We start from the raw sequence: 144179 nt of genomic DNA on the forward strand, positions 1-144179 counted from the left end.
TATAGAGTATTAATTGAAAATGCCCATTTTTACAGGCATAAATGAGTGGAGAGGGCCAGGTGGGGGCTGAAAGTGAAGAAGCAAGTGAGCTAGGTCTCTGGAGGAAGGATGTTCAGAACAGAGGAATTGACAAGTGCAAAGGCCTTGAGAAGGGGTGACGCTCGCTTTGCTTAAGGAATAGCAAGGAGACCTGTGTGGCTGGAGAAAAGTGAGCAAGGTGCGATGGGAGGCAAGGCACATCTCCCAGTTCTTATTCCCCTCCAGGTTGGAAACTGCAGGTAAACTACAGTATCTTTTGCTCCTTCCACCTTTCTTTAATCCTGCTACATTTGGTTGTCTTTTCTAAACGATGATTCTCTAAAATCATCCCTTCCCTACTTCTCCTTCCTCTCTCAACTTAAATCAGGCTACAGTCACTTTATATCCAGATTATTCATGAGCCTCCTAACTGGCTTTCCAGCCTCTTGCATCTTCAATTGCTCCAATTACTTTACTAAGCTTCCAAATTAATCTTCCTAGAGCATTGCTTTTATCACATCTTTTCTTTCCCTACATAAAAATGGCTTAGCTTTAGCTGTAGGATAAAGCAGAAGCTCCTTAGCCTACCCCCGCCTCAATCTGGACCAAATCTCATCACCCTATGACTCCATTCCCTCCTTTCCAACTCCAGTGGCCTCCCCGCATTGTGCCATACTCTGCCTAATCACTCTCAACCTTGAAGCCCAGACTAAGACACACATTAGCCTACACTGTGTGATCCAGCCAGGTGTGACCCAGCCAGAAACAGACTGTCCCCTTTCTTGAACAGTTGGAGCACTAAGTCACACATACACACACACACACACACACACACACACAAAATTTACTGCTTAATATACAGCAGATATAAGGCCCATTGCTTCCCTCTTTAGTCCTGGCTCACCAATTAGACCAAATTTATTGCAACCAGGAGCCATCTCTTAAACATCCTGTACATTATTTGAGTCCATGCCATAATCTATAAAATACGTGGATGATAAGTATTAACAAAGAAAAACTTCTGGGTTGTCAGGCATTGAACTGGGTAGGAAAAAATGAAATAAAATTACCATATTGTGTCCTTGAAGCCCTCTCTTTTTTGTAGGGAAAAGGCACTGTTTAGTGCAAGATCATCTTCCTCTAAACGGGAGAAATAGTAAGGTCAGAAACATGGTCATAAAAATCTTGTTTAGCCTGTCCCCTATGTTCAGTAGCTAGTTAGCTAAGTAGCCAGCGATCTAACATATTTATGTTGATCACTGAGCATACGTAACGATAAACTCTCTAGTGAATATTATCAACTTGGTAGAACCAAATGTGGAAATGTGGGCACCTACACAGGCCTCTAATATGCAAGGCTAAAAGATCTGAAAAGCCTTATAAAAGTGAGAACAAGATACATTTCTTCAATCCTCCAAACCACTGTCAAAAGCTGGGCAACAGCAATATTTTGTCCACACACAGAAAGTTCACATGGGTACAATAAAAACATAGCAAGGTTCATAAAGCCTGCTTTGTTATGGAGAAAATATAAAAACTGCATTCTTAAATAGAAAGGTTTTCAACAAGAGGCTAATGTAAAATTTCTTTTCAGCTTTGGATGCCTGATGGTCTTGCACAGATTTGCCCAACAGAGTTGAACTGTCTGGACAGTGTTTTATGTGGGTGCTTTCAAGTTAGCACCTGCCAGCTTCTTTAAAGTCCTGTCTTTCACAATAATAATCACAATACAGTTAAAAATAATGGATGCAGGAATTCTGTATTCCATTCATATTCACTTGCTTTCAGCAGGATGAAGCACTTGAAGGGAAGGGGGTGCATCTCTCCTCTCGCTTTCCACCCACCTTTATCCTGGAAATTCAGACTGCCCTGGTTGCTATTCACATGAAGGTTCAGTACAAGCCTTGCTCATAGCAAAAGAAGGCACAGGCCTTACTTGACATTATATGCAGAAGCCCTGATATCCTCCAGGACCTCCTACTGGCTGAAGCCTAGAATACCATTATGAGTGCAATCTGTGCAGCTTCCTTCCTTCTCTGTGAACTTGCAAGAATTTGGGGAAAATATAATACTTTAAGCTGTAAATTAAATCTTAATGCAAAGTTTAAAATCCTAGTGTTTACAGGGCTAGATAGGAGGAGGGGACTAAACAGCCCAACTCAACTCCAGCCAAATGGATTCATGTAACATGGGCCCAATGCTACTAAGCCTTCTGACTTTAAGAGAAGCCAGAAACCCAGATATTTGTGTGAAATCACCCAATTTTTAAAAACGATGACAACTGACTGATTTGTTAAGATGCTGTACAAATCAAACCAAACCCACTTTCAGGCTAGCAGCGAAACATGTTTGCAACCTTGCTCAGCACAGCCAAGGCATGAAAGAAGAGGGGAAAAGCTAGCACCCACCTGGTGGCAAAGGAAGGAATGTGGGGGTGGGAGGCTCTAGGAAGAAGCCAAAGGTCCGATAGTGAGTTGAGCAGCTTTGCCAAAGACGAGCTCTGCGGCAGCTTACCTGTGCCCCAGCATGGAGAGTGGAGGAAGGGACCAGCCACACAGCGATCCTCTGGAAAGACCTCCAAGCAACGACTTTGTCCATATCCCATCTACTTCTGTTCTACTCTCCCATCAGGCCCCCATTATGATTTTCATGGGTCCTAGGCACTTTTGCCTTCACTGGTGCCTTCCTCCCTAAACATATAAAATATTTTATGGCTATGCTGGTATAAAGACAAATATTATTCAGGCTAGATCATCTTCATTTTTTCCTTATGATTTTAAAAGACATTAAAATATTTTCTTAGGTCCCTGAAAATATCACGGGCCTTAGATCCCGGCCTATTGAGGCTAAAGGCTAAAGCTGGCCCTGCCTCCAGCTGGGTAGTGCTTGACTTCAACACGGGATGAAAACTCTCGTTACTTGGCAGCTGATGTTTGTCACTGTAAATACGGCAAATCAGTCGCCATGTTGGGAGGTAACTATAATATTCTGGACATAGCATGAGCTGAAGTCAGACTACAAAACTTCAAATCCCAGTTCTGCCATTTACAATTGAAGTGACTTTAGGCAAATCATTTAACTTCTTTGTGGCTTGATTTCCACAACCATGAAACAGGAATGATAATAGTACCTACTTGAGAATTACTATGATGATTAAATGAGTTAATACATGGAAAATGCTTACAACGGTACCTAGAAATAGTAGAAAATAGACGTTAGCTATTTCTGTGTTCTGTAGTTTCCCCAAGACTGATTGATTTTATGGTTTTGGATAATGATAAAATTATTGAGTTAACATATAAATACTCTTGAAGAGCTGACCCTTTTGAGGTCTTGAAGGCAATAACTTCATTGTGATTTCCTAAAGATAATCTAATTGCACAAAATTCAACAGAAGGATGAAAGTCCATGCAGGCTTGCCTCAGCTAGCTCTTAGTTATAGCTTACATTCTTCCTGTTAACTTCCTGAGTGCCCCCATTTGTCTATAAAATAAATTCAAAGTGAAGACCTGAGCATAAAACCTCGTCCAGGGGGTGGGGCGCAGTGGCTTATGCCTGTAATCCCAGCACTTCGGGAGGCCAAGGCAGGCGGATCACTTGAGGTCAGGAATTGGGAAGCTGAGATGGGTGAATCACTTGAGGTCACTGAATTCAAGACCAGCCCAGCCAACATGGCAAAGCCCATCTCTACTAAAAATACAAAAATAAGCCCGGCATGGTGGTATGCACCTATAGTCCCAGCTACTCAGGAGGCGGAGGTGGGAGAATCGCTTGAATCCGGAAGGCGGAGGTTGCAGTGAGCTGAGGTTGCATTGCACCATTGCATTCCAGCCTGGGTAACAGAGTGAGACTCTACCTCAAAACAAACAAACAAACAAACAAAACTTGTTCCAGGGATTCTAAAGAAATGTGATCTTTCAATAAACATGCTTTGTACTCATCAATAAAGTGCCCAGCAGCTTTCAAAGCTCAAACATTATATAATGAGATAACATACTCAAAGCATCCAAAGACAAGAGAGAATTTTAGAAACCTTCATAACACTGGGAGGCCCCAGAGTGTCAATCTTTCCTATTGTACCAGAATAATTATCGCTAATGATCTGTTATGATCCACGGAATTGCAAGGCAGAAGAGCCTCTCCGATCATTCTTACTGGCTGAAGACACTAAGGCCGAGAAAATTCAGTTGTTTCCTCAAGGTCACGTAGATTAGTCTCCTATTTCCCTCTGTGGCTACCCCAGCCATTTCTGTTATTTTTTTTAATGTTGTTTATACTGAGATATTTAAATCCAATCTATATCTTTCATGCTAAAATTGTTGCAGCTAAAGATGGTTACAGACTTTTGTGCAGATTTTACATATCTTTTGGTGGAAAAAAGAAAACAGGGGTCAAAAAAGTACTTGTTGAGCCGGGCATGGTGGCTCACGCCTATAATCCCAGCACTTTGGGAGGCCGAGGCGGGTGGAACACCTGAGGTAAGGAGTTCGAGACCAGCCTGACCAACATGGAGAAACCCCGTCTTTACTAAAAATACAAAATTAGCTGGGCGTGGTGGCAGCTGCCTGTAACCCCAACTACTCGGGGTTGGGGGCTGAGGCAGCAGAATTGCTTGAACCCAGGAGGCAGAGGTTGCAGTGAGCTGAGATCGCGCCATTGCACTCCAGCCTGGGCAACAAGAGCGAAACTCCATCTCAAAAAAACAAACAAACAAACAAACAAAAACCAAAACAGACAAAAAAGTACTTGTTGAATGAATGAAAGTTCTTTAAGCTTTTCTGTCCTTTTTTTTTTTCAAAGACAGGGTCTTACATTCCCACCCAGACTGGAGTGCAGTGGTGCAAACACAGTTCACTGCAGCCTCAACCTCCTGAGATCAAGCGATCCTCAGATAGCTGAGACTACAGGAGTGTGGAGTGTGACACCACGCCACCACGCCACCACGCCACCACCCCCTGCTAATTTTTGTTTGTTGATTTTTTTGTTTTGTTTTGTTTTTTGTTTTTTTTAAGAGATGGGGTCTCGCTATGTTGCCCAGGCTGGTCTTGAACTCCTAAGCTCAAGCAATCTGCCCAGCTGGGCTTCACAAAGTGCTAGAATTGCAGGCTTGAGCCACTGCACTCAGCCTAAGCTTTTATTTCGTACCCTCTGTGATCTCATTGTTGAATTCTTCATCGTTTTATAAAGTAGAAGGAGGAAATGGAGACTGTCTTCTATTATCCTGTTCTTGGTGTACATATAATCCATATGGTTCATAACCACATATGGTTGATGTGTTGAGAAGGCATGAAGTATTTATATTTCTAAATGTTTAAAAGATTATATTAAAATGAGTGTTGTTTGATTTCAAAAGACTTGATGAAAATGTATCCAAAGCCACATGATTTGGTGATTCCTGAAGACAAGAATAAGGGAGGCCATTTGGAATCTCTGGCTAAGCTGAGCCTACTTTCTTTGCTCTTTTTACACAGTGTACTTTTAACTGCTCCAAATTGCAAAGAAACAAAACACAAAACACTTATTCTCATCTAATCAGGAGGAAATGGCATAATTTTAAATCTCTTACATCAGCTAAGAACAAACGCATTTTTCAAGACACATATTTACTATTTACAGTTCCCATTCCAAAAAAAATCGGCAAATATCCCTCGTGCATTTGCAAAATACTGTAAAATCACTAATTCCTCCCAATAGCATTGATAGCCCATTATATAGCAAAGGTGCTAAAGAAAGAGGCATATTACAGAATTTTATGTAACTCAGGTTCTATTCTGTTATTGAGTCCAGTGAGCCATGCTGCGTTCCTAATGTTCACATAGATGTCTGAATCTTTCTTTGGGCCAAAATAAACCAATTGGTTGCATCTGAAATAGCTGTTTTGTTAAAAGTTGGAGTCATTTATAAACCAAATGGCTATTTCCTTATAGCAAAAGAACAAAACTGATTCCTAACCTATGCTCATATATGATTTTCAGTTCTATGGACCCAAATGCAATTCCTGAACATAAGCCATGTCAGCACTGAGTGCTTAATACAGGCTAATATATTGGCTTTTTTAAACTGGACTATTAAGTCCATTAACATTTAATGAAACAATTTTAACTGTATCCACAAAACACTCACAATGTCTTTCCATCAACTCCCTAAAGGCAAAACAACATAAATTTAAGAGAAAAATAACTATGAAGCTTTAGTAAGTGCAAATGATTTCTGTAGAACAGGTTAAGTCCTGAATTTCTGTCTCAATACAGTCCACATTTGATTTTTACTACAAAGATAAACCCAAACTGGCAATTACCCTTTGCTAACCCTACCAAATAATCGCAGCATGAAAACATTGGCATTCCTCTAGCTACAATGTAATATATATAGAATTAACACATAATTTCACAAAGAGTCTTAGAAATCCATTGCAAAATTATGCTGTAAAACATTTTCTTTTAAAATATCATGTTAATCCTTTTTCCTTTATAGAAGTCTCAAAGTAAAATTATATTAATTTTGCCTTGAATAATTAAGATCTAGAAACCAAAGTCCTTTACAGAGATTCGACTGTCATATTGCCACAGAGATATATATATATGGCACACAAGTAAATCAAATTGTTCATTCATTTGTGCCTTATTGGTTGTTACCTTCAGCACATAAATATACTAGTTTAAGCTTATGCTCATTCTGAACCTGAAGTCTGAATCTTTTCATAAATACATTTTTTCCAAGGTCTATTTTGAAACTTCTGAAGTAGAGAGAAGTAAAATTGGCCCCCTTATTAAGCTTTTTAGAAAATAAACTAACATATTCTTATTCATATTTCTTAGTAGATGCCACTATCTGGACAATTCTATAGATCTAACAATCTACATTCACTCCTCCCAAATTTGATCCCTTTGAAAATAGCTCCTCTCTCCTCAATAAAAAAAAAAAGAAAAGCTACTAACGGCCCCCCTCAATTAAAAAAAGAGCTATAAAAACATGGACTTACAGCAATATTTTTGGTAAACTTATTTAATAACCTAATGATTAAAAAAAGTGGTCATGTATTTTTTAACACCTGTCTTGAAAGACCTCAAATGGCAGCTTCAGGGATTTGAATACCTTTGAGAAACCTGAACATCTAAAGGAGTTAGTGGGACTGATGTGGTCGAAGCTCAGAACATTTGACGTGGCAGTTGTAGAAGTTGTAAATGTACCACAGTAGGAAACAGCTTTCCATGGACTTCAAAGCAAACGACAGTTAATTATCTAGCTTTCAGGAGCAGCATGGACTTACCGTGACAGCTGTTAGGCGAGGACACATGGGTATCTCTACAACTGAACATCAGCCTTCAGATTGTGTCATTGTTCAGCTTGGATCTCATTGGAACGAAATGCTTAAGGTCCCAGCTTGGTTCAATTCAAATTAGTCTAAGAGTTTTCCCAGATGGTTTCTCAGCACAAGCTTATTTCTCACCCCAGAGCCTGCGCTTTGCCATCACCTCAGAGCCCCAGTCAACATGCTGTTTGCATATGTTCAAGCTCCATTTTTAATGCCGTGCATAGGCTATCCATTTGAACTTTCTCCTCCCTATCGTTACTGAATTCAACCTGGTGGTCTTATAACTTGGTGAGAAAAGAAATGCTTCTTCTTTAGGAGCATTTTTAATCAATCTCTCTCTCTCTCTCTGTCTCTCTCCCCTACTTCCTTTATCCCCTCCCCCTTATTTTTTAACTGACAGAGAAGATTGACGGTTTCTGCCTTGTGCTTAACAGGTGGGATGTCTTAGGGTGTTCTCCATGGCTGACCAAATACAGTAGGCCCAAAAATTATTTGACTTGCATGAATCTGAGCAGGGCCTGGCATGTTCACATTTTCCCAGAGCATCCATTTCTATCTATAACCTCATCATGGCTCCAGATCAGCCACGTGAAAATTCCCAAAGTAACTGAGTTTATTCCTGGCCTCCCTGACACCACCTCCAAATCAAGGGTTGTGATAAGAATTGTGTAATATTTTGTATCTGGCACCTTTATAAGATCGTGAACTCATCTTTCTGGAACAACATCAGGTAGTCCATAAACATAAGATGTGTGCCCTAAAAGAAAGAAGACCAAAAAAATGTGAAGTATATATTCCTCATATTCCTTTGATTACACCTGCCGAAGATAGGAAAGAATAAAATTTGAAGGGGGGGATATGAGAGATAGAGTTACAGAGGTCAGAAAGCTAATTAGGAAAGAGTTCAGAGAACGAAAATTGTTTCAAAACAATAAAATTGACAGACTGTTTGGTATGACCTAAACCAACTTTAATCCTTTTAGAAAATGTCCGACTTTAGATACTCTAAGTTCGTGAAGGCTTGCTCTTAAAATTGGAAAGTAAAAAAATAAAAATAAATAAAAAATAAAAAAACACACACTTGAACAGAAATCCCCAGCAATTGTTGACTTCTTACTGCCCTGTGTTTCTAAGCCATTCACTTCAATCAGCCACATACTGTTTCTTGACATGTCCAGAGTCCCTAATGAGGCCTTGCTGATTTTGAGCAGTTGGTAACTATGTGCAATATATGCAGAACCATCTTCTGGGGGCTTCAGGAATCCAAGGCTCTCCTTGTCCCTCTATCTCCAGGAAACAAGTATTAAATGCTTCATCATTCTAGTGTGCAAAATGTTTTCAAGCTGCCTGTAAAATCTGTGATGTCAGCAATTTGGTTAAAAAAATTATACATACTTATTAATTATGTTTAAACCTGTTTCCTTGCATTTTTCAGTTCATCTTACATTAAATGCTGAGCAGAAACTGGCTTTGTTTCTTACAGCCAAATTACACAAGAGGTATAAATCTTTAATATCCTTGGCTTCCTTTACTTTCTTCTAGAAAGGTCTAAATGCCTCTGAAAAACATGCTGGACAAATTCCCAAGATGCCAGGCTGCTTGCCAAAATACTCAAAGTGATAGGCCACAGCTGCCTCCTTTCTTCCTAGGGAAAAAGGTACAGGCTACTGGATACTCAACAAATTTATGATTACCAAACATTCAGGCTCTGCCTTCTAAGAAGATGGTAAGTAAACCATGTTAAAGCAGACTGCTTCATATGAAGAGTTTGCAGAGTTGACCAGGCCTAGGTTTTCTGGTCTTGATTAATAAAACAATATTCAACAAATCATAAAAGCTAAAATGAAAACTTATTTCAAAAGTCATGTTGCCCAGACATCAGACCCATAAATGCTCCCTACAATACCCCTACCAAGTAATCATATGTTTGAATACCTCTGGGGCAAATAATTTATTCTGTGTTAAAAAATAGTTTAGTTACACACACACAATTGTAATTCATATTAGACAAATAGATATCTCTATAACATGTAAAGAGCTACTATACCTCATGAACAAAAATTCTGAGTACAACAGAAAAATGAGCAAAGGATATGAAAAGAAAAAGAAATATAAATGACTCAAATATAAAAAGACATAGAAGATATACTAAACTTCACTGATAGAGAAATGTAAATCAAAACTTCACTGAGATAACACTTTTCAGATATTTCATATGTTACTATCATGAGTGTAAATTTGTATAAGTCCTAAGGGGAGTAATTTAGTAATCAAAGTAACAAATGCACATATGCTTTTACTTACCATTTCAACTTTTAGAAATTTGCACACATGCAAAATGATCTATGCCTATGGAAATTATTTTTATTTAAAAATCTATTCATGGCCTAAGATGATCTGCTATTCATTCACAGTATATTGAGGGAGAAGGGGACATAAGTCTCCATGTGTATTAGTGAAGAATTACTTTCCTTTAGTATGCCAGTGACATCGGCTTCTGCTTGTATCCAGCACATGTACTTTCAGGGCCTCATTTGAGAGGGATTGGAAAAGATTATCCCAAGGTTCATTACAATCCAGATTTAGTGATTCTGTTGACTGCAGGGGTTTTGCCTGAAGAGCCGAAAACATGGAGAGAGAAAATATTATTGTTACCAAACCTCCAGGTCACAACAATAGGAAAAGTACTCTCCTGTGGATTGACTCATTTGATCCTCAGAATAACCCAGCCCTGAAACTTCAAGGTGAAGGTGAGGGCGAGGCTGAGGTTGAGGGATGGCTATTGTATACAATGTTTGGAAACAAACAAACAAAACAGTGTTTTGTTTTGCTTTTCCTTAGAGTGAAAAGGACTTCCTTTAGTGCATCCAGGATTGCTGCCCCATATTAAAGATGATGAGACTGAGACTAAGAGAAGTTAGAAAATTTCTCAAGGTCATTTCACTACAGAGTTGTGTGTCCAAGTAAACTCAGCTGCTTCATGGAAATCTGAGTGCCATGCAGAAAAATCCACAGAGTTTGGAACCTCAGAGATACTCATTACCAATGTAAGCAGTCAGTAAGTCAATAAGCTCCCACCCTCTGCTTCTCCGTTCCATATACAGAAAATGGCAAAATGAATGGGGCATTGGATATTGCCCCATATAGAAGATAGATGCGTGCATAGAGGAAGCCTGAGAGAGGCTCCATCCAGCCCATGGGCAGGCAGAGAAGGAGTGAGGGTGGAGGGACAAACAGCAAAGGCTCCAAGGTCCTGAAAAGTCATTCTCAAAGGAAATGTGTTGTTTCACTCCCAGTAATTCTCAAGTAGATCCCAGAATAGATTCTACTACTTCCTGTTAGAAACAGGGAAGGGTCATCTGAATAAACGCTTAATGATTTATTGGAATATCTTAAACTCCTGAAATATCTTCATCTGCCTGAAATTCCTTTTACACAGAATAAAAATATTTTGTCTACAATTAAGGAGAAAAATAAGTTCTGATTGAAAGAGAACAGATACTCATTTTGAGAGCTAAATAGTATCAGGCACAGTAAAGAACAGGTATTACAAGGTATTACATATATAGTTTCATTTAATCTTTCCAACAGTCCTGTGCAGGAAATATTATTAGCTTCATTTTGCACACAAATATGCTGAAACTGAGAGGCTAAGAAACTTTACTTTCTATGTGAATATGTCTTTTATGAGCCAGTAAATAGACTCTATGTCCAGAGTTATTTTCATCATATATAAGTACACATAGTTTTGCTTGAGATGATTACTGAAGATTTTTGAGAACAAACTTCTTAATAAAGCAACATGTTTTCAGAAAACACATTGATTGAGGCCTCACTATTTTGTGCATAGAGCAATTATAGTAACATTGAATTCTTGGAACCATGAATAGCTAGTGTTGTTGTAGCCATTCATAAATTTCTTGAAGAGGTGTTAATGTAGAAGTGGAAACTTACTCAATGCTTGTTCTTAACTTTTAAAGGGGTATTTAAAGTATATATATATATATATATATATATGGCATTTTTTAAAAGTAAGGTGATAATCCCAGCACTTTGGGAGGCCGAGGTGGGTGGATCACTTGAGGTCAGGAGTTCGAGACCAGCCTGGCCAACGTGGTAAAACCCCATCTCTACTAAAAATAAAAAAAATAGCCAGGTGGGGTGGCGGGCGCCTGTAATTCCAGCTACTCAGAAGACTGAGGCACAAGAATCGCTTGGACCAGGAAGGCGGAGGTGGCAGTGAGCTGAGATCACACCACTGCACTCCAGCCTGGGCAATAGAGGGAGACTCAGTCTCAAAAAAATAAATAAATAAAATAAAATAAAAGTAAGGTGAGAACAAGTGACTTTTTATTATTACACACAGATCAATATGGTCTTTGAGTTGTAAAATATTTCCTCACTTCTGTTTTGTGTTACTTGATGCATGCTTCTGATTGCTTTCACTTTTGGTTCTGATGAACCGGTAAGTTCTTTACTATTGGAGTTTCTTGTGATAGTAAGATAAATGCTTAGTTACAAAAATATTTCATGTTTCTTCCTGTCAAATTATTGAGATAATTTTGTATTTGGGTTTAAACTGATTTAAAAAGTTACTGAAGTATTCACCATGTTAATCTCCATTGGCAAGTATTTAGGAATCACAGTCTGTTAATATCTATATTCTAGAAACAGATTTGCAATCAAAAGTTTCAGAGCTTGTGAATAGACTAACTCTATACAGCACAGGCTAACCTTGAGCAGAAATTTTTTTTCCTGCCAGTTTGCATCAGGAAAACCCCTTCTGCAGCTCAGGATCTTCCTTGAATACTACAGAGCTGAAAGTTGTCACCAGAATTTGATACTACACCATTCTATTGCCAAACAGGGTGCTACAGCCAGAACAGTTTGGCCACTGTTAAGCACTACCTAGCTTTTGGCTAGGCCAAAAGCTTAGGAGCAGTGACAGTATCTAACCTTATTGGGCCTATCAAAAAATCAGCATGTGAACTCTTTGGCAAGTTCTGCTGGTGTCAGCCGAGGGCAGCACTTTCTGGAAGCAAGTGAGTTCTACCGCGGGGAATGAGACAGAACTTCCCAGCCACAGGCCCTGAAATGGTACTCATTTAAACTTCTGGTGTGTTAGGCTAGAAATGGATTCACCAAGAAAGTGTGAGACCACCGTATGTGAAACTCACAGGGAATATCTATAAGAAAGGTACTAAATATCCTTGGGACATATGGAAGCACCTCCTTTTATCAAAGATATCACTTCTGACAATCTGTCTAACAGACAACCTGGACAAATTGGTTTTGGAAAGAAACAGCATTTGCCTAGAAAAGGTGTTTGGCTGCTTTTTGAGGTCAGGAGAAACATACTTCGAAGGTCAGAGCCCCTGCAGCTAGTAGTTCCCAAAGACTCTGCTCAGTTGGTAAGGACAGCTGTATGTGCACTGGCTGTTTCTGACACAACCAATACAGAGAGCACGACCTGTTCCCTGCCTGCAGAATCTTCCGGATTGGAGGATTAAAAGTTAAATAATCAAGAGAATCAGAAAAATAATCAAGACTGATGAGTGATGTTTAAGGTGAAGTTTTAAATAAGGACAAAACTGGAAGATAGAGGTTAGCATATGAATCTATATCCTTTTAGGATTTGATTTTTCTTCTGTGGAAATTTTAGGACATTTTCCTTATACTTTTATTTGTTTCAAGAAGATGGAAAATTGGATCCAAATTTTCAGGATTAAAATCAATAAACTAGTGTGTGATTGTTTTAGCTTTAAAAAGATATGAAAAGAGTTATTTGGGGCAGTATTTCAATATAGAAATGGACTTTTAACTGACTGTAAGAAAGGGATGGGACAGGCCATTTTTATGTACTTCTGAATTATTTAATTCTTGAATAGATAATATTTTAATCAATTAAGAATAAGTATTAAAAGGTCTATGGTGAAAAAATCTTCCTCCCACCCTTGTCCTACTCCCCACAAGTAATAATTTCATGCATAAGAAAAATGTATATATAAAATCCCTTTACCCCTCTTTTTTCATGCAAATCACAACATCCTATACATCTTGTTATGTGATACCTTGCTTTTTTATTGATAAACTTTATTTTTTAGAGCATTTTTAGGTTCATAGCAAAGCTAAATTCAAAGTACTATACTTTATAATACTTTATAGTTCCCATTATACCTTGTGTTCCCACTTAAACATAGCTTCCCCACTATCAGCTTCCCTCCCCAGAGTGGTACATTTGTTTTAGTTGATGAACCTACACTGATTGACACATTGTTATCACCCGAAGTCCATAGGTTACATTAGATTTCACTCTTGATGTTGTACATTCTGTGAATTTTGACATGTGTATCATGACATATATTCACCATTATAATATCATGCAGAATAGTTTTATCATCCTAAAAATCCTTGTGTTCTGCCTATTCATTCCTCTCTCCCCCTAACCCCTAGCAATTACTGATCTTTTTGTGGTCTCCATAGTTTGCCCTTTCCAGAATGTCATGTAGTTGAAACCATCCAGTGTGTACCCTTTTCAGATTGGCTTCTTTCACTTAGTAATATGAATTTAAGTTTCCTCCATGTCTTTTCATGACTTGATAGCTCATTTCTTTTTAGTGCTGGATAATATTCTATAGTCCAGATACACCATAGTTTGTATCTCCATTCACCCATTCAGTTGGAAGAACATCTCAGTTACTTCCAAGTTTTTGGCAATTATGAAAAAAGGCTAGTGATATGGTTTGGCTGTGTCCCCACCCAAATCCCATCTTGAATTCTCATGTGTTGTGGGAGGGTCCTGGTGGGAGGTAATTGAGTCATGAGGACAGGTTTTTCCCACCCTGTTCTCATGATTGTGAATAAGTCTTACAAGATCTGATGGTTTTAAAAACTGGAGTCTCCCTACACAAGCTCTCTTCTTGTCTGCCACCATGTGAAATGTGGCTTTCACCTTCCACCATCATTGTGAGGCCTCCCCAGCCACGTAGAACTGTAAGTCCAATTTTGTAAATTTCCCAGTCTCAGGTATGTCTTTATCAGCAGCGTGAAACTGGACTAATACAGCTGGTATAAACACTTATGTGCAGGTTTTGGTACGGACGTAAGTTTTCAACTTATTTGAGTAAATACCAAAGAGCATGATGCTAAATCATATGTTAAGAGTAAGAAACTACCAAATTGTCTTCCAATGTGGCTGCATCATTTTACACTTCCACCAGCAATAAAGGAGAGTCTCTATTTTTCCACATCCTCATCAGCATTTGGTGGTGTCAGTGCTCCAGATTTTAGCCATTCTAATAGGTATATAGTGGTATCTCATTGTTGTTTTAATTTGCATTTATCTGATGACATATGATGTAGAGCAACTTTTCATATGTTTATTTGCTATTTGTATATCTTTGGTGAGGCATCTGTTAAGATGTTTGGCCTATTTCTTTAATTAGGTTGCTTGTTTTCTCATTGTTGGGCTGTAAAAGTTCTTTGTACATTTTGCATACAGTCGTTTATTAGTTATGTCTCTCACAAATACTTCCCAGTCTGTGGTTTGTCTTTTCATTTTCTTGACAGTGTTCTCTGAAGACCAGAAAGTTTTATTTTAATGGGGTCTAGCTTATCAATTCTTCCTTTCATGGATTGTGCCTTTGGTGTTGTATCTAAATATCATCAAACCCAAGGTCATCTAGATTTTCTCCCATGTTATTTTCTAGGAGTTCTATAGTTTTGCATTTTACATTTTTCATTTGTCTGTGATCCATTTTGAATTAATTTTGGGGAAGGGTGTAAGATCTACATCTGGATTCTTTTTCTTTTCATGTATGAATGTCCAGTTGTTCCAGCAGCATTTCCGGAAAATAATATCTTTTCTCTATTGTATTGCCTTTGCCCCTTTGTCAAAGATCAGTTGACTATATTTATGTAGGTATATTTTTGAGCGCTCTATTCTGTTTCATTGATCTATGTGTCTGTTTTTGTTTGTTTGTTTTTTGCCAATACCACACTGTCTTGATTTAATAGTAAGTCGTAAGTCTTGAAGTCAGTCCTCCAACTTTATTCTCCTTCATATTGAGTTGGCTATTTTGGGTCTTTTGCCTCTCTCTGTAAACTTTAGAATCAGTTTGTTGATACAAAATAACTTGGTGAGATTTCTATTGGGATTCCATTGAATTTATAGATCAAGTTGAGAAAAATTGACATCTTGATAATATTGAGTCTACTTATCCTCTATAGTTGAATGTTGTGTTGCCACAGAATTCAAGAGTTCAAATCTTAACCTTCAAAGTGACTGTTTTAGGAGATGGGACCTTTTGGGAGGATATTAGGCCATGAGGGATCAGTGCCCTTTATTATAAGATAGGTCCTAGAGAGCTCATTCCTCTCTTCCACCATGGAAGAAGACAGCAAGGCGGCAACATCTGTGGACCAGGAAACAAGCTGTCACCAAACACTATCTCTGCTAATTCTTAAATCTTCAACTTCCCAGCCTCCAGAACTGTGAGAAATAAATTTCTGTTGTTTTTAAGCTACTCAGCTTATCATATTTTGTTATAGCAGCACAAACAGACTGAGACACTATTCATGAACATGGACTATCTCTCCATTTATTTAATTGTTCTTTGATAACTTTCATCAAGTTTTCCTCTATAGATCTTGTACATATTTTGTTAGATTTCAACCCAAGTATTTTATTTTTGGAGGTGTTAATGTAAATGGCATTATGTTTTTAATTTCAAATTCTACTTGTTCATTACTGATATATAGGAAAGTGGATTTTTATATATTAGCCTTGCATCCTACAACCTTGCTATAGTTGCTTATTAGTTCTAGGAAACATTTTGTCTATTCTTTTGAATTTTCTGTATAGATAATCATGTCATTTTTTAACAAAACCAGTTTTACTTATTCCTTCCCAATCTGCATACCTTTGATTTTATTTTCTAGTCTTGTTGCTAGGACTTTCAGCACAATGTTGAAAGGCAGCATTGAGAGAGAACAGCCTTGCCTTGTTCCTGATCATAGGAGCAAAGCTTCCAATTTGTCACCATTAAGTGTGATGTTAGCTCTAGGTTTTTTGGAGATGTTTTTTATTGAATTGAGGAAGTTCCCCTCTATTCCTAGTCTGTTGCAGGTACGTTATTTTTTTCTTTTACAATATAGTTTGGAGAACATTCTATCATAGACATTAAGAGCAGCTTTATTATTATTATTACTTTCTACAGATACATAGCATAGTATTTTATTGCATGGATATATTATAATTTATTTAACCTGACCCCTATTAATGGCTATTTAGGTTATTTGCAGATCTTATATTAGCACAAACAGTGCTGCAAATATCCATCCTCGGGCAAATGAATAAATACACTGTGATATATGCACACAAAGTAATTGTGTTCAGCAAAAAAAACGAATGAACCATTGATACACTCAACAACATGAATAAATCTCAAAAGCATTACGCTGAGTAAAAAGAAAAGACAGACACAAAAGACTGCATACTCTGTGATTACATTTGTATTAAATTCTAGAAAAGGCAAATCTATATGGACAGAATTCAGAGCTACGTTTGCCATGGGTCAGGATATGGGATTAGCCTTAAAGGCATAGAGGGAAGTTTTGTGAATGATTGTGAGATGGTTATACCTGTGGTTATAGTTTATATCTATCACAGCTCATTGAATTTTTTACTTTTAAAAAGTGACTTTTACTGTTTATAGATTTTATTTCAATAAAGCTGATTTTAAAGAAAAAGTAACTGCCAAATGATTTAACCCATGAACTAAAAGATTACAAATATGGTAACCAAAGTTTGAAAGGTGAAATATATTTGAAGGACTGAGAGTTAGAGATCTTGGACAATCTTATCCTTCTTTTTGGCCACTATCATGTTGTTATTACATTACTGGCAGAATATGTAATAAAAGTAAGATTAAAAGATCAAGCATTCACTGTATTTTTCTTTTTATTTTTTTAGAGACAAGGTTTTGTCTGTTGCCCAAGCTGGAGGACAATGGCACTATCATAGCTCACTATAATCTCAAGCTCCTGGGCTCAAAAAAAATCTTCCCACCTAAACTTCTCCCTAGGAATTATAGGCACCCACCACCACACCCCTTCACACCCAGCTAATTTTTTATTTTTTGTAGAGACGGGGTCTCGCAGTGTCACCCAGGCTGGTTTCAAGCAATCCTCCTGCCTCAGTCTCCCAAAGTGCTGGGATCACAGGTGTGGGCCACTGGACCCAGTCTAGGATTTTAATTACAGAAAATTATTCCCACGTCTGGATCAATAACTATGTCTCTTTAATTTATGAAATACTCATTTTACTAACAAATCACTAGAAAAACCTCCAGAGTCACTGAAATTGAGCTGAATTTCATCTTTCCTGTTCTACTCCCACTAGAAACCTTCTTATCATTTAATTATTTACTAATTAATTCCCCATTCCCTCTAACTTCCAAAGGATCTCAAGCAACTTCATAAATAAGTGAGGCAAGTATAATAACGGGAAAAAAGTTAAACCATAGATGAATAAATGCAGGGTAGAGAGCCTAAATAATGACTAGAAGAGCCTACAAATTTTGCTTCAAGTTTCTAATTGGCCCCCCAAAAGAGGAAAACATGTATTCTATGTGTTCAATGTATTTATAAACAACAAAGTTTCTATGAAATAAGAAAAATCTAAGTGTTAAGGAAGTGCAACATTTCTTTCTGATACGATGACCAGTGTGACAATTTTCCCATGGATCTTTCAATAGAGGAAATTGCATAACATAGTGAATGTCTTCAATGGCACATTGAAAGAGCCATAAGAGTGAGCTTCCTGAGGCACCCTTAGAGCCACAGAGAAAGCCAACAACAGAATGCCACTATAGGAAAGAGAACCTGGTGGCTGGAGGACAAAGGTGGCAGAGTAGAGTTACTTCATTGTACACATACCCTTTTGCAGCTTTTGAGCAGTGGACACCCCATACATATTACTAAACAGTGCTCAAGTGTACAGACTGGGGAAGCAGGCTGCCTGCTTCAAATCACAGCTGTACAGACTACCAATTACAGTATAGTGGGCAAGCTCTGTGCCTTACCTCTGAAGTGGGGATTGCAAAATGTCTGCCTCATTCGATTATTGGAAAGGTTAAATGTGTTAATATGTATAAGAACCTTAGTATCAGGTTAAGTGGTAGTTATTAGTAATGATTATGCCAAAGCGCAGTTTTGTAAAAGTTGTCTTATGAAGGGCCAAAGCAATGTTACTCCATGTATAAAGCCCCATGATAATCAGATTTTAGATAACAGCATAAATTTAGAATATCTGACATACATGAAAATCAGTTGTCATGTCCATAGGGTTTATATAGCTAACGGACCCAATTTTGGGTTTTGTTACCTGTTTTGAAAGGCAATGAATGGGCCGGGCACAGTGGCTCACGCCTGTAATCCAGCACTTTGGGAAGCCAGGGCAGGCGGATCACGAGGTCAGGAGATTGAGACCATCCTGGCTAACACAGTGAAACCCCGTCTCTACTAAAAATATAAAAAATTAGCCGGGCTTGGTGTGCACGCCTGTGGTCCCATCTACTCAGGACGCTGTGGCAAGAGAATCGCTTGAACCCAGGAGACGGAGGTTGCAGTGAGCTGAGATCACGCCACTGCACTCCAGCGTGGCGACAGAGACTCCATCTCAAAAAAAAAAAAAAGAAAGGCAATGCACTACAAAGCATTATTGGAAGAAATTGAAGACTATCTCAGTAAATAAAAAGACATCCCATGTTCATGGATTAAAAGGCTTAAGCTGTAAGGCTGGGCACAGTGGTTCATGCCTTTGGGATAATCTCAGCACTTTGGGAGTTCTAGGCAGGTGGATCACCTGAGGTCAGGAGTTCCAGACCAGCCTGGCCAACATAGTGAAACCCTGTCTCTACTAAAAATACAAAAATTAGCTGGGCATGGTGCCAGGTGCCTGTAATCCCAGCTACTTGGGAAGCTGAGACAGGGAGAATTACCTGAACCCGGGAGGCAGAGGTTGCAGTGAGCCAAGATTGCACCAATGCACTCCAGCCTGGGTGACAGAACAAGACTCTGTCTCAAAAACAAAAACAAAAAAAAGCAGGCTTAAGCTGTTAAGTTGGCAATACTCCCCAAACTTTCATTGATCTACAAATTCAATGAAATCCTTTTCAAAAGCCCAGCTTTCTTTATTGCAGAAATTTATAAACTGACCCTAAAATTCAAATGGAAATGCAAGTTACCCAGAATAGCCAAAACAATCGTGAAAAAGAGGAACAAAATTTTTTAAGACTTTATTTTTATTTATTTATTTAATTTAAAAAAATGTTTTTTAAAATGGGGTCTTGCTCTGTCACCCAGGCTGGAGTGCAATGGCACGATCTTGGCTCACTGCAACCTCAGCCTCCTGGGTTCAAGGGATTCTCCTGCCTCAGCCTCCAGAGTAGCCACCACACCCGGCTAATTTTTGTATTTTTAGTAGAGACAGGGTTTCGCCATTTTGTCAGGCTGGTCTCAAACTCCTGACCTCAGGTGATCCATCCACCTTGGCCTCCCAAAATGCTAGGATTACAGGCGTGAACCACCATGCCCGGTCCTCAGAAGAACAAAATTGGTTCACACTTCCAAATTTCAAAGTTACTAGAAAGCTACAGAAATCAAGACAGTGTGGAACTAACATTATGATTGACATATAAATCAATGAAATAGAATTGATCCCAGAAATTGAATTTAGTCACATTTATGATCAATTTACTTTTGATAAGTGTGCCAAGACAATTCAGTGGAAAAAGAATAGTCTTTTCAACAGATGGTACTGGAACAACTCAATGTTCACACACAAAAGAAAAAACCTGGACTCCTACTTCGCACCATAAAAAACTTAACAAAAATTAACTCAAAATGGACTATGGACATAATTTTAAAAGCTAAAACTACAAAACTCCTGAAGAAAACACAGGAGTAAATCTTCATGACTTGTGGTTAGGCAATATTTTCCTAGGTATGACACCAAAATCAGAAGAAAAATAAATTGGACTACATCAAAATTTAAAACTTCTATGCTACAAACAATACTACCAAGAATATGAAAAGTTAACTCATAGAATGAGAGAATATATTTGCAAATCATATAGCTGATAAAAGATTTGCATCTAGACAAATTTTACAACTCAATAACAAAGTAAACCCAATTAAAAAGAGAGTAAAGGGTTTGAATAGACATTTCTCCAAAGAAGTTATACATATGGTTAGTAAGCACATGAAAAGATGCTCAATATCAAAAGTCACTAGAGAAATGCAAATAGGAATCACAATAAGATATCACTTCAGACAATAACAAATGTTGGCTGATAAATGAAATTTGAACCATCATACATTGCTGGTGGAAATGAAAAATGATACAGACGTTCTGGAAAACAGTCTGGCAGTTCCTGAAATGTTAAACACAGAATTACCATATGATTTAGCAATTCTACTCTTTGTATATATTTAGGAAAAAAAAAAAAATATGTCAATGCAAAACTTTGAACACAAATGTTCACAGCAGCATTATTCATACCAGCCAGAATGGAAACTACCCAAATGTCCACCAACATGTTCATCCATAATGAATGGATAAACAAAATGTGGTATACCCATAATGAAATATTATTTGGCAATAAAAAAGAAATGAATTTTTTTCTTTTTTTTTTTGAGACAAAGTCTCACCCTGTCGCCCAGGCTGGAGTGCAGTGGCACAATCTCACCTCACTGCAACCCCTCCCGGGTTCAAGCGATTCTCCCGCTTCAGCCTCCTGAGTAACTGGCATTACAAGTGTGTGCCACTATGCCCGGCTAACTTTTGTATTTTTAGTAGAGATGGTGTTTCGCCATGTTAGCCAGGCTGGTCTTGAACTCCTGACCTCAGGTGATCTGCCTGCCTCAGTCTCCCAAAGTGCTGCACTTAGAGACGTGAGCCACTGCACCTGGCCAAGAAATGAAATATTGATACGTTTCACAACATGGAAGAACCTTGAAAACATGCTAAATGAAAGAAACCAGTTACACAAGACCACATACAGGTAAATCTCAATAGACAAATGTTTAGACAAAAAGTAGATTAGTAGTTGGCCAGGACTGAGGGAAAGAAGAAGAGAATAAGGAGTGACAGCTAATGGGTACAGGTTTCTTTTGGGGTGATGAAATTGTTCTAAACTTAGATTGTGGTAATAGTTGTACAACTCTGTGAATACACTAAAAACCATTTAGGTATACATTTTAAATTTAATTCAGCAAAAGTGGCTGAATTTTATAAAATGTGAGTTATATAACAATAAGGATTAAAAAAGAAAAAAGCTGTGTAACTAACCATCAGGCCAACTTTTGGAGTTTGGGACTCTCGCTTTCAAGTGAAGAATGGACTACTTTGGGCCTCCCAGGATATTATTTGTTGAAACTAAACTTCTGCTTGATTTTGGGATTACCGACAACAATCCCAGGTACAGATTGTGTATGTTATCAATTAAGGGCAAAATTTTAAGTTAGTCGACTAGTGAGTTCCTGTGTCTGGCCAGATGTGGTATATGTATTTCATGAACTATCCGTGGGAACTGTTTGATTCTCAGACGAGTAGGTTGCCCTCTGCTCCGGAATATATTTCCAGGTCAGTTGCCCCCATTGCCCCCACCATCAATTAGCGTGTGTGCTCAAAAGAATGCAAACTGATTTCAGCATTATCTTAAAAAAAACATAATTAGGAAGGTAAGTATCCTGCCAAAAAATTACATAATGCATTCCAAAGCCAATTTAAAATGAATTTTGGACCATTCTGAATATATGAATTCAGCATAGGTTTAAATGGTTAATAGTCATGCCTACTGATGTAGAGTATAACTTAGCTTTTTTAACTTAAATCTTTCTTTTAGGATTCAGTAATTTTACTAGTTCAAGTTTCACAAGAAAAAAATGAACAAGCTAAAGTCTGAAACATTTGCCTCACTATACCATGTTTATATGCTACCTCTAAGGCCTTACAATCCTAAATGTTTGAACACCTCACTATTTAAAGTGTGGGTCCACAGCCCGGGGATCACCTGGGAGACCCACCCTCAAACTACTAAATCAGAATCCACATTTTAATAAGATCCTTGGGCAATCTGTGTGTACATTAAAGTTTAAGAGGCCTTGCTCTCACACCAGACTGAAGCTCAATGCAGGGCAGCCTCAGGAAAAGTAGGCAGTGGGGTCATTATGATCTATATTAAGACAATGCACAAGAACAGACTGTAGCAACCTCAAAATGTCCCTATTTGATTCAAAGTGGTAAAAGCTGTAAACTTTCTATTTGTGTAAATATACTTGAAACTCAGGAAGGGAAGCTGTGGTAACCATTCCTTTTACTTAAATGTCCTGGGAGTTGCAGCAGAGAGGAGCTTGTTCTAAGGGAAGCTTTTCTATTTTTCCAGTTTTTCCAGTTGTCCCCAGTTCTACCTCCTGGCTTTGCCCTTTCAGCCCCACCACCACATCCCTGGCTAAGTCCAGCCTGAGATAGTGGGCTGCAAGAAGTCGATGGCTAAGGGTCAGCTGATGGCAGGAGGATTCTGGGTGAAAGATGGAAATATCACTCTTCCAAGTTCACCTCTCAGTCTGGAAAAGAGCAGTCAGACTGAGAAGTACCTGTTTTCCCTCTCCCCACTTAGATACAAAAGTATAGCCTTTGTATTCCTTAATGAGTTCCAACTCTTCTTAGCCTGTATCTTTTGAATAAGTGGAAACCGATCTATTGCCCCTTCCACTTTTCTGTTTCCTGCAAAGGAAGCACATATGCTAAGTAACTGGGAGAGTCTCCCACGTGGATCAGTGGTCTCTAGGCCATGGTCAAGACTAGGAAGGACTCAAGAGAGGCTCCTGAAAGGTGATATTTAAAATACTGATTTTAAGGTTCTACCCTTAAGATTCTTTTTGTTTTGTAACCTGTTTTTCTTCAAATAATATATTTTGAATAGCTTTTTATATTAAAAATATATAATGATTATACCTACAGAGTATCTCATTACATCAAGAGTATATGAAGCGACTTCAAAAAGTCCATAGAATATACATATTATAAAAAAAACCATGCATGGATTTCAAAATTATTTTGCACCAAAATAAACCTACCCTTAAGATTCTGATTCAGGAGGTCTGGGTTTAGGCCCAAAAGTCTACACTTTAACCAGTACCTCCAGTGATTCCGATGTAGGAGCTCCACACCCACACACGAGGAAACAGTGATATAACTGGTTTGAGGACAGCAGTACCACCCTTGCAAATAAATCACTTATTCTTAAGCATCTATTTTGCTTTTTGAACTGATGTCAACTTCCTGATTGGTTTCCAAATGGCTTTGCAGTACTCATTCAGCATTTACTGAGCAATTTCAGTTTTCAGTTTGCAGAGAACTGAACTATCAGAGGCTTGTGCTGTGTTTGGACTGGGGATGGGGAGCAGAGAAGTGATCACATTAAAGCTGTTTCTCAACTTCCTAGCAAAATGACAAATTGACCATTTCAAGATTTGTGAAACAGGTTAGCCAAAACATTACCTAACTACAGTTACCATAATTTACTAACCTTTTTGGAGCCCCTGTGTCCAAGAGGCACCAAGACTTTCTGGGTGAGAAGGTTGATTCTGTAACCAAACTGCCAGGGTTTAAATCCTACTTTCTCCATTTATATTATATGACTATAGAAAAGTTAGCACTTTGGGAGGCTAAGGCTGGCAGATCACTTGAGGCCAGGAGTTCCAGACCAGGCTGGCCAACATGGTGAAACTCTGTCTCTACTAAAAATACCAAAAAAAAAAAAAAAAAAGGAAGAAGAAAATTAATTTAACTTTTCTGTGCCTTAGTTTCCTCCTCGTCTGTTAAATGAATATATAACACCTCACTGAGTTGGTACAAGGATTAAACGAAGTACTTCCATGCCTAATTGATGCAGATGGCTCCAAGAATTTAACACTTAACCAAATATTCACTATATTTTTTAGGTTAAGGCTACAAAACCATTGTAAATACACTAAGGAATGATTATAGAGACTGATCGAAATTCTGAAAAAAAAGCGAAAATTTTATGTTTCATTCAAGCAGTTCGGACGCATGATTTTAACTAGAGTGATCTGGGGTTTGTTTGCTTGTTTTTTAAGTTTCCCTAACCCTTGGCTTCTTGGGGAGTTTGATGCCGCACTCAGCCCCAAAGTCCCCCTTAAACTCCTAGGTTTAGCGGAGACGGGGCGGGAGGGGCGCGCGAGGTTGACAAGAGCAGGCGCCCCGGGGAAGTAAGACCAGGGCCGCCGGTGCGCCGCAGCCGCAGCCGCAGCCGCAGCCTAGCCCCGAGTGAGGGAGGAAGAGCCGAGGCGGACGCGGGCCCCGGAGCCCCGCGGGCCGCCGCCCCCGCCGGCCGCACAGCAGGGAGGATGCGGACGGCAGCGAGAGCGTGCGCGGCCACGTGACGGCCGCTATAAGAGCGCATGGGGCAGACGCTCCGCTCCCCGCCGTGCCTCCTCGCTGGCAGCGCTCCCTCCTGGTGCCGGCTTCTCTGAGCCACCAACCTGCGGCTACTCCGGCCGCCTGCGCCCCCGGCAGCACCATGACAGGTACCGCCGCGCAGCCCGCCGCCGCCAGCCCCGGGACTCCGGCTCCCTGCCCAGCCGCCGCCTCACTTCTCCGCCTCCGCCCTGAGCCCCGGGGTGTTCCCGGCAGGACAAAACCGCCGCAAAGTTGCTGGCTGGCCGCAGCCAGGCGTGCTTCTGCCTGCGTCAGCGGCCGCCCCGCCGCCCCCCGGAGCGCAGGGATGGGGTAGCCGGGCAGAGCCCGGGCCCTCGGCCGGGGCCCTGGTTCCTGCTTCCGTCTCCTCGCCCTTCCTCCTGCTCTCACGGCGAAGGGCCGGCGGGCGGAGCAGCTGCGGCGGAGCCGTGTGGGGGTGGGGAACCGATTCGCCTGGGGGGTCCAGGCGGGAGTCCGGGGGGCAGCGGCATCTTGGGGAGCTGCCACGGCCTCTAGCGGCCCGGAACTCCAGAAAGCGGGGGTCCCGAGGCGGGGATACCGCGGCCTCCGCCCGGCTCCTCTGCCGCCCGCCCCGGCCCCGGCCGCCACGCCGAGCCTATTTTTAGGCCTTTGGGGCCGGGTTGCGGGAAGCCGGGAGTGGGACTAGCGTCCCCGGGCGCGGGCCCCGTCAGGTGGGAGGGCGCCGGCTTTGGCTTCACTTGTTGCGAGGCGTCCGGGCCACTCCACGAGTCAGCCCCAGCACTGGGAAGCTCCGAGTTAGCTGGTCCTTCCGTGTCATTGAGGGTAATGGCCAGGGTTATTACAGCAATTGAACTGCCACAAAGATTGCAGGTGTAACCCAGAGTTCAGCCGTCTTTAGGAAGATTAAACTCCTACCCAGCTGTCATTGGTCTTTCTTGGTCATTTGTAATGTTGGCTAGTCTGGTGTTCTAACCTGTGTTCTATCCCTTATTTAATCTTGAAAATCATCCATATTCTTGATTCCGTAAATCCTTGAATCCTGCTCACCTTATTACATTTTTCTCCATTATCGCCTGGAACCTGGACTTCATTTGAGTTAGATGATCGTTCATTTTGCCCAGCTTAAGTATTTTTGGTGCAGATTGACTGGGATGTTACCCATGTTATAATGGGCTGAAGATAATGGGAGCAAGTACAGGCGGATGTTGATGGTCCTGTCAAGGGACAGGTGTCACTGTTCAGAGCTTTCCTAGAGTGTGAGTGACTGGGAAGCTGGTGGCCCTTCGAGGGTGGGGAACTGGTCTTCCTACAACTTAGTAGTTGGCCTGCCATGGGAGAGGGCCTAATAAAATGTGAAGATGACTGTCAGGTCAGCAGCCGAGGGATGCGCTGGCCCACTAGGCAACCCACAGCTTCCTCTCACGTTTCAGTGGAATTTCCACTGCTTCCAGCCTCCACCTTGGAAAATGGGCAAGGGAGAATGAGGAAACACGGGTCCGAAAGAGAAGGACTTCATGACAAAATGTCCCAACTCCCTGGTTAGGCAACTGACGCCTACCAGACCTTGATCTGAAGTGTCCTATGCATTTGGATGCCCACCAACTTAATGTTTCTTGGAGATGGAACATGGCCCAGAATTGTCCCAGGGAATGACTGGAGAAATCTTGAAGCCTGTGCTAGGGGTCTTGGGAGGTTGGGGACCGTTCAGTAGGAAGAAAAATCCATGTGTTTACCTTCTCTTCTGGCAACTAAGTAATTATTGGAGATTGGGGTGCATGTCTGTTGGGTTGGGCGTGGGGAGGGGCAGGGTGCAGGATGGACCTGCACCACCTTCTTCAAAGAAAAGCAGGCAGGCTGGTTAGGGCTTCGTGGGTGATCTCCAAATCTATTTATCAGTGATTGATCACTATTTAGATAGAAGCATCAAGGAGGGAAGGCCTCTCTGAGGAGCTAATATTTGAGGAGAGACTCAACGTTATTCTTCAGGGGTATTGGGGCAGGGGAGCTTTTGCTCCAGGTTGAGGAAACAGTTATGTGTAAGATGCCTGGAGTTCGAGGCTACGGTGAGCTATGATCACACCACTCCACTCCAGCCTGGGTGACAGAGTGAGACCCTGTCTCAAAAAATACCTACATACATACATACATACATGTCTGAGGCATGGCGTAAACATAAGTACCAGAATGAAGAATATGGACTCTGCTTTCAGACTGTCTGAATTGAGTTTGACGGTTGTTTTTGTGCTTGTCTGAAAACACTGTCTACGGTACTTGATAGAAGAAACAGAAGATATACTACTTGATCTCTTCATTACCATATGTTAATTGCCTGGAGTTCAAACTCTGGGTATTAAGCTATTGTTTTGTCTGAGAATTTAGCATGTCGGGACTCTAAGTTGGATTTAATTTCTGTAGCTTAATCAACCTCTTGAAGGTTGCCATCTGTGCCTGCTATGATCTTGAACCATTCTTGAAGTGGATACTTACGGTTTTCTCCCCAAAGGGGCTGCAGCTTGATTCTTAGAGAAAGTTGATGTTAGAGGAACTGGTTTTGCTGAATTACTGTTTGAATGGGTTCCTGGGGAAAAGGTTCTCTCCAGATAAGATATTGTAATGAGTGTTTTTTTTTTCTTTGTATTAAGATCAGGCCTTTGTGACACTGACCACAAACGATGCCTATGCCAAAGGTGCCCTGGTCCTGGGCTCATCTCTGAAACAGCACAGGACCACCAGGAGGCTGGTTGTGCTCGCTACTCCTCAGGTCTCAGACTCCATGAGGTGAGGACCTCGCTGCCGCCCCAGCATCCACAGGGTCTCTGACATCCTTCTCCCTGTTTCTGACATCATTGGACATTGAGGCCATGCTCTTTTCAGGAGTTGAGCCCGGGGTAGAGAAAAATGAGAGATGCTGAGTGAAGGATTGCTGGATTTGAAAACACCTCCTAGCTTTTGGGAGATATTCCAACTACATTCTCTTCTGGAAGGTGGTGTGCTGGCCCACACTTTCTGATTCCAGCTAGGAGTGGAAGAAGGAGTCGTCTTCCTTCACTCCATCCCCTCTGGGTGATCTGAAGGAGTGTGTCCGGCATTCCCTACTTACATACACCTTTATGCAGTGACAATTCATGGAGGTTCCTTTCCCAAGATGGAGCAGGGGCTACATTGTTTCATGTTGCAAACTAGGGAAACTCTCAAGTGACTTAGAAAAGTAGTTATATTATCCATTGCCAGTTGACATTTGTAAGCTAAAGGTCTTTATTTACAATATAATATACTAGAATCTTTACCAAAGGGCTTTCCAAACTAGGTTTTACTACGGGAAACACACTAAAGGGTATAAACTGCTTCGTGATTGGTTAGTTCACTTTGATCTGATGGAATTAAGTTTTTAAGTATTTGGGCCAGGTAAGATGGCTCACACCTGTAATCTCAGCACTGTGGGAGGCCGAGGCAGTTGGATCACCTGAGGTCAGGAGTTCCAGACCAGCCTGACCAACATGGCGAAACACTGTCTCTACTAAAAATACAAAACCTCGTTTCTACTAAAAATACAAAAATTAGCTAGGCGTGGTGGCGCGTGCCTATAATCCCAGCTACTTGGGGTTAGGGACTGAGGCAGGAGAATCGCTTGAACCCAGGAGGTGGAGGTTGCAGTGAGCCAAGATTGTGCCAGTGCACTCCAGCCTGGGCAACAGAGTGAGACTCTTGTCTTCAACAATAGCAACAACAACAACAAATCGAAGTATCTGAATGAGCTACCTAGTCCCTAGTACTAACTTTTAAAGTATCTGGGCACATTAGTAACTTTGTGATGTGTTTATTTTTGTGGTCTCCTGGCCCTCTAAGAAATTGAAAATGCCCTTTTTGTAACTTTTTTTTTCTCCCAAAAAGTATAAGCACAGACCAAGGGTCTCTAAAAAGTAGGCATTCTGTATACATACGTATATCTTTCACACTAACACCCTTGTTCCTAAATGGTAATTTAGAAAGATGCCAAAAAGCCTGTCTCCTAATGTGTATGCCCTAATTTGTAGTCTATTAGACTATGTCTAAGAAACCAGATCTAGTCTTACCTTTCCTGTAACCACCATCAGTTTACTTTGGTGAGTGATTCTCCTCACTGTTTCTCTTCAAAAACATCAAGTTTACTGTGTGAACTGAAGCATATTTTTGTACAGCTTTGGAGACAGAATACAGTACCACTTTTGTTCTGCATCTCTGATGTTATAAACTTTTAGTATGATACGTTTTTACCCTGTGTTTTTTCTTGTGCTCAATTTAGTGTCTTACTCAAGTCTACCCTCCCGATCCACCATCAAGAACTTTCTAAAATAAAGCCTTAGTTAATTTGGGGCGTAGGGAAGTGTTGTACCTCACAAACCAAAGTGAATCTCATTATATTTAAGCAAAGTGCTCAGCATGTAATAAACACTAGTTATATTGGATTCTACAAAATGGGCAACCTAATAAACGGAGCCCTTTATACATTTTTGCAAGCTATTTCCACAACCTATCTGCTATTCAGTGATATAGTAAAATACAAAAACCCAGAAAATTTCTTCTGTGATAATATTTTTTTATTTTATTTGTTTTTTTTGAGACGGAGTCTCGCTCTGTCACCCAGGGTGGAGTGTAGGGGCGCGATGTCGGCTCACTGCAAGCTCTGCCTCCCGGATTCATGCTATTCTCCTGCCTCAGCCTCCCAAGTAGCTGGGGCTACGGGCACCCACCATCATGCCGGCTGATTTTTTGTATTTTTAGTAGAGATGAGGTTTCACTGTGTTAGCCAGGATGGTCTCAATCTCCTGACCACGTGATCCGCCCACCTCGGCCTCCCAAAATGCAGGGATTACAGGTGTGAGCCACCACGTCCGGCCTATAATAATGTTTTAAGACACGCATTTCATCCTCACCATAAGCAGTTCTTATTACTTTAGTGAAGTTAACTGGACATGCAAATAAACACAATTTGTCCTGGAGTAAAATTAGAACAGATTTAAGGGTACATATTCTACAAAGCAATACATTGTTCTAGTAATTGATGGAGAGGGTAATAAAGCATCAGTCTTGCATTAGTGGGTCACTTGTTCTGAAAAGATGCTAAGTGTGGTTTTCTGGATTTTATTTTGACAGAAAAGTTTTAGAGACAGTCTTCGATGAAGTCATCATGGTAGATGTCTTGGACAGTGGCGATTCTGCTCATCTAACCTTAATGAAGAGGCCAGAGTTGGGTGTCACACTGACAAAGCTCCACTGCTGGTCACTTACACAGTATTCAAAATGTGTATTCATGGATGCAGATACTCTGGTGAGTGTGGCTTTGAGGGTAGAAAAGAAAGATATATATGGTAATAGACACCTATTAGGCATTTGAGGAATGCTGTCAAGACTTGACAGCAAAGTTCAGATAGAACCACTGTCATGAAATATGTCAGGGGATGAAGGAGAGGAGGCCCAGGCTGCCTTACAGCTGTCACCATCTTTTGTGTTGGATGACATAGGGAGAACATAAGAAGGGTATTCTGTAGCAAAAACATTTCTGTAATGCTCTTTCTCCCTTTTGATCAGGTCCTAGCAAATATTGATGATCTTTTTGAGAGAGAAGAATTGTCAGCAGCACCAGACCCAGGGTGGCCTGACTGCTTCAATTCCGGAGTCTTCGTTTATCAGCCTTCAGTTGAAACATATAATCAGCTGTTGCATCTTGCTTCTGAGCAAGGTAGTTTTGATGGTATGTATCTACTATCTTCATGTCTGATAAGCTGTGAATAATTAGTTATTTCTAGGGGCTGCTCTTCTCAGAAATAATTGCTGTGGTTTATTCTGCCTGAAAGGTATAAGAGATGGAGCAAGCATTTTAAGTTGTGCTCTTTTGGGAAGAGTGTGTGTGTGTGTGTGTGTGTGTGTGTGTATGTGTATGTAAATGCATCTTTTTCTATAGATGTGAAAGATTAAACTATGATAGGCAATTTTATAGGATTGTCTTTAAGTTGTCTTCCTGTATCTAATTTAGAGTATGATAAATGTACTGTGATTATTCAAAAATTCAAAACACTGAAAAACTTTAACATCTATCTTAAACCTAAGTAAATGTAAGCTCAAGAGAGTTTGACAGGCCATTCCAGGAGGATTAAGCATTGTCACTATGGAAACTTGAGGAATAAACCTGATAATTTGGGTCTCATTCTCTCAGGTGGCATAAAAAAGAAGATAGAAAGTTTATATGAATAATCTTTGCTTCCAAACTCTCATTCTCTACAAGGCTGTGTGTCAGAGGTATCTGCAGGGCCAAAAAGTAGAACATTGACAAAGTCAGCATCCATTTTCTATAACATATAAATGTTTTTATAGTTATATTTATACAACAGTTCTGTCTGTGATATAGGGTCTCATATCTTTTGGAGAAGTTGATCAAATGAATTAGTGTGCTTTCGTTTCAGGCCAGTTTCTGAAATAACAAGCCGTGTTTTTAAAAACAAAAACACACAGGACAAAACCAATAGTTAATATGCAGAAGGAGTTCTTTGAAAAATTATTTTTGATGGTTCTTTTGAATAAAGACCCAGAATAGAGAAGAAGAAGGACATTCTCTTAGAAACCCTCCCAGCAGTGACTCACCATCAGATATGTGACATTGTGGCAGAGCACAGTGCTGTGTGCTATTCACATGGGGTTGGGCCAGAGGCCTGAGCTCTGCTGGAGACACAGCAGGGGCTTCTTTCCTTCTCTCCCTGTCCCAAGAGTAGATCTGAGATTTGCAGTAAGTAGATCTTTTAGAAATAGCAGAAACAGCCTTTCTCGTTTGACAAAAGATTCAATCCTGGGTGCGGATATGAGGGTTCATTTTCATTAATTAGTTAGAAAGTTAAAAATCAAAATATTAAACTTGAAAAGTGAAAACATTAGATCTATAAGTTTGTTAGATTGCTGAGGTTAAGATACTGGAAGTTAAAACATTTCAAATTATACATAAAACTGAGATTGGGTTTTCATTGTTGCTATTCACAGAAATTGAATTCTTTTTAGTTATTTGGCTGAGGATTTGGGAATTGTGGCTATATGAATTGTAATTGAAAGTAATAAGGAAGTTTAAGTCTCAGTTTTATGTAACTATTTAGCTTGTTTACACTGTAAGCTAGTAGTTCTCAAACAAGGGTGATTTTGTCCCCCAAAGGACATTTGGCAATGTCTGAAGACATTTTTGGTTGTTACAACTGAAGGGGGAGGGTGCAAAGGGCATCTGGTGAGTGGAGGCCCTGGGATGCTAAACATCCTGCAATGCATAAGACGATCTCCTACAGCAAAGAATTACCTAGCCCAGCATGTCAGTAGTGCTGAGGTTGCAAAACTCTGCTCTCTACATGCTCTAAAATAGAGCAGGAGTATCTGAACCATCATGTATGGCAGCATCTAACAAGAAGTGAAGTCTTGTTTTAAGCAACCTTAAAATAAGAAAATAATAATGTGTTAAATGTTCTCCGTGGTCAAGACCAAATGAAACTTCTTCACTTTACTGACATGATTTTCGCTCCTGCTATTTTCCTTTCATAGAAGGAATGAAAGCTGTATTAGTATTTAAGTTCAAAAGATGTATTCCTTATTACTGCTGCTTATAAGGAAACAGTTACCTTTGCATAAAAGGAAGAGGAGAGTGTTTTTAGCAGAAGTCCACTATTTGTCTTAACCTTCCCATCAGAGTGTAGCTTTCTTCACCTCTTCTCCTAATTTGAAGGAAGTAAGTGTAACCCTGTCAGAAATTCAGTGTAACTCTTTTCAACTTCATTAAGTGAATCACATTCTAAAGTACATCTTGTGGCCTGCCAACTGCCTGAAATCACATGATTTTAATCATGTAAAGAGAATCCAATTTCTAACCTAGAATACTATTAAATGTTATTGAGAGGTAAGACTCTGGATACCAAACAGTAGTGTGCCATGGTAAATTATCTAGGTTATAATTTGAGAATATGAAACTAATTAATTAACCTATTCTTTGTTAAGAAGCTTGGATGTGTGCAAAGTGTGCGACTAGGAAGCACTTTCTGCTTTTTCAGCCAAGATCTGAAACCACCATGAGATTCTGTCTGTGCCTCTAGCACATTTCATTATTCAGCAGCAGGTTTCCAGGTGCTGGCCGTCCTCTTAGGTATTCCATTTACTGGCTCATTGGTGGTGAAGGACTGAATCTTCTCTGTTAATAGAAATTGAAAGAGGTAAAAAGTCAACTGTGCAGCTGAGAACTTACAGTTCTCAATATGTTGTTTAAATTCAGCAGAAGAAGAAATTTAGCAGTTCTCAAATCAGAGGTTGTGTTCACTTGAAATATGTGTTAAGCTTTACTTAGCAAAGAAAGCTCACTCTGTACCTTGGGAGGCTGCTTCTCTCTGGAGGGGTTTACTATCCACTTGAATCAATGTGTGAACCATGTGACATAAAAATGTGTTGGACTTACGCTTGATAGCAATAAAATATTTCTTTATGGACAATGACTTTGTCTAATGGCAGTAACCTTTGCCTGCAGTTTTCAATATGTTATTATATAAAAAATATAGTAAAAGTAAATCTTAAAAATTAAGAATTATATAAAAAATAATTTTGGTTAGGTGTCATGCTGTAGGCACTGATGAACATTTTCAGGTGTTCCTTTCACAGTTACCCACATTTTCTCACAACCATAGTTTCTCCCTCCACCACCCCCATAGTCAGTTTTAAGTCCCAGAATTTTCAGCTCAGACCAGTTTTTCAGATGACTGTATCTCAGTGCGAATATCTTGCAGGTCATGTTTTTGACCTCTTTCCTGTGTTCGGCAGAAACTGGTGGGGCCTGGTGTCCACTGACAAGCCACATAGGCTGTTGATGGCTGAGCATTTGCAGCTGCTTTTGCAACCCTTCTCATGCAAAAGAATGTGGCTGTCATTCTTCTAATCACCAGCCCTCTATTCACAGCCCCTCCACCTCTCTATTCTGTGACTCTGGCCAAGAGAATAATCCTAATATGGCAAACCATACTAGGTACCTTGACTTCTCTTTCTTTCTAAAATTCTAGAATGTTAAAATTTAGAACTGGTGACTACATACCTAATTCATGGCTGCTGTCTAATTTTCCATAATGAAGAGTCAAGCTTCTATACTGTTGTATTTTCAAACTGTCTTGGCACTTACTTCATCACTATAATTACGTATTTCCCGAAAAGTTGAACAATAGCTGTTGTGAAATAGTTATACACTAGTATTGTATAGGATGTGACAAGATAAAGTTAACTTCAGGGCATGTTAGCAGTAAGAGGGGAAGAGAGGGATCGTTATATTCTAGGTTCTAATCAGTTTTGCTTCTGCCACATCGGTGAAATGAGGCTGATGAACTTGACTCTTAATTTGAAAAAATCAACCTGAATGCAAGTTGAGGTTTATTTTCTTTTCCCTTGTGACTAATGTATCTTAAGAGTGCTTGTATAGTTGAAGGGTTGAGTGCTTAAAAATTGTTGTCTATTTCGTCTGTATGTGTCAGTTTCAAAAACCTAGGTCAGAGGAATTCATATTTTCTAATTTGGAATATTCCTAAAAAACATCTTATACTCATTTTGATTACTGCAATGTAAATATCCTAAACTTTTGATTGGTGTACTGGAATTTTGGTCTGTAGTTGAATTTCTAGAAAACATAGGATAGAATAAATTAGTGGCAGAATATTAGGTATGATTTATTTAAGTAGAGTCCATGATCCGCTTTGAGATCATTATATTTGTGTGTTCCAAATTCTAAGTGGTCATTGAGTCCCATAAGCAGAATACAGTAATGTTTTGAAATAATGTTTAACAGAAATGATTTGGTGCTACATTCTATTAAAGCGTAAAATTGACCCCAGAGCTAGGTTTTAAAATCTTTGTAGTTAATTAGGCTTCATGTTGGACCTGCCCAAAAAAAGAATGAAGGACTGAGATATTTCAAGATAGTACTTGTCTTGTCCAAACCAAATGAGCTCAGAGATTTTGGTGTGCTTCACTTGGTTCCCTGACTTGATAGGTTGGCCTGGACAGTTATCTTACCATGGTGACTTCCCCCAGCCACCTAAGCACTAGGCTGCCTGTTCTAGTAATTTATTCAGTTGTTTTGGAAATGACTATGTTCTCTTGCATTTATGTCATTTTATTGATAGATAATAAGTATCTTGAGGAAAAGCAAAAGCCATAACATGTAGTGGCAAAATTGATGAGCACACAGGGTCAGAGATCATGACCCTGTGAGAAATAGAGGAGGAGGAAGCGACTAATGTGTTATATGTGTGCAGGCTCTTATGCTGGTCATTTTACCTACTTTTTCACTTATTTCTCAACAGTCCTGTGAGGTAAGCATTCATACATCCATTCATATAACAAATACTCGTTGAGAGCCTACTATCTAGCTAGCACTGGGGACCTGCCATTGTTACAGTTCAGGACAGCAGCTTTCCTGGTGTCCCTCAGCGGAGGTAAAGTCAGGTCTGAATCAGGGTCCTTCTGAGCTCTGGTTGGGCTATGTGTTGCGGGGAGGAGAGGTGGGGTGGGTGCTGGTGGTGGGGGGTGGCTTTTCCATTCCCAGTTCTCTCACATGGCAGCATTCTTGAGTATGTGTCCTGAGAATGATACAGGATGGAGGAAGATCCTTATTACCTTGGCTTTATGTCAGGTTAATTAAGTAATTTCTCTGAGTAGACAGAGCAGCTGGTATATTCGTCATTTTACAAATGAAGGAATGGAGGCTCAAGTCTTCTATCTCTATTGCTACTATTCCTCCCCTCTGATCCAAAATACCTAAAAATACTTTGTCATTTAAAATCAGCAGCACAGTTCATTGGCGTGCATTGTTTTATGGAGTCTGGAAGTACTTTGAGAAGTGTTACTGTCACCTGTATTTCTGTAGTAGGTTCATTCATTATTTCAAACATCATTTTAATTTCTAATCTGGGAAAAATCCTAAATTTAAGGGGCAAAAATAGACTGGTAAGTAATACACATTTTATTCCTGCCTCTATAAAGTTTATATTCTGAGACCTTACAGACATTTAACAACTAGTACACAGTTATGTAATCATGATTCTAGTAAGTTCAGAGTACTAAGAGTCCAGACTAGGAGGACCTGCCTTCGACTGAGAAACTGACATTTAAGCCAAGAATAAATGTTTCCTTGCATGTATGTAATAATTAATAGCTTGATACTTAATAATCTTTTAACAAAATAGTGAAAAACAAAAGCTATAACATGAAGTAGTAAAAGAAATCAGTTATTCTTGGCTTAAATGGGTTGAGGCCAGTGAGATGCAGTGATGCTGGGGCCCAAGCTCCAAGTGCCTGGATTTCCATAAGCCACCTTGGGTTAATCTAATGATCCTCAGTAAATCTCATAAAAATATCCCCAAGAGCTGGGCTTTCATAAGCTGTAATTTATTAATCCTTAGCATGCTCACTATAGGCAGAAATGATTATATCTGCCAAGCATTTTGTAGGAAGTTAGTTTTAAAAAAAAGTGTCCAGGTGCAGTGGCTCACGCCTGTAATTCCAACACTTTGGGAGGCCAAGGCAGGCGAATCACTTGAGGTCAGGAGTTCCAGACCAGCCTGGCCAAAATGATTAAACCCTGTCTCTACGAAAAATGCAAGAATTAGCTGGGTGTAGTGGCATGTGCCTGTAGTCCTGGCTTCTTGGGAGACTGAGGTGGGAGAATCACGTGAACCCTGGAAGCAGAGGCAGTGAGCTGAGGTCGCACCACTGCACTCCAGCCTGGGTGACAGAGCGAGACTGTCTCAATAAATTAATAAATAGATAGAGGTGAGTCACATGTTCGTGTCAGTCCTTGTTTCTAGCTCAGTTATAGTATAAAGCACATTTTACTTTAAATGTTTTTTTTTTTTTTTTTTTTTTTTTGAGACAGAATTTCGCTGTTGTTGCCCAGGCTGGAGTGCAATGATGCGATCTCAGATCTCAGCTCACTGCAACCTCTGTCTCCTGGGTTCAAGTGATTCTCCTGCCTCAGCCTCCTGAGTAGCTGGGATTACAGGTGCCTGCCACCATGCCCAGCTAATTTTTGTATTTTTAGTAGAAATGGGGTTTCACCATGTTAGCCAGACTGGTCTTGAACTCCTGACCTCAGGTGATCCACCCGCCTCGGCCTCCCAAAGTGCTGGGATTACAGGTGTGAGTCACCATGCCTGACCTTTTACTTTATTTACTTTGTCCATCTGTCCCCTTTTGGATTTTGAAGTATCTGAGAGTTGGAACCTATCTGAATCTTCCTATTATGTGAATACCAAATTTATATAATGTTAGACATTTTTATAGAAATGACATTTTTAAGAGTTATTATCCTTTGTTATAATAAAGTCATTCTTCGAAAGATTGTAGTGCTGCTCAAATTTTAATATGCAGACAAATTCCCTAGGGATTAAAATGTGGCTTCTGATTCTGTAGGTCGGGTGGGGCTCAACAGTCTGCACTGCTCTCAAGCTCCCAGGTGATGCCCATGCTGCTGGAACCCAGGCCACAGCTTGAGGAGCACTATTATAGGGGGAGCATTCCTTTGACTGAGATGCTGGGGCTCATGTCTAAATCAGAATTAACTCACTGCCCTGTTACCCACAGTAGACAAGCCAGCTGCCAGCACACTATGGAAGAGCACGCAAAGTACACGAGCATTGAACAAATGCACAGATTTAAAAAGACACCACTTAATTCTGTTTCTGTCTTAGGAAACAAATAGTCCCAGTTTCTGATCAATGCTGTGGTGTGTCCATGGTTACCAGGTATGTGACCCTGCTTAAAAGACAGAAAGTACCAAGTCTGTAGTTGCAAGGTGATTACGTAGCATTTGGGCAGCTGGGTGGAAGGATGATTCAGAATGAGACACTTGCTTTTGTTCGCAAAGCAGATGCAGTGTGCCCCTTGTTCATTTCCTTTCTCCCTGTCTCTCACCTGTGTTACCACACCCTGGCGTACCGGATCACAGCTGCTAGTGATGCCTGCTAATCATGTTTGTTGGCTCTGAGATGAGTGAGATTAAAAGTATCTTAACCTGTCAGATTAAATAAAGCTGCCTCTGGAAGTCTGACTAAAACGTGTCGGACAAAAGTTGTAGGGTTTTTGTTATGGAAATTCAGCAGTCTTTAGGGCATCCTTGTGTGTTTTCTAACATAGATGTGCCTAGATTTGCATTCTGCTTTGAACTGTGCTATCATTTAAAGATTTTTCTAAAGAGAGGATACTGGTAACACCATACATAGATTTTTCTGATGAAGTTAAAACATTTGCCTGACCTTGAAATGTTGAACTGTGCATTTGGGAAAAGATGGTTAAGATTTCTAGACCACTGAATTTAAAAATTCAGCTACAGACTTCTAGATGGTATTTAATTTATTTTTAATCCACAATTTTGGACTAAATAATAAACCTTTGTAGTTACATAGTGAGGTCAGTGGCCCTGGAAGTTTTACGACCTGTGTGTCCCCTCTAGAGCCAAGGTTCTTGTTGAGTGTTTCAGGATTTGCCAATTTAACAGGCACCGTTGATTCACCAGTTCTACTTCAGTGCCTTTTCTCTTCCTCCTTGCTCGTTTTCTGTACAACCAGTGCTTCCCAGCCTCCCTGTGGCACACAGCTGATGGGCAGATGATGTTTGTAGGGTACCTGAGGGTAAACAGAAACGGCCTGTTGTGGCCAAAGGCAGCCAGCCAGGGACTTTGAGGGATCAGCAGCTCTGACTCCTGTTTCCCAGGCTCACACAGGTCGGATTTGGAAGTTCTACTTTACAACTACGATTTAGGCCTCCATGGAATTAGATTTCTTTACTGCATTATGAATAGCTGTTAGTCATTTTAAGTGGAATTGCTTCAGTTAAAGGTCTTACAGTGTCCAGGTTCTCAAATGGGATAAATGTGTAGAGTTTTATTATTAATAATCCTTTATAACCTACACGTATTTTTCTTTTGGTAGTATGCTTCATAATAAAAATTAAAAGTAAAGAATATTTAGAAAGAAAAGGTCTAAGCACAGTTCTCATTCTTGCCTCTAGTTGTATTACTAATATTTTAGCATTACAAGAGTAATATTAGGAAAAATAGGGGGGAAGGAACATCTATTATACCAATCTCCTAATGCAATTATTTTATTTACTTTCTTTTAATATAAATGTTCATTAATGTTTATGTTCTTAGTTTTAATCACAATGTATGTAGCTGTATATCTTTATATTACACAGTGTACTGATGTTGTCTTTATAGACATTAGTTTTAATTGCTGAATAATATTCCATGAGTAGTTAGTATTACAATATACTAACTATTCCTGTGTGGTAGAATGTAAGTCGTTTAAATTTTTTCTGCTGTTACAGAGTATTTTCAAGATTCTTGCATTCATTCCATAAATAATTTGCTAAGTGTAAGGCATTCTGCTACATGTTAGCATTATAATGGTAAGCAAAAAGCCATAATCTCTGTTCTTGTGGAATTTAGCAGCTAATTCCTGATTGTATTTTGCACGTTAATTGTAAGAGTTTTTTAAAAACCTGTTCATCTTGAGAGAACTGTAGATTTCCATGCAGCTGTAAGAAATAATACAGAGAGATCCCATGTACGCTTCATCTGTTTTCTCCCAATGGTCATACCTTGTATAACTAAAATGTGTCACCCCAACCAGGAGATTGATATTGGAACAATCCACCAATCTCACTCAGATTTTACCAGTTTTGTATGTATTCCCTTTTCTGTGTGTATACGTGTGTATATATGCACTTTTGGTTTTTATGCAACTTTATCACATATGTGGATTGGTGTGACCACCACCATAGTCAAGATGCAGAGTAGTTCCATCACAAGAACCTTCATCACATTCTGTTTTTTTTTTTTTTTTTTGAGATGAAGTCTCTTTGTCACCTCGCCTCGAGTGCAGTGGTGTGATCTCAGCCCACTGCAACCTCTGCCTCCCGGGTTCCAGCTATTCTGCCTCAGCCTCCCAAGTAGCTGGGGCTACAGGCGTGTGCCACCACGCCCAGATAATTTTTGTATTTTTAGTAGAGACGGGGTTTCACCATATAGTTCAGGCTGGTCTTGAACTCCTGACATCGTGATCCGCCCGCCTCAGCCTCCCAAAGTGCTGGGATTATAAGCATGAGCCACTGCTCCTGGCCCGTCATATTCTTTTACAGCCACAACTGCATCTCTCATTCTTTCCCTCTCCCCTGGCAACCATTAATTTGCTTTCTATCTCTATAATTTTATTATTTGATGTTATATAAGTGAAATTACATAGTATGTAACTTTGTGAGATTGGAGTTTTTCACTCAGTGTAATTAATTTAAGATTCATCCAGGTTATTGTATCTCTAGTTTGTTCCATCTTATAGCTGAGAAATATTCCACATGGATGTGCCATATCCATATACCTGTTGAGTGACATTGGAGCTGTTTTCAGTTTGTACTATTATGAACAAAGCTGCTATGAACATTTCCTTAGCTTTTTTTTCTGTTCCCATGGAACTGATTGGCAGTATTTTGATGATTATGTGTGAAAGGAAATTAGTTAAGACTTCAGGCCTCTGTACCTCAGCCATTAGTGTCTAGTCCCACATTTGGGGTATCTTTGTGGAATCCAAAATAAGCCTTTAATGAATGGCATGATGTTTTGGCTTCGATAGTTTGTGCCTCAAAATATATTCATTTGCCTATATAGCTAAAATTGTCTTTAGTTCTCATGTCTGTCCATTGTCTTAGTCTATTGAGGCTGCTATAATGAAATATCATAGATTAAATGGCTTATAGAAGAAATATATTTCTCACAGTTCTAGAGGCTGGGAATTCCAAGATTAAGGTGCAGCATATTCAGTATCTGGAGAGGGCCAATTTCCTGGGTCATAGACAGCTTTTTTATTTATTTATTTTTTTGTTATAACTGCTGCATGTGGCAGAAGAGGTGAGGGGCCTGTCTTGGGCCTCTTTTATAAGAGCACAAATCCTATGCATGAGGGCAGAACCCTCATGACCTAATCACCTTCTGAAGGCGTCACTCCAGGTACTATCAACTTTGGGGTTAGGATTTCAGTGTAGGAATTCGGGGATATCTAAACATTGAGTCCATTGCATTTTTGTAACAGTGAAGCATATTCTGTTGCCATCTTTATTGTGCTTTAGAACTTATAAGAGTGAAACTGATTTTCTGTTGTTCGTCCCTTGAGGAACACAGACCTGTCAGGGGTGCTGTTTAAGGAGGGCTTTCCTCATAGACAATCAGTGAATGCCTTTGATTCTTAGAGTTGATTGAAGGTATTTGGAAAGGATAGAATACGCAGAGGGTGGATAAGGTACACTTGGACTTTAAACCTACAGTCCTGATCATATTACTTAACTCCAAAAATTAAATAGAGCTCTAGATTTTTGAAGTCTCCTTGAAAACTAAGGATAATTGAATAGCGATGACAGCCAACCGGACTTGTTGTATGTTGAGAAAGGAGCTGGATTTTTCGGCAAAGGAGGCTGAGGAGAGGAGTGACTCTGCAGTATTCCTGCCTGACACTTAGAGCAGGTGTCTCCCTGCCTGCCATCCCCATACACACTAACATGTATGCGCTCATGCACACACACACGTACCGTTAACTCCTGTTCTGCTGCTTGGGAGACTCGTTCTGAGCGTGTTTTCTGAAATCTCATGAGTCTAAAATAGAAAGCACGTGAAATACATGGAAGAATGTGTCTTGTGTTGTTTTTATTTCTTTTGAATGAGTGGCCATGATCCCCACTTTCTGAGGAAGATATGAAGTCCAGGAACCCCAAGGGCTGAGCAGACACTTTGCTGTATCATTGTAGCTGGCGCTGGCCACAGTGGTGACTGAGCAGGATCTGCCCAGAGACTTTTGGTCAGTGGTGGGAGAGTGCACCATAGGGTTAACGTGGCCTTGTGGGCCCTCTGTTGATAAGCCAACAGTTGTGGGCCCTGGAAAACAATTCCGTTGTTCCAGTTTGCTCTTTTTTACTTTTTGATTCTTTTTGTCCTATTACACTCAGGGGAAAGTCTGAAATCTTTAACTGGAAATAAAGTGTAAAACCTGATCCCTATGTGGTCTGGTCCCTGCCGCCTTCTCTGAGACTCACCTGGTGTCATGCAATTCATTCCTGCCGAGTCCACTTAGGCCACCTTCCAGGCCTTCTATCCATAGCCTCATGCTCCTGCCCACCACAGGTCTGTGGTGTGCGCTGTTTTTGTTCTGCCTGAAACACTGTGCCCTGTCTTTCCCCCATCTGCATTTTTCGGGTGTGCCTGTGCACCCCTCAGATACTGGTTTAAACACAACTTGCTCGCGGAAGCCTTCCTTCACCCATCAGATGTCGCTCAAGCCACTTCTATGTGTGCCTGTAGTACCATGTACATTCCTTCACTGCATTCATCTCCATCTGTGCGATGTTGGTTGACTTGATTTGCTGCTGTTGGTGTCTCCCACCTGACCCTTGTGAAGACAGTGACCATATCTCTTTGTGCACTGTTGACTCTGCACTGCCTAGTACAGTATCTGATACATAGTAGCTGCTCAATAGATACTGGTTGAATTAATGAGTTAAATCAGGGAAATGGCCACTCCCTAAAATGTTTTCAATTGGCGTGTCAAGGAACTTATTAAAAAATGGGGGCCAGGCGTGATGGCTCATGCCAGTAGTCCTTGCATTTTGGGAGGTCAAGGCGGGTGTATCACGTGAGATCAGGGGTTTGAGACCAGCCTGGCCAACATGGTGAAACTCCATCTCTACTAAAAGTACAAATATTAGTCTGGCGTGGTGGCATGCACCTGAAGTCCCAGCTACTCAGGAGGCTTAGACAGGAGAACTGCTTAAACCCAGGAGACAGAGGTTGCAGTGAGCTGAGATTGTGCCACTGCACTCCAGCTTGGGTGACAGAGCGAGACTCCATCTCAGAAAAAAAATAAAATAAAAATGGAATTAGTGTCTATTTTTAAAGGTCCAGTTATGTGCTCCTATAAAATTCTTAAACTGTCATGGAGATCTGTTAACTAATTTATATATTTTTTTCTTTTAGGTGGGGACCAAGGCATACTGAACACATTTTTTAGTAGCTGGGCAACAAGAGATATCAGAAAACACCTGCCCTTTATTTATAACCTCAGCAGCATCTCTATATACTCCTACCTCCCAGCATTTAAAGTGTAAGTGCAAATGGTTTAACTATTGTTGGAGATGTTGAGGGAAGAGAAGGGGGGTGTAAAATTTGGGGGCTGCCTCATTGTCATTCTGAGGGAAATAACAGGTAGATACTTTGAGGAAAGTTTCTCTTATAAGAACCGTGGCTGCAGTGGGGAGAAACCTTGATGTTATTGATTGCCTCGTGCTTGACCCTAGGGTACTTAGCTGCCTTTGGGACAAGGTTCCCATCAGTTTCTGGGGTTCATGGCCCTCTGGTAAGTTATTCATGTGTCATGGTCAAAAACACAGACTCTTAAGCTCTGCAGACTTACAACTTGGAGGAGTTGAGTTTGTGCTCTAACTCAGTGTCTTCCCTATACTGTCTACTGAGCCTTGGTTTCCTTCACCTGCAAAAAGGTGTTGAAAGCTCCCTCAGAGTTGTTGTGGGGATTAAGCCAGATGCAGGCAGCAGTGTTGCTGCTGTGGCTAAGAGTAAGGACTCCGGAGCTAGATGACCTCACTTCACATCCTGCAGTGACCACTTCCTGGATGGTGACCTTGGCCTACTTACTGAACTTCTGCCTCCATGTCTTCATAGGGTTATTGTGGGCATTAAGGGAGGTCATCATGTAGCATGGTTAGAAGAGGGCCTGGTCTACCCAAGTGCTCAGTACTTGTTAGGTTGTTAGTCATTTTTGTTTGAGAGAGGCAGTATAGTGTTCAGAGTAAGTCATAAACCAGAAAGGCAGGGCATATGTCCTCACTCTGCCATTTATCTGCTACATGACTTAAGACTTGGTGCCTCAGCTCCTCCATATGTAAAACAAGGAAGAAAATAGTACCTACCTCACAGGGTTGTCAGGAGGATGAAGCAAATTAATACATATAAAGTGCTCAGTGGACATTTGTTGTTTTTGGTAATGTGCTTGTTTAGCACAGTCCCTGGTGCAGTTTTTTTTGTTTTTTTGAGTCAAAGTCTCACTTTGTTGCCCAGGCCGGAGTGCAGTGGCATGATCTTGGCTCACTGCAACCTCTGCCTCAGGGTTCAAGTGATTCTCCTGCCTCAGCGTCCCTAGTAACAGGAATTACAGGCATGCACCACTACACATGGCTAATTTTTGTATTTTTAGTGGAGATTGGGTTTCACCACATTGGCCAGGCTGGCCTTGAACTCTTGACTTCAGGTGATCTGCCCACCTTGCCTTCCCAAAGTGCTGGAATTACAGGCGTGAGCCACTGCTCCTGGCCTCTGGTGTAGTTCTGATACACCTTACAGCTAATACAGCCCTTGTTGCAATGTTTACCTCACTGTTAGGGACAGGATCCTATTTAGCCTCTGACTCATCTGTGTTTAACAAAGAGGATGATTTAGATTTCTTGAACAGGGGCCTAGCTGTCAGGTTGATCCTGAGACAGTCGTGAGCAGCAAAGCCCTTCACTGAGTTGGGCCAATCTCTGTCCCATATGGACATTCCTGAGTTAGCGGAAAACAAAGAGCCTTTCACTCCTCATATTTCATTATCCAAAGTGCTTTCCATAAGTCTTACACCACAGTAATGAGCATGTCTGGCTTTTTGTAGCAGCAGTGTTTCCTTTTCTGTTCTTTTCTGGGAAGACTCTATCAACGTCCTCCAGATAAGGATTAGAAGCATCTTGTGTTCTTTCCTCCCTAACTGTTCCCTTGGCATATGTCTCCAACATATTACATTCTCTTCCCTTTGTACAATGGGAACAAGCAGACTCTTAGACACACCAGCTGTGCTCTGAGGAAAGCAAACAACAGGATTCACTGTCAAGGGAGGAATAGGAGAAGCATTATTTTCACCTCTCAGTCCTTGGCCTTGTAAAATACAAACCTGTCTCACATGGAAATGTGAACCTGATCCATTTTAATCCTTACTTATAACCTTGCTAGTTTGAATAGTGTTCCTGCAAACCATGACAGTATGGCCCCTAGAGCTGAATTTGTCTATAATAGGACATTTGCTTATAGTTCAATTGATTAAATTCAGTTTAGCAAGCAAAAAGATGACAGTGCAGAGGAGAAAGACTTTTGAATAGTGTGACTATTCCACTCAGTCTTGCACAGTGAGTGTGTGGTTCTGCTTAACTCCATCTGTTTTCCACCTTACTACCATTGAGCACATTGTACGTTTCGGGGATAGCCTGGTTTATACAGACACGGCCTGCAGTACTTTTATTTTAACACACAAGAAGCAGATGGAGCAGAGTTAAGTTTTGAGGAGCAAGACAGACTTAATTTGCTAGAACCTTGGCCTTTCTCTCTCAAGAACCCAGTTGATTTTATATCTTCCAAATGAATTGCCCCCAAAAATCCAGTTTGAGATCTAAATTACTGAAACAGGATGGTTTTCTTCTTCCTGGCTCAATGAGTGAGTGCTAATTTTGGAAATCCCCTGGGTTTATTGTAACCATAGAGAATATGACACACTGGGAAAGTTGGGAGCAACTCCGTCCAGCAGGCAGATTTCAGCTGACCCAGGGCCAGCCGGAGATGCTGCTGCTTCTGTGCACCTCGCTTTTGTGGGGTTCAACTCCACGTTTCTGTGATAAGGCTACTCAGAGCCATGCTTTGTCTCGCCCATTGCTGCCTATTGAATATTTAAACCAGATCAGAGAACTCATTTTCCCTTCCCTCTGCCAGAAAATATATTGGCTTTTCTTGTGGAGACCCATCCAGAGACATTTTTCCTTATATTCTTTTATATTTGGGCAAGACTGAAAAGGTACAGGTGGTTACATTTCTTTTTTATTGTAAGTTAATATAAAATTGTGGTCCAAATGTTTTTTAAATGAAAGTAATCCATTACAAGCATTTCGGTCATCATTGCTACTCTCCAGAGATCCCTGTGAATTTGAAGGCCTACCCTTGGGTTCAGAATAACCTTGGTGGTCTCCAGGACTGAGTAGCCCTATAGTGTGCTGGCCTTTCCTAGGACAGCATGGGTGGTGGCAGGTGGAATCAGAGACCATGGAGTGGTCTGGAGCAACTTCGGCTTCATGGAAGAAAGAATGGAGTGTTTGTGTCACCAACTCCAAATAACCATGTACTAGGATGTCCCCAAAGCAGTATTTAGACACCCCAGAATCTTAGAGTCTTGGATATCTAGAACATCGTGGCCTTTGGTCTTACATGAAGCTTCAGCTAAAGGATGCCCTGGTATAAAGCAAACTTAATATGAATTTAAGCCACAAAGCAGCACATCTAGTGCCTTTCTCTCTGTACCATTGGGTTAGAACAAAAGATAAAGGAAACAAACTTTAATAGTTTTATCACTTCGAATGACTACTCAAATATAAAAAAACAGAATTAGTATTGTTTTTGTAAGGGAAGATCCTTTTTAACACAGCATAATTTGAAAACTAAAATGTTTGGTTTAGTAATTTTTTTTTTTTTTTTTTGACGGAGTCTTGCTCTGTGCCCCAGGCTGGAGTGCAGTGGCGCAATCTCGGCTCACTGCAAGCTCCGCCTCCCCGGGTTTATGCCATTCTCCTGCCTCAGCCTCCCGAGTAGCTGGGACTACAGGCGCCCGCCACCTCGCCCGGCTAATTTTCTTGTATTTTTAGTAGAGACGGGGTTTCACCGTGTTAGCCAGGATGGTCTCGATCTCCTGACCTCGTGATCCGCCCGTCTCGGCCTCCCAAAGTGCTGGGATTACAGGCTTGAGCCACCGCGCCCAGCCTAGTTTAGTAATTTTTAAGTTAGTTTGTAGTATTGCATCAGAAAACAAATCATAAATGCATTTCATTTTTTTGAGATGGGGTCTTGCTCTGTTGCCTAGGCTAGAGTGCAGTGGCACAATCACTGCTCACTATAGCCTGGACCTCCTGAGTCAAGCGATCCTCCTGCCTCAGTCTCCTGATGAGTAGCTGTGACTACAGGCACGTGCCACCATGCTCAGTTAATTTGTGTGTGTGTGTGTTTCATAGAGACAGGGTTTTGCCATGTTGCCCAGACTGGTCTTACTCCTAGGTTCAAGTGATCTCCCACTTCAGCCTCCCAAAGTGCTGGGATTATAGGCATGAGCCACTGTGCCCAGCTCATAAATGCATTTATTAATAATATTTTTGAAAGTGCCTAGCATAATGTTTGGGATATTTAGTAGATTTCTTAGGCTTTTAATAAGTTTTTTTTTTTTTTTAAGTTTTCTCTAAATGAAGGTTTTGTTTCATCCAGATAGCATATACTTTGGTTTGTGCATAGTACTGCAAACAAAAAATCTTATTAGTCTTTTAAAAATCGTTTAGTTCCATTTTTGCTTTCTATTATATCCACTGACTAAAAGCTGTCTAGGAATCTCATGTTATACAAAACACACCTTAAAGCAGAGAGACAGAATTCTCTGGTATTGCTTCAAACCACTACATAAATTAATTGGTCAAATTGATTGAGTACAAAGTCTCATTAACCCAATACTTTCCATATAAATATTTTGTTTTACCCTTTACTTGAGTTTAGATATGACCAGAGACCTGGCCTAATGAGAATTAAATATTTTTTCATTTATTTTACTCTCTTAAACATTTCTGAAGATATTCATATTTCTTTCTTTTTTAAGAATCAGACTCATTCACTAAGACCTTATCAAACCTATTTATCAATATTTTCCCCAAACGAATTAAACCTTTAGTGTTGTGAATTCTGTTGTCCCTGTGTAGTTCCGATTTGGTTATTTTTCTTCGCTCCCTGAGACACGTCCTTGGCTCTAACTCTCCACGTAACTATTGTTATTGGAAGTCTGTTTTCATTTCTTTTCACACTCATACATATTCACTCAACCTTGAGGCTGACTCAAAAAGAGTTCGGGTCACTCTTTTTCTCCAGCCATTTGTTGGCCTGCTGGTCGTTCATTCGGTTGGCGAACCTGGAGAATGTACCTTGTGCCATGCTTTCAGCTCACTCAAGGCCTCAAAGATGAATAAGGGAGCTTGGAGTCTAACCCACTTAGCCACTGCTTAGACGTACAGTTTCTTGTATGGCACATGGCACAGTCTGTCATGGTTCGAGTGTTAAGAAGAAGAATCAAGCAGTGGTTGCACAGATGTCTTGTTCCCTCTTTCTTGGTGATAGTGATGCATGTTGGGGCCCCATTTCACAGCGTGGCTGTCTGGTCATTCTGACTTCATCTGAAGTGTTTATCTCTATCAGATGATCTGTCCTCAGATCTCACTGCTGCATATTCTGGTGCCCTACCTAAGTCTTTATCACCAAGAGAAAAGCTTCCATATCAGACCCAACCCAGCCTTTGGATGCTGCTCTGACAATAGCAAAAAGGGCACAAGGAGTGAGATCGCATGGGCAGAAGTCTGGGTGAGGAATGCTATATCAGTCGAAGAGGGAGCTCATGGGAAGTTAAAGGTATGAGGACTGAGTGGAAGAAGACATAATTTCTTTGGGAGGCCAAGGAGGGTGGATCTCTTGAGGTCAGGAGTTTGAGACCAGACTGGCCAACATGCTGAAACCCTGACACTACTTAAAAAAAAAAAACATATATATAAATATATAAAAATTAGCTGGGCATGGTGATGCATGCCTGTAATCCCAGCTACTCAGAAGACTGAGGCACAAGAATGGCTTGAACCAGGGAGGCGGAGGTTGGAGTAAGCTGAGATTGCACCACTGCACTCCAGCCTGGGTGACAGAGCAAGACTGTCTCTAAAAGGAAAAAAAAAAAAAAAGACATAACTTCCTCAGAAGTCTCAAATCTGTGGGCCACAAACTGTATTTATCACACAAATATGTTTTATTTCTGCTACACAGAATTTTTTTTTTTAACTTAATTGTCAATGCTTTAAAAATTAGGGAATTTCACATAAAACCTAGGTTTCCAATATCTTTGGAAAAATCAGGTATTTGGTAGGATATGTCAAATGTGACTGTTACAGGTTTGTGGTCTAAGTCACTGGAATGATAGAGTTACCATTTCCTGAAATGGGAAAGAACATGGGGGAAGCAAGTTTGTAGGGGTAGGGATTGGTCAGAAATGAACGGAATGTATTAGGTTTTAGATGTATAAAGTTTGAGGTGCATATGAGCATCCTAGTGAAAGTATGAAATAGCTAAGTAGAGATAAAAGTCAGGAGTTCCAGAGAGAAGTCTGGAACATATGAGAGTTGTCAGCATATAATGATACTTATAGTCATGAGACAAGATGATGTAGCCAAGGGAGTGATTATCAGTAGAAGGGTCCTGAGGATTGACCCAACGGCAGGAAGATAGTAGGGACAAGAGAATAGAAGAATAGGAACAAGAGACAGCAAGGCATGTGGGAACCCAGGGAAGCGTGGTATTGCAGAAGCTGAGCAAGGAAAAGGTTTCAAGGAGGAAGGAGTGATCTGTGTCTGTGTCAGATGCTCACAGATATAAGGTCAGATATGAAGACAACTGAGAATTGGCACTGGATGTGGAATGTGGAGGTTCCTGGTGACTTTGGCAGGAGGACGTCTGGTGGAGTGGTGGGGGAGAAAGCCTGACTGAAGTGGGTCCAGGAGAATGAAGGAGGAGAATTAGAGGCAATGAATGTACACAGCTCTTCTGAGGCATCTGCTCTAATGGGGTGGCAGCTGGATGGGAATGTAGGTTCAAGAGAGGGTGGCGGTGATTGTTGTGTAAAGATAGATGTCACCACAGCATGTTTTTGTATTGATAGGAATGATGTTGGGGGTGGGGTCGGTGACATTAACAATGCAGAAAACTGAGGGGAGACGCTGGAGTGATGTCCTTGGATAGGTGAAAGGGGACGGCACCTAGAACACAAGTGGAGAGACTGGCTTCAGATAAGAGCCAGGACAGGCCGGGCGCAGTGGCTCATGCCTGTTATCCCAGCACTTTGGGAGGCCGAGGTGGGCGAATCATGAGGTCAGGAGATTGAGACCATCCTGGCTAACACAGCCAAACCCCATCTCTACTAAAAATACAAAAAAATTAGCCGGGTGTGGTGGCGGGTGCCTGTAGTCCCAGCTACTCAGGAGGCTGAGGCAGGAGAATGGTGTGAACCCGGGAGGCAGAGCTTGCAGTGAGATCATGCCCACTGCACTCCAGCCTGGGCGACAGAGCAAGACTCTGACTCAAAAGAAAAAAAAAAAAAAAGAGCCAGGACAGTTTATCCTTGGTAACATGAAGGAAGGCAAAGTGTATAGGCACAGATGCTTGTGGGCAGGTGTTATGTTTTGGCTGAATGAATGAATGAGCAATCAGCCAATAGAGGCTAAGAATGACATGCTACCTCCACGAGAGTCTCTCTAGTGGCTGGTGTTGTAAGTCCTTCTCTGACCTGGTCCGTGAAGAGAGGCCAGCCTAGAAGATAATGTTGTTGACTAGGACCTAGTCTAGGTTATTAAAGTCTGGGTTTGAGTGCTGACATTGTTCTGAGTTCCAGGGTATTACTGGGAGGATTAGTTGGCAAGGCAAAGAAATTGGATGAGTGTCTGGTCAGTTGTTTGCTGGGGGTAACAGCTCTCTTCTAGTGATGGGATGTGCACCCTCTTATGTTCCTCAGGCCCCACCTCAGCAAGTCCACTCCTCCTCTCTATGATCAGCCCCACTCCTTGGTCACTTGGGTTTGTGACTCCTAACTTAGATTGTGAGTGCGTGAGAGAGGAGAGGTGTGCAGTTGGTTGTGGGAGAAGGGCTTGTGTGTGGCTCTGCCCATGTGTGCAAGTGAGTCTGAGAAGGTGCATGATCGTGAGTCGCAACATAATAGAGAACATGAGCCACAGAAGCGGGCAAGAGGATGCTTGGCACTGCTGCCACGATTCCCAGAGAGGTGTCGCATAAGCAGTGCTGTCTTTCTCTGTATCTGATTGAACAATGTACAAAAAGAGCTTAGTGAGGAGTAAAATTGCTCCTGTGTGTGCTGTCATAAACCAGTTCCTTTTCTGTTCTAAACAGTTCTGTAGTCTCATCCACATGTTACTGGCTGTTTCTCAACTACTAAACTAGTCATGAAAATTCTATCTGATCTTTTGGTAATATCAGGTCACAGGGATAATTTTAACGGCTAACATAAGCAGTATTATTGCTGGCTTGTGTTCAAACTATGTCTTGTGATCTGGACGACCCTTTTGAGATTCTATCAAGTTAAAATTAGAACATTTATTTTAAGAGATGTATGCAAGCTGAGACAAATCCCCATTACTGGGTCAGAATGAATGACTGTCAGTAATTTACAGACAATTGTGACGTGTACCCAACTCTTTTTTTTTTTTTTAATTCCTGGCTGGTAGTTTAGTGGTAAGTCAGGGAGTGAGTCAGTGAATCTTACGGTTATCCTTACTCTGGGTTGAGGTCAGTTCAGTGCTATCTTCTGACATCAACATTTCCCCTTCTTATTCTTTGGTGGAGTATTTTGCTTTTCTTTTATTTAGTTTTTTTGTTTGTTTGTTTTTGATGGTTTTTTTTTTTTTTTTAGAGACACAGTCTTGCTCTGTTGCCCAGGCTAGAGTGCAGTGGTGTGGTCTTGGCTCACTGCAACCTCCACCTCCTCCCGGTTCAAGTAATTCTCCTGCCTCCGCCTCCCAAGTAGCTGGGAATACAGGCACACACCGCCATACCCAGCTAGTTTTTTTTTTTTTTTGTATTTTAGTAGAGACGGGGTTTCACCGTGTTGCCCACGCTGGTCTCGCACTTCTGAACTCAGGCAGTCTTCCTGCCTGGGCCTCCCAAAGTGCTAGGATTACAGGCGTGAACCACCACACCCAGCCTCTATTTTGTTTTTAGCTGTGCAATGTAAATTCTGACTGCTTGTTGCATTTGGTGGGAGAGATAAAACACTAGAAAAATATCCTGGGTTACCCTTTTATAAAGTCTTCCCCTAAATTTGCATTTAGGTTAACTTAAGAAGTAGTTTCTCCTTTTACTTATGACATTTGGCCTTATTTCATTTTGATACGGTAATTCTCTATTTTCATAAATGACTAAAGGGTAAATTGATTATGATAGAAAATGATCTTTTGAAGACATTTCTCAGAGAACAAAGTCGAGACATAAAAATAATTACTTGAAATTAATATCTAGATTGAAACTCTAGATATGAAAACAGACTAGTGTTCAAGACTTGTTGCTCATTCTTTTTGTGTATGATGTGTCTTATGAAAGCTTATAGAGCCAGCCCTCTAGGTTCCTTTGCTGTGTAAATAACTGTTTAGTTGTACAATTAGAGCATAATGAGAGTTAAAAAGACTCCTAAACCTTCATATAAGATGGCCATTGTTGGGTCCAGGCAGTATCCCTCATATCAAGCCAAGTGCTGCCCTAGATGAGTTCTGGGAACATACTTGTGATATGACTGCCTTACACAAAGTTGCAAAATCTGGCTTCACTTCCCTCTCACCCTCCTATCCAAGCCCCATTTTTCCCCACTTAACAGCTTCCTTATTTCTCACTTTTCTGCCCTCTTCCCACCCTCAAAGGGCTCTTGGGCTGGTCCGAACCTTCCATGTTCAGTGACTCATCCAGGCCTGCTCTTCTCATAAAAAGCTGGTCCTCTAAAACCTCCGACCACTCACTACCACTGTCCATTTCCATAGATATTAGGTGTGTAACAGTTTGATTAAAGTAGTGTCAGGCCAGGCACGTAATGTCAGGCTCACACCTGTAATCCCAGCACTTTGGGAGGCAGAGGCAGGTGGATCGCTTGAGCTCAGGAGTTCAAGTACAGCCTGGGCAACATGGTGAAACCTCGTCTCTACCAAAAAAAAAAAAAAAAATTACAAAAACTAGCCAGGCATAGTGACTTGTGCTTATAGTCGCAGCTACTTGGGAGGCTGAGGTGGGAGAATTGCTTGTGCTTCAGAGGTTGAAGTGCAGTGAGCCGAGATGAGATTGCACCACTACACTCGAGCCTGAGTGACAGAGTGAGACACTGTCTAAAAAAAAAAAAAAAGAAAGTAATGTCAATACCTAATGCATCTAAAAGCATTTCCATTCCTTACTGGACAGAAAGAGGGCTGAGCATAGCCCATACCCATGATATCTGCATCCTTCGCGTGATTCCTGTATGCCCCAGAATCTCTCTTACCTCCCCTCTCATGCTTCTCTGTGCCTTCACACCCCTGAGTCTGTTTCAAGTTTGCCACATAGTAAACTGGCGCCAACTAATTTTTAAAGAAACCTACTTACATCCTAACACTTTGTGATTTGTTTCATTGCAATGTAGGTGGCTGTTGGGAGGCTCTATCACTGTGCAGTACTGCCCTCCACAATCCTGCTCACCTCTCCTGTCTCTCCCCACGCACCCCCTGTCTTGCTGGCACCCAAGGAATTTCTTGCCTTAGGGCAGAAAAAGCAGTCTCACCCACATTTAGGACCCCTTAAGATCCCAGTTTCTACTTTAACAGTCTTACCAAGGGATTTCTTAAAACGAAAACTGCCCTGTCTATGAAAGGACTATCCAGCGGATACAGCTTTTTCACTTTGTTAGAATAGGTAAAGAAGGTAATTTGAGAAAGGAGGATCCTTCCCCTGACCACAGGGAGTAACAGATTTAGAATTAAAGAGATACTCAGAGACATGGATTCATAAAGGCAGAGATCAGTGCCTAAGCCACAGTGAAATGCAGGGTGTGGATTGTTTCCAAATGGTGTTCCTGTTGACATTCAAGAGGAAGGCCATAGGCCATACGGAGAGGTATTTAACCAGCATGGAGCTGGTATCCAGGAGGGCTGCAGAGGCCTCTTGAACCAGTCATGTGGACGTCCAGAACCAGGCTGGGATACAGACGGAGCTAGAGGCTCAGGTGTATATTCTTGCTTACAGCAGAGGGCAGTCCGTGTGCAGGTGGATTGGAACATTGTGCCCTTCCTCTGCATGAGCTGTGACACCCAAATCCAGAGACAGGAGCTGGGCAGGCCCTTAGACAATGTCCAGCACAGTCTACTTGTGAGTCACCTGCTGATCTTAAGCACCACCCATTTCTTGTTCTTCCCTTTTTTCCTTAACCTCTGTTGCAAACTGCATCCTTCTAAAAAGTCTTTCTTCAGTCTTCTTGAATGCTAAGTTACTTACTTCATAACATGCTTTCCTATTGGTTACTTTCTGTTGCTGGGTCCTTAACTATACTTGGGGGATTGCCAGGATTCTTAGGCATACCTTTTCCACTTTCATATTAACTGTCCATCGGCAGGAGTTAATCCATAAATTAACAAATGTCACTCTCAGACAATACCCTTATAATTCTGGGAGTGTCTTACAATAGCAGCCTAGTCATGGCTAAGAGCCTTGGCTCTGCAGCCAGACTGCTTGGATGGAATCCCAGCCTTGTCACTCACCAGCCATGGGATCCTGGACAAGTTATTTAACTTCTTCATGCCTTGGTTTCCTCACATTGTCATTTTGGAGATTAACTGAGTAAACCAAGCAAACACTAACCAATGCCTGCGATATATGAATACTTTATATTCTTATTATGAGTTATTACTACTGCTTAGTCATTAGTGAACTGTCAAGAGAACAGGTTAGAAAAGAATAGTTTACATTATATTCATGTTTTAACTTATTTTAATTAGTATTACTATCATGCTATGACTGTATGACATTTATATTAAGTCTAGGCAAATCATGGGCTGAAGCTTAGCAGTTAAGTTAAAACAAGAGGATCAAAAAGTTAACACAAGAGGATCTAAATAGGTGCTGTGGCTGCAGGCAGGGAAGTTGAGTCAGGAGGGGTGAATGTCCGAGGAGGTGGAAGGAATATCTCATTCTTATGCGCTCTATTTCGGTTTTAGGCTTATGGGTTTATATTGCTAGGATGGGGCAGTGCCTTCCCTCCACTCTGCAACACAGGAGTCAGAGCTGTGTGATGGGTTCCCCCATCCTCATTAGAACATTTGTTGAAGGCAGTCATCTGACTCTTCCATGCATTGTCCCTGCCCCCACTTCCTGCATAAAGCCACCTCTAAAAATCCCACCTGCATTCATTGCTTTGGAATTTCAGTAGCCCTTAATGTCAGTACTGCCCTGATAGCCCCAACTTGTCACCTTGCTTATTTTTATGCAGATGACCTATCTTCCTGTTTGAACAAAAGCCTTTTGGGGCCACACAGTGAGCATAGTGCCATATGCCTAACAGTTGCTTATTTAATCGATAGCTTTATCTGTGCACAAATTTGGGCATCAAACTTTACTCCTACTCTTTTTATCCTTTTAAGGATTAAATAGAGCAAGAGGGTTGTGTGTGTTACATATACTATGTGTATAAAATAAAGAGTAAGCTTGGGGATACCAAATATCCTCTTCATTTATCAGAAGAAACAAACCATGGAATGATCAATTAACCTTAAGAGGAAGGAGCTTTACAAATAGGCTATATTTTTCTTGCATGCTTTTTGGAGCAGCAGCAGCATGGTAGGATGGTAAGTGCTCATGCCTTAGAGGTAAAACCACGTCAAACCCCATCTCTAACACTTAATAGTTGTGTGACCTTGGGCATCTCACTTCAGTCTCTCACAGCCTCAGTTAACACATTGGTAAGATTTACCTTGTAGAAATATTATTATTCCCCATCATATCCTTAAAGAATTTGGTCTCCAAATATAGTAAACTCTGATGATAGCTTTTTAACCGGTTCCTAAGTGTTTTTTTTTTTTTTAGATAAACTTTAGGGGATAGGAAGGGTTACATGAGTTTGTATTATTTTGATCAGTATATCATGCTCACGTATCTTGGTTGCCTGTAGTATAAATCTACTGAAATCTAACACTTGAGCCCAGTACCTGAGGTTCTGTCCCATTTTACTTTTCTTTCCCTACTCAAAGCTTCCTCTCTGGCTCTCACAGAGGATACCTGGTCAAGCACACAGGTGCTCACCTGATACCTGCCGTTGCCTGCCTGGAATTCCCTACAATATCATCAGCTACCCGGATCACATCTGCTGTATAAGCTTGAAGTCACATCCCACTATCTTAGCACCCCTGCTCCCGCTGCAGCTGGATAGTGCCCTTCCTGCTGTGAATTCCTGAGCACTCACTGTTCCTATTTTTGCTTTGACTCTTGTTACATTCACGTTTGTTTTTTGTTTTTATATACATAGATTTCCTCCCAGCTAGAACAGGACCACACTTTACTCCTACTCTTTTAAAGATATTCTTTATTGTGAAATGGAGCATATATACAAAAGAATACCTATTTAAAAATGTGTATTGTTTAAAAATGTCACCCAAGTTAAGACATAGAACACAACCAGTGCCTTAGAACCTCTTTTTGTCCCTTCCCAATGATAGCTTCACCTTTCCCCCAGAGGTAACCAGCATCATTAAATTTACATTGATTATAGTTTTCTGATCTTTAAACAGTACCTTTTTTCTTGTTTTGCCTTTTTTTTTTTTTTTTTTTTTTTTTTGAGACAGAGTCACCAGGCTGGAGTGCAGTGGCGCAATCTCAGCTCACTCTAACCTCCGACTCCCTGGTTCACGGGATTCTCCTGCCTCAGCCTCCCAAGTAGCTGTGATTACAGGCATGTGCCACCACACCCAGCTAATTTTTGTATTTTTAGTAGAGACAGGGTTTCACCATGTTGGCCAGGATGGTCTCCATCTCCTGACCTCATGATTTGCCTGCCTCAGCCTCCCAAAGTGTTGGGATGACAGGCGTGAGCCACTGTACCCAGCCTGTTTTGCCTTTATGTAAGTGGAATCGTATATATGTAATTGTTTGACCCATTGCTTTTTTCAACATAAATGTTCTAAAAATTCATCTTTTTGCTGCATGATGTATATAGCTATAGTTCATTCATTTTAGATTGTATTCCATGCTATGAATATAGCAGAACTTTTCCTTTAAAAAAGATGGCTGTATAACTAAAGTCTCAGTCATTTTCAACAATAAGCAAATATTTCTTACTTATATGTTGGTGGGTTGGCTAGGACAGCTCTGATGATCTCAGCAGAGTTTGGAGCTAGGCTACAGGTTTGGTCCCGATCTGTTCCATGTTTCTTTTTTCTGGAACCAGCAAGCACCCAGGCATATTCTGCTGGCAGAAGTTTTAACTTCTCAGAGGGTGAACAGAAATAAGCATTGCTTCTGTAAGGCACACTGTCACTTCTGCTCATATTGTCTTAGTCAAGTCAAGCCATAGGACACGTCCAACATCAGGTGGGAAAGTGTCCTCCCCCGATGAGGCTGGGAGTAATGTATACTTGCTGAGCAAAAATCTAATACAGACATTTGGGTTGTTTCCAGTTTTTGACTGTTTCAAACAGTGCTGCTGCTGCTGTGAACATTTTGATTATATCTCTTGTTGCACATACACAAGCATTTCTTTAGTGTATATGCTTAGGAGCTGAGCTGCTGGATTGTACAGCATGAGCATTTTTAACTTTACTAGGTAATACCAAATACTTTCCAAGTAGTGTGCCTGTTCTATCCACAATGGATTGGTGCTTCAGTGTTGCAGCGAACCAATACTACATTTACATTTTTTGTATGTATTTAACATAACACACAGCTGAGTAAGTACTTTTAAAAGTATCTGTCTCACAGTGTCACAGTGAACTCAGTTTGATCTTGAACCCTTACTGCAGGATGGAAAGTACGCTGTTAAGGCCATAGAATAGGGAGGCCAAGGCAGGAGAAATCGCTTCAGGCCAGGAGTTCAAGACCGGGCTGGACAACATAGCAAGAGCCTGTCTTTACAAAAAAAAAAAAAATTAAACATTAGCTAGGCATGGTGGCCTGTGCTACTCAGGAGGCCTAAAGGTGGGAAGTTAGAGGCTGTAGTGAGCTCTCATGCTACTGCACTCCAGCCTGAGAGTGAGACACTCTCTCTTAAAAAAAATAAAAAGACAGCTGCAGAAAAGTGCTGCTTATCTTTCTGTCAGTACTCAGAATCCACTAACTGTTTCAACTTGCGTTCACTTGGCAGGTTTGGTGCAAGTGCCAAGGTTGTGCATTTCCTGGGACGAGTCAAACCATGGAATTATACTTATGATCCCAAAACAAAAAGTGTCAAAAGTGAGGCCCATGATCCGAACATGACTCATCCAGAGTTTCTCATCCTGTGGTGGAACATCTTTACCACCAACGTTTTACCTCTGCTTCAACAATTTGGCCTTGTCAAAGACACCTGCTCATATGTAAATGTGGTAGGTTCTGTTTCTTTTCTTCAGATCATTTAATGCTGCTTTTTAAAAACTTGTTGTATCAATAGAGACATGGAATATTTAGCAGCATTTTAAACAGAGATAAATAAAATTTTGTGGAAAGAAAATGGTAACCATCTTAGAGGGGAGAAACATTCCCAGCAAGAAGTAGCAGAAATAAACTGTGTGGCAGATTTCTTTAGATCCGAGAACATAGTTTTTAAAGAATTTTCTATATATACCCGTATATTTTAACTCTAGAATTCTTAGCCCATTCTCCTCTGAAAAGATTTTTAGATTATTCCTAAAGTAGTGGTCTATAAAAATAACACCCCATTGAATGTTTTAGGAACTGCAAACATTTAGATGTATCTACTTTATATTTGCCATCTGCTTAGAAGAATGTGTTTTCAGTGAAAATCACAATATGAACATACAGTAAATACTTTTGTAGGATTATTTTTATTTCCTATGTTTGTACTCCTAAGATTACTATAGGATCTTGAAAAAGAAATATCTTTGTAGGAGGGAGATGACATGTTAACATTTATAACAACCCTGTTTAGCATATTTTCTCACTTTAAGGGTCTTCTCTGAGGTTTGTTCTTATGAAAGAATTGGAGGAGGATGAGGAATGAAACTGTTACATATTCAGATATAAATAAGAGAACAGAATGGGGAGATCATAAGAGATTATTCGCTTTTCTGTGGTACAGATTTTAGCCATTTCACTTACTAGCACTTACTAAGATATAGAAAGGAGAAAGGGAGAAAGAACTAACACTTGCATTCTTACTCTGAGTGCTTTATATGGATCATGACATAATATTTGTACAGCAGTGGTCCCCAACCTTTTTGGCACTAGACACTGGTTTTGTGGAAGACAGTTTTTCCATGGACCAGTATGGGGGATGGTTGTGGGATAAAACTGTTCCACCTCAGATCATCAGGCATTAGATTTTCATAAGGAGCATACCACCTAGATCCTTTGCATGCACAGTTCATAAGAGTTCATGTTTCTATGAGAATCTAACCACCTCTGATCTGACAAGAGGCAGAGCTCAGGTGGTAATTCTTGCTCGCCTGCCACTCACCTTCTGCTGTGCGGCCTGGTTCCTAATAGGCCATGGACCACTACTGGTCTGTGGCCTGGGGGTTGGGGACCCCTGTCATGCAGTACTTAAAACCACCTGGCACATCGTAAATGCTTAATGAAAGTTACCCTTTCTTAACCCTTAAAACCACTATATTAAGTACTATTAGTATTGTTAAGTATATTAAGTATTATTAATATCTCCTTTTATAGGTAAATTAACCAAAGCTTAAAGAAGTTATATAACTTGTCTTAGTTGTGTAACAGACTAGTCAAGTAGCAGAATGGGCTTCAAACCCAGGTCTGAAGAGACTTATCCTTATGAAAATTTGAGATGGACTATGCTTAAAAGTAGCCACCTACAGCCCAGAATTAAGATAGTACCTTTTATGGCAGGTGAAGGGAGAGTTACACTTTAAATGCTAAACTATTTTAAGTTATGTCCAGTGTATTTGGCCTGACCTCAGGGGCCTCTCTTTTAGGGTATAAATTCACAGCCCCCCTATTGTGAACAGAGGACTCTGGAATGCCTCTGTATCATTACTGTTGCCAAGTACAAGGCAAAGGCAGGACTATCCAATGGAAGGCCTTATGTTGCCTCAGCTATAATGCAATCCTATAGACCCAAACACCTTAAAGTTCCACTGAATTTAAATACATACCTATATGCTTACATATATATGGTAACAAAAACAGTCAAAACACTTTTTCCACCATTTTCTCTGTTAAAAGCAATGCTTGTCTGTATTCATTTACCTTCCTTTTTCTCTGCTAAGATTTCCAGTACCTTTGCACCTTAGTACTTTTTGAAGGACAGCATTGGTAAATTTGTGGTACATGTGAAGTTGATCACCCATGTACATGTAATGAGAATCAAATTTAATGTAGACTAGGTCTGCTTTGTTTGTTGCACATCTTACCCTGTTCCTTCTGCAATATGAGGGCTGGAATTATGAACCAAGGAAAGGTGAAGATGGGAATTGAAAGATGTTCAAAAGTAAATTAAATGAACAGATGCTACTTGGTAATCCAAATGAAAGCTTGAACAAGCAGAGAAGTTTGGTACCTAGTCTCAAACCAGTTTAACTTTCCTTCTTACAATGTGATAACTGAGTATGTGTTGCGGCTCTCTAGTTAGGTTCTTTCTGAAATGTAGCCTGTTGGGGTATCATTTTGTTTAAGTTCTCAACCTTTCAGAGCCCACACAGATTGAGAATTTATCTTGAGACTTTGTGTTCCCTTGCCCATCCATCTTACACTTTCTAATGAACTGTTTGCAGCTTTCAGACTTGGTCTATACACTGGCTTTCTCTTGTGGCTTCTGTAGAAAGGTATGCAGAACTTAAACATTAACCCTAATTACTTTGTTCTCCCAATGTTTTCACTGAGTCAAGAAGTCTTCATTTTGTTAGGAAAAAATCATATAATGTTTATATTTTTGTGTCTTTTTTGTTTGTTTCATGTAATACTTTTCAGTTTTTGCTACTTTGCATGATTCATCCTGGCTTTTCTCACTGTCTTCAGTTTATTGCATTCTTTAAAACAGTTTGATTTTCAGCTCTCATAGAGTCAATTATGCTTTCCTTTCTAGGAAGATGTCTCAGGAGCCATATCACATCTGTCCCTTGGGGAGATCCCAGCTATGGCACAGCCATTTGTATCCTCGGAAGAACGGAAGGAGCGATGGGAACAGGGCCAGGCTGATTATATGGGAGCAGATTCCTTTGACAACATCAAGAGGAAACTTGACACTTACCTCCAGTAGAAACACTGCATTTTTCTGTGAACACATTCACTTCACAAGCCTTGTTTCTGATACTTAGTATCTAGAGCTGGGTTGAAAAAAGTCTGTTACAGTTGCTAGAGGTTTTCATTAAAACTTATCAGATGAGAGGTTTTTTTAGGATAAGAGGTGAGAACTGGGCAAAGTTGTGAAGCAGCAATTCTGTTATATGGACAGTGTTCTGCTTTATAATCCTATTTAGCTTGTTTCAGAAATTCTTTTGTTGACTGCCAACATACAAAGTAAGGAAAACTCAATATTAAGCTATTAAGACAGCTGTATCAATTCTTAAAATCTGCAGAGCCTGCTTCAAAGTCAGTCCCTCCCTTCAGAAGCAGACATGGCATCTGTTCCTTGCTTGCTTGTTGGTTGTGCCTACCTTTCACGAGACCTGAATCTTAGAATTGCCCAGTGCTGCCAGTGAGTGAGTGTAATTCTGCTTTCAGGTAAAGATAAGCTATATTAACACTGCTGAGTGATTCATAAACGTATCAGCAAATACCTTTAACCCATTTTATTTCCTGGTCTTAGTGTCTGAAGATGCTCACCAGTTTTCTATGTACAGTAAGGCAGCATGCTAAAATGCTTTTGTTCAGTTCTGTATATTTGAAAATAGCAGCGTGTTTTCTGATGGTTACCTGTGGTGGCACCCTGTACAAAAAATAAAGACTTACTGCTGTATCTTGGTTGTTGAATTAAATTAAGGAATCTTACCACACCCTTGAACAAATCTATTAGGGAATTTTTCATAATTTTTGGAATTTGTCATAGTCTTAAAAAAGTGTAGCTTGACATTGGGATATATGCTTTAAAAACTGGTATCTATGATTTCAATCTAATTGTTTTTCTGTGATGGTGATGGATCTGACAGAACAAACTAAGATCAAACTTACATCGTGTCATTCATACTGCACCTCCCTATTATGGGTATTTAGCTATTTAGAATATTTTAACCTTTAAAGTCGTTCCTAACTGTCAGAATCAGTACATCACTACTAGTGTTGTATCGATGATTTAAAATGATGGAATGGAAAAGCGTATTTATTAAATTTATAGATTATCCTAGGTTGTAAGAGATGGCAAGCTAAAGAAGGGTAGGATCCAAGATGACCTTTTAAAACTAAAATGAGTGGTCAGAAATGATTCTATGGAAGAAAACAGGACAGTTAACCATGACAGGAAGAAACTTTAGAGGTTTGATTGGGCAAAAGCTGCATAGCTTTTGTGACTTAGCCTTCAAGGTCACCCTCCTTACTCATATTGATGTGAATTAACATACAAGCATATAGACAGCTTAAGTCAAGAATGGTTGGGGCCACCTTGAAGGCTGTTACCATAGGAGCTCAAGAAGAACCTGAGGCTTTACCTAGAGTTATAAAATATTAAATGATAAATGACTTCTGAAAAGAAACTAGCTATTTGGACTGGTGAAGAATGAGTCACTATTGATCTTCAAGTACAATGAAGCATTTACCGAAGACTGACTGAAGTGCCTCCATGTGTCAGGTGCTGTGGCACAGAGACTTCTCAAAATAATTTTAGCTAGTCGGAGGTCTTTCTGGCTTCCGAGTCCCTGGTTAAGATTAACAGAAACACAGTCTTCAGATAAAAAATGTCTTATTTTTGTGGACATTCAATATGCATTCAGCGTTTTTTCTATTTACTACCCCGTTCATTCTCTAATTTTTACACAGTAGCATAATGAAGCTCTAAGGTGAAAAGCTGACATAACTTTTAATTTTTTTTTTTTTTTTTTTTGAGACGGAGTCTTGCTCCGTCACCAGGCTGGAGTGCAGTGGCGCAATCTCCGCTCACTGCAACCTCTGCCTCCTGGATTCAAGAGATTCTCCTACCTCAGCCTTCTGAGTAGCTGGGACTATGGGCACATACCACCATACCCAGCTAATTTTTGTATTTTTAGTAGAGACAGGGTTTCACCACATTGCCAGGATGGTCTCAAATCTCGACCTCGTGATCCACCCACTTTGTCCTCCCAAAGTGCCGGGATTACAGGCGGGAGCCACTGCGCCCAGCCAATTTTTAAATTTCAAATAAGTAGTGAAGGCTATTAACTTTTGGAATCAGAAAGAATGACAAGCTTGCCATAAGACATAGCATATAATGCTGTTCAGTTATTTGGCTAGAAAGTCACTGAACTAAACATTTTTTTCCTTCTATGATCTATGTCTTAAGGTGAAGTATTAACTTTTCCATATAAAGCTATACAAATATTGGAAAATCTTTTCTAGGGAGTCCAGAATACTAAGGGTTACTAGTATGTATAAAGCAACAGTAACTCAAACTCAACAGTAACTTAGTAAAATGTATAAAAAGGCAACAGTAACAAGATTTATATTTGCAGAGGTGATCCATATATATTTATCCCCTTGCAATGGTAGGTATGACCTTTGATTTTAAGACAAACTTACCCACAACAGAGGTCAAATCCACGCCTTTGGAGATTAGCTCCATGGTGGAACATAAAGTAAATATTTACCTTAATTCTCCTTATACCCATATTGTCCTGCTGTATAACACATTTTGCAGATATTTTGAAGTTAATGTGTTAAAAACTTGAGGTTAAACATTTGAGTTGTTATAAGCCAAACATCAAATGTGCCCTTATATTTTTAATGAAGCTCATCCAAATGCTAATGCATAAATCTTGGCAAGTACTATAAATAAAACAAGAAAAAAATACAGCAATGTATTTGCCATTCCCCAAAACAGCACACACTGCCGAAGATAATTTCATTAGTACTCACTGGTAACAAACTGCATGTGGTTAGTTTCTGTTTCCAATTCTAGAGCTGTAATTTTAAGGACAAAATATACAGTGATTCAGAGTGCTATCTGTGTGTATATAGGTATTATCACAACTCCTTTTTTTCTTCCAGATGAGGAAATTAATTGGGACCAATGTTTTTAGATCAAGCCATTTTAAATAAGCACTCTGATTTCTGAACAAGAATTTCAGCCAGTTAAATTGAGTAAAATAAAGGTAGGATATGAGTACATTATTCTGTTACAGTAATCTTCGTGTACTCTCAATAAAAACGTAACACTTGCATAGAAAGGTCACTATTAATGAAGGATTTATTTTATTTGAAAATAAAGTCAAAATTATGGCACCAAGGAGGGTAATAAACATTTGAAATTTTTATTGATTTTTAAATTTAAAATCCAGTTTTAACCACAAAATTGTTTGAATCACAACTGGTAATACAATGTCTTCAATATTTTTCTAAAGTTATTTTTCTATGTAATAATAAAACAGCATAGCATAATAGGAAGTTTACGTTCCAGTGGCTTTTTTATATATTTATCCTTCTTAGGAAGGACAAATTAAATTTTTTTAATTAAACTTTTTAAAATTTAACAACATCTAACAGAACTGTACAAAACAAGACATTTTTTAAACAAATTGCCAAACTTATGAGTGTGTTTTAAAAACAACTTTGTAAATATCTGGGCAAAGAAGTAAGCTGTCCTCCCTTTACCTTCACAGTGAGTTTGTAAGGCTTTGTCTTTGTAAGCAGGAAGAGTAGATTGTGTTGTTTTTTGCCAAAAACTGTTTATACTTAATCTCACTGAAGTATTGCTATATGGAGAACCCATACTCTGATCAACTTGATTTTTTTGTGTGTAATGCTTGATCTACCAGGTAACTTCCCTACTGCTCCTAATGCCAGTGGGCTAATCCCAAATTATTATTCCACTATCATCCCTGTAGAAAGGTCTTGGTTTTGATGAAAATCAGCCCGTTCCTTACCTGCTACCGCCTCAAAAAGGGACCAGGAAGATTCTAGCTGGCTAATTCACTGTTCCCTTTGAGCAAAAAAACAGGGCACAGGGAGAAAAGGACTTAGATGGTGAGAGATTTGGCATATACCTTCAATGTGCGCCCTATAACACAACATTGTCTCTGATCTCATCTTTCTATCAAATCACTTCCAACACTCCAAGTAAAGTCTCAGGTATTCTTACATCTGTATCATCAAACATGAAGCTTCTCTTGTTAGAGTAATTAATCTTTGGATTAAAGTTTCCCTTTGAAATAAAACCACCTACCTAATCTGACTGCTAAATTTCTAGCTTGTTTGTTTTAAATATGCTCAGGAGTCAACCCAGAATTCTGCAGCAAATAAGTTTGCTTATTAACAAAAAAGTAAAAAAAAAAAAAAAAAAGATAGTCTCTACGGATAGATGTAAGGATGAATTACTTAAGTTCAAAATTAAATTCTGATTCTAAACACAACAATTTTTTACATTCAGGATTAAGATGTCTTTAAGAGTTGAAACGACTTTGGAGATCATCCAGCCCAACTTCCATCCAGATATCACGCCTCTCACATATAGTAGTCTTCTGAATTATAAAAATTTATAAAGTTACTTCCAAAAAAAGCTACATAAATAAAAATTACCTATTTATAGAAATATCTATTTAGCAGTTCCATAATTTAAAATATTCAAATCAAATTGGGTAGGATTGGTTTGCCTCTCACTCCCACAGACTATATTTACACCCTAGACACAGCAAGTTACATTTAAACAATGAGTGTAGTACTACTTAACTAAAATGGAAAAAATAGTACTCTTAACATAATCCCTAATTTTTTCATGAACATAAAACTCCAAGTCACGTATGTGAATTATATCTCAATGTAGCTGTAGGAAAAATAAAAACCTGTGCTAACCTGGACTTTGGTCTCATTTAAGATTTGGTTCTGGAATGCAAATACGGTTTTTGAAAGCCCAATAAAATTAATTCTTGTATGGTCTGTATATATTGTTTGCAAGGACTACAAACACTGCATCACAAATTGGAGGCTTTGGTAAATAACTAAGTGTCCAACATAGAAAATAACTATTTGGTCAAAAGTATAAAAGGTCTGACCTTATTTGAAATACGAAAAAGCTGAGTACTTGGAAGATATATGAAAATACTCAGCATAGATGCTATGAAAAGCTAAATAACAAAGTAACCTTTTTTCTCAAAAAATTATTTTAGGCCACAGTATATAAGAGAACTTATTGCTATTTGAAGTTTCATTAAAAATAGGTTCGTATATAGAAGAAATTGTGTCAGTAATACCTCTTCACTAATATAAAACAATATGCCCCTTTTAGAAGACATGTTCTCTAGATCTCATTTCTAAAACTGTATTTTTCTCATTTCTAAAACTTAAGTATCCAATCAAACTGACCTTACTAAAATCCCACAAATTATAAATCAATTAATGTTCTGATTTCATTAATTTTGGCTTGTTTCATTTCGTCAGCATTTGGTTTTTTAGTTCCAAAGGCTCCTGCTGCAAGTTCTCTCTTTTTGTTTTGTATTTTCAGCATATTTTCTTCAACAGAGTCCTTTACAATGAACTTTAAAAAGAAAAAAAAATGTTAAATTGGTTAAGTAGTTTTTAAGGCATAAAAAAACTAAATGAACAATTTGCCTAATGGCAAAAACCGCAATTGCTTTTGCACCAAACTATAATAACTCTTTAATAGAACTGAGTTTTGCTTTCTTTACCCAATATGGTTTTCTTATATAAAGAATATGGCTGTACGAATAGAAGTTACAGATCATGAGATAAGCAAAGCAAAAAAGAAAGGATAAAAAAAGCAAACTATATAGGCAACTCTGGAAAAATGACTTCAGCATTATATTAAAAAGGCCACTCTGGCCGGGCGCAGTGGCTCACACCTGTAATCCCAGCACTTTGGGAGGTCAAGGTGGGTGGATCATGAGGTCAGGAGATCGAGACCATCCTGCCTAACACAGTGAAACCCCGTCTCTACTAAAAAACAGAAAAAATTAGCTGGGCGTGGAGGAGGGCGCCTGTAGTCCCAGCTACTTGGGAGGCTGAGGCAGGAGAATGGTGTGAACCCGGAAGGTGGAGCTTGCAGTGAGCTGAGATCACACCACTGTACTCCAGCCTGGGTGACAGAGCGAGACTCCATCTCAAAAAAAAAAAAAAAAAGCCACTTCCAGAAATTCAAGAATGAATCTTTAGTATAATTCATAACACTAACAAAGAGAAAAATAAAACATGATCATCTCATTCCTGATAAAAACTTGATTTTAAAATACTCTAACTACGAATGAATGTCTCAACCTTACATATTTAATGTGAAACAATAAAAGTATTCTCAACAAAACAGAAACAAGTGAAGAATGGTCACTATCTGCTACTATTTAACATTATTTAAGAAGTCCCAATTACTGCCGTAACTAAAGTTATATAATAAAATTTTACTGAAATACATAAAAGATCTACATAAATGGAGAAGAGATACTATGTTCCTGTATAGAAACATTCCTTATTTATAAAGAAAGATAGTTCTCAAAAGTAATAATAAATTCAATAAATCTCAAACAAGATATCTTAAATGGGATTTTATAACCAAAATCTAAAGTTCAATTCAAGAGTAATAATAATAACCACCAATACAATTTTCAAAAAGGGTAATCAGAATATTTTACCCTATCAGATATCAAAACTTACTTTAGGAAACCATAGTTGTGATAAGAGTAATACTGCCCTAAGAAAAGGAAAAGAGATCAACAGAATAGAATAGTCTAGAAAAAGACCCAAGTAATATATATAAATTAGTTTATGATAAAAGTGACATTTCACACTAGTAGGGAAAAAGTTGGAATTTTCAAATAAAAAAATGATATGATGTGACAGAACAAATTGTTCTTCATCTGATCAAAGAATAAGCTTAGACTCATGTCACAAATCATAAAACAAAAAATAAAACCTTCCAAAAGAACCATAAGTAAATACAGAATAGTTGAAAAAATGTGAAAATAAAGCCTTCTGTCCTAGGTAAGACCTTAAAACCTAGAACGTATAAAAAAAGGCTGATGTTTTAAATCATAAAAATTTTAAAGCTTTTTCATAACCAAAAAATGCAGTTTTAAGACAAGGAAGAGTATGGGATAAACCATTTTTAACATACATAAACAGAAGATTTAAAGTCAGACTGTATCAGGGAGTCCTTTATACTATAAAACTATTTGCACCATAACTATGAGCACTGGACAGAAGATACAAATAATTCACGGAAAAAATGTTAATAAACAAGATATGTGAAATATACTCAAGGTTTTAGGTAAATGCAAATTAGAACAGCACTTTTTTGGCCACAGAAGCATAAATTAACAATTTTAATATAAATCCTATTTTGAAACCAACTTGATAGTTAATAAAAATTCTAAATCCAAAATTCTAGTTTTCTTAACTTATCCCAAAGAATTACTTGCATCTATGTGCAAAGATTTATATATAATAATGCTCATTATGGCACTGTTTTTATTAGAAAAAACTTAATGGGTTAAATACGTTATGATGTATCTATAAGGTTTTGCAGAGTAGTCAAATTCAAAGAAAGTAGAATGGTAGTTGCCAGGAGCTGGGGGAGAGGAATGAGAAGTTACTATTTAATGGATACATAGTTTCAGTTTGAGATGATGAAAAAGTTCTGGAGATAGATGATTGTGATGGCTGTTGCATAACAACATGAGTGTACTTAATGCATCTAAACTGTATACTTCAAAATGGTAAATTTTGTATTTTACCACTATTTTTAAAAATGTGTTCATCTAAATGTACTTCTGAGGTAGTCTCCAATGTACAGTTTTAACGGAAACAAGTATGTTGTAGAATAAAGTATAATCTATTTATCTTTAAAAGAATGTTTTTAAGGAGATGTACACATAAACATAAATGTATGTACAGAGAAAGGGCCCTTAAACAGCATATATTAAATTATTGAAGGAGGAAAAAGGTGTATATTTTGCTCTGCATAATTCCACTGAATCATTATAATAATGTATTTGTGCATTACTTAATTGTAAAAATCATATCAACCTAGTCTTAAAATAGTTTGTTTAAAAACTCACTTTTGTGATGATAACTTCTTGCTTCTGGCCAAGTCTATGGCATCTGTCAAAGCACTGATCTTCAGCAGCAGGATTCCAGGCCTAACAAGAACATGGATGAGTTGCTTTATTACTGCCCTGATCTTTGAGTGTTTTGCATTTGTCCTTTCATTTCACTAGTATTCATTCATCTTTTTCTGACTGAAAGTTTTCTGCCTGAAGTCAGATACTAACATCACAAATATTGTGGGAGAAAAATCCACCCTCCCAATCACTATGATAACAGGCATCCTCCCCATACTACTACTTCTAATACCTAATACAGGGCCCGACATATGTGTTAGCACCCAAAATAAGTATTTGTTGATTAATCAATTTCTGGGTTTTTTTTTTTTTTTCATTTTTAAAAGAATCTATGTGTGCTTAACAGCAGAAAAAGTTTATACATCCTCTTAGGTGACTTAATTTATATGAGAAAAGATGCAATTCTTGGGCCTATTTATAAAAAAGTTTTCTCCCCCTTTTCTGGTTTTCTTGCACTTTCCTCTGTTCATGAAATAAAAGTATTAAAAAAGGGTTTTAAGAGTCAGAAGTCCTAAAAATTGTTTTTTTGATGCAATTTTCTGTATCAGTATTTGAAGTTAGTTTGACTTTAAAGCTGAGCTAAAAAAAGTACCATTAGCTAATTAACACAGACCTGATCATGAGAATTGTTTTAAGCTAACGAATAAAATGATGGGCTGGGTGCAGTGGCTCACGCCTGTAATCCCAGCACTTTGGGAGGCTGAGACAGGCGGATCACGAAGTCAGGAGATCGAGACTATCCTGGCTAACATGGTGAAACCCCGTCTCTACTAAAAATACAAAAAAAATTAGCCGGGCGTGGTGGCGGGCACCTGTAGTCCCAGCTACTCGGGAGGCTGAGGCAGGAGAATGGCGTGAACCTGGGAGGCGGAGCTTGCAGTGAGCCGAGATCACGCCACTGCACTCCAGCCTGGGTGACAGAGTGAGACTCCATCTCAAAAAAAAAAAAAAAAAAAAAAAAGAATAAAATGGTGCAACAATGAAAAGGGAAGAATAACCAAAAAGATACAGAACTCTGGTAAGTGGTTTTTAAATAGTATCATGAATCATGAATTGTTTGGATAAAGATCATTAAATTTTAAATTAAAACTACAAGTGTTTTTTTTTTGAGATGGAGTCTTGCTCTGTAACCAGGCTGCAGTACAGTGGCGCGATATACTATATTTTTGTATAGTAGCCATAAAATACTGCAACAAAGGTTTAAAACTTTATCCACAGTACTAAAGAAAATACAACAGACCGGCCGGGTGCAGTGGCTCACGCCTGTAATCCCAGCACTCTGGGAGGCCAAGGCAGGTGGATCACGAGGTCAGGAGTTCAAGATCAGCCTGGCCAACATGGTAAAACCCCATCTCTACTAAAAATACAAAAATTAGCCAGGCATGGTGGCAGGTGCCTGTAATCCCAGCTACTCAGGAGACTGAGGCAGAGAACTGCTTGAACCCAGGAGATGTAAGTTGCAGTGAGCCAAGATCGCGCCACAACACTCCAGCATGGGCGACAGAGCAAAACTCCATCTCAAAAAAAAAAGAAAAAGGGGGAAATACAACAGACCATACCATATCCACGATATTCACCCATGAAGGCCTAAGTATGATGACCCGAGTTATAATCTTGCTGAGGATACCCAATCTTACTGAGAAGGATACCCTCAGTGGAGGGAGGAAAAAGGAAGCCTCAGTAAACATATATGCATCAACAAGGTAGCCTCACCCAAGTAACTAAAATTTGTATCTCAGTAGAATTTCTACATGTTAAAAATCTTCTGAGTTTCAGGCAACAAGCTACAACCACAAATCTTAAGTCTGAATGCACAGAAACAGCAAAGGTTGCCTCTAGCCCACATAGTACCTAGTGCAAATTAGAAACTGAATTAGTCCAAGGTCCTTTCAAGCCAAACAGCCCCTCTGTACATGTAGAAAAACATGTTCCTATGTGAAAGCAGGTCCAGGTGACACAGCTTGGTGAGTCAAGTTCAAAGTGAATTTTAGCCTCTGTTCTACCCTTATGCCTGTACTACACACAACCACAAGTGACTGCACTGTATTAGGCATTAAAATGTACTCAGAACATTCCATTAATGACCATTTGTTTCTCAAATTGTGATCCTAGACCACCTATACCTGAATCACCTATGATATGCTAAAAATGCAGCTTCCTGAGTCTAATCCTAGAACGCCTAAGTCTCTAAGTTAAATGCAAAAGAAATTGCATTTACCTAATTTGTATGCACATTAAAGCTTAAGACCACTAGAACCATGATGGTAGTCATTTTGTCTATCTTGTTTATAATTAGATTCCCAGTGCCTATAACAACTGACACAAAGCAGGATCTCATTATTTGTCAGCTGAATGAACCACTACCCTAAAAAGCATTATGGTTAATAAAGATTTATTATAGAAGAAAAGTAGAATAGCATAGCATAATAGTACTTAAATACATGGACTATGATTCTGGTTTTGCCCATTAAACTGTGTGATACTGGGCACATTATTTACTTTTCTGTGCTTCAGTTGCCTCTTCAGTAAAACAGAGCTTTTTTTTTCTTTTTTTTCTTTCAGAGACGGGTTCTTGTTCTGTCACCCAGGCTGGAGTGCAGTGACAGGAACATGGCTCACTGAAACTTCAACCTCCTGGGCTCAAGCAATCAGTCTTTCCGACTCAGCCCAGCAAGTAGCTGGGACTACAAGCACACACCACCACACCCGAGTAACTTTTCTGGTACTTTTTTTTTTGTAGAGATGGGGTTTTGCCATGTTGCCATGTTGCCCAGGCTGCTCTCAAACTCCTGAGCTCAGGCAATCCATTCACCTTGGCCTCCCAAATTGCTGGGATTACAGGCATGCGCCACAGCGCCTGGCCAAAACACAGCATTTAATAATGGTTATCTACCTCATAAGGATGTTGTGAGGATTTCAGTAAAGTGCTTAAGAGAAAGCTCTTAATCTACATTTACTAAGTTTTTGTTATCTATTTCTAAAGTTTGCCTAAGAATATTCACAGTTAATTATAACTATGAAGGTATTTACCACTTTTTTTTTGTCTATTTTTTTGAAAGAAGTACTAAGGTTCTGAAAAAATTTACAAAACTACTTACTGGATCCATTAAAAACACTCGAGAAGCTGCAGACAGATTCAAACCAACTCCACCTGCTTTTAAGGACAGAAGCATTATAGTTGGAGATCCTGCTTCAGTGTTTTGAAAACACTGAATTGATTCAACTCTTTTCTTTTGGGCCATGGAACCATCCAAACGAGTAAACACAAATCCAGAGGCTCTTAATGGGGGAAGAAAAGAAACAAGCAACAAACACTATCATTATAAAAATAAAACAGAGTTAAGTAACCACAAATCTCTTCAATAAATTCTTTCACTCATTTATGTTAATAAATGTTTACTGAACACTTATTAATATGCTAGACACTGCAGTCAGTCATTTTCTGATAAATTCAGGACTTAATCTTTAAACTCCTGTGCTGCCAGGAAGTATTCTCTATTGTGACTCTCAGTATCTTTTAGATAAAATGACTAAAACTGGTAAAAGAAATAAGCTTTTTATTTTTTTTTTGCTATTCAAATCAATACAATCATATAAAATCCTTTTACTGAAAGTGAAAAACACCGTGGAACTTACTTAAGTGGTATTTCTATTAAAGACAGGAATGTTGTAAACTGAGAAACAACCAAACTTTTTATGTTGGGATTCTTCTTTCTTAAGTCAGTCAATGCGTGCATTAGCGCATTAATCTGAAAAAATATTAAGATGTCCGTTAGATTCCATTTTAAATCAGTAAAATTAGTCTGAAAGTTTTTATCATAAAGTCCTGAAATATTATTTCCCTAAAATGCAAAAGACTACTCATTTAAAACAAAGAATTAAGACTGAAAGAACACTATAATAATCTGAACCCATTCTATTTCCTCTCAAATTCACCACTAAAAATAAACAGTGGTCAACAACAGAATACTAAAATGACAGGAATGAAAGCAGAATTATGATTTTGATATACTGTGTATATTTCCTTATATAAAGGTTAAACAAATACTCAAATATTTGCACCTGAGTACTCTACCTTTGAACTGGATGTCCATTCCATATCAGACTTTTTCTCACTGTCACATGCTAATTCTTCTGGAGGACATTCTAATAAATTATCTTCATGTATATCATTTCTGCATAAAGGGCATTTAGCATGTGGCTATATAAGAAAGAAAAAAGTATGAGCAACACTTAACAGAAGAACAAATATAAATATGCCTAAAAATTTTTAAATGTATGCTAAAATCTGTATCTCTTATAGCTAACATTTTATTAAACCTTTTAATAGATTTCATCCATTTAAGAGACATCTGAACCTGCTGAATTCCAGACATGTGATAAGTAGAATGGGTAAAGGAGGGAGCAAACATATGTGATCTGGACTAGCTAGAAGCAACAGCAAGAAACTAAACATTATAACGTTTGTAAGCAAGTTTAAAAAAAAGTCATGAATAACAGTTTATTGAACCTAAATACAATAGAGCTACACTATTTAGTACTATTCTTAAAAAAAAAATCCATCTTAATGGCTTATAAAGCTATTAAGCTTATAAAGCTAATAACAGCTTATAAAGCTACTAGGATCTGTTAAATCCTATCAAGTTCATTCCAAAGCAACATCTGTTGTACCCATTTGAACTTGCTAATAAAATAAGATATCTTAAATAACTATATATAAAACACCATTACAATAAAATAATTCTGAAGGTAAAATTATTTAAAAGTCAGTACAATGGGGTTACTTTTGGGGAAGAGGGAGAGGGTAAATGATTGGGAGGGGCCACAAGGGGACCTAGGCAGTAGATACAGGAATATATTTACTTCATGATAATTCACTGAGCTATTTAATCATGAATTTATACATTTTTTCTACATATATCAATTTAAAATGTTTAAAAAAATTCTACCCTAGCTGAATGACTGCTTAACAAACTAGTCTACTTCAAAAAAATTCAACCGCACAAAAGAATCTAGACCTACCTTATCCAACACAATAGCCAATAATCACATGGGGCAATTAAGTCCTTGAAATATGGCTAAGCCAAATTGAGGTGTGCTATAAGTATACACTACCACCAAATTCTGAAGATTTAGTTTTTTGCAAAAAGCACATCACATTAATACTTTTTATATTTTAGATATACTGGGTTAAATACAAATGTATTAAAATTAGCTTAATGTTTCTTTTTACTTAAGAGTATGACTACTAGAAAACTTAAAATTACCTTTGTGTCTCACTTTATCAATCCATTTATTGAACAGCAATGATATAAACAGTTAGTGGAATTAAGATATTGATTGTGAACATCTTTTTATGTTGAAAGTGTTGCATTAGGAGAAATATATCACTTATTAAAATACTGGAATAATTAACTATCAAAGGTGTATTATTAAATCCAATTGTAAAACTCCATATATTATCTTTTATTAAAGACAGGTACACTACCCTATCAAACACTGAACCTCTACTGAGCAAAAAACTAACCTGCTCATTCTGAATGACTTGGCAAATACAGGGTTTACAAAATACATGTGCACAATGTGTTATCACAGGAACTGTTAAAGAATCCAGGCAAATTGCACATTCTTCATCTGAACCTGAGCTCAGAATTAACTTCATCTTCCTTATTAACTTCTTTCTCAGTTCTTCAGGTGTATCATTTCCTAGAGAAAAGGCTGAAAAATTAATGTCAGAGCAAGGTTTGTAATATGACAAGTTAATCTACCTTATATAAGGAAAAGTTTCGCTTGCCAGTAGGGAAAGTCTCTCATCATTTTCTGTCACAGGCAAAAAGCATAATTTAAATTTGAAATTTAAGAAACATTCAGAAGCCAAAATAGTAGCCAACTCACGTAATATACCTCATAGAGAAGCATCATTATAACATGATAGTGACATACCAGCACACAATAAAAGGCAGATCCAATATGAATCTTTCATCAAAGGGTATCTATCACTGGAATTCCTGGAAAGACCTCATTATAATTCCATTTCACTGGTAAAAAAAATTACTGAATATATTCCTAGCTGAGTCTCACACTAAAAGCAATCTCCATTTGACAGAACAAAATAACAAACTAAATGTATGCTACATAAAAAAAATTGATCATTCTGGGCCAGGCGCGGTGGCTCAAGCCTGTAATCCCAGCACTTTGGGAGGCCGAGATGGGCGGATCACGAGGTCAGGAGATCGAGACCATCCTGGCTGACACGGTGAAACCCCGTCTCTACTAAAAAATAAAAAAAAAAAACTTAGCCGGGCGAGGTGGCGGGCGCCTGTAGTCCCAGCTACTCGGGAGGCTGAGGCAGGAGAACGGCGTAAACCCGGGAGGCGGAGCTTGCAGTGAGCTGAGATCCGGCCACTGCACTCCAGGCTGGGCGACAGAGCGAGACTCCGTCTCAAAAAAAAAAAAAAAAAAAAAAATTGATCATTCTTATCTAAGTATCTCTGACAAATAACAATGATATGAAGCAATCAAATTTACCTACCTGAGGGGCCACTGGAAGACACTGCATTTGTAAGAAGGTAAGTATGGCAACAAATTTGCCGCAATCTAAGCAAAAGACCCAGGACATCTGCATAATGTGCCAAGACAGTCCCTTCATTAAAATACCTAGAGATTAAAATGTCAAATATTACTAAGTCCGCTAAACAATAACTTCCTATTCTAAAACAGCAGAGTAAAATGGCATTGTTCTTTTCTTCTCTAGAAATTACTCCAAAACAAGAATGAAAAACAGAAAAACAAACTCTAATAAAATCAGGAGAGATCTTTAACAATAAGGCACAATATATGAGAAATGGTTGCCAATTGCAGTATAAGTCAGATAGGAAGATGCTGAGAGAGATGACTGCAGATCTCAAACAGAGCTGCCAAAACATAATTCTTTAAAATGGATGGCATGCCCTGAGGAGAAAATCAATACCTCTCATGTGCAGAAACAGGAACAGGGTGCATGCTTGGTGACTTGAGCTTCCCTGGAGAAATTTTTATCAAAAAAGAGGGAAGGTAAACTGAACACAGAAACATACAGATGCACTGTGTTTTTCAAAAAAAGACTATGGGCACAGCACTCTACACTCCAAGCACCCCTAAAGTTTCTGATCTCTATTTATGTGTACTAATAAAACCTAAAGTAACTCAACATGTAACCCTGACTCTTAAGTAAATTGGGTTATTTCCTGCTGGTCTGGGACATGATTATGACCTTTCCCTTTACGTACATCTAGACTAGCAAGCAGCTAGTCCAAGAAGAACTCAAGATATTCAAATATAAGTAATAATCAGCAGAGAGCAAAGGTAGGGAACACATGGCAGTGAAAGAAAACTCAGCAGAAAAATGTTGCCACAGAGCAAATAAAAATTATGACTAAAGATACTGTCACAATTTAACACCACTCAATAAAACAATTCCTCCAAAAAAAAAAAAAAAAGAGAAAAAGAGCTTTGAAAAAATATGGCAAGAGAACATAAAGAGCTGAAAGATGAGCTGGTATGGCTCAAGAAAGTGAAAGAAAATAGTGAATTATCAGAGAAATGAAAGTCACACTGAAACCAATATAAGCCAATATAAAAAAAGACTAGTCACTGATAAAAACATAGAAAAAGGATGTAGGAAACAGGATTGAGAAAATCAAGATTAAACACAAAAATGTAAAAGTTCAGAAATAAAATGATACCTATGGAACGCAGATAAAAGACATCTAACATACACAGAGAGAAATAAAATAATGGAGCAGAAAACAATATTTAAAGAAAGCTTTCCAGGAAAAAGAAGAGGGGAAAAGCCTGGAATCTAAAGATTTAAATAGTATCACATGTCCCAGGGAAAGTCAACAGAGAAGTTGTTGAACTTTAGAGGAAAAAAACAAACAAACCAGGCTTCCCCACAGAAACATTCTATACAAAATACAGTGGTACAATGACAATGTAGATTCTTGGCCGGGCGCGGTGGCTCACGCCTGTAATCCCAGCACTTTGGGAGGCCGAGGCGGGCGGATCACAAGGTCAGGAGATCGAGACCACGGTGAAACCCCGTCTCTACTAAAAATACAAAAAATTAGCCGGGCGCGGTTGTGGGCGCCTGTAGTCCCAGCTACTCGGGAGGCTGAGGCAGGAGAATGGCGTAAACCCGGGAGGCGGAGCTTGCAGTGAGCTGGGAACCGGCCACTGCACTCCAGCCTGGGCGACAGAGCGAGACTCCGTCTCAAAAAAAAAAAAAAAAAAAGACAATGTAGATTCTTAAGGAAATGGGCGATCCAAAAATTATATAACCAGGCCATCTGATATTTAAGTATTTTAAGGCAACAGAAGAAATACAGCCTAACGACTTGGAGTACAAATTTTTAGAGCTAGCTGGTCATGAATTAAAAACTTGGCTGTGCCAATTTAATTATGTAACCTTGGACAGGCTGCTTAACCTATGTCTTGAGCTTCCTCAGTCGTAATAGTGGCACTGTAAAAGTACCTACCTCATACAACTACTATTATTTAATTTAACACATGTGAAGTATTTAAAATAGTGCCTGGACTATATTAAGTGCTATACATGAATCTGCTGCTAGTATTAGAACTGTTAGTATTATGGCAACAAACACTTCTGAATATTCAAGAATGCAAGGAATAGGCAAAATAATACAAAGATTAAACTTCCAAGCTCCAAACCCAACTGCCAGAGTTTAAATATCAGTCCTGTCATTCACTAGCTGTGTGACAACAGTATAAGTCACCTAAACTGCTCTGTGCCTCAGTTTCCTCATTTATAAGATGTGGATAATAATTATACTGACCTAATAGGATTGCTGTGAATACATTTAAAGCACTTAGATCAATGTATAACACCTAGTGAGTGCTAAATAAATGTTAGTAAATATATAGCCTATTAAAAAGAATACTTTAAAAATAACATTTTCTGAGAACAGTTTCAGTAAAGTTAAAGTTTTTCAACTTTTTCAAATAGAATAACCTTTACTAACACTAATTATTCCCTGGCACAGTCATAACTTACCCATACTCAGCATTTCAGTTTAAGAGATCTCTTTTGAATGCCTACCATGTGCTAAATATTAGACAATTCCTTCTATTTCACCAGCCATTGCTGTCTTCATAGTTAGATTTCTTTGACTTTACTCACTCCCTTGGTGATCTCATGGCTTTAATTACCATCCACACATAGGTGACTTTGAACTTGACTCTCCTATCCAACTAATTATTTGATATCTCTACTTGGAAACTTCACGGGCATCCTATGATCAATGTGTCCAAACTGAGCTTCTGATCTTAGCTTAAAAAAACCTCTGCTCTTCCCATAGACCTGTCTTGGTAAATGGCAATTTCATCCCTTCAGTTATTCAGGTAAAAAGGCTTGAAGTTATCTTTGATTCCTCTCTTTCACATGCCATAACATATCAACCAGCAAGTTCTGTTGGTTCTACGTTCACAATTTAACAGAATCTAATCATTTCTCACTCCCTTTATCACTACTATGGCAAAAACCATCATCTCTTACTTTCACTGCCACTGGTCTCCCTACCTCTGACCTTATTCCTATTCAAATAACCTAAACCTGAACACAGCAGCCAGAGTGACCTTTTAAAAATATAAATCAGATTATGTCACTCTCCTGGCTCAAAACCCTTTAAGGTTTCCTGTCATAAAAAGTAACAGCCAAAGTCCTCGATATATGCGTTACATATCCCCATTCCAATATATCTCTGATATCATGACTATTTTCTCTCTTGTTCATACTATTCAGCCACACTTGCTTCTTTGTTATTCTTCAAGCTCACTAGGCATGCTCCCAACTGGGAGCATTTACACTTGCTCTTCCTTCTGGCTGAAACACCCCTTAATCCCAATCTCCTTTAGATCTTTACCTATTTATCATCTTCTCAGTGAGGTCTTTCTTAACACCCTGCTAAAACAGCTTTGGCATTCTCCATCCCCTTTTGTTGCTTTATTCCTTAAAACTTAATCATGTTTTTAAACTATCTGTTTCTTCCTATTAAAATATAAATTCCTTGAGTGCAGGGATTTTTGTCTATTTTATTCTGCTGTATCCCAATGTGTATAAGTGCCTGGCACACAGTGGGCACTTAATAAATTTTTGTTGAAAAAATGAATATGAAAAGAAATAAGATTTTGCACTCAGAAATCTCCTGCTTAGAACAATTTTTCCCACTCTCTCTAATTCCTACCAAACCTGCTTTGTACCTACCTCACTTAAGTTTTTATGTTTTGAAGATTCCCCTTTCACAGTCCTGTTCTGCTTTCACTTGTCTCTTATTCATTCTGTTCCTATGGGCATTCACATTAAACCTGATCTTGCTTGGACTAGAATTTCATACCTTCTACCAATCCTTAATCTTCTTGTTAAACCTGTTTCATCAGTTCCTATTCCCAGATTTCCATACGATGTTGGAAATAGAAGCAAGCAAAATCTTCTGGCTAGTAATTGAGAACTTGTCATTTAATGTAAGCTTTAAATTGTTTCCTAACTTAAGAAATTACTTACCTGGCGAATTATACTATTATTTCATTCACCTTAACTATTAATTTGTAAAAAACACTGTAATTCATAGAAGCAAATCATCTTTCGGTATACTTCAAACTATTGCTAACACATCTAAATAATGTCATTCAGTGAATGGGAAACAAAGTAAACAAAAACTATTTTTTAACATGGCTTTCTTTCTCCATACCTTCCAATAGTGGCTCTGCCTTCATTTTTCACAGACTGGTAAATCTTTCTCTCTTCATCTGAAAGTGTAATGTGTTGAATAAATACTTTACGTTCTGGTAACTCCAAAACAGGTTTTCCTTTAATTTTGCTTGTCTTTGTTCTTCTAAGTGTGATATTTTTAATTAGGGACTGTAAACGCCTAATCAGAATAAAACAAATAATTATGTACCTTTTAATTTCTATATAAATTGATCCAAGAAGAACAAAACATAACACTTTAATTTGTTACTGTTACAGTTTCCGTAGAAGTGTTTTTAAAATCCCCTATTTGGGGTTTTAACCAATCTGATAATCACAGAAGTATACTACAAAAATAAAGTTATTAAAACAAATGTATGGAAATTTACCCTCAATACCTATCATAGTTTAATCTTTTTATATCCTGTCCTTGTTTTCTTAAGCTCTGCTCGTCATTTTTGTTCCAATCATTAACTCTTACTTTTCAACTGTCCTGTCAACTCCATCACCAGTCAACACTCAGATTCTAAGTATCTATTAAGTGCAAGGCACTGAATTAAATGTTGTAAGAATACAAATATAGAGGCCGGGCGCGGTGGCTCACGCCTGTAATCCCAGCACTTTGGGAGGCCGAGGCGGGCGGATCACAAGGTCAGGAGATCGAGACCACGGTGAAACCCCGTCTCTACTAAAAATACAAAAAAATAGCCGGGCGCGGTTGTGGGCGCCTGTAGTCCCAGCTACTCGGGAGGCTGAGGCAGGAGAATGGCGTGAACCCGGGAGGCGGAGCTTGCAGTGAGCCGAGATCGCGCCACTGCACTCCAGCCTGGGCTGGGCGACAGAGCGAGACTCCGTCTCAAAAAAAAAAAAAAAAAAAAAAAAAAAAAAAAAAAAAAAAAAAAAAAAAAAAAAAAAAAAGAATACAAATATAGGTAAGATACTACCTTCTGTAATATGAAAATCAAAAGTATATAAATAAGTAATTGTATAAAATAATGCGTGCCTCCAAAATAAAAAGATAATATGGTAATTCAGAACACACAAAAATCCTTTACAGGTTCCACAATCTTTACATTTCCTTCTCAGTACTGGAAAAAAGAGATGTATCAATTCTTGTTTTTTCCCAAAATTAAAATATAAATACAATTTCCTGGAGTTTAAATAGTTGGTTTTGAGGAATCAAGTGGATAGTACTGCCAACTAGGTTAGTGGCTCTTGAAACTTTTTCACTATAACTTACAGTAAGAAACACATTTTATTCTATCTAGCAAAAATATACAAACACATACAAAAGAAACAAATATTTTACAAAATAATACTTACCATGTATCATGCACTCTGATATTTACTAATCTCTTCTCTATTTCATTGTCTTTTTAAATGCTGGCTACCACCTTTATAATGATTTTATGTCCCACTAACAGATCTCAAATCTTCAGTCTATAAACTGGCGCTTTGGTCAAAAAGTTGAACCACATTAGTCTACATCTTGCAAAATGGCTATTACTGAATTTTAATTTACGTTCTCAACTTTTATCTATCTCCATCTCCACCAGAAACAACCACATAAAACTTTCCTATACAACTTTTGCTGACGTCACGGGACATCACATCATTCACTACATAGAGCTATGTAAGGCCGGGTGCGGAAGCTCATGCCTGCAATCCCAACACTTTGGGAGGTTGAGGCAGAAGGATCACCTGAGGTCAGAAGTTTGAGACCCGCCTGGCCAACATGGCGAAACCCCGTCTCTACTAAAAATACAAAAATTAGCGGGGTGTGCTGGCGCACACCTGTAATCCCAGCTACTTGGGAGGCTGACACAGGAGAATCACTTGAACCCAGGAGGCGGAGGTTGCAGTGAGCCAAGATTGCGCCACTGCCCTCCAGCCTGGATGACAGAGCAAGACTCCATCTTAAAACAAAACAAAACAAAACACAAAAACAACAAATAAGTAAATAAAGCTATATAAGATACGAAAACTTAATGCATATTAGAGCCTCAAAGGATATACAATGTTTCCTGCTAAATCTGTTAATGGTGGTTTTGGGGCTTTGGGGCTTAGCAACACACAAAAAACACAAAGTTATGTCTTTCCTTTCAGTGTAGCCAAAACAGGGGAAGGGTAGTTATTGACTATTAGAAATCTTTGTCTTTCCAAACAAGCATCACTAGGTTCTGAACGACAAAGGCATTAAGCCATAAACACTTTTTAGAAGGAAAAGTTAAGAGTCAAGTTAAAATAGTAAAGAAAGTGCCAACTGGTTCAAGCTACTAACATTTATTTGTAACTAGTATTAATCACTGTCTGAAATTACTTACCTAAGTCCTCCTTCATCTCCCATTGTGACAGGACGCTGTATTGTTCTATGCCACCATTCTCTATCAATAAATGGTTTAAGTTTTAAAAAAGAAAGAAGAGACCACAAGTCCTTTAAAGAATTCTGGATTGGAGTCCCTAGAAATAACAGGAAACTGTTGTAACTCTTTAACCAGAGTATCCAATAAGAATATCTATTTGGCCCAATCAGAGAAGACAACAATTGAAAATGAGCACTCTGTACCAGGCCCATCATTATCAATTAAATTAAACTATCAAGTGCTAACTATAATGCTTTATTAAATATATACACATCTCAAGATACAGTTGTGCTCTAATTTTTAGCTCTCACACGCCACACTAGCCAAGAAAAAGACTGTGGAAAATACTTTCTCCTTATCAAGTACATCTGCTTATTTGGTTTTTAAAGCAGCAGCACTAGCAAGAAGGAAAAAGCAACTAGTTTAAGTTTACATTCTTTTCCTTACCTTCCAGTAAAGGCATTGTGAATGGCAAACAGGTTCAAGGATGGGAAACAGAAATCAGGATTATGACTGGATGACTAGAGTGTCTACTCCATTTCCAAGGTTCAAAAATAAGTCTAGTGACTGTTCCATAAATTATCAGTAAGTCAAATGTTGTTATATCATGGGCAATTATGAAAAACAACTCAAAACATTTGATTAAACTATTTCTAGGATTAATTTTGGGGCAGACTTTACATCCACTTGAAGTTTACTAAGTTATTTTACTAACTTACATAACGATACATTTTAGAGATGTAAAGTTTTAATAAGTTTAATGCTATGATTACCTGTCAAAACCCATCTTCTTTCTGATTCTAAGTCAAGTACAGCTTTTGTCTGCTGAGCATTTGGATTTCGTATGGCATGTCCTTCATCCAGGATCACTCTTAGCCACCTTATGCTATGTAATGGACTATCCCCTTTAGTCTGAAATAAATGTTTTATATGAATTAAAAAACACAGGAAAGTAAAATAGTACTTAATATGATTTGCTAACTAGTTGCTATCATTATTTAATATCAAATTTACTGTGTGCTAGGTACTGCTTTAAGCACAATAATTATTGAATACTCACAAGTTTATAAAATAAGTACTTATTAGCACACCTAATTTTATAGATGAGAAAACTGAAGCACAAACTGCTAAGTATGTTACCCAAAGCACCATAGGTAATAAATGGCAGAACTAGCATTCAAACCCAAGCAGTCTAGCTCTCTGTTGAGTCACTGGTCAATACACTGAACTGTTCTACCTCAGATTAAAACATAGCAATGATACAGAAAATGGCAGTTGTAAGAATTACTTGAATTCAACATTACTTTCTTTTATATAAAAGGTAATATTTTTATCAGAAGACTGAAATTTTGATAGCACAGTATTTTTCAAAAAACTTTAACTTTTGAACAATTGGAATTATGAAGGTAAAAATCAATTAGACTAATTGGAAAACTTATGAACTGTAACTACAAAAAAAGCATACCTTCAAACTGAGATATTAATCAAATCATTGTGATAGAAAATAATTTTCCAGAATATTAAAAAAGAAAATAGAATTCATTTACAAATTGCTTTATATACTTAAAATCCAAATTTTAAATCTTAACTTAAAATGTTCTAAATGAAAAATATTCCTGTCTGGGTGTGGTGGCACATGTCTGTAATCCCAGCACTTTGGGAGGCCAAGGTGGGTGGATCACCTGAGGTCAGGAGTTCGAGACTAGCCTGACCAATATGGTGAAACCTCATCTCTACTAAATTAAAAAAATTAGCTGAATGTGAAGGTGCATGCCTGTAACCCCAGCTACTTGGGAGGCTGAGGCAGGAGAATCACCTGAAACCAGGAGGCAGAGGTTGCAGTGAGCTGAGATTGTGCCATTGCATTCCAGCCTGGGCAACAACAGCAAAACTCCACTGAGAGGGAGGCGGAGAGGAGGAGAGGAGAGGAGAAAAGAAAAATATTCCTAAATTAGCATCTAAATAAGATGCAACCCCCCTTTAATGCAAAAAAAAAAAAAAAAAAAACCATTCATTTTCTATATATTATTAAGTATTTAAAAAGAAAAAAAGTATAAAACCTGAATTTTGGAACACTCTAGAAACCTGTGGCATATTTCTTACATTCAATCTTTAAAAGATCTCTTAAGTATCAGCAATACTTACTCCATAGTCATGAGTTAAAATATTATATGTAGTCAAAACAATATCCTGTTTTGAAAGTAAGGCCGGTTCTCTAATACGATCAGGACCATAATAAACATAAAAATTCAAGTGTACATCTGATTTTATATGTTGTCCAAACTGGTCCTAAAGAAAAATTAGGAATATTTTTAACAATGAGCAGATTAGTGTCAGACTTAATACATGTATAAAAAAGTAACTGCCCTGGCAGTAGTGTGACAAATCCAACTACTAAAATTGTATGAAATCAAGTTTCCTGCAGTCTAGACCAAAATAATAACAATAAGAAAAATGACACACACACAGTAATAGTAACACATTATTTAAAATTGACTTGGCCCTACCAATCAGCAACTGATTCATTTTTAGGAGGAAAATCCAAAGTTCTTTAAAACAATAACGAGTTTTATAAAAATATTTTAATTAGAAGGCTCTTTAATGCTGTATTAGTTAGCAGATTTAATAATATAAAAATTAAACAGTAAAAGAACCACCACCAATATTTCAAGGATGCGGGCAGAGATTCAAGCACTGTACCACTTTCATTCATTTATTAATTGGCCTACTACTTGCCAGGTATCAACTACAACAGTGATGTAACTAAAAACGAAGAACAAATAATCATCCCTGACTTTGAGGATATGATCAGTTTTAAAAACGTATTATTTTTTTAAATCATAAAAACACCAGACCTAGAAGATTTTCAGCAGAAAAAACCAGCCTGATTAAGTTGAAAAGAGAAGATACCAGGGAGACACAGCACAGAAGCTATGAGGGGAGAGATGATGAAGCCCTAAACCAGCACGGTAGAAGTAGGAACAGGGTGGAAAGGACAGGTGTGAAAGAAAGAAACTAAGACAAGACTGATAGGACTTGGGGACTAATTAAATATGAAATATGAATAAAAATAATAAGACTAAGATGTTCTGATACTTCAATGACTAACTAGAATTGTGTGATTAAAATATAAGGAAGTTTTAAAAAAAAAAGGAAGAAGAAGGGAAAAGTGGCATCCAAGTAAGAAAAAGATGAATATTTTAGACCTTTATCATTTTTGGTCACTATAGAATACCTGACTGAAGAAGTATACTAGGAAAACGTAAATAATTACCTGTAGGTAAAAGTGAGAGGTGTAGATATGAATTTTAAAGTTAACAGCAGACAATATTTACAGCTATAAGAATGAATGAAATTTCCTAAAGAGAGCATGTACAGTGAGCAAACGTTAGGGACAGAGTCTACAGAATACCAATATGTAAGAAGAAGACTTATGTTTTTATTGGGAGAAATTACATGATGTCTGGGGTATAATTAAAAATATTCTAGGCCAGGTGCAGTGGCTCATGCCTGTAATCCCCGCACTTTGGGAGGCCAAGGTGGGTGAATCACTTGAGGTCAGGAGTTCGACACCAGCCTGGCCAACATGGCAAAACCCTGCCTCTACTAATACAAAACTTAGCTGGGTATGGTGGTGATGGTGATGCGCACCTATAATTCCAGCTACTCGAGAGGCTAAGGCATGAGAATAACTTGAACCCAAGAGGCAGAGGTTGCAGTGAGCTGAGACTGTGCCACTGCACTCCAGCCTGGGTGATGGAATGAGATTCTTTCTTTAAAAAAGGCCAGGCGCAGTGGCTCACGCCTGTAATGCCAACACTTTGGGAGGCCGAGGCGGGCGGAATGAGGTTAGGAGTTCGAGACTAGCCTGATCATCATGGTGAAACCCCGTCTCTACTAAAAATACAAAAATTAGCCAGGCGTGGTGGCACGTGCCTGTAATCCCAACTGCTCAAGAGGCTGAGGCAGCAGAATCACTTGAACCTGGGGGCTGGAGGTTGCAGTGAGCTGAGATGCGCCATTGCACTCTGGCCTGGGTGACAGAGCAAGACTCTGTCTCAAAAAACAAAACAAAACAAACAAAAAAATCCAGCAAAAAAAAAAAAAAAAGGAAAGCACATGTGTCAGACTTTTGGTACTTTTTGAATCTTGATGACTAAATGGAGATCTAATTAACATTTTTTAAAATACTCTTTTAAAAAAACTCCGTATTGTATGGAAATACAGAAAAGGCAGATTTTTAATAGGAACCAGAACAAAGAGAAACATTTAAGTCAGGACAACAAACATAAAGGTTAAAGGCCTGGGATCCAAAGAATATAAAAGTCTCAAGAAAAAAAAAACAAGGTGAACTTTTAATTTGTCATCTATTTTCATTCCCATTCTTTACAAGAAGGTTTAGAGATAGCTTACAAAATAAGACATAAAAAAAAGAGTAATAAATGAGTAACATATTCAAGGCAGAGGAAAAGGGTAGCTCATTGGACATGGCAATACTGAAGTCTGAAGATCTCTGCAAAGGGAGTTTTTGTAGGGAGTGGAAGCAACAACCAGACTACCAAGGACTGAAGAAAGTATTAAACATGAAATAATAAAGGCAAAAATGCAGAGAGGATAAAACATGAAAAAGTAAAGCTGAAAACGCAAAGAATTTCTTAAATAAATTTGGTAAAGAAGAAAAGGAGATTAGAATCCAGCAAAACAAAGAATCCAATATGAGAAAACTGAATCAATGGGTGGCCTTGAAATGGGACAGTGCATGTTTATAAAGGGATTACACTCGGAAGAGAAGAAAATCAGCTTTTCTGGAGAATGAAGGGAGAGAACTATAGTTACTCCATTTCTAGACAGTGTTAGGCTATTCTGTTGATGTATGTATATATCATCCTCTCAACAGAAAATGAAATAGGTGTTATTTCATGAGATTACTTGTCTAAATATCCAGAACAAATATGTGGTAGAAGTAGGATTGGTACCCAGGTTCTACTCCTTTACCTGGATTATTTGAGACAAAAAAGGGAATATAAGTCAGTTCTAGCCTGCTCTGCAGAATGCTAGATCCTTTACTTGAGAGCCAGGAAGAGAGTATCTTGTTGAGACTGTGAAATTTTAATTCCTGATCATTGAGATCATTTGGATGTTTGTCCCCTCCAAATCTCATGTTGAAATGTAATCTCCAGTGTTGGAGGTGGGGCCTGGAGGTGGGAGGTGTATGGATCATAGGGGCGGATCCCTCCTGAGTGGCTCAGTGCTAACCCCTTAGCGATGAGTGAGTTCTCACTCTTTAAGTTCACGTGCGATCTGGTTGTTTCTAAGTTTGTAGCACCTCTCCACTCTCTCTCTTGCTCCCACTCTGGCAATGTGATGCTGGATCCCCATCACCTTCTGCCAAGAGTGTAAGCTTCCTGAGGTTGTGTAAGCTTCCTGAGGCCTCACCAGAAGCAGATGCCAGCACCATACTTCCTGTAAAGCCTGCAGTATCATGAGCCAGTTAAACCTCTTAAATTATCCAGCCTGTTATTTCTTTATAGCAATGCAAGAATGGACTAACACAACCATGAATCCCTATATGCCAAACCACCCCTCATTCCTTTAAATTCAGTGTGCATGATCTCACCTGGCAAGATTTTGCCACAGTTTCCTTTCTGAACTTTACATTACCTGAACTTTTCTAAATATAAAATTATAATTAAATACTGATTGTCCATTTTAAAAATACATCTCTATACTCCAAGCCCTAAAATAATAGCAGTTATATTGTTTATACCTCCATTAATACTCTAAACCTTATCCCGAAACTGCCATTCAAGTACCCATGAACTATCCTTCCCATAACAAACAACAAATTAAAGAAAGAACAGTTTCGTTGGAATAAAAAAACAGCAACAGAACATTAACATTCATTCTTCCGGTCCTTAGAGGAAAAATGATACACTAATCAGGACAAGGTGGATTTATTTCTTTTAAAATAAATAAACCAAAAACTTATATAAAAAAAGATAATTCATGTCATGGAAAAAAAGACTATATAAAGCCAAGAAGAGGTCACTAAATTTGACAATTAGACTATCACAAGTAGTCTTTTCCAATGCAATTTAGAGAACTAATGGTAGAAGCCAGATTACAATGAATTAAGGAATTAGTAAGTAAAAGCACAAAGTAGAAATTAACCCCCAAGAGTATGATAGTGAAGGAAAGCAGAAGAGCAGCAACTTAAAGATGTATATCAAGAGAATGTATTTTAAAATGAAAAAAACCTGAGTATGTATCAGGAAAGAGCCAGTGGGAAGAGACTAAATAAACAAGGGAAAAAAGAACAGATAAGCAAATGTGGGAAAAGAGAGAATCCAATGTAGAGATTAAATACTGGTCTTAAAGAGTACGATCTCTTCCTCCTCTAAGAAGAATGGCGAGGAGAGATAAACAGATAACTTGGAAGTGGCAAGAGTGGTGAGTGGTCCTTATATTCACAGGGATTCCAAGAGAGTCTTTATTTCACTATAACAAGAAATTTGCAGCTCAAACTAGGAAGAAAACATATCTAGGCTGCAAATAAACAATTAATGAAAAGGTTCCATTCCAATGTCAATGTTTCAGAACAGAAAAGCAATCTGGAAAAAAAAAATTTCTGGTGGGTAATCTTAAAAGGACAGGCTCTAGATTCAAAATGTTGGAAACTATATCCAAGATCCATCATTTATTAGCTGGATGACCTTAGGCAAGTTACTTAACCTCTCTGTGTTTCAATGTGGGCACCTGGAAAATCAGGATAATAGTTATGAGAATAAAATAAGAAAAATCCTTAAAAAGATGTTAAGGACAAACCAAATAAATAGGAGTTGACTAACTGTTGTTACTGTTATAAAAGTCAGTTACTGTTGGTTGAGCTCTTAGAAAAGAGAGTTCCAATAGTCAATCTGTAAATGTAGAGGAGTCAAACTATACATCTTTCCCACTTTGGGGGACAAAAATAGCAAAGGCAGAAATACAAACAAAATCTTAAGTTAGCAATTGATTATGTTCCTTTACCTTCTATAAAGAAAAATTTCTTCAATTCAGCAAACATAATCCAATTCACCTGACGAGTATTTGAACTTAGATACGAACTGATGACCAAGTATATTTTCCCCAATTAATGAGTCTTTAACAGAATACTTTTTACCTTATAGATAAAATACAAATTATGCTACATTTTTAAAGGGCTTAAAGACTTACAATCCAGTTGCTTAACACAGAAAGCGGACAGATGATCAGTGTTGTTCTTGGTCTCTCCTCAACATCAGTTTTCTTTGACCCCTCCACTGCACAAGCTCCTAAAAAAAAAGAACCATTGATAGAACCTTTAGCTGTTTTTCTGAAATATATATGTCAATAAGGAGACGGTAATAATGTGCCTCCATGAAAAGATAAATTAGGAACAATTAAAATGAAGCAGATAGACTTTCAACAGGGAATAAATTTTACCTCGTCACTCAAAAAAACTAAAAATCCACATAGTGATTATGAGAAGAACCAAAGGACGGTGATAGAGTAGGTCACAAGGAGAAAGTCTCTAATATTTTCTGACATAGTCATTCATTAAGACGAACATTTGTGTTATGCAGTTTTCTGAATTTGTTATATTTAATTTGGTAGCCAGCCAAGATGGCCCCCAATGATCTCTACTTCCTGATATTCACAATCCTATGTAATCTCCTCCCACACGCCACCAGGACTGATCTGTGTGACCAACAGAATATAGCAGAGAAGATAGTATGTCACTGCTGAAATAGGTTATAAAAGAAGAAGCTTCCGTATTGGGTGTGTGAGCTCACTCTCATACTCATTCTCTCCCTCCAATCTTTTACTCTGGTGGAGCCAGCTGCCACACTGTGAGGCCACTCAGGCAGCTTATGGAAGGATGCACGTAGTGAGGATCCGAAGACTACAGTTAGCCAGCAAGTAATGAGGTCTGCTGACAACTATGTGAGTGAACTTGGAAATGGATCCTCCCTAAGTCGAATGTTCAGATGACGGCAGCCCCTGAAGAAGAGTTTGACTGCAACCTTGTGAGGGACCATAAGCCATTAAACCATCCAGCTATGCCATTCCGATTCTTAGCCCTGTCAAAATGTGTGAGATAATAAATGTCTGATTTTAAATGGTTAAGTTTTAGGATAATTTGTCATGCAGTAATAGGAACTAATATATTTACAACAAAAATTCTTAATACTTTTCTGTGGAGCATGTTTAAAAATAGTAATAATAAAGTGTTTTTACAAATTCTTGAAATAAAATTCCAGAGCTGGTATCCCTTACCAATGGAGTATCTTTCAGTAAATTTAAAATGCAAATTTCTGAGTTTTCAAAAAATTGTATTTCCACGCTAATTTCAAAATTAAAATGGAAGGTGAGCAAAGTATAATACTATATCTATGTATCATTCACAACTTGCTTTTTTCTCTCAGTGCTGTCTACAGTAGTCCCTCCTTATCCACAGGGGGTACGTTCCAAGACCCTCAATAGATGCTAAAAACCATAAATAGTATCAAACCCTATATATAATGTTTTTTCCCTATATATACCTACGATAAAGTTTAATTTATAAAGTACGTGCAGTAAGAGATTAGTAACAATAACAAAGAATAAAATAGAACAATTATAACAATATACAGTTGACCCTTAAACAATGTAAGTTTGAACTATGTGATGCACTTACATGCAAATTTTTGTTAACCAAATGTGGATTAAAAATACAATATGGGCTGGGTGCTGTGGCTCACGCCTGTAATTCCAGCACTTTGGGAGGCAGAGGCGGGTAGATCATGAGGTCAAGAGATCAAGACCATCCTGGCTAACATGGTGAAACCCATCTCTACTAAAAATACACAAAATTAGCTGGGCATGGTGGTAGGCACCTGTAGTCCCAGCTACTTGGGAGGCTGAGGCAGGAGAATTGCTTGAACCCAGGAGGTGGAGGCTGCCGTGAGCCAAGATCGCGCCACTGTACTCCAGCCTGGGCAACAGAGTGAGACTCCATCTCAAAAAAAAAAAAAACTAAAACACCAACCACAACAGTATTTGCTGATTGCAAAACTCATGTATATGGAAGGCTAACTTTTGATATATACCTGCTGTCCTGCAGGGAAGACTGTGGGACTTCAGTATGCACACATTTTGGTAGACACAGGGGGTCCTGGAACCAACCCGACATATACTGCAGGATGACTGTACTGTAAGAAAACTTATGCGAATGTGGTCTCTGTCTCTCAAAATATCTTATTGTATATAATATTTTAGAACTGAAACTGTAGCACATGAAACTGCAGATAAATAACAACTGTGTTTGGGATTTATACTTATTAGTATTTGTAGCTCTAGTGTATTCATTTTAACCAATGCATAGCATTATACTGCATCAGCAGATTACAATTTATTTCCCATTCCCCTACTGGACAATATGTACATTATTTCTTATTTCATTAAAATAATGCTGCAATGAAAACCATTTTTTCATGTCTCCTTATTTATATCTACAGAGTTACAGGTGGTCTACATTCAGCTTCATTATATTTTTGTCCAGTTGCTCTCCTTGGTAATTGGCACTCCCATCAACAATGCATGGATTCCTGTTGCTGCGCAACTTTGTCAATACTTTGCATTGTAAGATTTTTTAATGTCTGAAAATGCGATGGGTAAGAGCATCCCCCTATTCCTTTATGTTTTTGAGACACGGTCTTGCTCTGTCACCCAGGCTAGAATGCAGTGGCGCTATTACGGCTCACCGCAGCCTCGACCACCCAGGCTCGAGTAGCTGGGACTACAGGCGTATGCTACCATGTCTGGCTAATTTTGTGTATTTTTTTTTATAAATGGAATTTTGCCATGTTGCCCACCCTGGTCTTGAACTCATGGGCCTCGGCCTCCCAAAGCGCTGCAATTTCAGGCATGAGCCACCATGCCTGCCCCTACTATTCCTTTAATTTGCATCTCCACAATAATTCTTAATCAGTGTATCTTTTCCAATGTTAGCTGGTTATTTGGGTTTTCTTTCTATGGACTCCACAGGTATATCCTTTGACTATTCTCCTATTGGGTGGTCTTTTTCCTATTGTTTGGGAAATTCTTACATAGTCTAGAATTGAATCCTTTGTGAGTTACACTTAATACACATTATCTTCTTCAGTTTTATCATTTTTTACTTTTGTTTATGGTACCTTTTGATGCATGGAAATTTAAAATGTAGTGGCATTTAATCAATCTTTTCCTTACGACCTTTTGTGCCTTACTAAAGAGATCACTATCTACCACAAGGACAATTACGATTATGGCTTCTGTTTCCATTCATAGAATTTTGTTTCTATCTGCTTCTCTTTCAAAGGTATGCTTAGTTTGGTTAAAACCAAAATGACATACAGCTGTGACTTTTAAAATTTTCTCTCTTGTATCACAGCTATGCATATGCAACTGAAAGCGGTTTCCAATGTGTAATTTAATTCTATCTCAATTGAAATTTCCACATTTCTTTAAATTTCTAAAATTCCACCCAGCATGCCTATATTTTCTATTTCTAATGATCTGATTCTTGGACCAAAAGTCAGCTCTTTCTCATGAGTCTGTTAGCTCAAATATCACCTTCTTAAACAAGCCCCTTCAAGTCAATCTTTACTTCGTTATCCTCCTTTATTTTCTTCACATTACTTCTCATTATTTAAAATTATGTTGACTTGCTTATTGTATGTTTCTCTCATCATTAGATTATATGGTCTATGAAAACAGATAGTGTGCTATATCCCCAACATGTAAAATAAATGGAGACCAAGGGACAGAGATATAATTTGTACCAAATCTCCTCAACCTTAGTTAAATACCTTCCCATCTCAAATATTTAGTCTCTTAAGCAGTGTTGTTTTCCTATGAATTACAAAATATAAAATCATAACAAAGATCACTAACATTTTAAAATGAAAAGCAAATTCTAATACCAAAAGTTAAACTTTTAACTTAAATTAATCCAAATTAAATTAAGCTTTAAAGCAGCCACAAATTGCTTTGTGCCTTCACTAGAAGAAATATTTCTGCTATTCAGGAGTAAGGGCCCCCCATCACATTTTGGCCCTAACTAAAACAAATACAATAGGAAAATGCACCAAAAGGGAAACAAATTATGATGTAGTTTTGTTTTTTTAATGGGATATATACTTTAAAAAATAATCTCTATTTTCTAAATTTCTTGTAATATGGCTTTATAACTTAAAATGTTAAATTTTTTCATTCAAAAACAGAAAACAAAAAACTAGAAAACCAGGATATTTACTGACCCTTTTTCAACATTTTCTTTCTTGTTGTAGGAACAGATGAAGTTAATGCACATGCAAATGCCACATCTTCTATAACCTTAGAAGATCCTGCTGATAAAACAACAAAGAATCTTAAAATTTTTTCAAATTATCTCCTGTGCTAGAGAGTACAGTTACTTTCTAAGGGTAAGAAATAGAATACCTTTTTCACACTCTTATTTTAAGAGCTTATATTATTAAGCTAAATATTTGGTAACCAAAATTACTACCTCTGACATTAAGCATATCTTTTCAACTGAGAGAAACGATATAGTCATTCATGGTAAGACTTGAGGAGAAGAAATGAAAGTAGGAGCAGTTGGCCGGGCGCAGTGGCTCATGCCTGTAATTCCAGCACTTTGGGAGGCTGAGACAGGTGGATCACGAGATCCTGGCTAATATGGTGAAACCCCGTCTCTAATAAAAATACAAAAAATTAGCCGGGCATAGTGGTGGGCGCCTGTAGGACCAACTACTCGGAAGGCTGAGGCAGGAGAATGGCGTCAACCCAGGAGGCCGAGCTCCCAGTGAGCCGAGATTGGGTCACTGTACTCCAGCCTGGGCGACAGAGCGAGACTCTGCCTCAAAAAAAAAAAAAAAAAAAAAAAAAAGTATAAGCAGTTATATGCAAAGTGATTCAGTTCTCAGGTGGAAGAAGAATTTTTCAAGGAAACAAATAGTTTGATTCCTAATGATAAGGCTGCCAAATTTACAGATCAGTCAAGATGATCAGTTATTTCCCAAATTGCAATACAATTTCTCAACGAATGAGAAATATAGTACGATCTGAATTACAGGAAAATAGAGCATATTTTAAAGAAAAAGAAAAAATATTATTTTCACATCTGTATAATAATGTAAACTAACAATAACAGTATTGCCAGGAAGACATTCTCAACCTAATTTTGTAATTACTATTCATACTACACACATAGGTTTTACTGAAGTCATTTTATAGGTAGTAGAAAATTGTTCTAAGGATAGTTTAAATATTATTATACTGTAGATTTTAATTTGCAACTATTCATTCATTTTTCCTCCTTTACAAAATTAATTTAACACCCATGGTAAGCTCCACGAAGAGTTCAAATGTAAACATCAGCCAAGTTTAAGAGCTATTACTAAAACATTCCAACCTAGCGAGATACAAATCAATGGAGTTGTACTTTAATAATCTTGAAGTCTAGATTATGGGTATATAGTATACACATACCTTTTGCCCTGCCTTTAGTTTCGGACTGTACATTTTTCAGTTTGCCTAAAAATAAAACAAAAATAAACATAAAAATGTGCAAAATAGGACATTAGAATATAGGACACATTATCAAATCAAATCTATTACATGTTACCTTTCATTTTCTGTGGTAATTCACTTGTTTCAATTTCCTCTGAATCACTGCTTTCTATGTACTGGACAGCAGTTTTTCTTCTAAAATTAAGTATACACAAAGAAATTTTTGGACCAACTCAAATCAAAATAAGATACACGAACATGTTTAATGCAATAAAAAACTTTTGTACTACTTGTTTATTTTCTAAAAAATTTTTTAAAGATTTTGACAAATGAAAATCAAATCTGCTAAAAACATTCTGCTTTCATAACCAGACAGATGCATTTACTATACAAAATGGAGTACTACTGTTACTGTTTTTGGAGACAGGGTCTCACTCTTTTGCCCAGGATGGAGTACAGTGACACAGTCAGAAGTCACTGCAACCTCATACTCCCGAGCTCAAGTGATCATCCCGCCTTAGCCTCGGGAGTACCTAGGACTACAGGTGCGTGCCACCACACCCAGCAAATTTCACTATTATTAAAATAAAATTGATAGCCGAGAATGGTGGCAGGTGCCTGTAGTCCCAGCTACTCATGAGGCTGAAGCAGGAGAATGGCGTGAACCCGGGAGGCAGAGCTTACAGTAAGTGGAGATTGCGCCGCTGCACGCCAGCCGGGCCAACAGAGCGAGACTCCGTCTCAAAAAAGTAAAATAAAATAAAATAAAATAGAGAAATTAAGTCATTCTAAAAAATTAATAATTTCAATACAAGGTTCAATATTTGGTAGTTCAACTAAAGCATGTAAAACTACAACAAAAAAGAATTGGCTCTTGGCCAGGCACAGTGGCTCATGTCTGTAATCCCAGCACTTTGGGAGGCAGAGGTGGGCGAATCACCTGAGGTCAAGAGTTTGAGACCAGCCTGGCTAACATGGTGAAACCCCGTTTCTACTAAAAATACAAAAACTAGCCAGGTGTGGTGATGCATGCCCGTAGTTCTAGCTGCTCAGGAGGCTGAGGCAGGAGAATTGCTTGAACCCGGGAGGCAGAGGTTGCAGTGAGCCGAGATCGTTCCATTGCACTACAGCCTGGGTGACAAGAGCGAAACTCCGTCTCAAAAAAAAAAAAAAGAAAAGAAAAGAAAAGAAAAATAACTGGCTCTCAAAGAAAATACTTCTAATACAATGAAATAAGCAGCCAAAAGGCAAAAATATAATTCTTTCACAATAGAAAATTTCATACATTTTGTGTAGAAAGTTTAACAGTGATTAAGTGCCTAAGAGCAAAAAATTCTGAAGTCAGACTGCCTAGCTTCAAATCCTCATTCCACCAGTAATTTGTTATGTGATTTTAAGTAAATCACCTAATATTCTTCAATGTCTGTTTCCTCATAAGATAGAAATAAAAATATAATCCTCATAGAATAAAATGTTACTACATGCAAAAAGCCCCTAATGTTACTACATGCAAAAGTCTGTTACACAATAAGCATATCTGTATTAGCTATAACACATGTGTCAGTTGTTGTTAGTTTTTCTCATGTCCTCACCATTATTATTTCTATGTCCTTTAATCTGATCCGGTCCAATTAACAGTGTTGTGTTACCCAGGTTTATGGTAAGTTCAAAGTTGTAACATTTGTCATTTATCTAAATCTGAAGGAATTAGATTTAGATAACACTGATGAGTGCTGGCTTTGTGCTTAGTTCAGACGGCTATTAATGACAGAACAATTTACACAGCCACAGTTTCAAAACCTTTGTTGATGAAATAGCTAGCAGAGACAGATTTGCGATGACTTGTGTAGATACTGATGGTAGACAATATAACACAACAAAAGCCCAGTTTTTAGACCTACCTCAGAGGATAAATGAAGTTTGTAAAGTTAACAGATTCAAGACAAGATCAGAGGGGAATTACATCTTTTTTTAAATTCTCCCTCTAGTCTATGTTAATAAAATACTGTTCATAAATAACTTTATCATGTCTTATTTCCACTACATGTGAAGAACTGAAACAATCAAGAATGCTTTTGTCAAGCTATGTAAAAAAATATTCCTCAGTTTTCATCCCCTTAAATCCACAAAGAAAACTTCTAAAATCTCAAAAAAAGCAAAAATCCCAAGATCTAGATCTCAGTTCCTTGATAAAGTAGAAAAAAGTAGTAGAAAGATGAATGATTATTAAAATTTACCATTTCTTTTATAGGTATCATTTTTCTTCATCTGTAAAATGAGAATACCCTATCTGCCTAAGTCATCGTGATCTTGGCAGTTTCAAATAAAAGAATGTATTTGAAAGAACTACTTAACAAATATAATGGTCATGGTCATCTTTATCTCTCTCTTTTTCTTTTTTTTTGAGACGGAGTCTCGCTCTGTCACCCAGGCTGGAGTGCAGTGGCGCAATCTTGGCTCACTGCAAGCTCTGCCTCCCGGGTTCATGCCATTCTCCTGCCTAAGCCTCCTGAATAGTTGGGACTATAGGGACCCACCACCAGGCCTGGCTAATTTTTTTCTATTTTTAGTAGAGACGGGGTTTCACCACGTTAGCCAGGATGGTCTTGATTTCCTGACCTTGTGATCTGCCTGCCTTAGCCTCCCAAAGTGCTGGGATTACAGGTGTGAGCCATTGTGCCCAGCCTCTATCTCTCTTACACATAAGAAAACAGGGTCTAAATAAACATATGACATAATCAAACCATAATAGTTTACCTTTTGGGGCGGGAGCTAGACAATTCTGACATGCGACACTTACTCTTCTCCTTGACATCTGAAATACTGGGTTGTTCACTACATCTAGATGCTTCTATTTCAAAGAAAAATGCAAATATAAAGTATTAGTAAGGTGTCTTAGAAACTAGTATTATCCCTCTTAAAACCTTGGTTTTCTAATTACTGATTTTCAGTTTTCTTAACATCTTCATTCCTTTCATTACTCTATTTTCTCTACTTTTTTCCTAATCTAGTATTTCCTCATTTCTAATTAAAAAGTACCTTCAAATTTTTATGACCCAGTCTTTTCTTTGTACTCATCCAGCCAATCCCCACACTAGCTGAATGTTTTGCTGTACCAAGGCAGCTAAGAGCTACTGGAACCACAAATAGGTGCTGTTATAAATTTACATGTTCAAATCTCAGCTGTCACCTTGTGTCACTTGGTAACTCTTCTTACTAAACACTGTTCAGCTCCCCTACCCATTCATCAGCATGATCCATACCAGAATGATCCATACTATATTGACCCCTTTGCCTAGATTCTAACTCCTTTTATTCCAAGATGACCTATTTCACTTTACAAAGAAAATGAGATGGTATCTTCCATAAAAATCTCAATTTTCCTATCTTTTAATGCACTCATTTATCTATACTTTCCCTCAACCTTACTTCTTTCCTTCTACTGCTAACTCATCTACCTATTCTCCTGATTCTATTTCCTCCCACAACCTACTAGTCTTTCTACTAAATCCAAAATCTCATGGATTCCTTTCTTAAAACCACAGAACAAAATCAAAAACAAAAAAAAAAAACCTCATCTTACCCTAACTCAGCCACCTATTTCTTTCCTATTCCAAACTTAATAGCACACAACTGTTATTTACAATTTTTCACCTACTACTCTTAAAATATTTTTGTTCTGTTCTAATCTATCTTTAGAAATTAACTTTATGAAGGTCATTTAACTGTAAAATCCACAGATCTCTTTCCATTTCTCCTATGACTTCAGAATTTGGCTCTAAAGCTAGCTTTTCAGCATTATCTGCTGTCATCCATGCGTATTACATTTTAAATACAATAAAATTCACTGAGGTCCCAAAATAAAACATATTCTTTTTAAAGTATCCTTTCATGAGATTTTTTTTCACAACCCAAAATGCTCTTCCCCAGTTCTCTAAATGGTATACTACCCAATTCAATCATCTCCTTGATGAAACCTTTCCTACCAGTACTCAGGAAAGACCTTTTAAAAAAGAGATCCTAAATTTTTGTACAGTACAAAACTAGAATTACAATATTAGGCTGAAAAAACACAAATCAAATATTGGGTCATATTCAAATTAAAGTTTACCAGATCAAATATTGGGTCATTTCAAAATTAAAATTTACCTTTGCTTAGTCCATCTGCCTTTTCACTGGTACTGTTTCCTCCAAGTTTCATAGCGTCATCGTTAACATTACATTCCTGGGTAAATAGGCATATTTCTTAAACAGTACTGCTATCAGTTTTAAATAACTTTAAATGCATCCTGTTTTATATTGCTTTACTTTGCATAATAAAAACGACTTAAATTGCTACCCAATTCTGAAGCAACTGAAGGGGAGGGTGAATAAGTGAAGAGGAAAATATACAAATTGATTTAAAATTTTTTCATGGGTATCTCAAAAAAAAAAAAAAAACTACTTGGTCTTTACCTTTTCAAAAGGAATACCAAAAGCAAATCTTAATTATAAATGACACATTAATGAAAAATTCAAGAACTGGGATTTACTTTATAATTAAGAATTCTCAGACTTCAAACTTTTCAAATCAATGTTCCATGTTCATATGGCGCCACTGCACTCCGTCTCAAAAAATAAAATAAATTAAAAATCCAATAGAGATACATAACTAGAAGAGTTACTTTAGATAGTTAACGTCTAAGCATTAGCTCCGAGAAAGAGATAGTAAACATGTTTTTCATCAAACGTCCTATCCAGTCTTCAATAATTACTATAACCATTTATATTAAACAGTATGGGGGAAAAAAAAACGAAACATTTATTCAAACATAAAGGATGTCCTTTGCATTCATCTTCTTCCTTTTTTCTTTTTTTCTGAGATAGAAATTCATTCTTGCTGCCCAGGCTGGAGTGCAACGGCACAATCTTGGCTCATTGCAACCTCCACCTCCCAGGTTCAAGTGATTCTCCTGCCTCAGCCTCCCGAGGAACTATGATTACAGGCATGCGCCATCACACCCAGATAATTTTGTATTTTCAGTAGAGACAGGGTTTCACCATGTTGGTCATACTGGTCTCGAAGTCCTAACCTCAGGTGATCTGCCCGCCTCGGCCTTCCAAAGTGCTGGGATTACAGGCATGAGTCACTGTGCCCAGCTTTGGATTATTCTTTATATCAAAATATTTTGCTCAGCAAACTTTTTCTCTATAAAGTTCAAAGATAAACTTTTTATCAGGTCCAAGCTGGATGAAATAATAGTATGTTAGAATCTAGAGGAATTTAAATCAGTATTTCAGTATACTTATGTTTGGAATATCTAAACACACTTGAAAGAGTGACTTTTTTTTTTTTTAGTAAATCCCTGGCTGGAAATCACATCTTCAGTTGCCATTTCAATTAATGTAGCAACCCAAATATCCTAAAACCTTCCTACTATAAAACACACCTCAAATATGTAACTGATCTTGGGGAAAAATAAGAGAAATCCTTATTGTTAATTGATAATTTCTCAATTAATAATTAAGACTAAAGCCGTAAGCAGTCTTACGTGCTTCTATCAAATCTGGTAACCTAAAACTTCAGTTTCAATAACCAAATGTAGGAAGAACAAGACATAAAACATTAGGTTGCTCAGGGTGAGGAACTGAATCTGAGACTTCAACAGGTTTAACTCTCAATAAAAGTAGAAAGTAGGAAATATAACTAAGTGCAGACATTAATAAAATAAAATCTCAATAGCACTGACAGGAAACTGATGTACTGCCTTCACTGAAAACTAAAAACAGGGAAGAATGGCAATTCAGAAGAGTTCAGAAAAGAAGTATATTGCATACATCTTTTTGCTATTTCCTTCTATTTAAGTTATTTGAATTTTCAGGTAAGAAAAGAAGTAACTGTTCCTCTCTAATAACATTTATTTTTCCCACTAAACTAATTTTTAATTCTTAGAGACCAAATATAATGTTTATATTATATACATATATATATACACACATACACACACACACACAGTTTCAAGAAAAGTCACCCTTATTCTCATCACTAGGATGTAAGTTATTATTAACATTTTGGTACAGATAGTGTATGTGAACAGACTTAAAACACACATGAATATATTATTTACAAAGTGAGGAACCAAACTTCACACAAAGATTTGTACCTGTCATATTTTAACTAAAAAGAATCATGAAAGTGATTATTCATAAAAAATACTTAATGGTTGCATTGTTTTATTAATGTAAGTTTTATGGGTATATCGTTTAACTGTTCCCTTGTCAAAAGATGTTTCAAATTGTCCACTTTTATCTTATTTTTATTTGTTTTAGAGACAGGGTCTCACAATGTCACTGAGGCTGGAGTGCAATTGTGCAATCATAGCTGACCATAGGCTCAAACTCCTGGGCTCCAGCAATACTCCTGCTTCAGCCTCCCAGGTAGGTGGAACTACAGGCGCCAGTCACCATGCCCAGCCTTTAAAACAATGTTGAGGAAAAAAAAAAACTTGTACTTTCTTTAGAAAAAATGAATTTCTGGTAACTCCTTTCAGACAGTTTCTTAGAAATGGCATTACTGACTGGCAAAATTGTTCAAAGATTATAAACAATTTTAAGTCTCTTGATACAAATTATCAATCGCTCTCAAGCATGTGACACCTGCTGGTGGCTCACACCTATAACCCCAGCACTTTGGGAGGCTGAGGCAGATAGATCGCTTGAACTCATGAGTTTGAGATCAGCCTGGACAACATGGCGAAATCCCATGACTTGAGACCAGGAGGCAGAGGTTATAGTGAGCCGAGATTGCAACACTGCACTCCAGCCTGGGCAACAGAGCCACACCTTGTCTGAAAACATAAAAAGAAGGTGGCACGAACTTTCATTCTTATCAGCCACACATGAGAGACAGAGAGACCATTCACCACATTTCTGAAAACACAATTTCTTGATAGTTTCTTTTAATGATGAAATATAAAGATTTCACAATAAACTGGAGGTTTCACATAAAGTGCACTTACTACTACTTTACCTTCTTCAGTAGATTCTTTTTAATTCTTTCAATAGGAAGAGGTCTGCCATCATGGAAGTTGGTGAGGATTACTGCAATGGCTGTAAGAGTTTTACCCTTAAAAATGTTTTAAAAAGAAAAATGGTCAGATTCTGAAACCCAGTTCACCAGAAAAACATTCCCATTTTAAAATCAAGTAATCGAATATCAAATATCATTCAAGGCCACAAAAGTGTACTGTATATTATACATGTCAATGAAAAATGAGTTAGAAAATGCTTTCCTCCACTGCATTAGGGAATTATTAAATTATTTACACTATAAAATACTACAAAGTATCTCTGAGAAATGTCATTTTATTGAATGACTGCTATTCTATAATTCTACATTTAACCTTGAACTATTGATTTTTATCATGCAACTATTTATAACTATTCATTTGCCATGAAGTTCGGAGCTAAAGTGATTAGTAATTCCAGTATGCATATAATCATTTTATTAAAATTTGACTTAAAGATAATACCAAGCTTAAAAGTCGTAACTTCTCCATAAAGCATAAAAGACATATTTCTTATGTATTTTTCTTAAGTGGAAGCATGTAATTTTTCAATGTTTACTGCAGCTTAATTCATAGTTAGCAATACAGAAGTAAATCTCTGGCAATTTTAAAGCAGTGTAAATAATAGCAGTTTCAAAAGTGTGGTCCACAGGCCACTGGGGATGGGGAGGGTTTCCCAGGAGCCCTTCACGAAAATGTGAAGTCAAAACTGTTTTCATAATACTACTAAGACAGACCTTACTCTGTCAACATCTGCACTAATCCCACAAAAAGCCCAAAAGCAATGGTGAAAAAAGTGCCTCAGCATAAAACAAAGCAGCTGGTAGTAAGGGGTATATTAGTACTAGTCATCACATTCTTAACTGCCACATAGTTTTTAAAAAAAGTTTTCCTTAAGAAAGTTCTTGGCTGGGCGCAGTGGCTAAGGCCTATAATCCCAGCACTTTGGGAGGCTGAGGCGGGTGGATCACCTGAGGTCAGGAGTTCAAGGCCAGCCTGACCAACATGGTGAAACTCCGTCTCTACTAGATACAAAAAATTAGCCAGGTGTGGTGGCACATGCCTGTAATCTCAGCTACTTGGGAGGCTGAGGCAGGAGAATCACTTGAACCTGGGAGGCGCAGGGTGCAGTGAGCCAAGATTGAACCACTGCACTCCGGCCTGGGCAACAAGAGTGAAACTCCACCTCAACAAAAAAAAGAAGAAGAAGAAGAAGAATGTTCTTGATGAAGCAGTACACATTAATTTTATTAAATCTCATTACTTAAGTACAAATCATTCTGTGTAGTGAAATGGTAATTACATATGAACTACTTCTGTTGCGTATCAAACTATGAGGGTTAGCTAGAGAAAAATCACTCAAGATGGGAGTTTTAAGCTCAACTAATCACTTTTTTCATGCAACACCATTTTTACTTGAATGACAACTATCAATCACGACTATCTAAAAGATATTTTCTTAAAAATGAACAAAGTGAGACTGTCATCTACAAAGGAAATAACTGAGATTATTTGTAAATGATAAAATGTGAGTTTTCAATAGAAAATTAGAATGTTGGAAAAGTTGTGACACTATGAACATAGTGCCTTCCCAAAATGTAAATGATTTTCTAATAACATCAGTGGTAACACTAATGAATATAAGTTTTGGATATTGCATACGAAATACATCAACATTTGGCAGGTCTGCCCAACTCAATGAACCAACATTTTCTAAAAGAGCAATGCTTGGTGTTATAAAAATCATACATGGGTAAAATATCCATTCAATGGGCAAGATACGCAAATAGATTTTAATGGAACAGGGTATAAAAAGCTCACTGATATGATTTAGCATTCTGTATTACAACAATTAACCTTTAATAAACTAATACTTACTAAATTTTGATGTAGTCTATCAAAGAAATCTGCAATTACCTAAAAAGCTATTAAAATATTCCTTCCTTTACAACTACATACCGTCGTAAGGACAAACTTTCTTCATATACTTCAACCAAAACAACCTAACAGAGCAGACTGAATGAAGAAGCAGGTGAGAATTCAGCTGCCATCTATTCGGCCAAACACAGAGATGTGCAAAAATGTAAAACAACGCCAGGTGTCTCAACAAAATTGTTAAGTGTTTCGGCATACCTTTCATTTAAAAATATGCTATTTATGTTAACAAGTAATGAGTTTGTACTGTTATCTTTAGTTACCACTGGCTAATACTATAAATACTGATAACAGCACCCAAAAACAAAAGTTCTTTGAGATCATTAATTTTTATAAGTAGAAGGGGTTACTGAGACCGAAAAATATAAAAACTGCTAGTGTAAGGACCCATAAATATTACTCTGCATACCACGATATTTGTGCTGGAATACAACTTCACATAACATTGTTTTGTCTTTACTTTTTAAAAGAAAACCTATGAAAGACAGGTCACCCTGAATTTCAAAGAGCAAAGAAAATTGAGAAACATGGCCAGACAGGGTGGCCTACATCTGTAATCCCAGCACTTTGGGAGGCCAAGGCGGGTGGATCACTTGAAGTCAGGAGTTCAAAATCAGCCTGACCAACGTGGTGAAACCCTGTCTCTACTAAAAATATAAAAATTAGCTGGGCATGGTGGCACATGCCTGTAATCCCAGCTATTTGGGAGGCTGAGACAGGAGAAATGCTTGAACCTGGGAGGCAGAGGCTGCAGTGAGCCAAGATCGCGTCACTGCACTCCAGCCTGGGTGACAGAGCAAGACTCCACCTTAAAAAAAAAAAAAAAAAAAAGAAAACTGAGGAAAACATCTTTATACCATTATTATTACCTAATTATTTTAATTGTACTTTAACCAAACCAAAACTTTACCACTATTTTAAGTAAAAACTATAGGAAACACTGTGTTCTACAAGTAGATAGTAAAAATCTAGTCCCAAACTGGTACCAACATATTCCTATCTCTTTTTACTTCAAAATTACTTTCTAGAAAATCATCATCACAAAATTAGATTTTATTAACTAAAAAAAAAAATAATTACCAAACCCATATCATCAGCTAAAATTCCTCCATGGACATTTTCTGGTCGGTCCTTCTCAGAAAAATTTGTTATTGTGTTATAGTATAAGTCATTTCGCTGTTCCCAGAATGGTGGAAGTTCTTTGCTGTTTTCCCGTGACACCATCCAAGCTAGAGCTTGTTTTTGATGTGGAAGCAGTGGTGTTTCAATAGCCTATAAAAAAAAAGTCATAAAGGCAAATACAGTAAGTCATTCCTTTTTTCACATGCAGATCCTGCGATTAAACAAAGAGTAGATTATAAGTACGTTTAAACATTCTGAGTAGTCTTAAATAAAAAATACTGGTTCAATACCTCAGCTGGTTCCATTTCATGGGTTTTATCATCTTCTTTCAAATCTTCAAACAATTTGTCAAATTCTGTTTTAAGCTACAACAAACAGCAACAAGAAATAATGTAAAACAAACTAATTAAAATAATACTTGCATGTAAGTCAGATTTGAAATCATTTAGTTAATTAACTGACATTACTGTCAAATGGGCCAGGAGTGGTGGCTCATGCCAATAATCCCAGCACTTTAGGAGACCAAGGTGGGAGGATCAGGAGTTTGAGACTAGCCTGGACAACACAGTGAGAGATCTCATCTCTACAAAAAAATTTTTACAAAATTAGCCAGGCATGGTGGTACATGCCTGTAGTTCTGGCTCCTAGGGATGCTGAGATGGGAGGATCACTTGAGCCCAGCAGGTAGAGGCTACAGTGAGCCATGATTATGCCACTGCACTCCAGTCTGGGCAAGTAAGTAAGACCCAGTCCCAAAAAATTAAAAAACTGAAATTAAATTAAATTTAAAAAACACAAAATAGTCAAACGTCAAAAAGGCACATAAATCAACCCTAGGATTACACGACTCACTGAAGAGATAACGAACAGGTGCTTTAGTTTTTAGGAGGTAAAAGAATATAGAAGAGTTTTAAGTCCTGAGTTTCAGTCACAGTTTTATCACAAATAAGCTTACATACAAGTTTTGGCAAGACTTGACCTTTATGGCCCCATGTCTTATTCCTATAAAATGAAAGGGATGAACTAAATTTAGATTGTCTCTAAGGTTCCTTCTACCATTAAAATTCTGTGATGCTATCAGTTGTATTCAAAATATTTTGTCAGTCCTACTAGGTCAATGATATTCCATTTATTATTATTGCAATAAGGAACCTGCCATGCACTATAGGATACTTTTATTATTATGCTAATTTAATTGACTATTTAAACTAGGTTAGTCCAATTTTATATCAACATATATGTGATACAGATATTTTTGAAAATTAACACATAAATACAGCAGCAACTCAGAAGAAATCAGGCCAGGACTTTTAAAAAATCAGAAGTAACCTGGGGTTTATCTACCAGAAACATGCTCAAGTCCTTCTAACAATAAGCAGGGGAAATATGGTAACTACAATTAGTAGATAAAAGGACTAACACTGGTAGATACAAACATCAAAAAAAGTTTAATGTTATTTTTAAATTGATCAGCATTAGTTTATTTTATATACTTTTTTTCAAAGAAATTCAGCATAATGTCATCCTAAATTATAAATTAGACAAAGATAATGTGAAGAATTGGGAGTTAATTCTTTCACATTGCATTTGCAAAATTACTGAAAGGAGTAAGTCTCAACTTTAATTTTTTTCTTAAAATTACTACATGAACATTTAAAACATTTCAAATACAAAAACATGCTATGCATAAACAGTAACGTGTGTGTTTTGCATGTTAGGTACAAATGTTCACGTATGGATTTATTTCTTATCAGAACTTTTTACATAAAATGTTAACATATATATGTATATACTATTCTATAACATGTTTCATTATAAATATATTTGAAGATGATATAATACCCACACGTACATATTCATCCTGTTCTTTTAAATACAACCCGCAACATTTGATATTCACTTTTAGATTACAAAATAAAAGAGAAGCACACCTGTTCGGTTGTCATCTGTACTGCAGCATGCACTGGCATACTATAGCTTGGTCCAGCTCTTCCAGAGCCCCAACCACTTTCCAAATTGAATCCTAAAGCTATAATTTACAAAATAAAAAGAATAAAGCCATCAAATAAAATAGGTTTTTATCTTTTATTAAGTAGCTTTTAAAATGTTCATAACAGGCCTGGGTGCTGTGGCTCACGCCTGTAACCCCAGCACTTTGGGAGGCCAAGGCAGGTGGTTTGCTTGAGCCCAGAAGTTCGAGACTAGCCTGGGCAACACGGTGAAATTCTGTCTGTAAAAAAAATACAAAAATTAGCAGAGCATGATGGTGTGCACCTGTAGACCCAGCTACTTGGGAGGCTCAGGTGGAGGGATTGCTGGAGCACAGGAGGTCAAGGTTGCACCGAGCCATTGATCGTGGCCACTGTACTCCAGCCCAGGTGACAGAGCAAGACTCTGTCTCAAAATATATACACAAATAAATAAATAAAATGTGCATAATAAACTGCATTAAAAGCCTTGTATTTTAGAGGTTTTTAAAAAGCTAAATACTAAATCACTCAAAAAACACAAGTAATTCCACATTATTTGCACAAACTCTTGCCAAGCACTCCTTTTCGTTCACTATTAGAAGATTCTCTTTGTCTAAAATTTATCAAAAAGAATGTTTAAAGTCAGGGGTTTCCGATGTTACCATTAGGGAAAATTAGGGGAGGGTATATATGAGAATTCCTTGTATATATACTTTTTCTTTAATTTTTTTGTTTAATATCCCCTCACTATTCTGACCGTGTATATTTTTATGTGTGAATCTATTTGAATAGAGGCAAAAGGAAAAATCAGAGACTTTCTCAAAAAGACTCCTGAAAAAAACTTGTACCTTGGAGCCTTGAGCACAAATTAGCCAACAAACTCCAAGAGAGAATAAATGTTTCATAATCCCTGCATCTTATAATATCAGAATAATATTAAGTCAAACCCTAAACTTACTTTTTGGTGCAGGACCCAATTTAAATCCATGTTTCTTCAACTGATCTGAAACCGCTTTTCTATTTTCCTCTTTTCCCCAAAAAGTCATATGCAGAGGCATGGTAAAAGCATTGTTTGCACCAAAAGGAACAACCCTATTATATTTGGGAGAAAAAGAAAGGGAAATTAGAAGCATTACTTTTTATCCCCACTAAGAAGTAGTTCAATATTTTAAGTGCATCATTTACATTTTACGTGGAAGTAAAGTAACAAGGAACCAGTTGGGCAGACTTGAAAGAAAAAAAGGACAAGGAATAGAATCACAATCAGAAGAAAAGGGTGATTTTTAGAAACAGAGTGTCAGAAAAAATTGAGAAAATGGAATAAAGCACTTTTAAAAACGCAAGGATGGCCTGTAAACAAGATTGTAATATAAGTAAAGTAAGTTAAATGAAAGGGTAGAGCTTCGGCTAATGGAACCACTGAGGGTAGTAACTCATTCTGCTTGGAAAATGGGGAATGCAAGAACTTGTGATTCACTAAGTTATTCTCAATAACTGAAAAACCTGATAAACTGAAAAAGGAGAAAACAAAGTGAGACATTACTGAGCATTTATTTTATCTTCTAAACTCACCTAGGATTATGATATGAATATCCTAAAAATTAGAATTAGAATATCAAGATCCTAAATATTCTGGATACTTAAATTGAGATCACAAGTACAAATGCCTAAAAGAGAAAAGGTAACTGAAAGACTAGAAAGAGTTTAAAAAAAGAAAAAAGAAAGAAATAGGTGATAAAACTGGGAGAGCATATGCCCTAGCTAAAGGGAGAGTTCCAGTCAACTGTTGTCATATGGAAGTGACAACTCATCCTGCATTGCCAGATTTTCCACTTGTTGAGAGAAAAATAAGGTTTTTGTATTTAAGGAAATAAATTAATATGTATAAAATGCAGACTAGCAAGGTATTTCAATATTAGTACTAAACGAAAAAATGTCTAAAACACTGTAGGGCAAAATGAAATTCACCTACATCATATCACAGAACACCAGTTTATAACCTCTGATATAAACAAACACTTCCAGGCCAGGCGCAGTGGCTCACGCCTGTAATCCCAGCATTTTGGGAGGCTGAGGGGGGCAGATCACCTGAGGTCAAGAGTTCGAGACCAGCCTGGCCAACATGGCAAATCCCTGTTGCTACTAAAAAATACAAAAATCAGCTGGGCATGGTGGCGGGCACCTGTAGCTACTCTGGAGGCTAGGGCAGGGAGAGTCGCTTGAACCCGGGAGGCAGAGGTTGCAGTGAGCCGAGATCACACAACTGCACTACAGCCTAGGTGACAGAGTGAGACTCTATCTCAAAATAAACAAACAAACACTTCCAAATTCCTAAACCTAGTTACCAAAAGGTTTGCAGAAATGGAATGTACTTCCTAATATTTGAACCAAGGTCTATTTTCTCCATGGTAATAATTCCAAAGGAAAATGAGAGGACAATTGTTTGATGGCTGGGGTAGTAGAAGTATGTAGAAGGAGAATTAAAACTTTATTTAACACATACCAAGAGTACAGTGATAGAAATTGTTAGCAAACCTTTATAGGCTCTAACAAGAAGGCCTAATTAGTTCAAAGACGACTATAATTCACAATTATTAAAACTAAATTCTGAAAGTACATTACCCTTCAACTTGTGCCAATTTGTTGTCCATGATATAGGCCAAAGCACCTGCAAGATCTTTCTTTAAATGGCCAACCTGATTTCCATTCACATTGTTTACTTTAATTGCATTCTTATCATAAGGGTTATTAGGATCTCGTTGTAATGCAACCATTTCATTATTATTAACCTAATAAAAATGATAAACAGATAATATTACATTATAAATAATAGACAATAACTTTGTTATACTTTATCTGGGATTTCCATTCATTTTTTAATGCTACTGCTAAACACTGCACATAAGAAAAATATATTTTCTTAGACACAAACTACAGAAATATTAACATATTTATTATATTCTTTAATATTACTTTTCTAATCTATATTCATTAGGAAGTTAACAAATCCTTAATGTCTAAAAAATAGTCAAACGTAAACTAGCAAATTCAAATTATCTTAAAATTTTCAACATCATAACTTCTGAAAAATGGCTAACCTTTATTGAGTGCTTACTATGTGTCAAGCATTGGTCTAAGTACATTGCACAGACTGACTTTTTAAATCCTCACAGCTCTATTGGGAGGTACTATCATTATTCCCATTTTACAAATGAAGAAACTGAAACACAGAAAAGTTAAGTAACTTGCTCAAGGTCACAAAGTTAAAAAGTAGCAGAGCTAAGATCTGAACCCAGACAGGGTGGTTCCTGAGCCTCAATTCTCCAGAATCTAAAAGTCAGGGAATAAGGCATTTATAAGTCAGGATGGAACTAGGTAAGAAAAATATATCCAGCCTTCAACTCATGCCATTCTCATTCTACTTTATTAAAAACTGTATGATGTAACTTAAATATTATGATGTATATTTTTAAAAACTGAAGGAGTGTAACACAACAAAGAATGGTAGAACAAGGACTTTCAAAAATTTCTCAATAAAAGCAACAAAAGGCCAGGTGCAGTGGCTCACTCGTGTAATCTCAGCACTTTGGGAGGCCGAGGCAGGCGCAGGTCAGGAGATCGAGACCATCCTGGCGAACATGGTGAAACCCCGTCTCTACTAAAAATACAAAAAAAAAAATTAGCCGGGCGTGGTGGCGGGCGCCTGTAGCCCCAGCTACTCGGGAGGCTGAGGCAGGAGAATGGCGTGAACCCGGGAGGCGGAGCTTGCAGTGAGCCGAGATCGCGCCACTGCACTCCAGCCTGGGCGACAGCCAGACTCTGTCTCAAAAGAAAAAAAAAAAAAAAAAAAAAGCAACAAAAAACTAGATAAATTATTTGCCAGAATCAAATGTTACAGAACACTGAGAACTAAATCAAAGGCTTGCAGAAATCTGGGTAACACTTATTCAAGAATAAAAAGAATAAACAGCTGAATAACAGTACTTCAGTCCCATCCCCAGCAATACTGTAGCCTTTAAAAATAAGAGCGTGTGGCCAGGCACAGTAGCTCACGACCCCAGCAGTTTGGGAGGCCGAGGCGGGCAGATCACGAGGTCAAGAAATCAAGACCATCCTGGCCAACATGGTGAGACCCTATCTCTACTAAAAATACAAAAATTAGCTGGGTGTGGTGGCGTGCACCTGTAGTCCTAGCTACTTGGGAGGCTGAGGCAGGAGAATCGTTTGAACCTAGGAGGTGGAGGTTGCAGTGAGCCGAGATAGCACCACTGCACTCCAGCCTGGCAACAGAGCGAGACTCCATCTCAAAAAAATAAAATAAATAAATAAATAAATAAACAAACAAACAAACATAAAAATAATAGCTTGTTGGGATCCTAGGTAAAGCCTGGCAGTCAACAGAGAAAAACAGAATGGAGTTACGGTTCTTTCAGAGATTCATTCCCAAGGAACTGTTATTCTCCTGAAGTTCCCCAGAAGACCCCACTTGCAAGGTTGACTGTATTTAACCTCTGAGCTCACCAAGTACAAAAAAACCTCCCTTGGGTGAATGTTTGTCAAAAACAATTTTCCAGGAAAGTGTTTTAACTTCATGGCTGCCTGAGGCAAAAAAACAAAAAGGCTTGTAAAGAAGAGCTAGGGAATGAGATGTCTGTGATGGCTTTGAAAAGCTCCAATGTATTTCTGGAAATCTAGAAGGCCATAAGCAGGCACAGGGCTGGTATGCATGACCAGGGCTGTGCACATTCTCAAGAAAGACCTGAGAAGGCCCTAAACTCTCACCTTTGCCTGAACTTGAGGTATTTAAACAAGCTAGAAGTGAAAGCTAAAGCAGAGTTGTCAAGTGCCTTAGAATGTTGAAGGAATGTCTCAACATACAGAAGTTCTCAGCAAAGAATGTGCAATTTATTTGTTCCAGCACAATCATTAGCTGACCACTAAGCTATCCAAGTACAGACTTCAGTGACCACACACGATAAAGGATAGACATCACAGAATTAATTCAGAAAAATCACTAACACACACACAATTAATTACAAAAATCAGCAACAACAAACCACCCTGGAAGGGAGGAGAATCTGATTTCCAGAGTTGCCACATTATTTAAAATGTCAAATTTTCAAGAAAAAAAGTACAAGACATGCAAGAAAATGAAAGTATGGTCTATACACAGAATCAATGTCAACTGTCCCCAAGAAAGTATAGATGTTTCACACAGTAGAAAAAGAATTTAAGTCAGTTATTTTAAATATGTTCAAAGGGGCTGGGCATGGTGGCTCACACTTGTAATCCCAGCACTTTAGGAGGCTGATGTGGGAGGGATCTCTTGAGGCCAGGAATCTGAGACCAGCCTGGGAAACACAGCAAGACCCCATTTCTACAAAATAAAAATAGAAAAATTAGCCAGGTATGGTGGTACATGCCTGTAGTCCCAGCTACTCAAGAGTCTGAGGTGGGAGGACTGCTTGAATCCAGTTCAAGGTTACGGTGAGCTATGATCACACCACTGCAGTCCAGCCTGGGTAACAGAGCAAGACCTTATCTCTAAAAAAATTAAAAAGTTCAAAGACCTAAAGCAAACCATTTCTTTTGACATGAAAATGCATGTCTAAAAGCAGGAAAACAATGTCTCACCAAACAGCAATTCTAGAGTCAAAAGGTACAATAACTGAAGAAAAAATTCACCAGAGAGACTCAACAGCAAATTTGAGCAGGCATAAGAAAAATCAGTGAAGCTGAAGATAGGTCAATTGAGATTATACAATCTAAGGAACAAAAAAATGAAACACATAACACAGCCTCAGAAACTTGTAACATCAAGTATACTAACATACATACATAATAAAAATACCATAAGGAGAAAAGAGAAAGGGGCAAAAAAAAAAATTTAAAGAAATAACAGCCAAAAACTTCCCAATTTGATGAAAACTACTACTCTACACATATAAGACGCTCAACAACTCCAACTAAAATGAACTCAAGGAGATTCACACCTGATCACATCATAATCTGTCAAAAGAAGTTTGAGACCAGCTGGGACAACAGAGCAACAGTTTCAAAAAAAAAAAAATTATTTAAAAAAATAAAAAATAAATTTTTAAGCATAATTTTTTGTAATTTTTGTCCTATCTGACTAAAAAGTATATAAATTATAAATCTTTGTTGATAGGTATACTACATATACAAAGATATACCTTGTATGATAATAGCACAAAAGAAGGCAAAAGGATGGAGCTGTGAGCAAAAGTTTTTTTCGGGGATTTTTGTTGTTGTTTTGAGACAGAGCCTTGCTCTGTCGCCAGGCTAGAGTACAGTTGCACAATCTCGGCTCACTGCAACCTCTGACTCCCTAGTTCATGTGATTATCCTGCCTCAGCCTCCCGAGTAGCTAGGACTACAGGCAGGTGCCACCATGCCCAGCTAATTTTTGTATTTTTAGTAGAGATGGGGTTTCACCACATTGGCTGGGATGGTCTCGATCTCCTGACCTTGTGATCCGCCCACCTTGGCCTCCCAAAGTGCTGGGATTACAGGCATGAGCCATCATGCCCGGCCGCAAAGTTTTTTTATATACTATTAAGTTGGCACTAATCCAAACTAGGTTCTTAATAAATTAAGTTGTTAATTGTAGTCCCTAAAGTAATCATATGTAACTCAAAATATATAGTAAAAGAAACAAGGGAATTAAAATGGTACACTAAAAAAAAAATCTATTTAACATAAAAGTGAGTATTGGAGGCCAGACCCAAATGCTACATATTGTATCATTCCATTTACATGAAATGTCAAGAGGAGGCAAATCCATATACACAGGAAGTAGAATGATTCATGGTTGCCAGGGAATGAGGGGTAGAGGTAATGGGAGTGACTACAAATGGGAATGAGGTTTCTTTTTGGAGTAATGAAAATGTTTTGGAACTAGATTGTAGGGATGGTTGCACAACCTTATGAGTATTCTAAAAACTACTCAACTGTGTACTTTAAAATGGTAAATTTTATTATAAATGTATCTCAATTTTTAAAAATTCCTTTAAAATATACAAGAAAGCGGCTTCAAACTTCTTCCAGCATCTGTCTACTGACTCAAGAGATTACAACCAGAACCAAACAGAGTATTAGACAGATATTCATCTCTAGCCCTTTGGAGATATTATCTATGAGGCATAGCTATGCTCTCTCCCAGTCACCACCCCTCTGCCACTGCCTACAGGATGATCTTTTTTAAACCGTATTATGCAAATCCTAGAAAATACATAACCAAAAAAAAAAAAAAAAAAAAAAAGCAGGGCACAAAACTAACAATTTTTGAGCATTTCATCTCAAATAAGGTATTACATAATTGTAATTTATCATAATAAGCTATCATTACAAATAACTACTAGAATTTTAAATAAAATATATGAGCCAAAATATTGGAGACTATAAAAACAAAAACATGGTTCCAGCAGCAAAAAAAAAATAGAACATATAAAAAACACACAAAGAATCACAAAAGGAATGAGAATTAATCATAACAGTATACTCATACCCTGCATAACAACATTTCAGCAATGACAGACCACATACATTATGCAATAGCAGATTATAATGGGGCTTCACTATAGAAGTGTACCATTTTTTATCTTTTATACAATATTTTTACTGTACTTTTTTCATGTTATATATGCTTAAATACACAAATGTGTTACAATTGCCCACAGTATTCAGTAAAGTAACATCTTATTCACTCTACTTCCCACAAAGAAATCATCTAACACATTTCTCAGAAAGTATCTTCATTGTTAACCAACACATAACTGTATTTTAAAATAGAAAAAGAAATAAATCACCTTATTATAAAATAAAGCCATTGATGGGTCAAAAAATAAAAAATTTAACCATACACTTATTGAAAACACACTTAAAAAAAAAAAACAACAAAACAAAGAAAAAATAAAAATAAGAATAAAAAAACACCAGAGTTAAAAATAAAGAATGATACTATATAACAAATCTTGGTGCCTAAAGGCAATGCAATACTTACACGTTTAAAGATTAAAAGATTAAATGACTCAAATTAAGGTTCAAATTGCAAGTCCAACAGAAAAAAAAAAGAAAATGAACCTAAGTAGAAAAACCGAATGTAAGAGAGTAATTATTAAGCCAAGAAACATAATCATTAAGAAAAATCTACAAGAGGCTGTCTTGAAATGATGTCACAGTTAATCAATAAAAAAGACACAAATGTATAATGCAAAGAATAAAAACAGGAACACAACCACCTTTTTTTTAAAGTTTTTAAAAAGTTTAATGGAGCCAATAAGGCATATAAAATTGTGTTCTGGCAGACATTTAAAAAATGGCACATTTTATCAAAATTTGACAATTCATTGTTAAGAGTACTGAAATTAAGGTTCAGAGCACCAACTTAAAACCACCAAAAAAATGGTTATTCAACTCGGAAAGAGGAACTAGAACCAAGGCATAAACGGGAGTTTAAATACGTGTTCCTTGATCTCAAAATCCTTCAGGAATAGGAGTTCTGGTCACTTGTGAGCATCACAAGTTTGTCACACCACCAAATCCCAATTCCAGAAAATCTGAGTTACAATTTTATAAGGATACATGATTACTATGCACAATTCTATGGGAATAAGTTCCACTATCTAAATAAAATGGATGCTTTTCTTCAAAAATATAAATAACCAAAATTGACCAAAGAAGTACTTAAATTACGCTGAGTGAAAAATGCCAGACTTAAAATAGTACATATTGTATAATTCAATGTACGTGAAGTTCTAGAATAGGCAAAACTTATCTATAGCGATAGAAATCAGACTTGCAGTTGCCTAGGGCAGGAGCAGGGAAAAATGATTGTAATAGGATACAAGATACTTTCAGGGAGATGGATACAATCTGTATCTTGATTGGGGTAATAGTTATCAGGTATACATCTTTGTCAAAACACTAGGATCATACACTTAAAATATGTACATTTTATCATATGTAAACCACATCTCAATAAAGAAGACAAAACTTAAAATAACAAGTATGCAAAGATAGTACCTCAATTTTTATTACTTTTTTATAATAGTGATTAACTCAAAAATGTCCATCAATAAGGAAATTATAAGTCCAATATAGATGATATTCCTAATCACATTAGGGATAATATGATCTTATTTTTATTAATATGTAATATGATTCCAATTTACATGCATATACTCAACACAAGTGTAGAAGATAAGTTACGGTTCTGAATGATACACTTTAGAAGATTTAATGCTTTTTTAGCCATTTAAAAATAATGAACACGGCTGGGCGCGATGGCTCATGCCTGTAATCCCAGCACTTTGGAAGGCCAAGGTGAGTGGATCACCTGAGGTCAGGAGTTCAAGACCAGCCTGACCAACATGGCAAAACCTCATCTCTCCTAAATACAAAAAGTTAGCTGGGCGTGATGGCGCATGCCTGTAATCCCAGCTACTTAGGAGGCTGTTGCAGAAGAACCGCTTGAACCTGAGAGGCAGAGGTTGCAGTGAGCCAAGACTGCACCACTACACTCCAGCCTGGGCAACACAAGCAAGATTCTGTCTCAGGAAAAAAAAAAAAAAGAACATGTATTAACTATAAAATAAATGATATCTCAACACAGTGTTCCTGGAAAAAATAAAATTTAAAATATATATATTTGGCAAAAGAAGAAAACTGATGATTACATTTTTTCAACACACACTAGCTTACCGAGGTCACAGAGATTATTCTCAGATCCAAAATACTGATTGTTCTAAGATCAATAACTACCATAATCTAGTATTTCATGGTGGTATAAAATAATTATTGAAAACAATGTAAGTTTTGAAAAATTAGCACAAATCTGAAACAGAAAAGCTCAGAAATGCATATGAGAGCTAGAGAATACATAGATACGAAATAAGAACTGATAGATTTCAAGAATCTATTAGAAAAAACTAGAGGCTGGGCACAGAATCTCAGCGCGTGGGGAGGCCAAGGTGGGCGGATCACTTGAGCCCAGGAGTTCCAGATCAGCCTGGACAACATACCAAAACCTACAAAAAAATACAAAAAAAAATACAAAAACTAGCTGGGTATGGTGGCAAACACCTGCAGTCCCAGCTACTCGGGAGGCTGAAGTGGGAGAATTGCTTGAGTCTGAGAGGCAGAGATTGCCGTGAGGCCAGATCAGGCCACTGCACTCCAGCCTGGGCAACAAAACGAAACTTGGTCTCAAAAAAAAAAGGGAAAAAAAAAAAATCCAATTCTCTTAAGTGAAAGAGAAAATCACACTGGCCTGAAAATTCTATACAACATTAGGATATGGAGAGAAACTATATATTACAAAGATTTTAAATTCAGCCCAACTGTCATTAAGTCCTTCACAACTTTCATTTTATGAAACTGTCATTCATAAAATGCCACAATTATGACAAAAACTTAGGAAATACTGTTTCTCCCTAAGGAATCTCCTAGACAACACATTTCAGACAATCAAAAAACAACTTGTAAAGTTCCAATGTAAAGGAAATATAGGAGAAAAACAAATCCAGAACATGAAACTCCCAAGGAATCTCCTGCTGAACATGCTTCAGACACCCAAAAATAAAAAAGATTTAAGAAGCTTAAAAGTAAGAAACATACGGAGAAATGAAAGAATAAAATCCAGAAGATTTCACAAAACTACCTCCTTTTTGCAACAAATCGATGACATGAACAAGGCACTGGGGTGTGGGGGCGGGGTGTTACCCATAATAACTAAACATAACGCACTGAGACCAAGCATAGTGGCTCACTCCTGTAATCCCAACACTCTGGGAGGCTGAGGTGGGAGGGTCACTTGAGGTATTTTTTATTTTTGGGGTACAAATATTTCATTAACTTAAAGTAAAATAAAGATGAACCGTACACATCACCTGCTAATTCTCTTATTTTCTAGATTAACGCCACAAATATAATCAAAATTTAATTTAGTTATCTACTATTATACTCACTACTCCCGTGTAATAGCGTAGTCCAACCACATGACCTCTCAAACTTCCAAATAAAACGGAATCTAGTTCTTCATCACTAGTTAGGAAGTCATCTGGAGGGATAACATCTTGGAACTCAAAACGTGGAAAGAAAGTTGGATATGAGAGGCGTGGAAAATTTCCATGAACTCCATACTGCACAATCTGCAAGTACTTCCAAACAGGATCCCTATTTTTTTTTTAAAGGCAAAGAAAAACAGTATTTAAGTACTTCCAAAGACCATATGAGTGGTTTTCTCATGCTTTACTTCAGCAAATGAAATCTTACATGGGAATCACAGTAAAGATTAATAGTTAGTTACTCTCGTTAAAGCAGGAATTGCAGTGAGTGGAGAAGGCTTCCCGGGAACTTTACCTGTTTTCAATATTGGCTCTTCTACCTGCCCCCTAGGAATTCAAAATGAAAAGCCTAGTCAGAGCTCACTAATATCTTTCCTAGTGAAAATCATCTAAACTGAAATGTATATGATGTCTGTAAATACAATTATGGGCCAGATGTGGTAGCTCACGCCTGGAATCCCAGCACTGTGGGAGGCAGAGGCAGGTGGATCACCTGAGGTCAGGAATTTGAGACCAACCTGGCCAACATGGTGAAACCCTGTCTCTACTACAAATACAAAAATTAGCCGGGCGTGGTGGCGCACATCTGTAATCCCAGCTACTCGGGAGGCTGGAGAATCTCTTGAACCCGGGAGGCGGAGGGTGCAGTGAGCCAAGATTGTGCCACTGCACTCCAGCCTGGACGAGAGAGCGAGACTCCATCTCAAAAATATAAATTATTAAAAAAATAAAATTATATGCCAAAATTTCAATAGGGATTCAGCTACAAAAGACTTACAAAAATACAACTACTATTGTATACGAAGTTGTTTATAATTTTCCAGAAAATACATCCAGCATCCATCACTGTAACTCCCTCCGAGCAGAACACTTACTTTATTCTGGTATCTAAGCCACGCCACCGTGGGAAATTGGCCCCAAGCCACCCGTACCCGCCTCCCGTCGCTGGTTTAAGCATTACCCCAAACCCGTTACGTGTAACTGTTTCGGGAATGACCATAAAAACCAATTTGGACAATGAAAAGTGAGGGGAAGTCTACTGGAGCATTGCAGAAAGTTTCCATTCTCCTAAGAACAGTCGCTTATTTGCGCTGCGTTTTCCTTGCAAGTGGCGCATTCTCTCTATTAGCTCCTCTGCAAATACGTATCTGCACGTCTGTGCATACACATAAGCTGTGAGCCACTTGGGGACAACGGCTGGCTTACTCGGCCCTCCACCGAGCATAATGCCTGCCGCACAGTGGGTATCTAATGGATGTTTTGTTGAATAACGCATGGGCCGAGAGGCTTTAAGCCCCAGGCCCCCCACAGTCGGTGACAGAGATTTCCCAAGTCCCTAACACGAGACTCGCCCTAATAGCCCCTACTCGCCAGCCAAGACAATGCATTTATTTCTCCCGCGGCCACATATGCGACCAACAGAACGAATACAGCTGCACAAATCGCCCGGGGAACGTGGAGGAACGCGGGGAAGGTCAGGTTCATTTGGGGACGCCTCCAGGCCCTTAGCCCCAGCGCCCCACCCCCTCCGCCCCCTTCACCTCTTGAACATCCAGGACATGGCGCTGAGTGGGATGACAAGAGGAGCGCCTCGGCTCCCCTGGATCGTTCTCGAGCCGCCTCGATACGCCTCGTTCCAGGTCCCGCAGCCCTGAAGCCGGGAACAAATTCCGAGCGCCGGATAAGGAGCGTACGACTGAAAGATAAGTCGCTGCGAGTCTAGTCAGACGTCGACGCTGTCTCCTTCTAGCAACAATCTGGGAGACCAGCGTCGCTCTGTGACTGGCACTAGGAAAGCCCAATCACGAAGAGAAGAGTGCGGAGCCAAACCAATCAGAGCACAGAAGGGAGGGCAACTCCGCCCCGCTGCCATTCAAAGACTGCGGGGGGTCCCGGCTGCAAGGGTGGTTCCATCCGGGTTCTTCCCCGCCCCCAAGGCGGGCGCGCGGGAAAGCCACGAGGCCCCAGGAGTGCGACTGCGGTGCCTGCGGTGCCGGCGTTTTGTTTGATTCCCTGCCTTAAACGGAGGGAAACGACTTTCCTTTACCCCACAAGTCCTAAGACTCAACCCCATTCTAAAGCCTCTACCGTATCCTTCCTCTTATTTCCTCCTCATCTAATGTGGCACGTAATAGGGCGTTATACTGAAGGAGCTCCACGGTTTACGAGACCTGGAGCTACCGGCGAGATACTTTGTTTCATTCCCTGTGGTGAACCCTGGGGACTTTCGCTCCAAATTTTCATGCTAAGCCTCAGCGTATGGATGAGACACAACGAGTTTGGAAAATCTTAAATGGAACTTAGAGTCCCCTCCCCACCTCTTTTCGTTATTTTTAAGGAAAATTTTCCTTTCTTGGTACAGGAAAGCCATCACATGTTTATCACAGCTATGGGGGCGTTTGCCGGAAATGGTGGACAGGACCCTTTTCCCAGTGGGCACGTGGCTGCTCCAGCCCAGCTGGGGAGACCCTTGTTTTCCCCAAGGAACTGCAGAGGGGCGCTCTGAGGCCCTCCACGGCTCGCTTTCCAGAGTCTGAGGTGACTGGAAGGAGAATGCAGCCCTGGGACCGTCAGCCTTGGACCAGCTGCAGCCCACGCCTATCAGGGCTGGTCCCTGCGCGTTGGGGATGGAGAGGAGGCTGCTGTCCCCGAAGGTGGCCTTTTAATCGCACAGGGCGGGAAGCCGGTGATGGCGCCGATCTGCACAGGCGGTGCCGTGTAACTGCCAGAGAATACTTGCCCGTCACAGAGAGGTCCACATTACACGCCCGTCAACACAATAATACTAGGTGGTCAGCTTTTCTTTTCTTTTTTCTTTTTCTGTTTTTTCTCTTTTTTATTGAGACGGAGTCTCGCTCTGTCCCCCAGGCGGGAGTGCAATGGTGCGATCTTGGCTCACTGCAGCCTCCACCTCCCGGGTTCAAGCGATTCTCCTGCCTCAGCCTCTCGAGCAGCCGAGATTACAAGCGCCCGCCACCACGCCCAGCTAATTTTTGTGTTTTTAGTAGAGATGGGATTTCACCATGTTGTCCAGGCTGTCTTGAACTCCTGACCTCAGGTGATCTGCCCGCCTCGGCCTCTCAAAAGTGCTGGGATTTCAGGCGTTAGCCGCCGTGCCAGGCCGGTAGTCAGCTTTTCAAGAGAGACATTTGTTCATTATCGTAAATAAACTGTAGTCATCTGTAATCATGAACCTTCGATGAGTAATAGAATTTGAAGCAATATATTATTTCATTTGACCAAAGTTGATGAAGAAGATAAAGACAATGGCATTTCAAATTATTTTAATTGTTTTATGTTCTTCTTGAAGTGTGTTGAGGCAAATGGCAATACAGTTCAGCATTTGGTATGCCAGATTTTAAATAAATTCTTGGAAAATATGCCAGATATTGCTCAAATTGATGTTTTGTGTGTAAGAGTAAGAAAGTCAGGCTTACTAGACAAAGAAAAAATTCCAAATGTGAGAACGTAGCTCTTTCAGACTTAAGACTGGCCAGGCGCAATGGCTCACACCTGTAATCCCAGCACTTTGGGAGGCCGAGTTGGGTGGATCACCTGAGGTCAGAAGTTCGAGACCAGCCTGGCCAACATGGTGAAGGCCCGACTCTACTAAGAAAATACAAAAATTAGCCAGAGGTGGTGGCGCACGCTTGTAGTCCCAGCTACGTGGGAGGCTGAGGCAGGAAAATCGCTTGAACCAAGGAGACAGAGGTTGTAGTGAGTCGAGATCAAGCCACCACACTCCAGCCTGAGCAACAGAGTGAGACTCTGTCTCAAAAAAATAAAAAGACTTAAGATCTATCAATAATGACTGTCCCATGGTTAAAGAATGTGCTTTAAATGAACTAAAATTTGCTATTTAAAGTCAACAGTTTTCTCTATGTTATCAGTATTTCACATCTCAGAACCAGGAGTAGAACATTCTTTCCCTTAATCATTCTTTGTTTTATTTTCAAAGATCAAGTACAATTTGTACTAGTTTGATTAAAATGTTACAGCAATTACAATTTCAGAACTATTATACTAGATAATGTTTTCTGAAAAATTAACTTTTTTGGTTTTTTCTTGATTTATTCTAATAACAGCATCACATGTACATATGAAAAATGAACACTTGTAACTGGAAAATGAACTGTAGGGTGGCTTGTGGGGTTTGGCCAGTAAGTAAGGAGGAAAGTGGCACTAAAAGGATGGTGGGGAAGATAAGGTCCAGATTACACAGGAACTTAAGAGTCTCCAGTAAAGACTGTGTTTTAACTGCAATGGAAAGCCATTGAATGTTTCAAGCAGGAGGATGACTTGATTTAGGCTTTTAAAAATGCTGGCAGCCCTGTGGAGAATTACAGGAAACAAGAATAGAAGCAACTGATAGGAAATTATTGTGTTCAGATAAGAGATAGTGGTGGCTTGGAAAGGGAAAGTGATGAAGCCAAGAGAACCAAAAGGTTTACTGATAAATTTGGGTAGGAATGGTATGGAAAGGAAAGGAATCCAAAATTTCTCCAGTCAGCCACTTCCCAGTCACAAACACACTTCTCATCTGCACCCCCCTGCCACACACACACACACACACACACACACACACACACACACACAGAACCTTTATGCAAATTAATCATGTCATGTCACTCCCCTGTTTGATTCTGTGAGCCTGAAATCCAAGAATGGCACATGTGGCTCTTCCTCCCACAGTAGCTTCATTTCTCGGGTCACTTCCCAACCCACCCTGCCGATAATGGCCTTCACTAATTTCTCTAAAAACTACGGACGTGGCAAAATTAATAATAAATCACTTCTTAGTATCTTCTAATAACTAGTTCATAATCAAATTTTCACAATTGTCTCAAAAAAAAATTTTTTTTTTGAGACTGTCTCACTCCAGTAGCCCAGGCTGGAGTGCAGTGGTGCGATCTCGACTCACTGTAGCCTCAACCTCCTGAGCTCGAGCAATCCTCCAGCCTCAGCCCCACAAGTAGCTGTGACTACAGGCACAGCACCACCACCCCCAGGCTAATTTTTGTATTGCTTGTAGAGAGGGGGTTTTGCCACATTGGCCAGGCTGGTCTCGAACTCAGCTCAAGCAATCTCACCACCTTGGCCTCCCAAAGTGCTGGGATTACAGGTGTGAGCCACTTTTTCTAGGCCTTTTCTAGGCTGGGTGTGGTGGCTCACACCTGTAACCCTGGTATTTTGGGAGGCCGAGGCGGGCAGATCACTTGAGGCTAGGAGTTCAAGACCAGCCTGGTCAACATGGTGAAACCCTGTCTCTACTAAAAATACAAAAATTAGCAGGGAATGATGGTGCCACGCCTGTAGTCCCAGCTACTTGGGAGGCTAAGGCAGGAGAACCACTTGAACCCAAGAGGCAGAGATGGGAGCTGAGATTGTTCCACTGCACTCCAGCCTGGATAATAGAGCAAGACTCCCTCTCGGAAAAAAAAAAAAAAAAAATGTTTTCTACACTTTGCAAAATAGAATTTTAAAGCCATTGGTGTGGGGGTGGGGACCAGGCAGCAGGGAGGGGCTTTAAGAGAAGAATCTGAATATCTAGAAGTCTGGTTTCAATACAGAAACTTCTAAGCTTATGTCATAACTCATAGACTAAAGAAAGTAGGATGAACTTATGAGCTTGCTTGTTTGTTCGCTTCTTTTGCTGCAAAGGAGATAACAGTTCAATTGAGGAGAATTTTCAAGAATGACAGGCAGGAGGGTTTGCAGAGTAAATCCCTTAAGTGAGTCTTAGAGAGAAGACCTGGAATACACACTGGGCCAATCTCCACAAAGGGAGAGTGCTAGAAAGTCTAGCAAAGTTTCTGTAGATCACACAAGAAAAGGAAACTATGCCACATTTCCCAGAGAGTGGCCTTAGTATTCTGCAGATCTCAGAGAGAACCTCAGAAACTAGAAATGTGCCAGGGTAGTAAAGGAGTAAAGGTGACTGAGTTGGCTCTGTTAAGGGGACCCAGGGCAGCCTCGTGAGCCTCTGGCCCTGTGAAGGCTGGAGGGCGTTATCAGGATCATGGTTCAAGCAAACAAAAGCAGGATGCTGGTCCCCAACGATGAGGTGAGATGAGTTACATCTGAAATGGGTGCCTGTAGAAGATGAATGGAGTCCAAACATAACCTCCCTGGCGGGTAAGAGGAAGGGAACTAAATCTGAAAGCTGCATTTAAATGACTTTAAATCTTAAAATGACTGAACTATTCAGAAGTGACTAAATTAGGTTACCTGCCATTAGGCAGACTGAAGATTTAAGAAAAAATAAGTTCAATAAAGAAATATAAAGTTTTATGTTTGCAAATATAGTCAGTGATTGAAATTCATACATGCTATATGTCTATATGCACACATTTTGATGAATATATACTTAGATATTTATAGTAAATACCTCTAGCTGGTTAAATTAGGGAATTTTCATTTTCTTCTTTTTACTTATATGTATATAAAATATTTGTTACATTAAACATGTATTTCTTTTTTGCCATAATAAAATAATTTATTAAATAAATTAAAGAAATGATGAACTATTATTCAACTTTATTTTTATCTAATTGTAGACTTACAGAAAATTACAAATTTAGTACAAGTTGTTGCCTCGTATCCTTTATGCCACTTATTTTAATACCGTACATAACTATAGTACAATGACCAAAATGAGGAACATTGGTACAATACTATTTCCGAACCGTTTTTAAAAATAACCAAGACAATGCTGTGGAAATGATAGAAAATAAAATATTTTTTGACTTACTAAATTTTCCTACAGTTAATCAGATTTCTCTAGATTTTGGGCAAAATCCTGAGTAAAACCACAGCTGACAGGGCCAAAGTGATATAAAATTAATGCCAAGTAAAAATATTCTTAATTAAATAATACAATGAATATGAAGTGCTGCCCTGGAGTAAGCACTCAATAAGTGCTATTGTTGTAATAGAGTTATTGTCTAACAAGTCCTCTAGCACTTAAGAAATATGGTTGATTGAGGCCTATTTCCTGATTGAGTCTCAATTAGCAAGGTTGTTCCTAAATAGCAGAATAACACTGTTTGCAGAAGCCAGTCATTTTTCCAGGTGCATGTCCTTGAAGTAGACTGAGTTGTTTCATCAAGCAGTAGGAGACACTCTAATCTCAACTCCGTCTCTGAGAAATCTATGGTGTTCCAGATTATACAGGCCTTTCCCAGGAGATAATTGTTCCCTCCTCCTTTAGTCCTTGACTCACTAAATGCTCTTACGTGGCTCAAGCCCAGGGTTGCAAGCCATCAGGCCAGCCAGGGATCTGCTACCTCCTTTGCTTTCTGCCCAGGGTCCTTTCCCCAGCTTCAGGGAAGTACCACTCTAGGCCCTGGAATGATTTAGGGTTTCTGTCATCATCATGCCAAAGTAATCTTTTTATTTTAATGAATACTGCAAGGATTAATAAACATTTTTTCTGCCTTTTTTTTTTTTCTTTCAAGATAGGGTCTTGCTCTGATGCCCAGGCTGGGGTGCAGTGGCACAAACAAGCTCATTGCAGCCTCAAACTTCTGGGCTCAATCAGTCATCCTACCTGTCTCCCAAGTAGGTGGGCCTACAGGCACACACCACCATGCCCAGCTAATTTTTGCATTTTTTTTTTTTTTTTTTTTGGAGAGACAGGGTCTCTCTAGGTTGCCCAGGCTGGTCGTGAACTCCTGGGTTCAAGTGATCTTCCAACCTCAGCCTCCCAAAGTGCTGGGATTACAGGCATGAGCCACATGCCCAGCCTTTCTGCCTCTTTTATGGCTAGAAAATTAAAGCTTCAACTCTAAATACACTTTTGATATAATAAAGAAATACTACTTTTATTTATTTATTTATTTTTTAGACAGACCCTTGCTCTGTTGCCCAGAGTGGAGTGCAGTGGCGCGTTTAGCTCACTACAACCTCCGCCTCCTGGGTTCAAGCAATTCTCGTGCCTCAGTCTCCCGAGTAGCTGGGACTACAGGTGCGTGCCACCACACCTGGCTAATTTTTGTATTTTTTATAGAGATGGGGTTTTGCCATGTTGTCCAGGCTGGTCTCAAACTCGTGAGCTCAAGAGATCTGCCTGTCTCAGCTTCCCAAAGTGCTGGGGTTACGGGCATGAGCCACTGCACCTAGCCTAGAAAGTGAGCAATTATATTGTAGTAATAATTCACTGGTTTCTTTTTTCTTAGCAAATGGGTTTCACTATGTTGCCCAAACTAGACTCAACTCAGGCTGTCCTACCACCTCAGCCTCCCAAGTAGCTGGGACTACAGGCGTGGGCCATCTCACCTGGCTGTAAATGGCTTTTTAAAAGTCATTTTTATCACAATTTACCAAACTATTGCATCCTGTAGCAATACTTATGCTAACCCTAAAATTAAGGTTTAACTTGCTAACTTGCTATTTCAAATAGCCTTTTAGAAAGTTAAGAAAAAACCTCACAAAGAAACACATTTCTCAAATTTGAAGAAAAAAAGCAGGGTGCTGTGGCTCAAACTTGTAATCTAAGCATTTTGGGAGGCCAAGGTGGGAGGATCATTTGAGCCCAGGTATTTAAGACCAGCCTGGGTAACACTGCAATACCCCATCTCTATAAAAAAAAAAAAAAAAAAAAAAAAAAAAAACACACACACAAAAATTAGCCAGGCATGGTGGCACGCACCTGAAGTCCCAGCCACTTGGGAGGCTGGGGAGAAAGGATGGCCTGAGCTCAGGAAGTAGAGGCTGCAGTGAACTGTGTTTATGCCACTGCACTCAGCATGGATAACAGAGTGAGACCCTGTCTCAAAAAAATTCAAAAAATTAAGCATTCCAACAGATTTTGAGAGGAACTTAATCTGATCCAATAGAATTAGAAATTCTAAGAGACTCAAATTAATAAACTGATGAAGTTTTAGGGTTAGAATATATTGATATCCTATTGCTATCATATATATTAAATTAGCAAACACATGTTAATTATCTCAATTAATATTGAGTTGCTAACTTGGTAACATTTACAAGTAAAATTTCTAGCCAGGTGTGGTGGCTCATACCTGTAATCCTAGCACTTTGGGAAGCTAAAGTGGGAGAATCGCTTGAGGCCAGGAGTTCACGGCTGCAGGGAGCTATGACCACTGCACTCTAGCCAGGGCAATGGAGAGACTCTATCGCCAATTAAAAAAAAAAAAAAAAAATCCATTTCTTAAACATTTTTGGGTAAGGCATTGGGTTGAAGAGGAATAAGGTAGGATATCCCCCAAGAGAAACATTAAAGCACTGATGACTTAGGTTAATGTATTGAAGTCTGTACAGCTGGCTGTAAATATTCAGAAAATTCAGCTTATCAGGAAACATCAATAGTTGGCTAAATTAGCAATCTATGAAAAAGAAGGATAATCAAAAAGGACAAGACATATTTTTACTCATAAAAGTAGTTCAGATTTTTTTTAAATGCTGCAGTGAGAAGGGGGGAAAGAGTAGAACAAGGAGTTCGATCTGTAACTGACTGAACAATCGAGATAACTCACTAACTTCAGACCAGCCAACTTTAGATTTTTTAAAAGAATTAGAAACACAGCTAGCCTGGTATTTTAAGAAGACTTCTTCAAGATATTTCTGGTAGAAAAGAAATGACTACGCACTTGTTTAAAATTTCCTATTTATTTGAACAAAAATTTGGATTTAGAAAAGAAATGGCAAAATTGGGTACAGGCCAGGTGTGATGGCTCATGCCTGATATCCTAGCACTTTGGGAGGCAAGGCAGGAGGATCACTTGAGCCCAGGAGCTTGAGACCAGCCTTGGCAACATGGCCAAACCCTGTGTCTACAAGAAAACATAATATTTAGCTTGGTGTAGTGGCGTGCACCTGTAGTGTAGTCCCAGCAACTCATGAGGCTGAGGTGGGAAGATCGCTTGAGCCTGGCAGGTCAAGGCTGCAGTGACCTGTGATCATGCCATTTTACTACAGCCTGGGCAACAGAGCAAGATCCTGTCTAAAAAACAAACCCTGGTACATATATATTTTTTAACTAGATACCAAATAGAATTGTTCCCAATCTTTTCACTAAGTACCCCTTTATTGTAGAAAGGTCATCTAAAACTTGATCAGTTTGTTCAGTTTTTAATCAAGAAATTTTAAAAGCCAATCAAAGCTTCTAATTAGCACTAACAAACTTGAAATGATATAATTTGAGTAAAAACAATTTTAAAGGCTTTGTTTAACCTATACATTCTAATTAATGAGATATATTTAATCATATTTAACATCAAAAATAGGTAATGAGTATTTTGCCAGGGGTTCCTGGCCTTAGGCTGGGAAGTACAGATGATGCTATATATACACACAAACAAAAATACATGGTCATGAAGTATAAAAGGTAAGTAATGAGGCCCAGCATGGTGGCTCATGCCTATAAGCCCAGCACTTTGGAAGGCTGAGGTGAGTGCATCACTTGAGGTCAGGAGATCAAGACCAGCCTGGCCAACATGGTGAAATCCCCTCTCTACTAAAAATACAAAAATTAGCCAGGCATGGTGGCACGCACCTGTAATTTCAGTTACTTGGGAGGCTGAGGCAGGAGGATCACTTGAACCCAGGAGACAGTGGTTACAGTGAGCCAAACTCGCACCACTGCACTCCAGCCTAGACGAAAGGCTGGATAAATAAATAAATAAATAAATAAATAAATAAATAAATAGTAAGTAAGGAATTGTCCCTAAATACACAAAGGAAAGTAGTGCTTGTCTTTCATGAGCTTATAAAACAAAGGTGCATAAAAAGAGACAAAAATCACTAAACTACCAGGGAGATTAACAAAGTACAGTGATAAAGATTAAACATATTGTGCTCTGGGAACAAGGCTTTGCCTTGGGTATTCTGAGCTTCAAGGACTAGGTGACAGCTAAGGGGAACCAGGAATGATGAGTGGATTTCAATGCCCGTGTTGCAAATGGGTCTTCAAAGCCAAGTCACAGAGTCCACAGAAAAAATGATGGATGAATGGAATGTTTGTTTTGAGTAGGAGGACGTCTAATGAGAAACTATATAAAACAATGAATTGAAAACTCCATCCACCTAAAGCCAGAAACAGTGCAGTTTTGTATTTCTCAATATAGGATCTGAGGTGGCGAATGAAAAGAAAAAGGGTAAATATTTTCCTAAGCAGTAAGGCTTAACATGCTTTTTCTTGTGGTTATTTTGCTGAGTGGCTGTCCTGATGGCCACCACCCACCCCAGCAGTCCCTTGGAATCAATATTGCCTATTAGCAAAAATCTTCCTTAATGAAAATGTATTTCAGAAACAAAATAAAACAAAACCAAAACAAAACGGAGAGACTATCACAGCAAACTTTAACTCCATATAATTGGCCTATGTCCCCAACATATTTCCTCTCCTACCACCCCCCAAATCATTAAACATCACTGAAAGAATAAAATAAAGGTCCACATAAGTCTAAGGATCCTACTGTAATACTACTACGTAATGAGGATCTTGTTATCCTCCTTCTACCTGTTTACAAAATATCCTCATTCGGAGAGCTAGGGAATCATTACAAATACTGCTGCTTTAGGGCCCCGCGCGGTGGCTCATGCCTGTAATTCCAACACTTTGGGAGGCGGAGGCAGGCAAATCACGAGGTCAAGAGATCGAGACCATCCTGGCCAACATGGTGAAACCCCGTCTCTACTAAAAATACAAAAATTAGCTGGGCGTGGTGGTGCGCGCCTATAGTCCCAGCTACTCAGGAGGCTGAGGCAGGAGAATTGCCTGAACCCGGGAGGCGGAGGTTGCAGTGAGCCGAGATTACCCCACTGCATTCCAGGCTGGAGACAGAGCAAGACTCTGTCTCAAAAAAAAAAAAAAAAAAATTGCTGCTTTACTTGAGATAGTTCAAAGTCCTGAAATAAACACAGCAAAAATGACATATTTTTCTATACCATCACTGAAGAGTAATTATCCCCAAAGGCCTACCACCAAAGTCCTCATTTCCTCACACCGCCAGTAGAATGCTTTTCCTCCAATCATGCAATTTAATCTAACAACTGTAAACACGGAGATTAAAAGTCACACAAAAATCACAAGTTAAATAAAAAGCAAAAAAAAAAAAAAAAATCCACTAAAAAAATCTGAAAGTGACAGCATATTAACAGACTAAGCAAAAGATCCAAAACTCACTTTCTGTTTTTGAGAGGGAGTCTGGCTCTCTCACCCAGGCTGGAGTACAGTGGCGCGATCTCAGCTCACTGCAGGCTCCGCCTCCCGGGTTAACGCTATTCTCCTGCCTCAGCCTTCCAAGTAGCTGGGACTACAGGCGCCCTCCACCAGGCTCGGCTAATTTTTGTTTTGTATTTTTAGTAGAGACGGGGTTTCACCGTGTTAGCCAGGATGGTCTGGATCTCCTGACCTCGTGATCCGCCCGCCTAGGCCTCCCAAAGTGCTGGGATTACAGGCGTGAGCCACCGCGCCCAGCCACTTACCATTTTTTAAACTAAAGCTATAGCATTTTAGAAAGTACTTGAGAAATTAAGTTTATAAAAAAAGGGTAAGGCCAGGCGCGGTCCAAAAATTAGATGGGCATGATGGTGGGCGCCTGTAATCCCAGCTATTCAGGAGGCTGAGGCAGGAGAATCGCTTGAACTCAGGAGGCAGAGGTAGCAGTGAGCTGAGATTGTGCCACTGCACTCCAGCATGGGCAACAGAGACTCCATCTCAAAAAACAAACAAGCGAAAAATAGGGTAAAAATGTGCTGAAAACGAAAATTGTCTCATACTTGGTAGAGTCTTCCTGCAAAATGTTTTGTCTGCAAAAATTAATGTCTTATGAAACCCTCTTCTTAGGCTGAATCATACACAAGATAATATTCAAGCCAATTCACTTTGTACTTGTCTTCATGCTTGCTTCACAGGTGCAGGGATATTAGCAGAAGCCTTTTCCAGGTACACCAAGTACTCTTGAGGAATTTCTGAAGGTTTTTGTGCTGCCTGTTGATGTTGTCCTACACTTGCCTTTGTTTTATCAAATGTTTCTGACCAGAATATCTTTCCATTATAATTTATTCCTTAATGCCAACACATCCTTTTGGATGCCTTGTTCTGGTTTCCTGAAAGATAACTGCAATATTGTTTGGTAGGAAAAAAAGTTCTGTCTTGCAATACCCGGAAACTTCTGGATACACTTCTCGACATCAGTTTGAATTTCTCCCTGATTAGTGCCATTAACAGTCATAAAAAATTAGTCCAAGACAAGTGATATCTTAAGCAAATGACAGGGAAATTACACACCTCACTGATGTTTCATATCCCACTGAAAAAAGTTTAGTCAGTGGAGTGGCCACTCCTGCAGCAAGGGAGGCCAGGTAGTGATGAGCCCAGCTAGAAGTTTATTACCATGGAAGAGAGAACAGATTTAGGGGATTTAGGGGTACAACTAGTGATCTTCTACAAATCCTAATGTTCAATAACATAACTTTTTTTTTTTTTTTTTTTTTTTTTTGAGATGGAGTCTTGCTCTATCGCCCAGGCTGGAGTGCCGCGGCACGATCTCAGCTCACTGCAACCTCCACCTCCCGGGTTCACACCATTCTCCTGCCTCAGCTTCCCGAGTAGCTGGGACTACAGGCGCCCACCAGCACACCCGGCTAATTTTTTGTATTTTTAGTAGAGACGGGGTTTCACCGTGTTAGCCAGGATGGTCTCGATCTCCTGACCTCGCAATCCGCCTGCCTCGGCTTCCCAAAGTGCTGGGATTACAGGCGTGAGTCACCGCGCCTGGCCGACATAACTTTTGACAAGTATACAAGATGAAATGCAAAAGTTTTTTTATGGTAAAATGCCTATGTCACTGAATCAAAGTAACAGACAAGATGCAAAATTAGAATCAGGAGTACAGACTTTCTCTCTCTCTCTCTTTCTCTCTCTTTTCCTCTCTCTCTCTTTCTGCACATACAGCAGAAAGTCTATGTGAGCACACAGCAAGGCAGCTAGCTGCACACCAGGAGGAGAATCCTCACAGAACCCAACCATGTTGGTACCCTGATCTCAGACTTCCAGCCTCCAGGATAGTGAGAAAGCACATTTATGTTGTTTCAGCCACCCAGTCTATTTTGTTATACAGCCAAACCTGACAAATAAATACGGGTTTGTCTCTATATTTTCTTCTGTAGATTTTAACTACCATTTTTAAATGCAAAAGTGTATTAGTAGATGTTAGATAGCATTTACCATGTAGAAGAGTTATTATGCAGAAAAACTTCATACAAACATATTTGAAAGTCTTAATGCTGTTATATAAAACAAATCAAATTTCTACACAAATACAAGAAACCAAAAGAAATGTAATTCCACATCAACTGTTATCCAAATATCTAGAACAGAATCATCCAATAGAACTTTCTACAATTATAGACATATTCGGTATCTATGCTTTCAATAGGGTAGTCACAAACTATGTGTGGTGGCTGAGTTCTTGCAATGTGGTTAGTGCAGCTATGGAATGATTTTTTTTTTCTTTTCTGTTTTTTTTTTTGAGAGAGAGGGTCTGGCTGTGTTGCTCAGGCTGGAGTGCAGTGGTGTGATTTCAGTTCACTGCAACCACTGCCTCCTAGGCTCACGAGATCCTCTCACCTCAGCTTTCCGAGTAGCTGGGACCACAGGTGCACATCACTACACCCAGCTAATTTTTTGTACTTTTGGTAGAGGTGGGGTTTCACCATGTTGCCCAGGCTGGTCTCAAACTCCTGACCTCAAGTGATCTGCCCATTTTGGTCTCCCCAAGTGCTGGGATTATAGGCGTGAGCCACCACACCCGACTGGAACTGATTTTTATATTTAAGTTTAAATATAATTAAACACATGTAGCTAGTGAGTACCACATTGGATGGCACAGATACAGAAGATACAACTTTGTAATTTTTTCCAGCACTAAATCCAGTCAAAATGTGCAATTTTTACTGCAGTATATCAGCTCATCCATTCAATGATCTTTAGGGAAAATGGAGGAAGGAATACATAACCCACTGAAACTTCAGCAGTACATGTCCATGTTTCTCTAACATAAAACATCCACACCCTTCATCAGGATTTCCCAAAATGGACACTGTTGAAATTTTATTTATTTATTTATTTATTTATTTATTTATTATTTTTTAGAGATACGGTCTTGCTTTGTTACCCAGGCAGGAGTGCAGTGGGGCAATTATGCATCTCAACTCCTGCAGCCTTAAACTCCTAGGCTCAAGGGATCTTCCAACCTCAGCCTCCCAAGTACCTGGGACTATAGGGGCATGCCACCATGCCCAGCTAATTTTTAAAAATATTTTGTAGAGACAATGTTGTCACATTGCCCAGGCTGGTCTTGAACTCCTGAGCTCAAGCGATCCTCCTGCCTTGGCCTCCCAAAGTGCTGGGACAGGCATAAGCCACCACACTCTGCCACTATTGAAATTTTAGACTGGATCATTCTTTGTTGCGAAGGGGAAATATCTGTCCTGTGCATTGTTGAAGGTTTAGCAGTATCCCTGGCCTCTATATGTTGGATACTAGTAGCACCTCCTCCTGACCACTTGACAGTCAAAAATGTTTTTTGGACATTGTCAAATGACCCGGTAAGAGGGGAGAAAAATCACTCTCCATTAAGAAACACTGCCTTACATGATCTCATTCACACATGACTTCCTTTTTTATTTAAAATAACACCACCTTCCAAGCCTAACACAATTGTAAATACCATCTATATGCTGATCACTCCCAAATATATATATATCTCTCTAACCCGGACTGCTTTTTTTTTTTTTAACTTTCAAGTTCAGGGGTACATGTGCAGGATTTGCAGATTTGTTACACAGGTAAACATGTGTCATGGGGTTTCGTTGTACAGATTATTTCATCACCCAGGTATTAAGCCTAGTATTCATTAGTTCTATTGTTCCTGATCCTCTCTCTCTTCCCACCTTCCACCCTCCAACAGGCCCCAGTGTATGTTGTTCCCCTCTATGTGTTCATGTGTTCTCATCATTTAGCTCTCACTTAGGAGGACATGCCGTATTGGGTTTTCTGTTCCTGTGTTAGTTTGCTAAAGATAACAGCCTCCAGCTCCATCTGTTTCCCTGCAAAGGACATGATCTCCTTCTTTTTTATGGTTGCATAGTATTCTATGGTTTATATGTACCACATTTTCTTTATCCAGTCTATTAGGTTGATTCCATGTCTTTGCTATTGTGAATAGTGCAGCAATGAACATAGGCATGCATGTGACTTTATAATAGAATGATTTATACTCTTTTGGTTATATATCCAGTAACGGGATTGCTGCGTCAAATGGTATTTCTGTCCTTAGGTCTTTGAGGAATCACCACAGTCTTCCACAATGATTGAACTAATTTATACTCCAACCAACAGTGTATAAGCATTCCTTTTCCTCTACAACCTTGTCAGCATCTGTTATTTTTTGACTTTTTAATAATAGCCATTCTAATTGGTGGGACATGGTATCTCATTGTGGTTTTTATTTGCATTTCTCTAATGACCAGTGATGTTGGGGCTTTTTTTCATATGATTGTTGGCCACATTAATGTCTTCTTTTACGAAGTGTCTGTTCATGTCCTTTGACTACTTTTTTTTCTTTTGCCCACTTTTTTAATGAGGTTGTTTTGTTTCTTGTAAATCGGTTTAAGTTCCTTACAGATGCTGGATATTAGACCTTTGTCAAGTGCATACTTTGCAAAAATTTTCTCCCATTCCATAGGTTGTCTGTTTACTCTGTTGATAGTTTCTTTTGCTGTGCAGAAGCTCTTTAGTTTAATTAGATCCCATTTGTCAATTTTTGTTTTTGTTTTAATTGCTTTTGGCGTATTCATCATGAAATATTTGCTCATGCCCGTGTCCTGAATGGTATTGCCTAGGTTGTCTTCCAGTAACCCTGACTTCTCTAAGCTCCAGGTTCATATCTAATAGACATCTTAAGCTTATAAATAAAAAAACAGAACTTTTGATTCCACTTCTCCACCTCAACATGCTTATTCTTCCAGCTTCCCACATTTCAGTAAATAGTATGCCAAAAACTTGTAGTCAGCTATTCTTAATTCTTTACTTTCCCTCATACCATATGCGTCTTATCCCTCCTATTTACTCTCCTTCCAAAATACATCACAACTTACTTATGTCCATCTATACTATTATTATACCATTTAAGCCACTGCAACTTCTCATCTGAACTATTGCAATACCTTCTTGACTAAATGCCTTCCTTTTTAGAATGTAAAGTATATTATGTCATCATCTTACTTAAAACACTCCAATGAATTATGTTTGCCTTAAAACAATATCCAAATTCTTCCACAGTACATTATCTAACCCCAGCCTATCTCTTTCATCCTATTTCACACCATACTTTCTTCAGTTCTCTATGTTCCAGCAACACTGGCCCTCTTTCTGTTTATGACATAGGTACTACCAAGCTTGTTCAGACCTCCAGGTTTCTGAAGTTTCCTGTATGTGCACCTCCAGATCCTTCCACGCCTGGCTCCTTCTCCTGCTTCAGACCCCGGCTCAAAAGCCACCCTGGCCTTTCTTGACTTCCTGATCTATGATACTATTCCCCAGTTACTTTCTATCTCAGGGATCAACAAAGATTTTTTTCTGTAAAAGATCAGATGGTAGGCCGGGCGTGGGGGCTCACACCTGTAATCCCAGCACTTTAGGAGGCCGAGGCAGGTGGATCACCTGAGGTTAGGAGTTTGAGACCAGCCTGACCAACATGGAGAAACCCCGTCTCTACTAAAACTACAAATAATTAGCTGGACGTGGTGGTGTATGCCTATAATCCCAGCTGCTGAGAGGCTGAGGGAGGAGAATCACTTGAAACGGGGAGGCGGAGGTTCCAGTGAGCCAAGATCGTACCATTGCACTCCAGCTTGGACAACAAGAGCGAAACTTTGTCTCAAAAAAAAAAAAAAAAAATCAGATGGTAAATATGTTCAGCTTTGTGGGCCATGAAGTCTCTGTGACAACTTTTCAATTCTCTTATAGTAGCACAGAAATAGCCACAGGCAATACATAATGGGAGTAGCTGCATTCCAATAAAACTTTATTTACAAAACGGCCAGCCAGACACAGTTTGCCTACCATTTCTATCTCATATTTCCTGTTATATTATCTTCACAGAATTTATAACTAACTGGAATTAATTATTATTTTGTTTTCTTGATCACCACCTGTTTCCTTCTCCTAGATAAACACCAAAGCAAGAACTTACATTGTTCACAGCTGATCCTATAGCACCTAGAAGAGGATCTAGTAAATATTAAATATTTGTTGATTAAATAAATAAAGTAAATCACCTTTTCTTGCATCTAAGCATAACTTAGGAAAGTAATAATATAAAAAATCAAATTATATCCTGCCATGAAATATACTTTCTTCTGTAGATTCTTGTGTTATTATATTGAGTATTCCTTACCCAAAATCTTAGGACAAGAAGTGTTTCAGGTTTCGGATTTTTTTAATTTTTTAATTTTTTTATTTTGGTATATCTGTGGCCAGATGCAGTGGTTCATGCCTGTAATCCCACCACTTGGGGAGGCCAAGGAGGGAGGATCGCTTGAGCCCAGGAGTTTGATACCACCCTAGGCAATATGGTGAGACCCTGTAATTCCAGCTACTCAGGAGGCTGAAGTGGAAGGATCGCTTGCGCCTAAGAGTTCGAGGCAGCAGTGAACTATGATCAACTCTACTGCACTCCAGCCTAGGTGACAGAAAGAGACCCTGTCTCTATTTTTTTTAAAGGAGTATTTGCATATACATAATGAGATATTTTGAGGATGGGCTCCAAGTCTATAAATGAAATTAATTTATGTTTCTTATGTACTTGATACACATAGCCTGAAAGTAACATCATACAACATTTAAAAGTATTTTGTGCATAAAACAAAATCTGTGTACACTAAACTATCAAAAAGCAAAGATATCATTTTATCAGTCACCCATGTGAACAATCTGTTTTTGATTGGCATCACTGTCATTCCTGATTCTGAATTTATATGCTACTGATAAGCAATCATTTTCTTACACTTATTTGTACATAAGTACTTAACAGTAAAAAAAAAAAAGGGGGGGGGACATATCATTAAGATACTGAAAAAAACAATGTTTTAGAGGTAAGTAAGCAGCACAGTAGCATCACCAGAATGCCTATACCGTCCATTAAAGAACAACATCAACAAACAATGGCAGGCTTTCAGTCTCCACTTACAATGCTGTACAGGTGAGCCTTGAAAATAAAAACATGGATTTAAACTGTGCGGGTCCACTTATATGCAGATTTTCTTCCATTTTTGCCACCCCCAAGATAGCAAGAACAATCTTTCCTCTTCCTCTTCCTCATTCTTTGCCCATTTAATATGAAGATGACATGGATGAAGACCTTCATGATGATCCACTTTCACTTAATAAGTAGTAAATATATTTTCTCTTCCTTATGATTTTCTTTATAAAATTTTCTTTGCTGTAGTTTATTGTAAGAACACAGCATATAATACATATGACATAAAAGATAATATGTTAATCAACTGTTTTTGTTATTGGCAATGGTTCCGGTCAACGGTAGGCTATTAATACATAAATTCTGGGGGAGTCAGTTATATGTGGAATTTTTTTTTTTTACTGTGTAGGAGGTAAGCGCTCCAACCCCTGCGTTGCTCAAGAGTCAACTCTATTTTGATTAAAAGGTTGCTATACACTGTATTTTATATTTTTAGATGAGAAGAAACATCAGAAACTGTTGAGGGTCCGGGAAATGAGTCCTCAAGGGATAAGAAGGCATTCTGCTGGATGACCTTTTAAAATATTTCCTCCAGAGTCATCTGACTCATTAACAATAGTTTTTGTCTTAAAAGTCTCTGATTTCATAAACTGATATGATTTTTTGTTCTGTGATAAATGCATGCTATTCTAGTCCTTGTTTGTTTGTTTTGTTGTTGTTTGTTTGTTTTGAGACAGAGTCTTGCTCTCTTGCCCAGGCTGGAGTATAGTAGTACTAGTTTGGCTCACTGCAACCACTCTCTCCCAGGTTCAAGTGATTCTCCTGCCTCAGCCTCCCAAGTAACTGGAATTACAGGCGTGTGCCATCATGCCTAGCTAATTTTTGTATTTTTAGTGGAGACGAAGTTTCACCATGTTGGCCAGGCTGGTCTTGAATCCCTGACCTCAAATGATTCGCCCACCTCTGCCTTCCAAAGTGCTGGGATTACAGACGTAAGCCACCGTGCCCAGCCTTGCTCTAGTCTTTGATAAGTCCATCATACATTTTTCACCATGTTATCCACACGCAGTTTTTCTGCAGTATAACAATGTCATCTTCATTGTCATGTTGGAGCTCAAAAAGATTTGGATTTTGGAGCATTTTGGAATTCAGATTTTTGGATTAGGGATTTTCTGATTAGGGACACTCAATCTGTAGTTGAAAAAAGACAATTGATAATCCCCCAAAACTTCTCAGAAAGCAATTTCTTATCCAACATTTTATTTTAGATATTTCAGAAATTTTATCCAAATCACTGCTGTTTCCAGTGAGAACTTCTGCTGTAAATAACACAAAATACATCTAACATGTTTACTTTTAAGTAGAATAAAGTCATACAAATCTGACAATCTTGATAAAAATTACAAAACTAGAGGAGAGTAGAGGAGGTCTCCTTCACTAGAATACATACAAAATGAATCATATTGTTACCAAAACACCATGGGTTCAGTCTAGGTCCCGCTGTTCACCACACAGAAAGCCAATCACTGAGACAACAATTATTGCCAAGGAAGAAAGTTTTCATCCAGTGCTGCAGCGGAAGAGATGGGAGATCAGTCTCAAATCCATCTCCCTTAACAATACAATTAGGAGTTTATATAGCAGGAAATAAATATAACAGTGTGTTGGAAAACAGAAACTAAAAAGAGGTAAAGATACAAAATCAAGGGTCTGGCTTCTCACTGTTTGCATTTGGGCATCTGGTTTCAGTTCTTTGATACTTTTTGAGAGACCTGGGTGTCTCTCCTGAGGAAGGAACTCAGAGAAAAGCAAATACATGTTTCAAGCTTTAAGACCAGAAGGACCAATTTCTATGTTTATCCAAAAAAAAATCTATTTGAATATTGGATTGGTCTCAATCCCTGCATTCTATTTATCAGTTCCTTAATTATGGGGAATCTGGTCATTGATCTTTCTGAATGCTGAGGAGGGGAAGTGTGACTCCATATCATGGGTGACCACATGGCTAGCTAGGAATCCAAGGTTAATCTAATACTATAGTTTTTTTCTGAAACACAATCTTTCTCACTCCAGTCTCCCACTTCCACCAAAGACAAGTCACAGCAAGACCAACCTACCTGCAAAATAAGCTTCTTTCACTATACTTGGCCTGATTACCCCCACAAATACAGCAAGAATCATTGTCCATATAGGGCCTCCTAAACTGACTTTGCTGGAACCTCTCACAAGGCCATTTCAGTCAAAATTCTGGGAAAATAACAAGCTCCTCCAACTGTGTCTCATTAGAAAAGAAAACAGGTTCTTATTAACCACATACAAACAACCACATTGCCATGAATTAAGAATATTCACAAACAGTTTACAAATTCTGGAGAAATTAGGCAGAAAGAGAAATATGCCTCAAAGTCTGTTTACAAAAGTATATTCTACTCAATATACTTAAAGTATCCTTAAAGGCTATATAGCTCAAAAGAAAAAAAATTTCTCCAGACTCTGAAAAAAACAAAAAGAATCAGCAATAGTTCAAACAAAAAAAGCCATAAAAGTTATTTCAGTCCTCCATTAGTTCAGTTCATACAATCAACTCTTGCTCTGCTTCATAAAGGGTTAGCAATCTTTATGAACATATCAGCCTTTCAATTAGTGCCCTGAAAGTTTTCTTTCTAATGTAATGGTACAGTCTCCAAAGTTATCAGAAACCTGCACTCAAGAGTCCTTTCACGAACTCCCCCAAAGTTCTATGGACTGTAGCTAATCATAAGTCACTTTTTGAGAAGGATCAAAACAAAACAACAATTGTAGATGGCAAAATTTAGCACGGCCATAAAGACACAGTTGACAAGATAATTTGGTTTATCTCCATGACATACAATAATTTAATAATCATAATTATTACTGATGACATACATTAGGACATACCAGAATTTTAGGAATCTCATACAATCCTGGAATACGTTGGCAACACATCTAGAAATATGACCCAAAGGAAGCTAACTACTACCTCAGATTTGACAGTGCTTTTTGCATAATTCTAACAGAACAAATAAGCCTAATATGTCTCTCTTGGAGAGAGAGACAGGTAACTTCAGGGAACCTAATATCCAAAAAAGTTTTTTTAAGGTCAAAAAGATTGAATTTAAAACCTGAAATTCCACTCTTGGAGTCTATCAAAGGTTTAAGACACTTCATATCACAAAATAGGACCATAGGTAATTATGAAATAGTCATTCATCTAGCTGAAATGATAAAACAAAAATGTTTACTCTTTGATAGGGGACAGACCCAGTCTCCCAAACAATAAGACCTAATAAATTCAACGTGAAGCCAACTAAATGTGTCTCCTCGCCGTCTTTTTTTTTTTCCTGCAGTTTACTCAAAAGGTAAACACAAATCTCTTAAGATCTCTTACATGAAAATTTTGTTCAAAAGAAAAAACCAAATTTTATATTTATATGGTATATTATTAATACTAAAGCTGATTTAAATAAAACCTTACAAACAAATCTATCTAACTTTAATCAGTTTGACCATAAAGTAAGATTTCCAAAAAATTTTTATAACCTTTTATGATTTTTTATTAAATAGCTGATTAATGCTCCAAGAAAACCCTGTTATTCAGACATATGGTCCCAGATGGTGGCCTTGCATCAGTATGCTTTTGATATTAATGTTTAATTTACAGAAACAGTCTAAACTAATCTTATCCCTCAAAATCAGCACTTAACAATCTCATGCACCCACCTCTTCCACTATAGTCCCTGGGCCTAGAGGGACTAAATAGTTTCAATTTTCAGCCCTGTGTCTCATGAAAGCAGTTAATTTTCATTGTTGCCTTCTCTAGCATCTGAAGACGATGCTTCAACTTGTGTCAATGCTCAAAATTTAGAAGGCGTAAGTGCCTTCTTAAGACCCAGGAGTCAAAGCCCTTAACAGCACAAGGATTAGTTAATAGGGTGTTTATACTACAGAAATTCCTATCACTCGCTCTAACATGTTACAAATTAAAACACTGTGATTTGGTGTATAGGAATTATTGCCTATAGTACTTCAAACGACCATATTAAAGTAGTTAGATTACTCATTGCGTATGTCTAACTCTAGCATTCTAGTGGTAGATCTGTGACCAAAAGCATCAAAAAGTGATAGGTCCTATGCCAACTCACCAAAGTAAGACAACTAACCTTTCTCTCCATTATTTAAAAAAAAAAAAAAAAAAAAGGCAAATGCAAATATCAGTTCTGGAAACTCAGTATGAAAATAAATTATCTCCCTTCCCTTAAACTCTATACTACAAAACAGTCACAAAGTAAGAACAAGCATACAATATTTTATTTTCAGCTATTTAAACGAGCATCATCATGCATTTCCAAGTTGGTTTCTAGATATAGTACTGACAACTGTTTAGGTAACTTTCACCATTAAAATCTTCAAACCAACTTAACACTTGTACATATTTTATTTTCAAGTACACACATGAAGGCCTAACAGTGATAAAAAGCTTAGGATCAAAGATCACTAGAAAGTCTCTCCTTAAAAAAAAAAAAAAAAATTACTACTTAATTCAAGTGACTGTCACTTAATTTTAATAATGGTTAATGCAACTAAAGTAATTTCAGAGAAATCCTAGTCAAAGTAATTTCTTTAAGAACAAGGCTGGCTGGGCACAGTGGCTTACGCCTGTAATTCCAACACTTTGTGAGGCTGAGGCGGGCAGATCATCTGAGGTGTGGAGTTTGAGACCAGCCTGACCAACACGGTGAAACCCCGTCCCTACTAAAACTACAAAATTAGCCAGGCATGGTGGCACATGCCTGTAATCCCAGCTACTTGGGAGGCTGAGGCAGGGGAATTGCTTGAACCCGGGAGGTGGAGGTTGCAGTGAGCTGAGATGACGCCACTGCACTCTAGCTTGGGCGACAGAGTGAGCCTCCGTCTGAAAAAAAAAAAAAAAAAAAAACAAGGCTAATCTTTCCTGAACATTAAAACTTTGCACCCATATCACAGTTTTTCTTCATGACCTAAAGGAAAAGATCTGAAATCAATTCCAATTACTGAGTGAACTGAATTTCTTTGGAAATAAACACCATTTTAAAAATCTTAATCTCATCTACTTTTCCAAATAACAAGATATATAATATACTATTTCTGCTTAGAACTTATAAAAGTAAGTCTTTTATGTACTTTTTTTTTTTTTTTGCCAGGAACCCTAAAGCTCTCATGACTCTCGAGAGCATCAGAGTAGCAAAACCAATCAAATTTCAAATACCTGGTATCCTCTATCAATTTTTAGAGGCTTGATAATGGTAGCTTAGGGATTTTTGGATTCTTGGAAAATCACAGGAAACAAAATGACTATTCATAGAACCAAATAAAAGCCTTCCATTAGAAACTAAAAAAATCAATGGTGTTATATGTGTTTATATAAGTAAAATGCAAAGGAGAAAAAAACAGCAAATAAATGAAAATTAGAAGAAAAACAACAAATAAACAGGAAACCACCCTCCAATTTTTCTCTTACTTGGTTTACCAGGGAGGCTATAGTATTGCCTGGAGCCTAAGAAAACACATGATGAATATTTTGTTGCTGATACACAATTAAATGTCTTTAAGTCCACTAATACCATTATGTATTTTTTGCAATTGAGAAATTCACTTTAGGTACATGACCAGTAAGTATTTTAGTGCTGAAACTATCTATGCAGAATAGCAAATATAGTGTGAAGCAATGCAAGCATATATGTGAAATTTGGCTCCATGCTAACTAAATCTGGCTTCATGCTTAACTTCATTAAAAAAGAATGGCCAAACTGCCAATGTATTTCTTTACAAAATTTAATTTATGAGCAGTGTTAATTTGCTGAATTTCTCCAATTTTCTAGCAGGCTTTAAAGAATATTTTACTATCCAAACTTTTTCAACTTTTTTTTTTTTTTAAATAACCAGTCATTTTACTTTAGGACAAAAATTTACCTCACAATTTACCATCCTTTCTCATATGAAAGTATTCTCTTTTCTTTATAACCTTCCTTACCAAAAACACATCTTCATAGCTGTAACTGTCTTCTCATCACTCTCCCCTACTTCTTACTACTTTGTTTCACAAAGTACCTTTTCAAGTCCATATTTTGAATTAAACTTTAGATAACTTCTGAATTAAATAAAAATTATTATTTTTCTCACTAAGGACACCTCTTTTTGGTACATTTTATATACAGAATAATATATTAACTATAATTCTTATCCCTAGACCTTAAATTTTAGTGAAAACCTGGGAAGCAAAAAATCCTGAGCGGCCTATCAGATATTATCATTTTATAGATGAAAACTATTCAATAATTTTTACAAATATGTTTCACCATATCATAACCTTTTCTTAATTGGAAGCGACCCAGATATCTAATGAGCATTAAAAATCATTTTAAGATTTTAAATTACACAAAAAAACACCTACAACATTTATCCCATTTACAAGTACTCAATTCTTTCATTTTCAACAGTTTAGACTACTTCTGAAAACTGAGATATTAGTCACAGCTAATCATCATTTAAAGTTATTTCCTTGTTAGCCATTGTTTTATTTATTTATTTATGTATTCATTTATTTATTTACTTATTTATTTTGAGACGGAGTCTTGCTCTGTCACCCAGACTGGAGTGCAGTGGTGCGATCTCAGCTCATGGTAACCTCCGCCTCCTGGATTTAAGTGATTCTCGTGCCTCAGCCTCCCAAGTAGGTGGGATTACAGGTGTGCGCCACCATGCCCAGATAATTTTTATATTTTCAGTAGAGATGGGGTTTCACCATGTTGGCCAGGCTGGTGTCGAACTCCTGACCTCAGATAATGCATCCTTCTCAGCCTCCCAAAGTGCTGGGATTACAGGCTTGAGCCACCGCACAAGCTTGTTTTATTTTTTTTACAGCCAGTGAACATCAGGTACTCACCTACGTAAGAACCTTAAATACATAGGTATTTTTGCCAGTAACTCAGAAGATTCAGCTAACAACATTAAATTAGTCTCATTTGTCAAGGCACACAAACCAAGATCATTTTGTTTTGGCTGGGTTTATAGTTTTATAACCTTCTATGCCAAAGCCTGATACTTCAAAATATCTAGCAGAGACAAATACAAAATCCAGACATAAAGGTACGCTGACAATTCTGAAGAGATTTCCATTTTTATATTATCAATAATTTTAAAGCCAGCTTGTTTATTA

The 144179-nt window shown here is 38.5% G+C and overlaps 2 protein-coding genes across 10 annotated transcripts; one reads left to right on the forward strand and one right to left on the reverse strand.

The window, feature by feature from the left end:
- The first annotated feature begins 24841 nt into the window (after positions 1 to 24841).
- GYG1 (glycogenin 1) lies at positions 24842 to 61624 on the forward strand. 3 transcript variants are annotated; one of them, XM_005546054.3, is made up of 8 exons: positions 24842 to 24949; positions 27464 to 27599; positions 29955 to 30129; positions 30390 to 30552; positions 42868 to 42994; positions 57851 to 58070; positions 60441 to 60491; positions 60752 to 61624. In XM_005546054.3, the coding sequence occupies exons 1-8, from the start codon at positions 24943 to 24945 to the stop codon at positions 60923 to 60925; spliced, it is 1053 nt and encodes a 350-aa protein (XP_005546111.2). In that variant the 5' UTR covers positions 24842 to 24942; the 3' UTR covers positions 60926 to 61624. The 3 variants fall into 3 exon arrangements, with proteins under 3 accessions (XP_005546111.2, XP_045242738.2, XP_005546113.2); XM_045386803.2 differs by lacking the exon at positions 60441 to 60491; XM_005546056.3 differs by lacking the exons at positions 57851 to 58070; positions 60441 to 60491.
- Positions 61625 to 64079: 2455 nt separating this feature from the next.
- HLTF (helicase like transcription factor) lies at positions 64080 to 119493 on the reverse strand. 7 transcript variants are annotated; one of them, XM_074031258.1, is made up of 26 exons: positions 119276 to 119493; positions 117636 to 117843; positions 109270 to 109436; positions 107606 to 107739; positions 106609 to 106706; positions 104968 to 105042; positions 104636 to 104827; positions 101584 to 101679; positions 98724 to 98799; positions 97332 to 97425; positions 94690 to 94769; positions 94554 to 94598; positions 93323 to 93409; positions 89238 to 89335; positions 84168 to 84311; positions 82796 to 82934; positions 81984 to 82119; positions 79661 to 79840; positions 75448 to 75572; positions 74443 to 74621; positions 72991 to 73116; positions 72552 to 72664; positions 72014 to 72194; positions 68853 to 68933; positions 66151 to 66322; positions 64080 to 65309 (listed from the first exon to the last, which is right to left on the reverse strand). In XM_074031258.1, the coding sequence occupies exons 1-25, from the start codon at positions 119293 to 119295 to the stop codon at positions 66170 to 66172; spliced, it is 3027 nt and encodes a 1008-aa protein (XP_073887359.1). In that variant the 5' UTR covers positions 119296 to 119493; the 3' UTR covers positions 64080 to 65309; positions 66151 to 66169. The 7 variants fall into 7 exon arrangements, with proteins under 7 accessions (XP_073887359.1, XP_005546117.2, XP_005546114.2 ...); XM_005546060.4 differs by having other exon boundaries at positions 93323 to 93412; XM_005546057.4 differs by having other exon boundaries at positions 74443 to 74633; positions 93323 to 93412.
- Positions 119494 to 144179: the final 24686 nt, after the last annotated feature.

The sequence above is a fragment of the Macaca fascicularis genome, chromosome 2, assembly GCF_037993035.2.
Source record: "Macaca fascicularis isolate 582-1 chromosome 2, T2T-MFA8v1.1".
NCBI lineage: Eukaryota > Metazoa > Chordata > Mammalia > Primates > Cercopithecidae > Macaca > Macaca fascicularis.

Coding starts and splice junctions, on each gene's coding strand:
- HLTF (XM_005546057.4), bottom strand. CDS start 119,295: ATGTCCTGGATGTTCAAGAG. Junction 82,935..84,167: donor TTTTAACTCATGACTATGGA/GTAAGTATTGCT, acceptor CATTTATTTCAG/ACTAAAGGGGATAGTCCATT. Junction 74,634..75,447: donor GTCTTCCAGTGGCCCCTCAG/GTAGGTAAATTT, acceptor TTAATTTTTCAG/CCTTTTCTCTAGGAAATGAT.
- GYG1 (XM_005546054.3), top strand. Junction 27,600..29,954: donor CAGGTCTCAGACTCCATGAG/GTGAGGACCTCG, acceptor TTATTTTGACAG/AAAAGTTTTAGAGACAGTCT. Junction 58,071..60,440: donor CCTGCTCATATGTAAATGTG/GTAGGTTCTGTT, acceptor AACTGTTTGCAG/CTTTCAGACTTGGTCTATAC.